Source organism: Ambystoma mexicanum, chromosome 5q (genome assembly GCF_040938575.1).
Source record: "Ambystoma mexicanum isolate Mex_15411 chromosome 5q, UKY_AmexF1_1, whole genome shotgun sequence".
Taxonomy (NCBI): Eukaryota; Metazoa; Chordata; class Amphibia; order Caudata; family Ambystomatidae; genus Ambystoma; species Ambystoma mexicanum.
The window spans coordinates 619,280,924-619,425,102 of record NC_090933.1 but is presented as its reverse complement, the minus strand read 5'-3'; positions in this window follow the sequence as shown (position 1 = coordinate 619,425,102).

The following is a 144,179-nucleotide window of genomic DNA, read 5'->3' as shown; positions in this document are numbered from 1 at the left end:
TGGCTGACCAATGGCAAAGTTCTGACTGTATTACAAGACACCCAGAAGGAAACACCGCGAGTGTCCTTTGGGATCTTTACACAAAAAGCCTTGACAATAGAGTCATCCGCCTCTAAACCAATAAATATATTCAGCATCCTCTAAGACTACAAGGAACAGTCGCTTGAAAAAACAGGCCCAACCCAAAAATCAAAAGACCATTCCAATACCCCTGTGTGAGAAGACTAGGGGAAAAAATAGAGAGAACAATCGAGTGAGTGAAAAATTGGCTACAGAGTCAGACGACGAAGACTCATCGATTGATGTCATGAACATGAGTACCTACTCAGTTGAGGATTTGGAATCTGAACTGTCAGCTAACCAGTCAACAAAGATAAAAATAGAGGAATCAGACGCGGAGACAGTCTCCCATGAACCTCCAGCAAAATTACCATTCACTGTAGATCCATCGCTAGTCCACAAGACGTCAGCAAAACAGCGAACACCCTGGGAAGGGAAAGAACGAACCTAACAAGGAGCGGACACACAAATTGCTCAATCACGAAAAAGGGGTGAACACAAAGAGCCACTTCAGCCACAGAGGTAGAGGTGGAGACCTTAACCGGGGGAAGATAACTTGATCCTAAATCGCCGAACCATCGCTGGCATTTTCAAGCAAATTCCTAGCCTCAGGCCCCTTGTATTGAACGACCTCAAGGTGGTGGAGCCAAACGCGACCAGGGATAACGACAGTTCATTCCTCCATGTGGATTCACCAATAATCAAAAAAATATTACTGGAAACATCAAACGATTTGTTTGACCTGGGTTACAATCTGCGTGAAACCAACCCAGATGGCTCGCTAAAGGGGTTTTCAGCCTCAAGGAGTGGTAACACGGATGGATTAAGACCCGAGAGAATGTCAAAACATCACTCAGACAATAAGACCCATCAGGATTGTTTGGGTGACGTGTCGCGGAGACATCTACAGGTCCATCTGGGACATCTCAAGCCCCACCAAACCATGGAAAACCAATCAAAAATACCACCGGATCGATCAAACATAGAAATCAGGAGTAACAACTTGTGGGGCAGTAACAGGGAAGATCAGGCTCCAGAGGACAGAACAGTGAGGTTAAGAACGTCCAAGGGACCTTACCCACGGAACGGCCGTACTCTACCACACCAGCTGGAGGAGAGGGCGAGAAAGAGGGAGGACCCCAGTAGGAGTTGGGGCACTCACCGCTCGTCACCTACAAACTGGTCATGGAAAGCTGCTGAGAAAAAAAACCCCACAGATGTTAGCCACCATACAGGAAGAATAAGGCCGCCTTGGTGGCTTTTCCTTTGAAACACCTCCAAGAGTGGCCAGGAAATGTACTTAAACTAGGCTCTTGGAACACTAGAGGATTCAGCCATCTAACCTCCAGCAAAGATGTTAATTTGGGAAGTTTTGACCTCTTTTGTCTCGAGGAGACCTGGCTTTGTGCACAACCTACGCTTGAGGATATGAAATCTCCTTTTCCGGTGCAAAAAAAGGACTAAAAGGGTGCCCCAGATCGGGACTGATTACTGCAGTACATAGAGGGTGTGGCCTATCAATTAAGAATTGCCCTCAAGCAAGGGAATTCTTATTAGCAACCCTTCTAGATTGGCAACAAGCACTGACTGCCAAAGGAGCAGGCAAAATCGAACTTATCCTCTTGATAAACACTTATTGGAACCCCACAGCAATAACCACTAAATCTTTCCTAGAGAGCATGGAAACAACAATAGAGGATGCATTGGACGGTTTCCAAATAAACCATGTGATAATCACCGGGGATCTAAATGTTCTTTGTCAAAGTCCAGCTCAATTGAAAAAAGTAAGATCACCTTAAAGGACGGAGCAGTGCGGGCCGGCAGTGGGAAATATCTACACAGGGGAAAGACAGGGGAAAGGCTTAAACATTAACCATACATATTTATCAAGAGAGCTTTTGGCCTAGATAACAGCCTTCAAAATCCAGCGAACTTCTCACAGTGATCACAACTTACTGATGACCACATGGAATTCGGTCTCTTTGCCGAAACCAGTAATGACCGCTAAGGTCGAATCCTGTGGAAAGGAAGTTCGACTTAAATTAACGAAGGAAGCAATTTCATCCCTCAAGTCCAGATATTCCAACCTTACCACAAATAAGGAAGGTGAGACCAGTATCACAATGGACTATCAACCTTTATTACAGGTTTACAAGAAATCTTCGACTCTGGGTCAACTGAATTCTCAGCCACACCTCCACGAATTTAACGCGAGCTGGTTGAGCGGCGGTGGCTGGTAAGAAAAACAAAAAGACTAGCTTCCATATATAAGGCCGCAGAATTATACACAGAAGCAACGTTGGAGGAAAAAAGGTACAAAGCATGGCTTAGACATCACTGTGTAACCTTGTATCAGCAAGATTCAGAAACAATGTTGAGAGCCCTGAGTGACAAGTCATCAACAGGCTTTTGGTCACTTGTCAAAAAATCAACAACCTCCCCAATAAACGAGCTGCAGAACAACGTGGAGGAGAAAAAGTGGATTGACCATTTTACTAATCTATACAGAAAGCCCTTGAACAAACTTCCCCCCACACCCTCATTGGCATCCTTGGGGGGCCTCTGGGATACATCGACGATCCAGAAGTCATCTTGAACAAAATAAAAATGTTAAACAACTCAAGAGCAAGAGGGACCAGATGGAATCTCTAACCTGGATTTAAAACAGCACCCAGAGGCATGGGCTGCATTCATAAGCAAGGTGGAAGATCCCCATCTCCTTGAAAAAGCTCATATTGTCCTGATCTTTAAGAAAGGGGCTAGAGACGACCCCAGGCAGTACAGGCCAATTGCCCTCTTAGACACCATAGGCAAGATTTGTGGATCATTGGCCTTGGATAAGTTCCAAGAGTGGACCCGTAAGCAAAACGGCATATCCGATGCAAGCAGGCTTCGTAAAAGGACTGGGGACTTCAGCAAATATATTGGCCCTGAGCACCCTAAAAGCAAGATGCAAAAAAAACAAACCACCGATTTTTTTTAGCATTCGTTGACCTGGTCCAGGCATTCGACCAGGTCAGCGGGGAAGCTCTGTGGGTCAAACTGAAGACAAATAGCTGTCCAGATTCAATCTTGGACCCTATCCAAGCCCTATACACCAACACATCCATCCAAGTTAGGTTGAATAACGCAGCTCTTCTATCAACCAAAGTAAAGACGGAAAGAGGAGTGAAGCAGGGGTGCCCTTTGGCACCAGCATTATATAACACCTACACCAGCGACTACAAAGATCACGAAAGCAAAGTCAGAATGTTTCCTCCTTCACTGGGTGATGACAAAATAGCTAGAATTATATACGCTGATGACATTATACCTATAGACATGACCATGATCGGCCTACAGAGACAACTGGCAAATCTACAAAAGTATCTGAGTTACAACAATCTTGAACTCAATAAGGATAAAACTAAAATAATGTCCTTTGATAAACAAACTAGGAAAAAAGAAAAAACGAAAATAAGGCTCAATGGGATCTCGTTGGAAAAAATGGAAACCTTTCGATACTTGGGAGTAATCATTAGTAATAACATAAATGAAACCCCCATGCAGGAGTGCCTCTACAGGAAAACAAAAACACTGGTAGCTCAGGCAAAAATCATCAACAAGAAATATGGTTGTTTCTCCCTGGTCGCTATCATCAATTTTTATAAGGCAAAGGTGGTACCAAGCTTGACATATGGGGTAGAAGCCGTGCCATCACTGCTGGAAAACCTGTGGCTAAATTGGAAGGGCTCTATGGGCATTGAGCATTGCAGCTCCAAAATTCAACTCCTGTGGCGGCTGTCCGCAAGGAACTGAGCCTCATTTTATTAAAATCCACAGTGGCTAGAAATAAGCTGATGCTGTACAGGAAACTCCTCTTACCTAATCCGCCAAAGATCCTGAAGGAGTTACGGAATGAACTAAATAAAGGTATATGTAAAACATTATCAAATTGGGGATAAACAAACCGTGCCCTCCGGAGGGAAACTGTAAACTCTGAAGAGGAATTGATAAGTAATCCCACCAAGGTCTGTAAGAATCTACTTCAATTCGACTGGATTAAAACCCTGGAAGAAACAGCAAAGCTAAAATTATCATTGTTTCTGCCTTACCTCCCGATAAAGATCAATGAAGTAAGGACCTACTTGGCGAGCTTTCCCGACCGCTCATTCAACAGAGTTTCTTCAGGATTCGAATGAACCTGCTATTAACTAATGAAATCCTGTCAGTAAGAGGCCAATCGACTACATAATTCTGCAGATTTTGCAAGAAGAAAGAAGTAGTGGAGAACATCAAACATCTCCTTGAATGCTTGGGTACAAACTCAGCACGCACGACGCACTTGGGTCCTCTATTCCGAGATTTACGTTCCGTTGATCTAGCGGAATGGTGGGCACGGCTAATGAGTGGGGAAAAGGTAAGGTGGGTGGTGGCAACCGTCTGTATAGGCTGCAGGAGATGGCATGAGTTGGAAGGGCAGCCACTAAGAAAGATCACAGGAAAACGCTAAACCTGCCTATTTGACTCAGATACCTTTGGCAGACTTGAAGGGAAACTTGGAGGAGAAATCGACATCGAAATTGAATTGTCAAACAGATTGTTATATGTCAACATGAAAAAAACTGCTCCACACAGTGAAAAGAAATGCTAAAAGTGGATTAATTGGAATTGACAAAGGCTGAATTTGGGAAGGAAAAAAACAGAAATGAAAAGAGGACAATGTTTGTGACAAAAAGGAAAAAACTTTTGTAACAAAATAACTTTTGCAAAAATTGAATTTCAATTAAATCAAATAGAAAATATATATGTAGACTCTAACATTAACAGATTTCTCATACCTTCATAAGTGTTAACTCTGTAACCCTTAACCCAACCATCTATGTTTTTCAAACATTCACACATCCAGGTAGCCCAAGGGGTACCATCATGCTTTTTGAGGTTTCTAAACCTCTTAAAATACTGGGAAGGAGTTTTCCCAAACGTAGCTATCAAAGCTAGTTTCACATTTACATACTACACCCTGTCCATTTCCTCCACCTCCATTACAGCATCAGTTGCAACCTGGGGTAGCCTAGACAAAAGCCAAGGAATCAGCTGATTCCCTGTAATGTCCTGAATCCCATAGTTATATTCAAAAGCAGCCAACCAATCCAAAATATCAAGCTTAACCTCATACATACTTAGTGCATCTTTGGGCAAGTGAGGCCTCTTGGGACTGGAAGACCTAGAAGACTCTGGGAGAGAACCATTTTCAAGAGACAATTTCTTCATTTCAAGAGCATGTTGCAATTTCATTTCCCTTAGTTTAAGTTCTTGATGTTTACTTTCAGTTTGTGCTTGGAGCCTTTTGAACTCTAACTCAAGTCTGAACTTCTCAAGAGAGACAAACTCTGGACTCAGTACTGGTCCTGGTAGGGTCCCTGGGCTAAAGGCTGAGGCCTAAGAGCAGGTAGAGGTGCAGTAAGCCCTACATCTTGAGACTCATCTGCCTCATCTAACTCATCAATAACATTTGAGTTGGACTCTGAAACATTTTCATCCTCATCATCATTTTCCACATTTGCTGGAGGAGTAGGTGTAGCAGACCTACTTCTCAGACTTTGAAATTCCAACCATCTTTCTATCAATTCATTATTTTTGCCTTTAACAGTGAGATTCCTAGTTTTACACATTTCCTTTAGTTGATCAACTGTTAAAATGACTAGGCCCTCCTGTCTGTATTGATCCATATCAGACATGATAAAACAATTGCTTTTCTAGTGGTGCTTAGCCTTTGTGAAGGTTATTTGAACAACAGTAAGAGCAGCACTCTCAATATAACAACTATCCTTTATCCTCATCACTTGCTACCGGTGTTAGGCAGAATTACATGCAGTACCCTTTGGGAACCCTACACACAATTAAGACTACAGGTGTAAGCAAAATCTCACCTTTGGTATAAGCCTGTACTACACAGTATTGTGGTAGCAGGGCTGAGCAGCCAGGCTTATCTCAAGAGGGATGTGAGCAGTACAAGGTGTTACACAAAGGACTTGCAATCACAGTGGTTCAAACAAACACTTACTCAAGGTTCCTTGGTAAAAAAATATTAATTTATTTACACAGTCATTTAGAAAACATTCCAATAGCAATAAGCAGCTCAATATCACACTATAATACACGCCAGTACCAAACCAATACGTTTCTGAACAAGTTATGCTCCCCAGAAGTGGGAGAAAAATGGCACTTCAGTAACTTTAAATGGGAGTAAAAGACACAAGTTATATGAACTAAACACAAATGCTTCCTTTAGGCAGGGCAAATAGTTTCAGTTCACTACAAGAGGCAGCTTAATTCAATAGGCCTGGGCCAAAGTCAATGGATCAGTGTCTTGGATAGGATAGCACAGTTCTGGTAGTAAACAGTAACATCTTTGCCAATTTTCTTAGAAGTAGTTTGCACGAAAAAGAGTTATATGTCGGATTAGGAGCGAACAAGACTCTATAGTTGGGAAAGTTTCACAAACTTTCACCGCGGCTGAGAGGATTTCTCAACTGCGTTTGCACAGTACCTTGGTAATGAAGAAAAGCTTTAGTTGAGGCAATTGTACCTGGCAGTTCCTGCAGATCTCGCTGTTCCTGGGCCTCAGTCGTGGGAACAAGAGGGAGGACGTCTAGAGGTTCCTGCACTGCACAGGGACGGATCCACAAGCTTGGCAAAACGTTGTTTTAAGTTGTGAGTGCCTTAAAGTCCACAAACTGGTATCCTCTCACTGGCTATCCGGTTTTCAACAGCACTCTGAAGAAAATTGGACTAGTATGGAGATAGTTTCCAGGTGGCTTGAGAGTTGGCTGTTCCTACCAGCTCAAGGAAAGAAGTCGTCCTTGAAGGGGCTTCTCTGTCGAGGGAGTTTCAGGCTATTCGGACCTGCAGCAGGGCTATACCGGGCAAACCAATGGTCCAGGAGTTGCAGCAGTCGTCTTCCTTCAGCTCGTCTTCGGTTCTTTCGTTCCAGTGGTTGACTCTTCCTTCCACGTCCCAGAGACCTGCCATTTAAACAGTTTTCTCCCATTTATTCCAGCTTAGCTGCCACTCAGCCAGCAGGGTGGCTGTCCTTGCCGGACAGTCAGCCAGCCAACCATGCCAAAGTGCATTAGGGTCTCCTAGGAGTCTAAGCACAGGGAGTTTCGGGCAGTAATGAAAGCCCGCCAAAGGCAAATGAACAGAGGGACCAAACCTGGTTCGGCGCGCAGAGACAAACACTAGAAGGACCTTTCCAAAAATAAATAGCAAAAAAAGTTGATCGGAACCTGTTTTTACAGAGAGGGTTCAGACGCCATCTTGAAAAACATGGCTTTGGTGGATTTTAGCTACCGGAGCGTTTAAACGGGTCACGGTCGGGAAAATCATGGTAATACCACTGCCACCAGCCATTCTGAGAGGAAAGGTTAGCATTTGAGTGCTACATGAGTTTTCTAGGCATAGGGAATACTAGGTATTCCCTCCTGCACTCTGCTGCAAGGCAGTGTGTGCTGGGTCTAGCAATTTAAAAAGATTAGCAAAGTCAATTTAACTTTACATTCACTAGGAGACAGTAGTCAGTCCCGGAGAAGGTACTTAAACCTTAGGAAGTCTGAAAGACATTCCTGTGCCACTGCACTGAGGGTGCTGTGTGACACACAAGAAAATATGATGCCTATGGAGTTGTCTAAAACTCCATATCCAAAGAACACAAAAGTAAAACACAAATCAAAATACATGAAAGAGTGGGAAAAAGGCTCACACTCTTTCCAGGTAAAAATGTAAGTTCTAAAAATACAGCAAAGTTGCTAGGGGTTCTCAAAAGTTAAGGGAAATTAGCACATTTATGAGAATTCTCCATATCAGCTCCTTAGATCTATGGGTGCTTCTTCAAGAATGTTAGCTTGGCCACTAGATTTTATTTCCACAACCCTACGTTGCTCATAGTAGAGGTTTCATTCAGTGACAAGAAATCTAAATACATCATCTAACTTAAGTGTGTTGAGCTTTACTGCCTCGAGTAATGAATCCAAAGGCAACTGATATCAAATCAGTGGACCCCCCAGCAGCTACTTGTGCAAAAGATCTAGCTATATAATTCTCGAATTGGTCGGGACCCAAAGTTTGCGTAGATTGTGTTGTTAGAAAGTGTGAGGAGCGGTTTGTGCTTTACCTATTAGTGTATCAAGAGTCACAAGTTTTTCCACTTGGAAATTCACATTGGGAATCATATAACCTTCCAATTTACTTGTTTTAGCAGCCAAATCACCTATAATGTATTTCATGTCCTCCAATTCTGCATGAGGGCTTTCGTGACCTTTATCAAGAAGATTTAAGATCTGTGAAAATACTGGATTGTCGTTGCAGTCAGGGTGAGTGGTGCGACCACGAAATGAATGGGCAGACTCCTCAAGATTGGTAGTTTCTTCATTCAGTAAAGGAGATGCAGAATTATCCAGTGCAACTTTTGAAAGAGACATGGGAAGCGGGGAGGTGGGGGAACTTTTAGCGGGGGGATGAGAAGATGGAAAGTTAAACGTTACCTGGGGTAATGTGTGCTGAGCAACAGTGGGCCTCATTACACGGAAGGCGATAAGGGTTTCACGGTCACCGGTAATGCTACCGGTGACCGTTACACCTTAGCGCCTTACTGCAAGGTCCCTTTGCGGGACCCGACCTTAATGGCTGGTGTATACCATCCGTTAAAGTAGGGACCCGCAAAGGGACTTTGGTGCTAATTATGGTACCGCAATTTGCGGTACCGTAATTAGCGCCTTCCCCATTCCCATTATGCCCTATGGGGCAAAAATGGGAATGGGGAAGGGCCATGGCAGCATGGGGAATTACCGCTCCGCCAACCTCAGAATGAGGTGGTAATTCCCCATTCTGCCATGGCGGAATCGGTAAATTACCGGCATGAACCATGGTGCTAATAGCACCATGGTTTAGCACCTACCGTGTAATGAGGCCCAGTGTCTCCCTGAGTGTTACGCAGAAAGATGTTGTTGATCATCGGGGGGGGGCACAGCTGTAAAAGAAGAGCGCCCTAATGATTTGTGACAATGCTTAGTCCATTCAGTCTGGACAGTAGGTGATAGAATGGAATCATCAGAAATGCAGTGACCATACTGTCCATTCATACGAGATGGCAGTTTTTCGTTTGTTATAGAGTCCCTGGAAATTGTACCACCAGGATTCGCCTGCGGCGTGTTGAACCCAGATTGCCCAATCAGAAAGGGATCTTTGTTAGCTGATTTTGCAAGTTGTGCATCAGCGTACGGGATCGAGCCATGACTTGGTTCAACAGCCATTGATTGAAGGCTCTAGGGTACAGTGTCCAAGTCCATAATTCTGTCATTGTGGATGGAAGGGGCAGATATATGAAGATAAATTACATTGCTGCCCTCTCCCTCATAAGAAGCATGAAACTGTATAGGAGCAGTCATTGAACTACAACAATTCATACGCCTTTCATGTATGCATTTTCCACTTCGTAAGTTCCCAATCATCGTGACCACACAAAGACAAGCGGTTCAACGAAGAATTAGTATGCAAGATAAATACCAATTATGAAAAAGAAAAAAAAAACTGCTATGTGTAGCATGATATTACAAAAGAATGGCAGCAGTCCAAGATAGAAAAGCAAAACAAAGCTATAAATAGTCGTGCAACAAAGATCACACTGAGCAGGAAGTAGCCAATAGCATACAACAGAACACTTTAGGTAAGGTACAGGAGGTGCCTAAAAGAAAGAAATTGTTTAACAAAGTTAACAACGTAAACCTTGGCCCGACCAGCCCGCCACACCGCCAAACAGTCCAACAGTCCAGTCACTTGCGATTCACTTCCGGATGCGCGCGCGAGATGCGCATGCATCGGGAATAAGAAGTGTTGCTGGGAGATGGTGGGCGGGCAACTAGGCGGGGTTTTAGTGATGTCAATCCATGAGTTTCCACCAACAAACAGCTTCCTCTTACAGACCAGCCAGGGACACAGTGTCGGAGCGATGCAGGTAGCAACCCAATCCAACAGTCCAGTCACTATTAGTTTCCACTAGTGAAAGTGTTTAAATCCACCAACAGGAATAAAAGTGCTTCAAAACATACCCTTCAAAACTATAACACTAATCAACAGTTAGAATACGCCAACTGGTATCTAACTGCACCCATAATACTTCAATATTAATTTCCAATAGTGAAAGAGTTCAAATCCACCAACAAAAATAAAAGTGCTTCAAAAGATACCATAGAAAACTGTATAACTATCAACAGTTACAATATGCCAACTGGTATCTAACTGGTATCTAACTGCAGTCATACCATCAGCACTTTCGAAAAGCAGAACATGTACACCATTAGAATTCTTCCTACTGCAACACTGCTTGTAACAACAAATACATCTTAAACATTCCTTTCGGTACTACAGACTTCAAACAAACATAGTGTGACTCGTAACGTCAAATAAATGTACTAGGGTTTTTTTTATCCTACATGGATTTTTTTTCCCACAGACCCAATGATTATGCAACCAAACACAGCAACTGTGCAAAACGCACAGTAATATTGTTTGAAGCATAGTTCTTGGAATGTACTAATTATGAGGGTCTAAAAAGTACATGAATATGTAAGATTGTATACAATGCAACAATGTGAACTATACTACCTAACATATTATGCTATGTTTTATTCACAGAGAAAGAAGCAAATATTTCTCCTGCATTACCATGTACAACAAAGTCAACCTGTACCCCCAATGCTACATCAATGAAAAGTACAATTTCCACTTCCATGGTATTGTGTCACTATCTTCCAAAAACTATACACTACCTATACAGTATGTATAATTACTATACACATATTATTATAATGGTTGTTTCCAATGGCCAAATTCCATTTCTGTAGAGATATTACAATGGTTGTGGCCAGTGGCCAGATGATTCTTGGGTGCATGGCTGTATTATGCTGTGGTGGTTGTGGCCAGGGCCTAGATTTTTGGGTACATGGCCTACGGCCATGCACACAAGAATCTAATACGGCCATGCACCCAAGAATCTGGCCACTGGCCACAACCAACACACCACAACTTGCCCTTAACTTCCCAATTCAAATACCACCTGCAGACATCAAACTAGACTGCCAACCCTATTTTTCACCAATGGCAATATCGCCATATCTTCTAGATTCAGCTCCCCTACTCTGACAAGCCCTTGTGAAGTCACCAAATAACCCCAAGCGTGTTTCTCCAGCTGCCCACCAAACACTTACTACTACAATGGTTGTGGCCAGATTCTTGGTTGCATGGCCGTATTATACTGTGGTAGTTGTGCCAGTGCCTAGATTTTCGGGGGCATGGCCTATTTCTAACCTATTCAAACATCCTCATATCATCTACATTCCACTCCCCTACCCTAATAAAGCCTGCCTGCAGTCACCAGATAAGCTGCCCACCTAAGACACTGTCCGCAGACTACCACGGTGACCGCAGACTGCCGTGCCCTGCATGCTCTTCTTCCACCCAAACGAATAGCCCCATATAATCTTTATTTCACTCCCCTACCCCTCCCAGCACCTCTTCCCAAAACCAAATGACCCAAAGCATGTTTCCCAGCCCTGTTCCCCAACGCGCTGTCCGCCGACAGCCACGGCTGCCGCGGATAGAACATGGCGGGCGTTTCGGAAAAATATTACGCACATCACGCTTTTCACCAACCAATCAGCGGGCACGTTGGGTGTCTGCAGACATCACGCAGCCCTCCGGATGGATCTATGTGATCACTGCGACCGTCATAATTACGACAGACGAAAAAATGCTGACTTTTTTTTTAAAAAAATGTTATCGCCTTTACACCACATATATATGCGGGCGGAGCCACCCCGCAGCCCACTCATCTTAATATTATATCATCTACCCCCACACATATATGTGGTGTAAGGGGTGTCTAAAAAAAAAGTCGGCATTTTCGGCCGTTGTAATTGTGAGGGTGACATTTTGGCCCATTACCCTCCGGACCAATCAGAGTACTGTCCGCGAAGCGAACAGGGAAATGAGTCAGCGGAGCAGACCCTGATATCACAAATTTTTTTTACCTACATTTTGCCTGTTCTAAAGAAAACTACTGGACGGATTTACACCAAATTTACAAAAGTACTAATGCTCCTGCCGTAAATCTGGTGAAAATCCATCCAGCGGTTTGGGCTGTAGGCATGAGCACATTTTTATTTCCATTGCAAAGTTTGGTAAGGATTCGTCCAGGTGGAGCGAAGTTATAAGCTTCCCAAAAAGTGTTCTTCCTATGAGTTGAGCAACTTAACCATAACTACAGGCCAGCTACCGCAGGCCCTATAATTTGTATATGATATTCTATGGGTCCGGGTATTGTGATGTAGTATGGTTTAGAGTTTACAGTTAGTTTAGAGTTCACAGGTTACAGTTAGTTTTGAGTGTTTACAGTTTTTTGAAATTATAAATTAGCTTTTAGAGTTTAAAGATCGAATTTAGTGTTAAATAAAAGATACATTTCATAATTAAGATTCTCTTATTTACCACTGCCTTCAGCGGCTGTTGCAGGTCTGGGTTTCACAGTTTCCTGTACCTGCATACCCAGGCCCGTAAGACGGTCTGGCTCACGAAGCAACACATCACCCCACTAATGATGGGTCTGTATGGGGGTGCATTTGATGCCGGTTCTCACCTCCATCTGGAGACCACCTTACCCCTCAGAGCCTGCCTGACTGAGAGGGAATAGGCCCTTTTACCCAACTTCAGCACTCATGGCAATTAGCTTGCGACACAATTTAAAAGGAAGGCCACCTCCAACTCACTGAATTGTGTTCCCCTAGAAGTGGTCATCTCCCAAACCACAAACACCAGTGACAGTTACCAAGAGAAAGCAGTACACAGGCTGATCCCAAGGTAACATGAGTTGTGTGTGTATATGGACTTCATGAGCACCATGCGTGAATATACGTCCACAACTCTAGCTATGCATCTTTTGTTTTCCGAAAAATTCATATACTTTCACTAGTAATAAAGTTTGAAAATGTGGGCAAGTCTTTTTTTATGTTCTGTTCAACGTACGTTAGCAAGTAATAACTGGGCAAATGGGGTGATGCTTCTCAATGCTTCAGCACAACTGTATTTTTATGAACTACTTCATGTGTGTGATGATTTTTAAATGAAAAGAGAACTAAAAAGAAATGTCATCTCCTAAATGGATATTATTGTCAAAAAACCTCGACGTTAGGCTTGGAGGGTAAAAAGGCAAACTTACAGTAGCAGCGAAGTCGAGAGGTTTGTAAAATCACACTAGTGGACATTTTTTTGCACATCCCTACTTTAAACTCCTCCAAACTGCCAAGAGAAATAAGATGCATTACATATGTAGAAATTCTCTATCCCCAATTCTCTATCTCACCACAATGTCGGTTTATTTGGATTGCCCTCCAGTGCAGAGGTAACTCCATGACGTCACATAGTGCAACACGGCGCACAAACTATCTCCTTTATAGGGAATTCAGCAGCCTCGCCGCCATGCTCTCCGCCTGAAGTAGAAATTGAGTCCTAGGTACATGCTTGAAAAAGAAAAACAACTACGCTATCGCAGAAATCTTACTCTAGGGTTTAAATTGCATTTTCCTGCCATTAACAGCCCCGAGGCCTGAACACATGTAAACAGAAAGCGAAGTAAAAAGTATGGCGGAGGAGAAAGGCTAAAAGAAGGCGGTAAGCCTACAGAAAATCGCGACAAAGAGCGGAAAATCAAGGTCCAGTGTTATGCCTGCTGTCAAGTTACTATGTCTGTTTATAAACCCCTTTAAACATGTTTTAGTAATCCTAATCGGCTTCCATTCATTGAAGTCACAAACCCCGCAGGAATATAAAACCGTTCCCTTGATACCAAATGAGACATTTTGACATAAATGGCAACTTCTGTCTCTCCCTATGAGGTATATTTATTTTGTATAAAACGACTTATGTGCAAACCCAAGCACTGTGCTTCAATAAGCAAATGTCAGGTTTGTACAAATTTGCAGCACCTGATAGCTACTTATTGCTTTAAATACACCATGGGATTTTACATTAACCGTGAATGAAAACATTGCTTAAACCTACACTTAACTCTAATTATCCCTGTGTCGGCACAGAACACAGCTATAATATACCTGGCTCTTTCCGTAGCTATTAGCGACTCGCTTCGAATGTAATGGGCATTACAATAAATAATTAACAAGGCAATGCATGTCAGTTTACACCACAATTGTACATTTTGCAGTTAGGTGTATGCAAGGAAAAGGTTTTAATTTTAGGTTAGCGTACAAGGAAGCTAAAGTATTATTTATATTTGAAGCCCACAAGGGAGATTATTATACTTTATTATATAAAGCAGATTGTTCCTATCGAACACAACTCCTCCTTGCCCCCCCCCCTCGTTTAATGTTTGCTACATTGGTACATTTCATTGTATTATTCAATGTTTCCTCTCTCCTGCAGCCATTGACTAGCCTTAGGCCCGCTTTGACTCCCCTCACTCAATGACGCTAGGGCAGCACATGTTTCTCTGGGATTGTCTGTATCTTGATGCAAATAGGGCTGGATGCTTCTCAGTTGGTGTCTATATGGTATTCCACTTAGCGTCATTTTAAATGGGGTGGAGCGGGAAATGCTCACGTAAAAGTGAGGCGTAAAGCTTTGTTTGCCTCCCATTTCCACTCTGCCCCTTTGTGTTGTAGTGACATGGTGGAGGAGGGGGCATGGAGTGCAGATACGATCTCTGCCGTGTTTACTTCTTCCGCCTTGTCAGTGTGAGACAGGCATAACAAAAATGGATTTGTATAGAACTATAGTATTCAAAAAATGGACCTTGGTAATGAGACTGGCACCTGATCAGACAGCCAGGCAGCCTGGATAAGAAACCAATATTTGCCTTTAAGAAGAATTACAACTTCAGGCAAAGGCTTGTAGACACATATGTTAACGAGTCGTAAGACAATCATGAATCAGTGGGGGTTACCCCCGGTCACGGGTCTTTAAAAATGCTGAGTGCCCTTAAACTGAGACCAGATATGTCTTTGAACATGGTAACATCAAATGGCAATTCCAGGGCCATCCGAACAGTCTCAGTAAGAATGTGGTTTACATCATCTTATGTCCTTGTGCCCTTATATATGTGGGCAAAACCACGAGGCAGGTTTGAATGAGAATTTCGGAAGACGGATCGTGTGTTAAAAACAGGGTAAAGGACAAACCCCTAGTTGAGAATTTTATGAGAGTGGGACACACAGAAAGAGACATCAAATGGTTTGTTTTACAATCCATTAGGACTCCATCACAGGGAGATGTGAGCACTATGCTGCACAGGCTTGAGTAACGTTGGATGTATTCCTTAGACCCTGTAAAACATGGCATGAATATTGCCATCACGTGGAACAAATTGCTGTCATTTCAGTATGTCTGAACACATCTATGTTCCAGTTCGGGGACGGTTGGGTGAGCCTATGAGATTTGACTGCGTGCAACCATGTCACCATGGAACTATTTGTTCCATTGTAGTCCATTGTGGATACACGGGTACCTTGTGTGGTGTCACGTGACCCTGCTCATGCGGGCACGTGACACCAGATGAATAAAGGAATCACCGGAACTGACGTAGGCACGTCAGTCCGGGTTTAGGCACTCCATCAGCGAATCGTGTATTGATTGCGCTGCGACCGCTTCCCCCGCCGGCCCTCGAACCAGCCCGCCCCCGCGCATCGGCGGAGGCCGGAACATTACGCGAGAGGCCAGGCCTCCGCGAACATCACACTGGCGACAAAGTGATCCACGGACCCGACGCGGACCCGCACCCCTGCGCCCCCTCATCACACGGAGCCACGCACCGACGCCCGCTCCAACTACGGAAAACCAGCAGCTGAGCATAACGCTGCCCACAAGGTGGTTGAAGCCCCACCTTCTTGATCAAATCAGGGGCTCCCACACACAGCGGCAACAAGACCATCCAACGCTCCTGGCAACATCCAGCGATTTTAAGCAGGTACCGCGCAGAAGCACACAAGCTGACCGCGACAACCCACATGACGTTGTGGTGCCATACTCTACACCGCCGCCCTAGGCCCACGCTCCAACGCTAGAGAGAACGCACTAAAACACTAGCATGTCGAGCCCAAGCACCAGCCCTTGGAGGACCAGCATGAGTCCATCATCCAGGAGGAGCCTCTCCTATGAACATCCCGACCCGACACAGACGTCATTTATGCCGCCGTTTGACCCATTCACCACAGGCGCCGCCATCAGATGGGAAATCTGGCTCCAACAATTCGAGATGCACCTCGAGGCCAGAGACATCACCGTGCCAAAGAAAATGCGCACTTTTCTTCTACTTAACATTGGAGCAGCAGCCCTGCGCCTCTTCAATGCAACACCCAACCGCGGTAACGCAGACAATTATGACGCAGCGAGATCTGCACTCACAAATATGTTCAAGCCAGACTACGAACGCTTCCACTTTTGCATGGCGAGGCAGCGGGAGAAAGAGACAGTAGACAAATTTCACGCTCGCCTTCGCAAAATGGCTGTAGGCTGTGAGTTCCCGGACGAAGAATTCGCCATCCGTCTCCAAATCATCAACGGGATATCCTCCGAAAAACTGAGAAGAGCTATACTATCAGAACGTAACATACGCCTCTCACGCATCCTTGAAATTGCGCGTCTCTGTGAGCAAACGGAAGACCAGGTAGCAGTCATGGAAGCTGCGATCCAGAAACTACCACTAGACAGCCCTGGACCTGCGGAAGACGTAGCAACCATTTCCAGACGCCAGAACACTCGCACGAGGCAAGACTGGAAGCCTCACCCACCACAAGGGTGGGACAAAAGCTGCAAATAGTGCGGAGGCCCGTGGCACAAAGGCGACTCCTGCCCCGCATGGGGGTCCATGTGCAGGAAATGCAATCGCCTCAACCATTTTGCCGCGGTCTGTTTGAACCCGCCAGACAAAGATCCTGCCCCACGCCAGACACAAGAACGCCGGAAAAAGTTTGCGCCCAGAGAATCCTCACACCACCAAGCACGCAAAGGCAAAGCCAGAGCCGTCGACGAATCCCAAAGGTCCCCAGACTCGAGCGACAGCGATGACAGCGACAGCAGCACGTCCCCCGAAAGAGGTGATAAAAGTAGACGGAAAAAAGGAAGCAGACGGATACACCGCGTACACCTCATATCCGCAGTTGAACCACATTGGTCACGGCAGAGGAAAAGACCGTCATGCACCGTTCTCTCCAATGGAGAGCCACTGAAGGTGGTCATCGACACTGGCGCAACAGTGAATGTCATGCCAGTGGCAGCATTCAACAGACTTCGCCCGAAGCCCGACCTTCAACAAAAAAAAGTCAGGCTATATGCCTATGGTTGCAAGAAACCCCTCCCCGTACGAGGGTCGTTCAAATCAAACTTTGCCCACGAAGACACCAACTGCTGTGCGCGCATATACGTGGTAGACGCCGGCTGCGAGACGCTACTGAGCTGCAGGACAGCAGAGAAGCTGAAGCTAATACACTTCGCGTTCAGGCTCCAACAAGATGAACTCAGCAACCTACTGAAACGACACAGAAAACTATTCCAGGGCATTGGATGCCTCAAGGGGAGAACCATCAAACTCCACATAGACCCCACCATTGAACCGAAAGCAGTTCGACACAGATGGATCCCATTCCACCTAAGAGGCGCAGTAGAAAAAGAACTAGCCAAGCTTGAGGAAGAGGGGATCATTGAGAAAACGTCTGGACCAACCCCGTGGGTCTCACCCATGGTCGTAGCACAAAAACCCAAACAGCCGAACGCAGTAAGAATATGCATAGATATGAGGCTTCCCAACGTTGCGATCGGGAGAGAACGCCATGTAACCCCCACGATCGACAAACTCATCGTAGACCTCACCGGAGCAACCGTCTTTAGTAAACTTGACCTCAGATCAGGCTATCACCAGCTACGCCTATCCAAAGAATCGAGGTACATCACCACTTTCTCATCTCACCTCGGCCTGATGAGATACAAACGGCTCAATTTTGGAATATCCTCTGCTGCAGAAGTGTTCCAACATGAAATCCGCAAAGTCATCACGGGTTTGGAAGGGACCACCAACATCAGCGATAACATCCTTGTATACGCTCCGAGTAAAGATGAGCACCATCAACGCCTAGCGGCGGTCCTGAAAAGGCTCGAAGATGCAGGCCTGACACTCAACGCAGAGAAGTGCAAATTCAACAAGAGTGAACTGTGTTTTTTTGGCTACATATTCAGCGCGGAAGGGGTATCCCCCGACCCGTCAAAAGTCCGAGACATTAAGGATTCCAAAGCACCACAATCAGCCACCGAAGTGAGGAGCTTCATGGGGATGGCCACCTACTGCACACGTTTTATCCCCGACCTCGCAAGCGTCGCAAGTCCGCTCAGGGAGCTAACAAAGAAAGACCAGAAGTGGGAGTGGACCGCAGCTCACCAACAAGCGTTTCAACAAATCAAAGACACTCTATCAACCTCCACCACCATGGCATTCTTCGACATAGGAAAACAGACCGAACTTCTCGTGGACGCCAGCCCTTGTGGCCTAGGAGCAGTACTGACCCAAACAGACAATGAAGGCAAAGTGTTCCCCATTGCATTTGCCAGCCGAGCCCTCACAAAGCCCGAACAAAACTATGGGCACATAGAAAAGGAAGCTCTAGCCATCCTGTGGGGATGCCGACACTTCAAAGTGTACCTGCTAGGTAAGCAAGCGAAGGTATTCACAGATCACAAACCATTGATCCCGATCTTCCGAGGCTCTGCCCCCCACCCACCTGCACGCATTGAAAAATGGATGCTGCAGCTACAACCGTACAACATCGAGGTGGAGTATCGCCCAGGATCGGACAACCCAGCGGACTACCTGTCCCGTCACCCAAGGCCAGCTACCGACAGTGAACAACACCACGCGAAAGAGACCGAGGAGCATGTCTGTCAAGTAGTTGCCTGCGCAAGACCGAGAGCCCTGACTCTGCAAGAAGTTGTGCGTGAAACAGAGGAAGACACCGTCCTACAACACACAGCGGCAGCCATCCAGTCCGGCAATTGGAAAAACTATCTCATGTCAATTGCCCAACGCACAACACCGGCGCAGACCAAACTCAGAGCGCTGTTTGGGATCAGACATGAACTCTCAATAGCCCCAGAAGGAGTGCTGCTGAAAGGACATCGTATCATATTGCCAGAGTCCCTGGAGGAAAGAGCTCTCAGATTAGCCCACAGCAGACACCAAGGAATCATAAAGTCAACAGCATACCTCAAGTCTAGGATGTGGATGCCAAACATGCAGCAAAGAGTTGTAGAACTAGTTGAATCCTGCGCGGCCTGCCAAGCATCCAGGAGGCCCGACCACCCTGAACCAATCAGCAGTATCCCAAGGAGCTGCACACGCTGGGACGCAGTCAGCATGGACCACTGCACCATTGCAGGAGAAGGATACCTGCTCGTGGTGATCGACGAGTTTAGCAGATACCCGGAAGTCGAGCACGTAACCTCGACCAACGCCGAAACCACCATCCTCGCGCTGGAGAAGATATTCGCCACCCACGGAATTCCGAGGAAAGTAAAAAGCGACAACGGACCCTCCTTCACCAGTCAAGAACTACGCGACTACTTTAAAGAAGTGAACGTCAAACACCAGCGAATCACCCCGAGATGGCCCCAAGCAAATGGAGACGCGGAGAGATTCATGGGGTCTCTTAACAAAGTCATCAGAATTGGCAAAGAACAAAGGCACCCGTGGCTGAAGGCCGTCTACCTGTTTCTGAGGACACACAGACAGACCCCACACTTCGCCACCGGGATCAGCCCCGCCGCCCTCATGTTCGGGGTACCCATACAGGCGGAACTCCCTGTACACCCCCTCTGGACAGCCCCAGAACCAGACATCCCAGCGATAGATGCCAGGCAGCTAAGGAGGAACGAACAGGAGAGTATTGCCAGCCGAGCGTGCCACCGAGAACTGACCCCAGGAGACACTGTCATTGTTAAGAACCGCGCACCGCCCAAGAAAATGTCCCTAAACTTTGAAGTATGACCATGGACAGTCAGCGCGACCAACCACAGCATGGTCACCGCCACCCGAGGAGGAGAAACCGTGACACGCAATGTGTCACACTTCAGGAAGGTGCCTCCGGAAATGTGGGAAGAACCATCAACACCCCCAAGAGAGGACGAAGGAGAAACGCCGCAGACTCCTCGAGGGTCGGCACTAACAGATAGTCTAGCCACACCAGGAGATGTAGACAGGCCGCACTCGCCCAATGAGAGAACCGAAGCGGAGATCACAAAAAGAGACATGCCCAGAGAAAGAAACACCCGCTACCGTCTGAGAGAAAAACCCAAGCCGTCGTGCCGTCTCCAGGGGTACATAGTAGACGGAATCTACAGGCGAATGCCCACGCCAAGATGAACCCCAAGAAGGACTCGAATGAAAGCAGAGGCATTACGTTGTGCGTTACTTCGTAAGTCGGAACAGTTTACAAGGTCCTGTGTTATTGGCCATGTTGTTAATTGTAATGCATAAATATCTCCAAGTTGGGGAGGAATGTGGTGTCACGTGACCCTGCGCATGCGGGCACGTGACACAGGATGAATAAAGGAATCACCGGAACTGACGTAGGCACGTCAGTCCGGGTTTAGGCACTCCATCAGCGAGTCGTGTGTTGATTGCGCTGCGACCGCTTCCCCCGCCGGCCCTCGAACCAGCCCGCCCCCGCGCATCGGCGGAGGCCGGAACACTACGCGAGAGGCCAGGCCTCCGCGAACATCACACCTTGGATTTAGCAGTTCCACAATTCTATCACGCTATTCATCACATCTAAATTAGATGTGGATGGCCACGTTTACAACTTATAACGAGCTGCGACTTGATCGGCACGTTTGAATACATATCTTTTGCCCCATGCTCGTATGGTTATGAGTAGCGGGTCTGCCATGTTGGAGAGTTCGGGATTAGTCCCGTTTCTATCTCCATGGCTGTGTGCACCGGAGTGGTGCATAAAGAGGGCATCTTTCAAAGCGCCCGAGTTAACTGTGCGACTCCAGAGAAGAATGCTTAGTCATCCATCTGAGGTAAGAATTCCATGAAGCTGGTGGCCTAGAGCTTATGTTGTAGGCTTGTTGCATCCTTGGGGAGCCACACGTTTGAGTAATGTACGTGCTGCCAGCTACTATGATCCTCAGTATTGTGTGCTGCGACCCACGGGTTGGACATGGTGTTGTGCCGCTGGTATGACATGAGCATTTGAGTATTGAGGCATTTGATCAAATAGATTACAATTGTTATGTAATAGCTGCAGGCGTGTGACCCTGTTATTGATCATGCACTCTTGAATATGTTTCTGTGAAGATTGGAAATGACAATTAATTTGGCGATTTCGAGCAGACTGGGGCTGTTCTTAGATATGCTCACACACGCATCCTTCGTTGGACGTAGTGGTGTGTGCCGAATAACTACACTAACAGTGAGTGTTTTGAATTTTCTACTTTATATAATGTCGATTGTGCTGGCTTCGCACCACTAAGGTATACACACTGGACTCACAAGAGGACGTGACAGATGGGCATCAGTAATACATGTACTGTGTGATTGCTTTACAGAGTCGTGTGCTGTCATCTTTCGGTTGTTGATACGAACTTTGGAGAGGACATTGGGACCAAGTGTTTATTGGTCTCTGGCATCTGCATTGATTTACAGTATATAACATTATAAGTAAGTTTTGCTATTCTGTCAATGGATTGAGGGTATCTTTGATAAGAGGTTAGTAGGTTCACTCTGTAGCTATGTCATCTACAGGCTTTGTGATAGTTTCCCCGTGGAGCACTGAGGATTAATTTCCAAGTTTGTGCCTCCCCCTCTAACAAGTATCGGAGGTGAGTGCAAGCTTTTGTAATCATCTATGATTTACAAGCATAATTTATATTTGTCTATTAAGAAATTAAAGAGGTTGGATTATAATTTGTGTTTCTGGTCCATGTAGAGAGAATATTGGAAGACAACTTCCACCAGAGTATGTTGCGAATGTGAGGGAAGAATGACACCTCATTGTCTGTCCTGAAGAAGGTCGGAACCACGTTTGGCTGCAATTTCAAGCCTTTTTTAAGCCGACCGAACATATGTTGACGTTGTCAATAATTTATGCTATTGTACAGATATACATACCAACAGGATATATGGGTGTATTATAAATAACACATTTTGTGTAGGAATAGAAGAAGGGCACCAGTCATAGGTGGACCTTTTTGTGTTATTTTGTGAATTTTGGCATTGGATGTGTATGAGAGTGTATGGGTATGAAAGGTGGTAATTATTAGATGTCAAGAGTATGTTTTGTCGATGTACAATTTGTATGGTTTTTTAATATTGTGATACTTTGTGAAACAAATTGACGTTTTTGTATTGAATATAAGTGTGAATTTTGTCTTTCCTGCTTCATTACCAAGGTCCATCTTTTTAATACTACTGTATGATTTACCTGAAGGACCTTCTGGTGTACAGGTACCCTTATAACCTATTTGTATAGAACCAGCCTCGGTTTTGCACCTGCTTAAAACCAGATGGATTCCACAGGAATCCTTTAATAAATGCTGCCTGAAAAGCGTATATGGGAATATGCTGTCTTACTCTTGAGTATTTGTTGTAAAGTAAGGTTCAGGAGGCAGCCGGTTCATTCATTCAAGTTCTTCTATTCATGATAATGCATGTAGTTAGCACAGTTAAGGGGCAGAGCCCCAGAGGGGACCCACTTGTACCCACCACCCAGCTAGCTCTCACCAACTGCCTGAGCTGGAACACTGTTCACAACCAAACATTCCAGGCACTCATCAACATTCTCACAGGACATCATTCACTCATGCATCCAAGTGGTCAGGACATGACACACCTCCCTTCTTTCATAAAACAAAAGCACATATCTGGGAGCGCTGTTGCCCAGCTTATCAAGATGGCTGCTGCCTGAAAGGCTCCGGCAACGGCACACAAATAATTGCTTCATATCCTGCCTTACATCATCCGGTTACCCCCAGGGACCAGAGGAACAGCGTGATGATATGTTTCAGCACATTCTGGTGAAATTTCAACTCATACTGTAACGCTGAAGCGTGACAACGATCGTAATGCTGATGTGTTCCCAGCCACAGGCCAGATGAGTGGAGGAGGGGCAACCCGCCTGATGCAATGAGACTGGCGCGCAGTGCGGTCGCGGGCATAAGGAAGCTGCCCTGGTGTACTGAGACAGTGCACGACCAAGCAAATGGCGAAGGAGAGAACCCTGCTGAGGAAGGAGACGAGGCAACCCGGAGGGTCCGCCACGGACCGCAACCATCTCGCGGTGGGCACCTACCAGCCTACCGCACGGCCCATGTCAACGGCACGGGGTGCAGGCTCACGGCGCCGGTCTGCAGTCTAAAGGTGAGCTGCACCCACTCGTGCCCCCATAGCATAGGGGCACCAGCGCAGACCCATTTACACCCCCCACACTACAGCAACCTGGCAAAAGACTTGGGGGAGCCAGACAACAATGGGGCCTCATGCCCTCCAGGGGGTCAATACCAACCAAGCCCAAGAGCACAGTGCCCTGCAGAGGGATGAACATCCCCCTTCCGCGCAGACTGAAACAACACTGAAAAGCCATCAGCACTGCCGTGACAAGCCTGGGAGCAAGTCTAACTCTGTCCAGTAATATATACATCGTCCCCCTCTTTGGCCTTACATCTCACTGCATCAGTGCCAGTTACCGGTGGCCCTCACCTGGATAGAGTGATCACAACACCCTACATTAACCTGCGGGCCACGCCGGATAGCAGATCCAGGCCACGCTGTGGACATGACGCCGAGCTGAGGGGTAAGTGGTGCATCCCCCGCCCCCTAGGCAACTTCATTCAAGGTGAAACCAATGCGCCTCTGGGACTGGGGCGCCTCGCGGTGGGGATAACCCTAGCGATGAAGCCCCAAAAAGGCAGGACGGCGTCCCGCCAATATAGGAGGCCCTACACTAGAATGGTCAATCCCAAAAAACAAGCGAAGATAGATGGACAAATTTGCATGCGCTAAACAAACACAAGCCACCATCCCTCCCCCAGCAAACTTAGGCAGCAGCGCAAGTGGATGTAACTGCTTTGAACCAAACATTGCTGGCATTGAAAAGCAGCACTGATACCTTAGGGTTAAGATAGATGCTCTCACATGTAAAGTGGATATTTCCGCGATACAAATAGACAAACTATGTGGGCGCATGACGGAAGCGGAACAGAGAATCGGGGAGAACAAAGATAAAGTCACCTCCCTGCAACGTGAGGTTGCTACCCTACAACAGTCAGTGAACAGGGTGACAGCTAAGAACGAGGACTTGGAGGGACGCTCAAGAAGAAATAACATCTGCATTGTGGGAATTCCGGAATCTGTGCACATAGACAACATTGAGAAATTTGTGGAACAATTCCTGGACGACATCCTTGACAACCCTCCACTGTCAAACATGTATATGGTGGAACTGGTGCACAAATCGCTGGCGGCGAAACCACCTCCAGGGGTTCCGGAGCATCCAGTAATTATCAGAATCTTTTGCTAAAGGGACAGAGATGTCATACTCCGAGCTGCAAGCGAAAAGAAGAATTAAAATGGGTTAGCTCCATGATAAGACTCTTCCCAGATTTCAGCCCAGTGGTTCAGGACCAACGGAAAACCTTCCCAGCCGCCGAGAACATGCTGCGAGAAAAGGACATAAGATACTCAATGATGTTCCCACGTACAGCACAACGGCTCAACACACCGGAAGCAGCAGAGCAGTTCGCCAAGAATCTGCCGGATCCGGGCGGATCACCACAGCATCCACCATGATTTCACCATTATATCCTTTTTTCAGTTCATTGCAATGAAACCAATGATAGGACCAGTCAGTTGAGGTCCCCTGGACACTAGCCGATAGGTATGGTATCCCAGACATTGGCTGTTGCCATATGGAGCTAACTGGTAGCCCACCGTGCCCGATCTCTGCAAACACTGCAGATTTGTTTAGTTATGTTCAAGGGGAGAAGGTTTGCGAGGGGGTTGGGTAGGCAGCCAGTAGGTTGCTGTTTCTGCCGTGGGTGAGTACATGGGGGCTGGAAAGGACATGGTTTTGGCTGTTTTGCCCAATGTCAATAGTTATTACGGTTATTAGCAGTAGAACAATGACTCGCATGAATCACAAAAGGCTAGCAGGCTCTGACACACTGCATGATCACACCTCCCAAGTCACAACATCGACCACTATCACACCTCCCAAGTCACAACATCGACCACTAGAGCACCACAAGTAACATGGCTGCACCCGTAGTAGGGGGAAAGCCGGGGAGGGACTTTCACAATAATGTCTTGGGATGTGAGGGGGCTCACCAACCAGAAGTTCCGCCTGATTGCGAACTACAGCAGAAACCACAGGGTAAATATATTATGTCTACAAGAGACACACCTGGCCCGAGGCACCCCTCTCCCCAAACTGGTGGGATGGGGCATTCATAGATATGACTCATCCTACACCTCACACTCCAGAAGGGTGGCTATCTACATCCACGGCACCCTGCAATTTAGACTACACAAGCAGATTAAAGACGAGGAGAGACGGTACATAATTCTAGCGGGGGAGCTACCTGGTACAAAACTCTTACTTATAAATATATATGCTCCTAATACGAACACCCCAGATTTTGTTTATCAATGTGCCAAACATATCCATAGGTTCCTGGGCTACGAGATTGTTTGGGTGGGCTATTTTAACCTAGCTCTCACACTCAAACTGGACAGATCAGTAACGTCACAGCAGACCCTCCCACAAGCAGCCAAGGCATGGTCCTCTATCTCTTCATATCATGACCTTCACGACGTATGGTGAGGCGAACACCCTGATATTGGGGAGTACATTTTCTTCTCTGGGGTGCACTACAGCTCATCCAGGATTGATTACATTATGGCCTCTACCTCCATTGTCAGGAAGGTAGCAGAGGCTATTATCCTCCCCCAGGCCCTCTCCGACCACTCATCTGTTTTGGTCCACATCTCAGACCTCACAGCCCTCCTGGTCAGCTCCGGTGGCGGTTCAGAGCCTTGGCCCTGGGGGAAGCAGCATTCCATGCTGAAATAAGCCAAGATATACAGGCCTATTTTCAGGCTAATGAAGGGTCGATACCTGGCGAAGACACGATTGTCCTGATTATCCAACTCAACTTCTTGTTTCCCCCCTTGTCCCTGCTCCTCCTTATCCTCCTCATCTGAACCACTGTCATCAATCTCTTCAGCCGGCAGGTGGCGTCGCGTAAGGTAGTCCTTCTCTTTTTTTGATGAGAATTGCCTGCCGCGGGAGGAAGCCACAGTGATTGCTGGTGGTACAGCAGTCCTGTGACTCCTTTCCCGAGAGGGGCTGAGAGGAAGAAGGGAAAAAGCCAGAAGGCACAAAAAACCCTTTGCCGTTGTTATGAGTCCGGTGCAGGCAATGGTGGTTCCAAGGATAGCTGGAAAAATTCAGGAAAACAATCTGATGGATGCAAGAGCTGCTGGTTTGTCCGAAAGGTAAGCAAGGTAGCAGCGTAACAAGGTGGGGAGCCAGCACTGGACGTGAACCAATTGGAAGTACAGGGAAGTTCGAGCCGAGCTGGGGGGCTCACCTGGGACCGGAGAGAGAGATCCGGTAAGGAAAAGAAGAGAGGGGGAAAATGAAAGTACCGGAAGAGAGAGAAGAGCCGGAGCGCTGAAGCGGACGGGCCGGAGAGAGAATGAAAACACACACCGGAGGTTGGGGCAACAGAAACCAAAAATACAGAGGAGAAGCCAAGAAAGTAAGTGGCAGAAAGAGCTTCAGGGGAAGCGAAAAACTAGCGTTTGACCCAAAAGAGGAAGGTAACACTCCAGTGGGTTGCAACGCAATGACCGCTGGGAGGAAGGGTGTTAAATACCTCCCAACGGACACAATGCAAACACTAGACCGTCACGTAGGATACAGGGGGAATGAACGTGACGGAACTAGAAACGCGGCCGGCGGCGTAGCTGACAGTACGGCAACGGCCGGCGGCGTAGCTGACAGTACGGCAGCAGTCGCCAGCGGCCCCGGAACATGACAACGGTATGGGAGGCTTTCAAAGTCTATGTTAGGGGGTGCTGCATTTCAAAAGAGGGGGGTACTGAAAACTCTACCTAGGTCCATGAGGATACTGGAGGACACTATTCGGGAACTGGAGAACAAACAGGGGGCCTTTGACACCCCTGATCTCGGCTGGGATCGGAAGGGACACATAGAAGAGCTCTTTCAGCTGGGATCCAGGGAGGAAAGGTTCCTGGGCGACCCAATACTGGCGGCGAGCTATGGCGAGGGAGGCCGCCCAAGTAGAAAAGTGGCGTGGCCCATTAGAAGGGAACACCAAACCACCCCCATATCGGAGGTCAAAGACCAGAATAGGGTTCTTATAAAGGACCTACAGGAGATTAATAACACATTTCAGGGAGTATTTCACCAGGTTATATGCATCACGGCCCAACTCCGGTCATGATGAACTGACACAATACCTAGACGAAATAGCATTGGGTTGGCTGAATCATGACCAGGGGGGCTATCTAAATCCTCCGATAACTGAAAAGGAGATCCACAAAGCAATAAAATCACTTCCCAGTGGCAAAGCCCCTGGTCTGGATGGAATAGCAGCAGAGTTCTACAAGACCTATGTAGACTTGATAATTCCCCACCTCCTGTGTATGTACGAGGGAACAATGTCGAGAAGTACTCTTCCGGAATCTACTAGATCAGCGTTAGTGACTATGCTACCAAAGCCTGGTAAAAACCTCAACAATTGTCATCGTACAGGCGACTATCTTTGATCAATACCGACAATACAATTCTAGCCAAGATATTAACAGATCGCTTACTCCCACACATATTGGCACTGGTCCTCCCAGATCAGGCTGGATTCAACCCCAGTCGGTCCACCCAGAGTAACTTAAGAGGGCTATTCACCTTAATGCATAACGTGAATCTGGAAGTACCGATGGTGATAGCGGCCCTAGATGCCGAGAATGCCTTTGACTCAGTCGAGTGTCCCTTTGTCTTTGAGGTACTTCGGCGATCCAGGTTTGGCCTTACATACATCCGCTGTGTTAGATTACTGTGCACGATCCATAGAACAGCAATATACACAAATGGCATGATCTCGGAGTATATCCACTCCACACAGGGCAACCGTCAGGGATGCCCCTTTTCCCCAATCCTATTTGCCCTCGCACTGGAACCCTTAGCGTGTCATATTCAGGAACTGCATAGACACCGAGGGATTCGTGTAAACTCACTCCTTACTACAATATCCTTATATGCTGACGATATCCTTATCTATGTAAATACTCCAGGCAGAGCTTAAAGTGATTAGATAGATTAACTGGAATAAATCTGAAGTCCTCCCCCTAACCCCTGGTGTGTAGCATATGTACGTGGGCAATGACTTCCGTTGGTGCACCCAAGGGTTACGCTATTTAGGTATCATGGTATCCACAAAAGTAGATGCTCTATATAAAGATAACTACATAAAAGTGCTAGAGGCCCTAGAACAGAAGGTAGAATCATGGATATTACTCCCTATCTCCCAAGCCACCCGTATTGCCTTAGCGAAAATGGTTATATTACCCAAATTACTATACATCTTTATTAACGTACCAATATGCCCCCCCCTTGCACTAGGAAACTGATGAGAAGACTGGTGTGAGATGGTAGACAACCTTGGATAGCGTACGACACTCTCGCAAGCACATACGAGCATGGAGGCTTGGAATACCCCGATATACACCTATTCTACCTGGCAGCTCAACTACAATATATAGCGGGATGGAATCCCCCAGGCCTTGACTCCCTACACTCCCTATTGGCGAAAGCAGTCGGTAACCCGGATGATCTAAAGGGTATGATCTGGGGCAATAGGGGTACAGTCCCGAGGAGTGAGATCCAGCCTATAGCTGTGACATGCAAAGCGTTGGAGCGGGTAAATCAACTACTGGAGACCTCCCCCTACTACCACCCTGACTTACCGATATGCATTATTGTTGGTATCCCGCTTACACATGAAAGATCCTTCAGGGAACACTTCCAAACACTAGGGGTACATACTCTGGGACACCTGGTACAGGACAGTCGGTTTGTGCAGTGGGAACAGCTTTGATCCAGGGGTGACCACAATGCTGTGACTCTGCTCCAATATTATAGACTCAGAGGGATACTAAAGACCAAATGGCCCAACTCCTCACGGGCCCCAGCCCCTGACCCAGCTCAACAATATGTGATCAAGCCTCTATATATCAGAAAACTGGTCTCACCCATTTACAAAATGATTAGAAGTGGGAGAGGGGTGAAGAGACAAACATATAAGAACACATGGGAGGCCTCACTGGGTAGCCCATTGAGTGATGGTCAATGGATACTCATCTGTATGCAAGCTTGTCATCTCTCTCTAAACTTCCGACACAGACTGATTCATTACAAATGTATACATCAAGTATACTACTCCCCCTTAAATTACGCAGGTTCTTCCCCGAGAGTTCCCCCGCCTTCAAAAGATGCAGAGTAGAACTAGCAGACTTGTATCATGTAGCATGGGCTTGCCCTCACATTAGGACTTTCTAAGAGAACATTGAAGGGGCGATGTCTGTAATGCTTTCGCCGATACGGGTCTATTCACCAGAACTCTGGCTCTTGGCCTTAATTGAGGGAGGATTCCGCACCGAAAAGAAACTGTTGGGAATGGCCTCAGGGATCATCAGGTACCTGGTGGCAAGAATGTGGGGTAAGAGCAACTCCCCCAAGTTTAAGAGTTGGTTGAGGAATATGAGTCTGTGTGAATTTAGGGAAACCAGCTACTCCGCAACACTCCAAATCACCAGTTGCCCATTTGATTATTGGCCTCCATTTCGGCAATATCAATCGGACGCCGCCCAGGCAGCACAGTCCCCTGAAGCTGTTACATGATGCTATACAAAGACCGGTCATGAGGAGGCCTGAACACGACGGGATTGATGTGACCAGGCATTAAAACAAGATATTCAAGAACTCACCTGACACGATGCCAACAATGTTGATGGAAGAATGCAAATCCTAGGGGGGTTGGGAGGGTGTTACAGAGGGAATAAGATGGGGAACTGTTGGTTATTTGTTACTTGAAAATCAATAAAGAACGTTTAAAAAAAAGCACATATCTGAAACACGTACACACAGACTCTCAGCACCGAAAGCCAACTATGGCCAGCATGCATTGAATCACATTACAACGTCCTCAAACAATCCAAATAAACCAGACATATCCTGTGCAGAGCTGCCACCTCGGGCCTTGATTCTGCCACAACCAAGCACAGTCCTGGCACATCCAATGGGCTACAAACATAGCAAAATACAACCAACACAACAGAAACAAAATTCCTTCTACCTGGGTCTGCCCCCACCCCCAGGACTCAAGACTGCCACTCTCAAACACGAAACCACTATCAAGAGTGTACACACCCTGACAACAGGCCCTACCACACAAGAGGCAGAAATAAATGGCAGAGAGTCCTGCCTTGCACAATGGATGAACTCAAACAAAGTCAGATAAAGCCACAACCTCTCCATAACCACTTTCACTTTTCACTTTCACACACAGTGAGGGGAACACCACCCCACACAAATCCACAACACTCATCACTGCACACACCATCGCATTGGTAATAATAAAAAGATTCAGAATGGGGAAGAAGACTAATACGCACCAATGTGTACAGGTGAGATGGCAAAACACCACACGATAAACCACTCACCAGAACTCCGAACTACAACTCATCCTGAACCACTAGCCAGACATCTCAGGATCCGACATTGGACAGTCTAAGAAAGAACGACTAAGCCGCACTCTTGTTCCTGTATGAGCACACCGTATAACCATGCCACCTCAGCCCGAAACATTCAGGGTGTCCTATCCACAGAAGAAGGACCTACTACAACCGACCAAAAGGGACTGGTAGCCAACCATTAGCATTTTCCACAATATCCAGTCATTAAAACACCACTATCAAAGCTGAGGAAGAGACAGATAAGGAAGAGAATACAAGGAAGAGCATGTCTCGGGAGGATAGCTCAGCGGCAACGTGCTCGACTTGGAAGCAAGACAACACGGAGCAACACAGGTTCGATCCCCGGGTCCGCGCTTAGAAACCTCTGGGTATTAAGCATCTTATAAATAACCTATCATATCATATCAAAAGAGAAAAGGAAAAATAACTTCTCCCTTTAGGGCTTCAACCAAATAGCACAACACATCAACCCCAGACCAATGATCCCGCTAACCAGATACACAGAGATGGACAAAACTAACAATGGTGGACCAAGAGCCTAAGCCCTGTACTCATTACAGGTCACCTCAATTAACATCCTAAATGATGATCCTAAACGCAGGCCAGAATTACCTACGTACCTGCAAATATCCCTGAACATTTCCTAACGAAAATGACGATGTTAACACAACAAAATAATGCAACTACAAGTGTGGGAGGCGTCCCAACACTAAACACCACTCAATACATATGACCCTAAACAAACATTATTGACTAGTCAAATGACGATTACATGGTAAATACCTTGACCCTCATGCCAGCAAATTATTCCCTCAAAACACCTAACTAAAATACTCAACACTCTGCATACAAGCAGAAACCAGGCAAGCATACAATAGGTATACTGTAGCCATGCATGTTGACTTAGTTATGTGATAGACATGTCATGAATATTGTTTAGTTGCACACAATAACATGTATCTAATAAATTAGATGAAGTCCTAAAAGTCCTTGGAGTTTCAATCTACATAAACCTGAAAATCCTCAAAATGCTGGACTAAGACACCTTCAGTTGCCACCAAACACTCTTTCATACCACACTCCAAACAAACTTGTGACACAGTAAGTACAAGACCATGGCAGTAATACATTAATTGGTTTAGATTTCCCCAAGAGTCTCTGCCGCAAGGGGTGACTCTAAAGCCTGCAAATGCTGAAAACATGACATTAGTAGTCTGCAAAATTGTGGTATTGGGGATTCTGGCAGGAGTCACAGGAAGGCAGAGATGACGCTGGAGGCAAGTAAGTATAAAAAGAAAGTGTCTTTATTATGTTTCAGGGCAAGTTAGGAAAAGGGAGGCAGGAGCTGGGTAATATACATCCTCTTTAGTCAGATCTCCCATCTTGAATCCTTAACTGTTGTTAAACAGGAAATCATATTGTGCCACCTTCTAATATATATTGGCCTAAACCTTGTCACTCTGCGAAGAAAACCGTGTTGCAAAGTTCCGATTTTAGATCGACTTTGCCGCCATTTTAGGATCATCCACCATTTTGATTTCTGTTCAAATGTAATTCTGTTTTCTAAAATGGTGGACTGTGTTTCCAACTTGTAAGCAAGCCTTCCCGACCATTGAGCCTAGTTAATGTTTAGGCTGTCCGAGGACCCAATGTTTGGACTAGGGAATGAGACCTTGTCCCAAGCATGACTTGTGGTCTAAGGATTGTCTGCATTAAGAAGCCTCATTCACGAACATACATCGAGGACAATACTATGCAAATGTCGAGCGTGGACACTGGCAGAACTGTATTGTAAAGGGATATGTGCTAAGGCTTACTGCTAAACCCAGGAATACACTTTGCCATTGTAACTTGTCCGAAATACAAACCGAAGTAATCCATGTGCATATTATTTTATGAGCCATAAGTGAACTCGGCACAAACTCTAGACCGCAGATTATTAACTTGTAGAGGGGCTGGACATTATTACTGAATTGTATAAAAATGCGAATGTCTAGATGTCCAGTACCTCTCACTCCACACTCTGATGGGCTGGTACTCATTGTGATGTATTGAGAGGCAGATAGCTATCTGTATTTCTGTTTCTTTGTAACTGTACACTAGATTAAAGATCTGTGAATCTTTATGGTCCGTGTTTGCTGTATTTCCTTTTGTGGTACTCATCCTCGATATTGCCTTGCTTTTACAGATGGCGCCCGAATAGGGACCCTCAAGATTGATGCCATCTTGTTGAAGGTTGATGCGGCTATCGGACCGGGAACGGACGGTGAGAAAGGGGGCCCCTTCTTGGATGAGACGTGATACCTCAACAATACTGCACGATCCGATCCCTGGATGGTGAGCATGTGGTCCGAGACGCCATCTTGACGAGGGTCCATATATCGAGGCGAGCAGTTTTGCCGAAATCACCAACCACGAGGGTTCGTTGTTGTCCTTAGGTATCCGATCGGAGCTCCTTTAGTTCTTTGATCAGGTGAGTTGTGACCCGTTTCTTAAGTATCCTGATAATTTGTTTTGGCGCATTGTTCTCGCGAGTACAATTATTGACCAGGTAACACCAGGAATCTGATATGCCTCAGAAATTGTCTGCCTGCTTCAGGGCATTATTCCTCAAGGACAGACAATCTTTGGAATTTGGCCACCCGGCGTCACAGGAGGGGTCGGCGGCATGTACTATGTACTGTAAGCATGGCATTGGTAGTATAGTTTTTAATGATATTTGGCACACACAAACTAGACATGCTTCCGAACTTCAGTGGCCAACCAATGGTAGCTTTGAGATTCCTCGTATAGAATATTTAGAGTCTATATTGTTGAAGAAAAAAGCGAGACCTGCAGCATTTGATGTATTACAAAATTGGATGAAAGAAGCTATGCAGCAACTTAAAAGTAAAGAGAAACATGTGCGCCGTCATATGTCCAACGCTGAGAAAGCGTTGTTGTATGATCAAAATAAAAAATCAGAGTCAGTCAGAAATATGGATAGGGCTTTTCAACTTGGCATTCAGAAAATATATCCGTCTAAAGATTTTCATGTGTCTGATGAATTAATTGACAAACTTCTAAATGAACGAAGGCCTGGTGCCACTGCGCCACCTCCATATGTACCTTTTCCTGTTGCTTTACCTCCTCCTGCTGTCGTTCCTCCTCCCGTAGTAATTTCTGCTCCTCCTATCATTCCTCCTATTGTTCCTCTTCCTCCGGTTATTGTTCCTCCTCCTATCGTTGCTCCTCCACCTGCACCTCCATCTTTGCCTACTGTTATGGGTCTGGTAGATTTGTCTTCTGTACCAGTGATAGCACCTTTGTTACCGATTGTACAAAATGTGTCTACTCTTCCTCTTTCCAGTGATTCTGTCCCGCTTGTAGTTGATAAGGGAGCGGAATCAAAGATTGTAACTCGCAATACTGTGTCTAAAGAGAGAAAGCACGATTTGACAGCATGGGCTAGACAATGCATGGAGAAGGGGTGAACAATCTGACGTTTTTGCCACATTCTCTAATCTAGAAAGTTTTCCTGAGAAAAATGTTTTACCGAAGGACTGGGAATTCATTTATCTGTAATGTGGAGCAGACTGGATGATGTAGATATCCCACAAGGGTTGAGGGATTTCAATGTTTTAGCATACTCAAGAGATACTGCAGAGAAATTATAGGAGCACGTCAAGAGGGTTTTTGAGTATAGAAGGGAGTTAGAAAGGTACGGAATGAAGAAACTGATGGTGATAGTTTGAGCGCTATTTTTGTACAGAAACGGTTCCTTCCTCTTTGTAAGTCAATAAGTGAGGAAACACGAATTTGCACAAGAGATGTGATTAGGTGGATTTCAGACATGTCGATATCTCCCGTAGAAGTATATGACATGAATAGTCAGCATACGTCAGAAATGCAGAGGAAAGTGATACAGGTTATGGTAGAATATCTGTAGGATGAATGTATAAAAAGAAAGATTTGTTGTCACGCAGAATTATTGAATATTTATAAGAGAGATTTTTCGTCTGATACTCCTTCAGCTGCTTTAGCGCTCGATTTAGCTCTGTTGCTCAGTAAGCATTCAGAGTTTCCTATCTCTCAGTTGCCTATGAAAGAGGTTCCTCCGACATTTGTCCCAAAGGTTGAGGTTCCAGCTAATGCCGCAGCAGGTACTGCTGCTTACGACATTCCTGCACATTATGTATCACAGTTTGTTCACTTCCTGTCTCCAGACAGGAAGTTACAGGAAATTAGACAATCCATCCCAGATATTAGGAAGAATCCCACACGGTTCTATAAAGAAATAGAATCTATCTTGCAGTCGTCAGTATTTACTTTGAGTGATATAGATGTGTTATTTCTCGTGCTCCTACCCATTGATTTGTGGAAACAGATTAGGACTGTAGATGATGTACCAGGGTTAGGGGACACATGGGATAATATGGTTAGACAAGATAGAGATAGGCCAGCTGGCGAGAGACCGCCACAGGTAATACTGACTTTGCCTGATAGAATAGTCACGAAACTAAAAGCCATAATTCCTGAGAGAAGGATTATTTGAGACAAACTTACTGCTTGTGTCCAAGGGAAGTCTGAGGGTGCTACCAAATTCTTTAATCGGTTTGAACAAGTGTTTTCAGATTTCAGTGGACAAGATTTAAGCACAGAGTCCGGAAAACGACTATTTGTAGACAAATTTGTGTGTGGATTGTTGCCTGACATCCAGCCACAAATTATGACATCTGAGAGCGCTTGGCAGGCTAAGTCTCAGTCTGAAGTATTGCATATGGCTCAATACTATGAAAACCGAGTCAATAATGAAAAAGAGAGAATCGAAAAGAGAAAGGGAGACCTGAAGACTAAAGTTCTATTGCAACAAATTGTTAGAGGCCCTAGAGGGGGTAATTCACAATTTAGCGGACAGTATGCTCCACAGGGTAATGTGCTGTTGGGTCCTGTACACGCGAACCAATGTGCTTATTGCAGACAAGAAGGTCATTGGCGAGCGCAATGCCCGATCCTCCAGCAAAGGTCGCATAACACATTTGGTACTATGGGTATATGATCCAGAGGCCGCCCTGGGGCAGGGGGTCCTGGTAGAAGTCCGTTTTCTCAGAATTCGCAACCTTTTTCACAGGACAATCAGTTACTGAGTGTGGATAATAGAAACATTTTTGATCATCCTTCTACTGCATATCTCTCTGAAGACCTTCCTTTTGATGATATATTGTTTCACTAGGATTGCCCGAACCAGGGGTTGGAACTGACATCTATTCCTGTTAATCAGAAAGGTCCCTACATTGAAATAATAGTGGGAAATAGGAAACATCTATTCTTGATAGACACAGGAGCACAGAAGTGTTCCATTGACCATTCACGGGTTCCAAACATTCCACTGTCAGGGCAAACCAATGTTTCTGTAGGGTTTTCTGGTACACCAGTGGTTAGTCCGATTTCTTCGCCGGTACCGATTACACTAGGTCCATTCACGGACCACTGTCCATTTCTTTTGACAACGAACTGTGGAGAGAATTTGTTGGGGTTGAATCTGTTGAAAGAATTAAATGCAGTAATTAATTGTTCTTCGGATGGAGTGCGTTTAACGATTTCACCACAGCAACTTTCTGTCTCTCAGTTCCTGACTAAACCTTTGCTGCCGGAATTTAGTGATGTTCCGGAGTGTTTATGGGCAATTGATGACAATGATGTCGGTGTTCTACAAATTGAGCCCATTAAAATCATTTTGAAACATGGAGTAAAGTTGCCACGTATTCCTCAGTATAAGATTTCGGTTGATGGTGAGCAAGCTTGAAGTGTATAGTCTCAGATTTTGTACACTGTGGGGTAATTGAAGAAATTGCAGGTAGTTTGTGCAATAGTCTGATTTTGCCTGTGTATAAGAAAGGGGATAATTCCTTTTTGTTTTATCCTTGATTTACGTGCTATCAATAAGATTGTTGCTCCACAATTTCCTACTGTGCCTGATGTAACGACGATATTAACTATGATCCCAGCTTCTGCTACTTATTTTAGTGTTGTAGATCTTAAGAATGCTTTCTTTAGCATTCCTATACACAAGGATAGCAGATACCTGTTCACGTTCACCTTAGGGGGATGCTCGTTTACATTTACCCGTGCGCTACAAGGATACACGGAAAGTCCGAGCATTTATAGTAGTGCTTTGAAAGAGCAGCTTCACACACTCGAGTTGCCTACCACTTGTACATTACTTCAGTATGTAGACGATCTTCTTTTAGCTGCTGACTCAGAAAGTGCCTGTAACCGTGCACCGTGTTGTTGCTTATTCACCTAGCAAAACATGTACATAAAGCTTCAGTCAAAAACTTTCAATATTGTCGACAGGAGGTCGCCTATTTAGGCTATCTCCTGTGAAAGGAGGGAAGAAGGTTGACGCCTGAACGGATTAAAATCATTTCTAGCATGTCTGTCCCAAATACACAGAAGGAAGTCAGAGCCTTGATAGGAATGGTTTCTTACTCTAGGCAGTGGATCCCAAACTTTTCCTTAGTGATTAAACCAATGTTGGCTTTGACAAAGAAGGGCATTTCTTTGCCATTGCCGTGGAACTTGGAACACCAGAAATTGTTCGATCTGCTCAAGACTGCACAGTGCTCAGCACCGGTTTTGGGCACACCATATTATGAAAAGGCCTTCGAGTTGTATGTGCATGAACGTGATGGATGTGCTTTGGCTCTATTAACGCAGAAACACAGAGGGAAGAATAGGCCGTGCGGCTACTTTTCTTCCACCCTTGATCCTGTTGCATGTGCCTTGCCAAGATGTTTGAGAGCTGTCGCTGCTGCTGCTGTGTCTGTAAAACAGAGCGAGGGTATAGTTCTAGGCCATTCTTTAATCCTGTTGGTACATCACTCTGTAGATGTTCTATTAAATAGAACACAAATGCAACACCTCACCACGATTAACGAGATATGAATTGATCTTGTTTGCACCGCATATAAAAATAAAGAGGTGTTGTGTATTGAATCTGGTTGAACTATTACCTTTCCCTCAAGATACTGCTTGCAGTGACGAGATGTCACATGACTGCCTTTACACCACAGAGCAAGAGACTAAAGGCAGGATACACCTGAAAGATACTCCTTTGAATGACCCACAAGGGGAGCTGTTTTGTGATGGCGCCTGTTTCAAACATCCGGATGGTACATCCACGGCTGCTTATGCCATCACCACATTAAGCACGATTGTGGAAACCAAAAGAGTCACGCATAACTCCACGCAGGCCGCAGAAATTATTCCATTGACTCGAGCTTGTGAAATTTCCAAAGGGCTTAAAGTATGCTTTTGGGGTAGTTCACAACTTCGGTAGACTTTGGGCAGAACGAGGGTTCTTGACTTCACATGGAACAAAGATCCAATATGGCTCATTGATAGTATGGTTACTTTCAGCACTTGCACTCCCCACTCAGTTAGCGATCGTGAAATGCGCAGCGCATCAGAAAATCATAAATGATGTAGGAAAAGGGAACGCTTTCGCTGACCAGATAGCCAAACAAACTGCCACTGATTTCTTTTCAGAAATGTACAATGCAAGGGAAGCCACAAATGTTTGTACTATAGATGAAGGTATTGAATCTGTAAAGAATATTCAAGCCGATGCCACATCAGAGGAAACTAAACAATGGGCTGAGGGTTTGGCAAAATTGGATGATGACGGGTGTTGGGTGGATAAGTTAGAGGGAAAATGGTGATGCGTACATTACAATGATGGTCGCAATGGCTCATGGGCCCACTCACATCTGTGCGAGGAAGGTTTCCAAAATGTTACAAAATGTCTGGGTGAATGATAAAATCTTGAAAACAGCTGAACATTTTGTCCAGAGTTGTATGATCTATCTACAGCATAATATGGGAAAAGGCACATCGACACCGAGGGGCAGTTTTGGTCCACCTCCTGTCCCCTTCGAAGTTATACACTGTGATTTCATTGAAATGGAGCATTATAATTACTTTACATTTGTCCTAGTTGTTATTTGCGCCTTTAGTAAATGGGTAGAAGCCTTTCCTGTTAAAGATGCTACAGCAATGACAAAGGCAAAAACCATGCTTAAGGAATAATTTCCTAGGTTTGGTTTGCCAAGGCTCATCTGGTCGGACAATGGTCCACATTTTATCGCTACTGTAATTCTGTAGATATGCACGGGATTACAGATCGATAAACTGTTCCATTCGGCTAGACATGCTCAGAGTGCTGGATTGGTAGAGAGACATAATGGAATTTTGAAAAACAAACTCTCTAAGACGTGTGCCGGCACCAAATTGAAATGGCCGGACACCTTACCGATAGTGTTACTATCTATGCGCACCACCCCACAGACTAAGACTGGGCTCTCCCCATACAAGGTGGTTATGGGTAGGCCAGCTAACATTTGGAATGTCCCAAAGCCCCGGGCCCTGAGGGATATTGAACATGTACTTCTTTCTGATTACTGTGACCGGTTAACTAAAAAATCTGTATTTGATTTACCAACAGGTGCGAGAAGCCCTTTCAGTAAAATACGAGGGGCCAGGTCACAGCATCCAACCTGGGCAGTGGGTGCTTGTGAAAGCATTTGAACTAGTATCCTGTCTTGCGCCCCGCTGGAGAGGCCCGCACCAAGCCCTACTGGCCACACAGACCACTGTACGAGTGACTGGACGAAAGCACTGGATCCACGCGTCGCATGTCAAGAGGATTCCCTTCCCTTTGCCACATGATACAGAAGATACGGAAAAACCTACCTGCTCTGCTCCCAACGATCACTCAGCATTGATCAGTACTGAGAGTGTTTCGGAGACACTCCCTGAGCCCGTGGGGCCTGGGGAAACAGCAGCTTCATCTCCACGCTCTGCTACAGATCCTTTTTCACCATTGGTAGGTTCCGTTGCAAATCCACCACTTCCATCAGGAAGCAACAACACATTGTTCGCAGATCACACTGTACCAGGAGTCACAAGGTACAATCTGCGTCCACAGAGCTAGACTTACTGCACGGTTCGCCTGTGCCAACGGGAAAACCATTGTAGGGCTTTGTAAGAGGATTCAATTCAGCACTACAGCCAAGTCAACGCCTAGTCTAGAATACTGAATGAAAACCCTTATTGATATATCTTTATGTCCAGTTCATGCGTTCTGGATGACTACCCCTATATAACACCCCTCTCTTGGAATCCTCCTGACCCCACTGAGCCAAGAAGTAGTTCTGTTTTGCAAGTTAAAAGGTTTAATTGATAGTTTAAACAATAGGTATATATATATCACACTTTAGAATAAATTAATAATTGAATAGCACACTTAATCTGATATGATAAAGATTAACAAGGAGAATCTGGCACTAGCACACTTCTTTATAATCAGTAAGGAGTTGACATGAAATGGATAAGATAGCAACAATACTTTTATGGTTTCAAATGGATGCAATGTGGAATGAAATGCAGTACAGAAAATAACTTGATAGGATTTCAGCAAAAGACAATGTAATCACTTTCTTGGACAATTCACCCCCCCTTTTATGCAATGCAAGGAAATGGAAGGAAGGCACACAATTCTCAGAAATGCAATTCAAATGTAATTCAGTTCACCCAGCAACTTAGACTACAGAAGTTGAAAACACAGGCAAACTGCTTTTATATGTGCTGGCAATAAAGGGAAAAATATGCTAAAATGATTTTAATCCCCTCTAGAGGTTTAGGGTGAGTGGTATCTAGTTAATATTAGTCCAGGCTCACTCTAGCAGTGATGCAGGGATAGTTTTTATGAGGCAAACGATTTTTTTCAGAGGAAAGCAAAAGCAGCTATCTTTTTGCAAGTGGAGAAATTTTCAAATCGCGGCAAAATTCGCGAATGCGTCTGGTGCGATTACAGAGGAATTACAAGGGCTAGCAATATCGTTTTTAGGAAAGCCTAGGATCTCAGCTTCCAGATGAAAGTTACTGCAAGTCTCTAGCACAAACGGTCACGGAGATATGAGCGATTAAATAAAGGTCGTTTTTCAGATTTGAAATTTTAAAGTTCAAAAAGACAAGTGCAGCTTGCAACTAGAAAATGACAGGTGACAGCTTTGCAAATGACAGGTGACAGTTAGGAGACAGTTCTACTTAGATTAAACTAGATTGAATTATATTATTTTAACTAGGAGATTGGTTCTGCACAGTTTTCTAGGTACTCACACGATATTCTTGAGTGAAATGGGCCTCGCCCTGGATCTGGTCAGGTTTTAGACGGGACTCTGGTCTCTGCACTTCACAGTGATCTGGGTCTGCTCTCTCTCTGGATTCTGAAGATTGAGGGATTTAAAGTCTGGATCTTTCTGCACAGCTTTCTCTGGAGATTGATGGAGGTAAAGTATGGATTTTCCCGGCAGAGCTTCCAGCTGCAAATGGATTTGAAGGTCCCTATCTGTCCTGTCTCTCTGCTTTTATGTGTTTTTAAAATGGGTGTATGTGAGCAGCATCACTAGCCAGCCCCTCTCCACTTATCATTGGCCAAGCTTTCATTTCTCCCCTGATTGGGGGAGCTAAATTGTGTCAGAGTGTTGTCATTTTACAGCCTGCAGAAAGTACACTCCTCCTGTCAACTTGCACACAAATCTAGATTTGAACCAAATACATATTTCATAGCTACACAGTGGTTTGAAATTACATGCACCCATCACATATCACAGGAGGTATACCCTGTTCAAACTCTGCTCTTCCTGGGGGCTTGCATTCAGAAATAGCGATATTTTGCACTTTTTAACTGGTTTGCAATCCCGGACATTACCCCAAATTTACACACATGTGCGCAAGGAGTATGGACATTAGTTGATGAAGTGTCCGATTTTTCACATGCACACATTTTGAGTAATATCCTCTTTTCCGCTAAAACCCCCCTGAACATGCCACCGGTTCTAAAAACCTCTTAAAATGTGGGCAGAAAAATCACAAGAATTATGGTGTCATTTAAATAATTTTCACAAGTCCGCTCTATGAGTTATTCATCTTTTTAGAGTTATGTTCTGGCCCCAAAGGGGTGTGGTTTTCCTCCAGCACAAGGTTGAATTTCTGGTTTTTCCAGTTCTGCCAAGCCAGCTTGCTCTCACAGGCAGTGCCCCTCCCCTGTGCTTCCAGGAGAAATCTCCATTTACGACTCCCGCCATAAAACATTTGCCTGAGTCAAGTCAGGGCTTTGTTCAATTTCCTGCAGAGCCCAGGTAATTCAATCAGGGAAGTGTCATATCCCTTTTGGTGTGAGCAGCAAAAGGGCAGCTAGGCCTGGGAACACAGCTGTGACTCAAGTTTCACTCCTGATGGGGGTAGTTGCCAGGCAGAATTCAGTTCCTTAAGCCAGGGTTCAGATAAAATGTCACTTCTGTTCCCCAGTTTTCTGCATTCAAATAAACTAAACATTTTTACATATGCAGCTAGAATGCTGATTCTAAGTTCAAAACTATGACATTTAAACAATTGCAACCTATGTGACACTCAAAGTAGGTCACTCATTTCTCTTAAACCTTGATATTTTTAATGTCTTTCAGTCCAAATTTACTTAAACTGCTGAAATCCCCAGCTCAGCCAGTCTTGTTATAAACCTTCAAGTCACTTCAGAATATCACTTTACCTTGGATCCACCTCTTAAAATGTCTTTCATTGGCATGTTTTGGGTTCATTTATTCAGTTTTCTACAAAATCTGTTGGTTTTAAAACGCCGGCTTTTGGATAGTGGTGAGTACTGGTACTGCACCCCTTTTTGGGATTTAAGAAAATGAATTCCCAACAGTTCTGGGTTTGCTTTTGGCAATCAGCATTGCCATTCCCAATGGTTTCAGACTACTGTGTGGGTAGTCCAATGGTGGTTTTTAGGCAGCGTCCTTCTGTGCCCATAACATCAGCAAAAATGAGTGGCAGCCTATTCTTCATGCATTTCCCTGTGCATTTTCTGGGAAGCTCTGGCCATCATGATGTTTTCATGCCAGTAATGCACAGCTTTGGTGGTAGGGCGTGGATGCATGGATAAAAACATCCCACAAGCCCCCCTACTTGCGGTGGCCATCTGATCCTTCACTGGTGGGACCCGCAAGATCTGGGATGTTTCCTCATCTTCTTCCAATAGATGGCACAGTTCAGCATCTTTTCCTCCATCCGGTCGGATCGATCGGTTCTCCTCGCCGGTCCTGATGGGAATATTGGGCGGTACCCCGGGCCCATTGGATCTTCGTTCCCGGTCTCCGGATCGTCCTCCTTGTCCCGTCTCCAGGTTTTCTTTCTCCTAGGACGACAAAGGAAGAGCGGCAATACCTATTCATAGACATTTTTCCACCACTGTTGAGATAGTGGGGCAGCATATGCATTTCATCATAATGAAACATTACATTCTTATTTTGAAAAAAAACAGTATAACTAAGAGACAGTTTCATGCAAATCACAATATTTTAGAGACTAGATGTGGTATGTTTTATGGTTGGAACTGAATTAGTCTGAGACAGTACCCGCTAGGATTCCAGAGGATTCCTCCAGTTGTTGCAGAGCGTGCCTGGGATGGCAACATTTCAACTGGTTTATGTGGACCCACTTGTCTTCCCCCGCTGCCAAAGGACCTTTGGGGATGTGTATTTTGTAGGCCACAGGGGAGATCTTGTCGATGATCTCAAAGGGTCCCTTCCACGTAGGCAAAAATTTCCGCTGTTTTGCCTGGTTTCTTTGGAAGTTGTATAGATAGACCCGGTCCCCCACCTGATATTCCTTCCTGGAAGTCTTCAGGTCATAGTGGGTCTTCATGCTATCAGCCGATCTTTCTAGATTCCGCTGAGCGTAAGCAAAAGCATGTTGGAGGTGTTTCCTTAAATTCTCCACATACTCATGAGTTGTGGAGGCATTTATTAGTGTCTGCTCTTGGGTCCTGTAGAGCAAATGCTGAGGAAGCACCATCTTGCGCCCAGTCATCAATTCAAATGGTGACATTTTGGTTGCAGATGAAGGGGTAGATCTGATGGCCATTAGGACCAGAGGTAATCGGATATCCCAACTTGGCCCAGAATCTGCCACAAACTTTTTTAAGATGCTCACAATTGTCCGGTTGTAGCGTTCTACTGCTCCAGAAGAAGCTGGCCTGTAAGCAATATGCAACTTCCTTTTGACCCCCAGTATCTCCCACATCTTTGTCATTACTTCACTGGTGAAGTGGCTACCCCTGTCTGACTCAATCCTTTGAGGTAGACCGAATCGGGAAAAGATGTGGTTAATCATCAGGGCAGCTGCAGTTTCTGCCTTGCAATTTGGGGCTGGGAGACATTCCACCCACTTGGTAAACAAGCATGTCACAGTCAACATGTACTTATTCCCCCTAGCAGAGCGAATCACGGGGCCTACAAAGTCGATTTGTAAATCTGACCATGGCAGTGTCATCCCCCGCTTTTGGAGAGGCGCACGGTGTGTGAGGGATGATGGCTGAAATTGTGCACACACAAGACACCCCTTCAAATATTGGTTGAGGTCCTGCCCCATGTGTGGCCAGTATGCAACCTCTCTTAAGATTTCCAATGTTGTGTGAAACCCCCTATGACCGGCGGTGGCCGCATCATGGGCGTGACTTAACATCAGGCTTCGGAATGAGGTAGGAACCACCCACTGATCGTGGCCAGCTTTGGATTTCCTTACCAGCAAACCGTCTTGGATCCGGAACATTTTTGGACATTTCATCAACACTCTTAGGTCCTCTTTCCCAATGTAATCGGTATCCGTCAGGGGAAAGTTCTCAGGGTCCTCAAGGTGCTGGTAAAATTTACCAATAATTGGATCCCCCTTCTGAGCGGTAATCAAATCAGCATCAGGGGTCTCCTTACTCCATTGGGCAATTGAAAGGTCATTGTGAGCATTTGTCTGGGACCTAGTGATAGCAGTGACCTGGATTTCCCCCAACAGGGACTCAATCTCAATTAGATCCCCTTGGAAGGCCCCGGTTTTGGCCAGCTGATCAGCTAAGTCGTTTCCAGTTTTGTCTGGTCCCTCTACTTTGGAATGACCCTTGATCTTTTTCCAATAGATGGTCATCTCATTCGAGGTGACCAGATCATCAATGTTTTGGATCAACTTCCCATGTTTCAAGGGTTTGTTGTTAGCACATAACATGCCTCTGGTTTTCCAATTAACCAGGTGCTCCACGAACCCGTTCCGTACATAATCCGAATCTGTGATTATGACCAGTTCGTGGAGTTGATGATGGACAGCAGTGAGGATGGCCTGATGCACAGCCATCAATTCTGCCACCTGACTACTTCGGGGACCAATTTTGTATCCAGCGGAGGGTTCTGGGGACTCATTCACCCATGCATTCCCTACGCCGGCCACCAGTTCTTTCTCCCCGTTGTTGTCAACATGGTAAGAGCATCCATCCACATAGGCAGTGGGCATTCCCTCACACTTGTCCTCTTCAAAGACTTTGTGTGGGGAATTAAGGTATGCCTCCATGTTGTCCTTGATTTTTAGACTTTCGTCCTCGAGACAGTTTTCTCTGGCACAATCATGCAAGTCAGCCAGACCTTGCGCGAGGGGACTCTTCTTGTTTTGGCCATATCGGACCTCCACAGGAAAGCCTTGCATTGACAGAATCCAGGAAGTAATTCGGGAATTACTCACATTTCCGGCCCGGATTCTGTCACTTTGGAGATATTGCAGAGGCTGGTGTGGAGTCTCCACTATGATGTGTTCCCCCTGGATAAACGGGCGGTAATTCTTCAATGCCCACACCGTTGCCAGGAGTGCCTTCTCACAATCGTTGAATTTTTCCTCCACAGAGGATAAAGTTTTGCTCGCATAGGAGATTACTTTATTGACCTTGTCCTGCTTTTGGTATAATACTGCCGTCAAGCACGTATTAGAGAACCCTGTCTCCAGGAAGAACTCCTTGTTTCTGACAGGGTAAGCTAGGCAAGGCGCTTGTGAGAGGCTTCTTTTGAGTTGTCTTACTGCCTCGGATTGTTCTGGACCCCATTCCCACTTGACCCCCCCCTTCAGGAGATGAATCAGGGGTCTGGTAATCTCTGCGTAGCCCTCAATGAACTTTCTGCTGTAATTAGTCTGTCCAAGGAGGCTCCTTAGTTCCCGCAGAGTTGTGGGGTCTTTCAATTTTTGAAGTGCTTCCACTTTCTTTTCCTGGGGACAGAGACCCTGAGGAGTAATCTCATGCCCCAAGAAATTAACACGGGTTCTACACCACTGTGCTTTCTGAAAGGAAAGTTTTGCTCCGGCGGCCCTCAACTGTGTCAGAACATAACGGATCTCCGCTATGTGTTCCTCCACAGATGAACTTTTGATGAGGACATCATCTACATAAGCCAAGTTACCCCTCGCACCCAGGTCGGGCATGGCCTTATGTAGGAAAATGTTGAACTCATTACCGGAGTTGAGGTATCCGAAGGGAGTCCGGGTCCATGTGTACTGCTGGCCCCCAAAGGTAAAAGCCAGTTTGTATTGGTCCTCCCTGCTGACAGGCACAGTCCAGTATCCATTGGTCAGGTCTATTGCAGTGAATACCTGTGACCCCTGGATCTGGGCCAGCCCTTGGTCAATGTAGGGCAGAGGCCATCGGGAAGTATGGACCCGTTTGTTGAGCTCCCTGAGGTCAGCACAGAGTCTCCACTGGCCGTTTGGCTTCAATATTCCCAGCACCGGATTATTGAAGGTGCTGTGGACTGGACGGATTATTCCCCTGGACTCAAGGTTCTTAATTATTTCAGTAAGGGACTCCATTGATGCGAGAGGCAAGCGATATTGCTTCACAAACACAGGAGTCATGCCAGGGTCCGTGGGGATTGTTGTTGTGTGGATGTCGGTGCGACCACAGTCATATGAGTCTACCGCAAAGAGATCTTGGAAATCCAAGAAAACTTGTTTCAACTTTTGCTTTTGTTCCAGAGTCACACAGGCATCAGCTAGGTTGACTCTCTCTTCCACCATCTTCCTGAAGCCTGGAAAGACTTCTGTTTTGGCTATCTCCGCGGCCTCCTCCAGCTGGGTGGAGAAGTCCCTGGTCAGAGTGCTGATTTGGACTGGAGGCTTCAGGTGGGAAAGGCAGCCCTCATGGACCTGGAAAATCACCTCATCCCTCCTGAAGTCACAAGTCACATCTTCCTTACCATAGGGGCAGGAAGTGAACACCAGGAAGTTCCCCCCATGCCGGGTAAAAATCCTGTCTGGTGTTGTATTGTCCTCACTGTCACTGTCAAAACAGTCCTTGGGGATTGGTCCTAACAGTTCATTTACTAAGTCGATGGAAAAATGTCGGTCATCAACCGCCATTCCAATAATGGTGCCTGCGGCTAGAGTAATACTCTTTAAGTCGCTGTTATCCACCTCTATTGGAATGGTGTCATGTTCTATGTTGACTAATGGAGTTGGGTTTACCCCCAACCCTTGATGTTAGAGAGAAGCATTTAGATGTATATAAGCATCAGGGTTTTTCAAATGTTGTCCTCTTTTAACTTTCACTTCCAGGGAGAATTGTCGGGTCCTTTCTGGGATGGTGACTTCCTCTTTAATCTGAATTTCAACTGCATAAGGTAGCAATTGAGCTGACCTAAATGCTTTTTCTGGATCATCAAAGCCCATGGGATTATCCGCTAATCGGGACCAAGCTTTGAAGTTTATTAGGTCCAAACTAATGGCAAAGTGATTGAGAATGTCACTGCCTAAGTAAAAGGCGGCAGTAACGTCTCGCACGACCCAACAATTATGGACTATGCTCTTGTTGCCAATGGAGATTTTGAGCATACACCTGCTTGGCAGGAGATGTTTGGAATTAGGTGCTTCCAGGTCCATTTCCCATTTGTCTATCAGTTTGAAGGTGGGAATGGCTGGATCTTTTGGGAGTTGGCGGAACATGGCTTCGCTGATGAAGCTCTTACCGTTGTTCACACACACTCGAGCGAGAACAGAGTCCTTCCCATCATTTAACTGAACAGGGATGAACAACTGCTCTCCAATTTGCTGAATATCAGCCAGGCTTTGAGCTGATTTCACATCTTTCTGGACTATAGGAGTGGGAGTTTCTGATTGTGGATTAGTATAGAATTTCAGGGTGTTTCCTTCCAGCGTGGAGTACCACTTTAGACTGGAAGGGAGATTGATTTTCAGAAATAGAGAGGACCCCCCATCACCAGTCTGTTGTCCTACTGCTAATACTGTCACGTCTGGAACTTGGTTGTTCTGGAAGTGAAACTCTACTTGGTCAGATTTTTGTTCAACCATATGGCAGGTGCCGTTTAAACTAACATGGTTGACACTCTGTTTTAATTTTATTGGTGGGCTAGTCTGGGTCCAGAGGACCTTGTTTACGCAATCTATTAGGGGTGACAACCTTCTCAGGAGGTCATTCCCTAGTAAACAAGGGGTGCCCTCTGGGGTCACTATTATGACCGGGTGTTTCAACTTATGTCGCCCAATTTTTATGTCCAAATCTACCGTCCCCTCAACGGGAATTTCCTTCCCGTCGAAGTTCTGGAGTTGTCCAGGAAGAGAGGTGAGAGGAATTTGGTAATTCTCTCCCCTTCCTGCATTCAGTTCATCAAAGGCCCTTCTGGACAGAAGGGTAGCTTGAGATCCCGTGTCCACCAGTGCCAAAATTGTACCCTGCCCCTGTACTTGTACCGGGGCATAATATCTTCCCTCCTTCTCCTCAAGGGGGCACAGATAATGCACATTTTTGGACAACTGGTGGGCTAACTTTCTGGTTTTGGACATCGCTAGCGAAGAGATTTGGGCAGAATTCTGTGGAGAGCCTTGGGAATCTGAAAGAAAAATTTGGCAACTGGAGATCAGAGCCATTGTGGGTTCCCCTGGCTCCGGTTCCAGGCCGCCCCCCCCTTTTTGGAGGCAGTCACCAGGATGGGTTTGAACCAGGGGATTTTCTTGCTGTTGGTTCTGGGATGAGATGGTGGGCGGCGGTAGCTCAGTCTCCACATATCCCCAGTCTGGATTTGCATCCCTAGGCACCCATTTTTCTTTGGGAGGAGTTCCCCCCTCTCTGAAGGAGAAGATCCTTTTCCCAGGATCCTCTGAGGATCCCTCTCCCTCAAATTGGAAGATCTGTACCTCCTCCTCAAACTGAGTCTGTTTGGGTCTTTTGTTTCTCCTACCCCCCCTCTGCTCCTTAGGAGGCAGACTTTCAGGGGCAAGAGATTTTGTTTCCGGTTCCTGGGTTTCCAGGGGCTGTTTACAAGTGAGGAAGGAAGCTTCCTCCAAGGCTTTACACCCCCCTTCCCCTTGTGCCTCCTCCCTGGGAACCGGTGAGTTATCGGGGTGCTGCCCCCGTCATTGTTCTGGGGCACCAGGTCCAGAGTTGGGTGCGTTCTGCGCCGGCATGCCGATCTGAGGGTTCTGCTGAGCCCTCAGTATGTGACCCAGATCCCGCGCCATGTTTTGAACCTGGCGCTCTAACTGGGAAACCCGCTCAGGCTGATACGGGGCCCTGTTTTCTCCCCTGGGCTGATCCCGGGAAGGGTAGCTGTCCCTCCTCTGGTAATACCCCGGGTTGGGAAGATTTGGGTACCCCTCCACCCTTGGCCTCCCCTCTCCCGGATTAGGTTGCCTGGGCTCAGGGAATTGGGGAAAGAAGGATGGATGATTTTGGGGTTGGAAATTGGGTGGATACCTGGGGAAAAAGTTCTGCCCAGGATTTGGAGAATTTCTGCCCTCCTGTGGGAAGTTGGGAGGGAAGTTCCCTGGGTTAGGTGCTTGGCTGGATCGCCCCCCTTGGGCTGGAGGAGTCCACACATAACCCAGGATGGGTCGATTTCCCTTGTAACGGGGACTTACATAATCAGGAGAGCGAGGGACCCCATTTGTGGGGCTGCCTCCCTGGCTCCCTGTCTGTGACTGGCCCGAGGACCTTCTGGGCCTAGCATTATTAGGTGCAGGTAGGTTTTTAGGCCCCCCCCATCTCCAACTCTAAAACGGGGGTGACCTTTACCTCTGCCACCTTGGCAGCAGCAGGGGTGCTGTTGGCTTTGGGGTTTTTCTGAGCATTATTTTTGCTATCTACCGGTTTCTGCACCTCATAGATCCGGGTAGCCTGTTCTAGGACCCAGTCTAAAGATCTTTTCTCGTGAAAATCCCTCACGAGCTGGGTCATTATGTATTTGGGCAAGGCATGAAAAAATGTATTTATGAATTCTCTACTGTCTGTGCGCACCCTTCTGGTGGTCTGCGCAAAAGCACGTTTCAGTTCTTGCACAAATTCTTGTGGGGCCTGATCCTCCCCACATTGCAAATTGTAGGCTGCCTTGCGAGCCTCTTGAGGATTTCTATGAATGGAAAAATGTTTCAAGATGGCCGCCTTATAGGTGGACCATCTTAAATGATTTTGGTCCTCCAGCCCCGCAAAGAAACTGGAGTATTCCGGGGAGAAGGTCCACTTTACATATTGAATACAGCTTTGGCTGTCCTTCAAATGGAAAGTCTCCATCATTTGCTCAAACAACTCTAAGTGCTCCCAAACAGAATACTTAGCGTTCTTATGGTAAGGCGTGATGACGCTCCTGATCGCCTTAATCTGCTTTAAGGGGTCCTTAAGCAAGGCCCTTTTTGCCTTATTGGCCTTTTTGGTTCGGGTAACCCTTGTCCATTCATCCTCTGACTCAGAGGCACTGCTCCCAGAGGTTCCTGTCTGCTCTTCCAGGTTTTCCCGGATTCTGCGAGCCTGGGAATGGCTGGCAGAATGTGGGGACCTGGTCTCCTGTGTCCTGCGCAGTTCAGAGGAGTCTTCAGATTCCTCCTTGCTGCCAGGATTTGATGGGTACCCCCTCCACTGACCTAACTGGGCAGAGGTTTTCAGGATGCCCTTAATGGGCCTACTCCCCTGGGGTTCCCCACTGAACTGTACTGTACTTGGGTGCCCATACCCGGATGCCCACCCCTCCATTCCTGAGTGGTACTGGCCTATGAGCCCCATACTTTTAGCTGGATAGTAATCTGCCATCCCTGTGGCCCTGTGCTCATGTGCGCCAGGGGACATGGGGGTGGTAGAGTCCAGGGACTGGGAGAGATGAAGGCCCCTGGTGTTAGGGCTCCTGAGGTTATGGTCAGGAGTCTCTCTTTCCCAGCGGACCTCATCTCTATCCGCCCCTGCTCCCTTTTGCAATGCAAGAGCCTGCATTTGTGCTTTCAGTTCCTCAGTCAAGGCCTTACTAGACTCTATCAGTCTCTCCTGCATCGCTACCTGTTGTTGGAGCCTATCATTGTGTTGACAGAGGGCCTCATTTTCCCTCTGTGCTTCCTGGTTGGTCCTGGAGAACTGGGCCAGTCTTTGCTGCAGGAGGTTTACCTCCTGAGTCCCATCCCTACCGGCCTGCTCCTTTCTTGCCAGAGCATCTTCCACCCTTCTGGTGTGCTCTACCAAGTTCTGGTTTTCTTTTTGAAGGTCACCCAGCCCCTGGAGGGCCAGGTGATTTTCTTCAATTTCCTTTTTTAAGTGGCAGACTTCCTGGCCTAAAGTGTCTCTTTCCTGACTGAGAGCCTGCATATGTGCTGCCAGGTCGTCCCTCTGCCTTTGAAGGGCACCAGCTTTCCGGCGCTCTTCATCAAACTCTGCCTGGGTATCCAGGTCTTTCAGAATCAGTTTATTGCTTTCTGCCTTTTCCCTATCTAGGTGGCCTTGCAGGGTGACTACCTGCTCAGCACATACCCTGTTGAAGTCCAGTTGTTGCTCCAGCTTTTTCTGGCTTTGCAGTAGGGAGTCCAAACCTTCTTGGTGTGCCTTCTGCAAGGCCCGAAATCTGGTATCCTGTTCTGACTTTTCCTTTTGCAGCACATCCATATCCTCCTTTATTTTAGTGATGTACTGTCTGGTCTCATTTTCTGACTCCTGGCTTCTGTGCAGCCTTTGCTCAGAAGAGTCCAGATCAGATTGGGCCTTCTCTAACGCCATCTGTTGCACATTTATTCTGTATGGCTCCCATATATAAATATAAATATGCCGCTATCCTAACAATCTTGTCGTGTTCATCTTTGGCCTTAGGAGCCATATATAGTTCACTCAGGGCCACATGTAATGGACCCTGATCTCTCCATAGGTCTGACCCTGTTTCAGTGGCCTGTCGCGTGATGGCCTGCAACCAGGCCTCCTGGCCCTGCTCAGCCCATTCACCTCTCACAAATAGTTTATGTAAGAAGTGCTCTCTGGCTATTTTCATATCTACCAAGGTCGTCATTCTAGAGATTGGTCTCTGTCCTGACTTACAGAAGTTAGTATTTTATTTTTGCAGAACAGAACTTTTCTTGGAGTGTCCCTTTTGAGGAGTGCTTTACAGCGTAACACAGCGTGGTGATCCGACCGGATATGTGTATCTGGTCAGCTGGCACGCTGTATTAATCTGCACAAATGGTAGATCTAACCCAAACGTCCGGCACGAGCCCCCAATTTGTAAGAGGATTCAATTCAGCACTACAGCCAAGTCAACGCCTAGTCTAGAATACTGAATGAAAACCCTTATTGATATATCTTTATGTCCAGTTCATGCGTTCTGGATGACTACCCCTATATAACACCCCTCTCTTGGAATCCTCCTGACCCCAGTGAGCCAAGAAGTAGTTCTGTTTTGCAAGTTAAAAGGTTTAATTGATAGTTTAAACAATAGGTATATATATCACACTTTAGAATAAATTAATAATTGAATAGCACACTTAATCTGATATGATAAAGATTAACAAGGAGAATCTGGCACTAGCACACTTCTTTATAATCACTAAGGAGTTGACATGAAATGGATAAGATAGCAACAATACTTTTATGGTTTCAAATGGATGCAATGTGGAATGAAATGCAGTACAGAAAATAACTTGATAGTATTTCAGCAAAAGACAATGTAATCACTTTCTTGGACAATTCACCCCCCCTTTTATGCAATGCAAGGAAATGGATGGAAGGCACACAATTCTCAGAAATGCAATTCAAATGTAATTCAGTTCACCCAGCAACTTAGACTACAGAAGTTGAAAACACAGGCAAACTGCTTTTATATGTGCTGGCAATAAAGGGAAAAATATGCTAAAATGCTTTTAATCCCCTCTAGAGGTTTAGGGTGAGTGGTATCTAGTTAATATTAGTCCAGGCTCACTCTAGCAGTGATGCAGGGATAGTTTTTATGAGGCAAACGATTTTTTTCAGAGGAAAGCAAAAGCAGCTATCTTTTTGCAAGTGGAGAAATTTTCAAATCGCGGCAAAATTCGTGAATGCGTCTGGTGCGATTACAGAGGGACTACAAGGGCTAGCAATATCGTTTTGGGGTCCTAGAAAAGCCTAGGATCTCAGCTTCCAGATGAAAGTTACTGCAAGTCTCTAGCACAAACGGTCACGGAGATATGAGCGATTAAATAAAGGTCGTTTTTCAGATTTGAAATTTTAAAGTTCAAAAAGACAAGTGCAGCTTGCAATTAGAAAATGACAGGTGACAGCTTTGCAAATGACAGGTGACAGTTAGGAGACAGTTCTACTTAGATTAAACTAGATTGAATTATATTATTTTAACTAGGAGATTGGTTCTGCACAGTTTTCTAGGTACTCACACGATATTCTTGAGTGAAATGGGCCTCGCCCTGGATCTGGTCAGGTTTTAGACGGGACTCTGGTCTCTGCACTTCACAGTGATCTGGGTCTGCTCTCTCTCTGGATTCTGAAGATTGAGGGATTTAAAGTCTGGATCTTTCTGCACAGCTTTCTCTGGAGATTGATGGAGGTAAAGTATGGATTTTCCCGGCAGAGCTTCCAGCTGCAAATGGATTTGAAGGTCCCTATCTGTCCTGTCTCTCTGCTTTTATGTGTTTTTAAAATGGGTGTATGTGAGCAGCATCACTAGCCAGCCCCTCTCCACTTATCATTGGCCAAGCTTTCATTTCTCCCCTGATTGGGGGAGCTAAGTTGTGTCAGAGTGATGTCATTTTACAGCCTGCAGAAAGTACACTCCTCCTGTCAACTTGCACACAAATCTAGATTTGAACCAAATACATATTTCATAGCTACACAGTGGTTTGAAATTACATGCACCCATCACATATCACAGGAGGTATACCCTGTTCAAACTCTGCTCTTCCTGGGGGCTTGCATTCAGAAATAGCGATATTTTGCACTTTTTAACTGGTTTGCAATCCCGGACATTACCCCAAATTTACACACATGTGCGCAAGGAGTATGGACATTAGTTGATGAAGTGTCAGATTTTTCACATGCACACATTTTGAGTAATATCCTCTTTTCCGCTAAAACCCCCCTGAACATGCCACCGGTTCTAAAAACCTCTTAAAATGTGGGCAGAAAAATCACAAGAATTATGGTGTCATTTAAATAATTTTCACAAGTCCGCTCTATGAGTTATTCATCTTTTTAGAGTTATGTTCTGGCCCCAAAGGGGTGTGGTTTTCCTCCAGCACAAGGTTGAATTTCTGGTTTTTCCAGTTCTGCCAAGCCAGCTTGCTCTCACAGGCAGTGCCCCTCCCCTGTGCTTCCAGGAGAAATCTCCATTTACGACTCCCGCCATAAAACATTTGCCTGAGTCAAGACAGGGCTTTGTTCAATTTCCTGCAGAGCCCAGGTAATTCAATCAGGGAAGTGTCATATCCCTTTTGGTGTGAGCAGCAAAAGGGCAGCTAGGCCTGGGAACACAGCTGTGACTCAAGTTTCACTCCTGATGGGGGTAGTTGCCAGGCAGAATTCAGTTCCTTAAGCCAGGGTTCAGATAAAATGTCACTTCTGTTCCCCAGTTTTCTGCATTCAAATAAACTAAACATTTTTACATATGCAGCTAGAATGCTGATTCTAAGTTCAAAACTATGACATTTAAACAATTGCAACCTATGTGACACCCAAAGTAGGTCACTCATTTCTCTTAAACCTTGAGATTTTTAATGTCTTTCAGTCCAAATTTACTTAAACTGCTGAAATCCCCAGCTCAGCCAGTCTTGTTATAAACCTTCAAGTCACTTCAGAATATCACTTTACATTGGATCCACCTCTTAAAATGTCTTTCATTGGCATGTTTTGGGTTCATTTATTCAGTTTTCTACAAAATCTGGTGGTTTTAAAACGCCGGCTTTTGGATAGTGGTGAGTACTGGTACTGCACCCCTTTTTGTGATTTAAGAAAATGAATTCCCAACAGTTCTGGGTTTGCTTTTGGCAATCAGAATTGCCATTCCCAATGGTTTCAGACTACTGTGTGGGTAGTCCAATGGTGGTTTTTAGGCAGCGTCCTTCTGTGCCCATAACATCAGCAAAAATGAGTGGCAGCCTATTCTTCATGCATTTCCCTGTGCATTTTCTGGGAAGCTCTGGCCATCATGATGTTTTCATGCCAGTAATGCACAGCTTTGGTGGTAGGGCGTGGATGCATGGATAAAAACATCCCACAGCTTGTCTTTTGGCCCTGTCTTTTGCATACAGAGAAAAGCTGTTGGCTAGGGATAGGGAAGGACTAAGAAAACGCACGATCAGGAGATCGCCAGCAAATGAACTCCGGCGTTTTTTGATTTGAAGAAACAATGCCTGTTATCGCTCTCACTCGTACGGAACAAAAAAGTGACTGCGTGGCCACTCGAAACAATGGCCAATCAAATACATGGGAGCTCATTACAGGTTGGGGGGTCCGGAATTAACAGTGGCGGTAAACCCGCCACCACTGTTAATTTCGGACCGCCCGATCCCGAGTCCTGCAGGCGGGAGGTGATCTTCCCGCCAGGTCAGACCTGGCGTGTTGAATACCTCCCGCCTGCAGGCGGACGTGGAAACACCAGCACCATCACGAGATGGTGCCGGTGTTTCCACTTCCCCATTCCCATTGAGTCCTATAGGACTTGGGGATCAAAATATCAAATTATCTTAGGACTATATATATATATAGGACTCAATGGGGATTTACCGAATTCTGCCTCCAGAATTCCCGGGACACCAGGGCTGTAATGCCCTGGTAATTCCGGGAGTCACAGAGGTGGAATGGTAATACGAGTCCGGCGGTAACCAGGCAGTTTTACCGCCAGAATCGTAATGAGACCCATGGTCTCTTAAAACGTATTGTTTACTTGTAATTATGTTAACCGGCTTCACAATAGTAATTGCTTTGGGATTTTGGGATTTATAAGAAGTACGTCCTCTTGAAACTCTTTTGCCTATTGAAAAATGTACCCACTTATCTACACCTTTCGTGCATCTGCACACTCTATCTGCTAGAGACTCTCAACACAGACAGAGTTACCACAATAACACACTGCTGCTTATCATGAATGAAACACATGCCATATTTAACAGGTCTAATTGCTGGGTCTGCTCTCATTTATAACGCAACATGGAGACAAGGGGTTGGGCTGGTATATTCATCCTTTGCCTCTGACTACTGCATGTTATGCTTCTTTTAGGGCACTATTATTTGGCCGATGGAATGATAGCATCTCAGGGAACTTTGATGGAACGAATATGAACGAATTTGAGAAACGAGTTCTAACGCCCCTGGGATGCTCACTTTTTGCAAATAGAAGCAAGTTTAATGTTGCTTCTATTAGGCCTTCTGATAAACTGTCTCGACCTTTTCAATCTCTGATCTCTTTCAAGATGCCATGTCACCTTCCTACACTGTTAACCACAGCCCCGATTCACTTTCTTTCTGCATACAGAGGAATTGTCCTGATTATCCAACTCAACTTCTTGTTTCCCCCCTGGTCCCTCCTCCTGCTTATCCTCCTCATCTGAACCACTGTCGTCAATGTCTTCAGCCTGCAGGTGGCGTCGCGTAAGGTAGTCCTTCTCTTTTTTTGATGTGAATTGCCTGCCGCGGACAGAAGCCACAGTGATTGCTGGCAGTACAGCAGTCCTGTGACTCCTTTCCCGAGAGGGGCTGAGAGGAAGAAGGGGAAAAAGCCAGAAGGCACAAAAAAAACCTTCGCCGTTGTTATGAGTCCAGTGCAGGCAATGGTGGTTCCAAGGATAGCCGGAAAAATTCAGGAAAACAATCCGATGGATGCGAGAGCTGCAGGTTTTGTCCGAAAGGTAAGCAAGGTAGCAGCGTAACAAGGTGGGGAGCCAGCAGTGTACGAGAACCAATTGGAAGTACAGGGAAGTTCGAGCCGAGCCGGGGGGCTTACCTGGGATCGGAGAGAGAGATCTGGTAAGGAAAAGAAGAGAGGGGGAAAATGAAAGTACCGGAAGAGAGAGAAGAGCCGGGCCGCCGAAGCGGACGGGCCGGAGAGAGAATGAAAACACACCCCAGAGGTTGGGGTGACAGAAACCAAAATATGGAGGAGAAGCCAAGAAAGTAAGCGGCAGAAAGAGCTTCAGGGGATGCAAAAAACTAGCGTCCGACCCAAAAGAGGAAGGTAACACGCCAGTGGGACTGCAACGCAATGACCGCTGGGAGGAAGGGTGTTAAATACCTCCCAACGGACACAATGCAAACACTAGCCGTCACGTAGGATACAGGCGGAATGAACGTGACGGAACTAGAAACGCGGTCGGCGGCGTAGCTGACAGCGGCCACGGAACATGACAGGAATGGTACTCAGTCAATGGGCGATTTCAAGGGTTTCACCAATGTTGCAAACTTGACCAGTGAGGACAGACCTTTGTATGTAGGTGAACCTGTCCATTTCGTTTGCGGTAATGAAGCTTTCCCATGGCTACCTAGGGATTGGCAGGGAACCTGTTATTTAGGGATCCTGTTACCAGGGGTATTTATAGCTAGTACTACAGAAATCTCTAAAGCTCGTCCAAGGCAGGATGAGAATGGAGATACTTCATCGCAAGTTTTGGGTGACGTAGCAAAATCCTTCGTACCTTTCTGGGGGCAAATACTAAACTCTGAGGATATTAGAAGACTAGCGAGAGTACTGGAGAGAACCATCAACCGGACCACTGACATACTCTATAATATGACTCTAGAACAGAAAGCAATAAGGTTAGTGGCACTACAGAATCGGATGGCGTTAGACGTCATCCTGGCGGAGCATGGTGGAGTATGCAAATTAGTGGGGTCCGCTTGTTGCGTTTTCGTACTGGATTCCTCCCCAACCATCTTTAAGGCTACACAAAATCTGCACGTCCTTAGTTCAGACGTGCACGTTCCCGAGGGAAATTGAGATCTTAGTGATTGGTTCTGGGACTTCTTACGATCTTGGGGATGGAAGCTACTTTCAATCTTACTAATTATTCTGGGTGTTCTGTTGTTTTGCTGTTGCTGTATACAATGTCTTCCTGCCATATGTTTAGTGTTAGGAGGATGTTGTGCACAGACGATGGGAACACTAGGACAAAAGGTACGCGCACCGGAAAGAATGACCAATGAATTTGTGTTGAAAGAAATTTCTGTCACAGACCCTATGGCGATTGATATCTCTGATGATTGTGATTCAGGGTGTATGGACATTGAGACATGGAGTTACTTGTAAAGTGACTAAAAGTAATTTAGCGCTTGGCTTAGGCCAAAAGGAGGGTTTGTTAAACGGGAAATCATATTGTGCCTCCGTCTAATATATATTGGCCTAAGCCTAGTCGCTCTGCGAAGAAAACCACGTTGCAAAGTTCCGATTTTAGATCGACTTCACCGCCATTTTAGGATCATACGCCATTTTGATTTCTGTTCATATGTAATTCTGTGTTCTAAAATGGTGGACTGTGTTTCCAACTTGTAACCGAGCCTTCCCGACCATTGAGCCTAGTTAATGGTCAGACTGTACGAGGGCCGAATGTTTGGACTAGGTAATGAGACTTTGTCCCAAGCATGACTTGTGGTCTAAGGATTGTCTGCATTAACAAGCCTCATCCACGAACAAACATCAAGGACAATACTATGCAAATGTCGAGCGTCGACACTGGCAGAACTGCATTGTAAAGGGATATGTGCTAAGGCTTACTGCTAAACCCAGGAATACACTTTGCCATTGTAACTTGTTCGAAATACAAACCGAAGTAATCCATGTGCATATTGTTGTATGAGCCATAAGTGAACTCGGCACGAACTCTAGACCGCAGATTATTAACTTGTAGAGGGGCTGGACATTATTACTGAATTATATAAAAATGCGAATATCTAGATGTCCAGTACCTCTCACTCCTCACTCTGACGGGCTAGTACTCATTGTGATGTATTGAGAGCCAGATAGCTATCTGTATTTCTGTTTCTTTGTAACTGTACAGTAGATTAAAGATCTGTGAATCTTTATAGCCTGTGTTTGGTGTATTTCCTTTTGTGGTACTCAGCCTCGATATTTCCTTGCTTTTACACTGTCACTCCTGGAACCTTGATGGCCTGTGAGGTTCCAGGCTACCTCATCTCAATCTACTGCCTGCCTTGGTGCACACAATACAAGCACATACTATACATCCTCTCTCCTTACAAAACACACAAACAACAAGATTCACAAACCAGGCTCTCTGAACTACCAAAATCCAAGATACACTACAAACCAACCAGACAAACCAACCACATTCACAACCCTCATAACGTATTCCACATTCACATATCTAACATTCTGCATCTGTCCTAAAACACCAAACCACCACTTACCCGGGGCTGCCACTCCCGGGTCTTACAGCTGCCACGTTCAAGCACAAACCATCATGCGCACACTCAACAATCAACTCAGCGTGTACACCTTCCACTCTGTCTGCCACACACAGTCTCAGGCCTGCCACGCCTGCAGCACAATCACAACCACTCAGGGAACACAACTAACAATCAATATACCATCAATATACCATCAGCACATACATGACCACATGCAACACCACCATTTTCACCAGAAAAACCTGTCATATGCCCTATCCACACAAACTCCTACTGCCCCCAAAAGAACATTTAAAAATAAGAAAGAAAGAAAAGATACAAACAAGACAAAGGGCCTCATTACGACCCAGGCGTTAAGGGTTAACGCTGTCGTTAACCCTTAACGCCTGATTCTGATTTTAACGGCTGCTTTTAGCAGCCGTTAAAATCCATGGCGCTAACCTGCCATGATGCTAATTACACCACCGTAATTTACGGTGGCGTAATTAGCGCCTTCCCCACTCCCATTATGCCCTATGGGGCAAAAATGGGAATGGGGAAGGGAAAATGGGAAATGGGGATTTACCGCCCCACTCACCTTGGAATGGGGCGGTAAATCCGCCATCCACCATGGTGTAAACGTAGTTTACACCATGGTGGTAATGTTGGCGCAATTTGCGCCTGGGTCGTAATGACCCCCAAAGAGCACATGCAAACAACGTGACTGAATAGGAACAGCACGTGGAAGAAAACACCATGACAGAAAGTTGATCAGACTGCTGCCCAAGTGTGAAGGTCTTAAAAAAATCTTTGAATGCATTCAACTTCAAACAACAGGTGGGCACTCATAATGGCCAAAATGTTCCGGTTATATGTATATCACTTACATTCATATGCATTCATAATACGCTCTATGGATAACGCCCTTACATACCATATCCCATTTGGGCCTCTCATTTATTTGGCTTTTCAAATCATCAAACACTATATGCACCAATTGGATAAACTATTCACTTAATAACATGAACTTCATCCGGGCTCATACATCACTTCATGACACCTCGCATTTCATTCCTTGAACATGCAGTGTCACTACTCAATAAATATCACAAAACGCCCATTTCAAAGTATTACTGAATATGACAACAACATTTCATTACATTTCATACTATATCAATTCATGTAACATTGTACTAGCAACTCATTTCATAATAATATAACTTCATATCAGTGAACATATTTCCTATGACAGTTCATTTTAAGTCCATAAGTGCTCATTACCATTACCCTGAAAATCCTGAATCTTGTATCCCAGCCTTGTCGCCACTTATAGTATTGGGGATTCTGGCAGGATTCACAGGAAGGCAGAGATGACGGTGGAGGCAACTAATTATAAAAAGAAAGTGTCTTTATTACGTTTTAGGGCAAGTTTGCAAAAGGGAGGCAGGAGCTAGATAATATACATCCTCTCTAGTCAGATCTCCCATCCTGAACCCTTAACTGTCAGTCCTGGAACCTTGATGTCCCGTGAGGTTCCAGGCTACCTCATCACATTCTACTGCCTGCATTGGTGCACACAATACAAGCACATACTACAAACACTAAGCTTAAACATAAGGCATCACTGCAAATGTACACATTACTCAAACATATGGTGTAAATCATAAAGCATAGGCTACGCCTCCCTTGCCAAACGTCAATCAATGGCCTAAAGGTATGGTGTGTGCTCAGGTTAAAAATATACAATGCACATCAGTCAGAGATATATTAAAAAACAATTTTAATGGACTCTAATTCATAATAAAAAAAGGATTAGATCATAAAAACACTACACGCACAGGTATGTGACCGGCTCAATGTATATGAGCTCACATCCTCAACTCACAAACCTCGTGGTATCTTGACTGTATTTCAAAAAGACCAATTTCCATAGTCGAAGTTGATTTCCCCTTGATTAATTGATACCAGGCACTCTATTTACTGCCATACAACTATTCTGTAGATCTTCCTAGTGCTCTAACATTATACAGGAAAGGTACCAAGTGGTGTAAAACAAACGACCGAATCGATCATGAGTCAGACGATAGGATGACACATTGGGCCTCATTACGACCTTGGCGGAGGACCATGGCGCTATTAGCACCATGGTCCATGGCGCTAAGTTGCCAACTCCGCCATGGTGGATTGCGGACTTACCGCCCCATTCCGACCTTGGCGGGGCGGTAAGTCCCCAATCCCCATTTACCCTTCCCCATTCCCATTTTTGCCCCATAGGGCATAATGGGAGTGGGGAAGGCGTTAATTACGCCACCGTAAATTACGGTGGCGTAATTAACATCAAGGTCCCTTAGCGCCATGGATTTTAACGCCTGCTAAAAGCAGGTGTTAAATCCGCCATGGCGCTAAGGGATCTCGTACTCAGGCGGTAAGGGTCGGCGCTGTTTACGCTGCCGTAAACCCCTTACCGCCTGGGTCGTAATGAGGCCCATTGTGTTTCTGGCCCCTCCTGGGGGGACTGCCTATTCTAGACAATCCCAACAGCTCGCCAAAGGGACCCTGATCAGGACACAGAACCAGATTGTTTATTCGTTTTGATTCTCAAAGTTCTTTCGCATGTGCAGAACTGTAAAAAGACAAAAAACCATCCATCCTGTTAAAAACATCACTGACATAAAAGCTATACTCATCGTGTAAGCCAAGCACTCATTACTAGACCACTGACCTTTCTATTTCTTTGTTTGTTTATACATTTTAAGGCTATGTTTTCTTTTACGAAGAGCAGGTCGAAATGATGTCCCCTTCAAGTACTCATTCATTTCTTGCCAAACTTCAGAGGCGATCGACGTTTGGCAAGGGAGGGGTATACTGTTCTCTTGTTTTTTTAGAGCATAATTTTTCTTCCCCATGTGGGATAAGCCCCCTGTTAACAAAAAAGTGGGAAGTTTGCATGATTTCTTTTCAAAGTAAGTAAATCATAAAGCATCCAGCATATAGCAGCATCAAACAATGTAAAAATGCAAAAAGACATTAGCAAATAGATCTGCTATAACTCCCTTTCACGCTGGTAATCATCAACTAACTATGCAGGCACCAACTCAGATTCAAGCTAAACTGCATTGCGTCCATTTCTTTGCTGACACTAAATGCTATCTCTGATGTTAAATGCTAAAAAGTCCTCTCACTGCAGCAAATGTCTCCATAAATCAGGTATCAACACAATATTTCAATACGATTCAATACGAATACCTGCCTTCGTGCTTAACTTTCTGCTTTGGAGACATGGCAGAAATGTTTCCTTTCCATCAAGTCAGCTGACGTTGCGTGAGCTTGTCACGCACTAGAATAATGAAGTGTCCCATCTTCTGACCCTTCCAATGCATTAACATGGGACAAAGCCGGCAGAGGCAGTATTCCAAGCCTCGCTGAATCCCCTGATAGGGGTTGTGATGTCACCACTCTTCGTGGGATCATGGAGTCAGAAGGAGTTCCTGAAAGTCAACGGCTTTAATGGCACCCATGAAGTAGCACCCAGGGGAGCTCATCTATGTTCCTCACATCCACGCTAAACCACTGAGCCCATAGCCCCTGGAGACCACCGTTCTTACTCCTGCAAACCGCATCAAAGGCACGAGTTGCTCTCTCCAAAAGGAGCACCAAGCATAGGTCCCTGTCCTGGCTGGTGGACAGGCCTCTTTCCTGCCTGTAATCATCCCGCTGGATGCTTGACACCGCAACCTTTTCTTCTGCAAGGGGCCTCTGTCCGACCGCTTGGTGGGTGCCTTTCACCACCGTCTTTGCCCTCAGTGGCTACTGACAGCTACAACTAGGGCCTTGCAACAGTCCATAGAATAAGACCTGGGCGGACTGCTTGAAGTCGCTCGGTGCTCCTTAGCACCCCTTCCATACCCTCTGTGATTTACAGGCTGCTTCTAGCACAGCTTTTGTCAGCAGCCTTCTCTGCTGAAGGTATGCCATCGTACGCTCTGGTTGGCCTATAGCTGCAGATATGGCCCTTTCCAACTGCCTTTCTTATCAGCCTGGGACTTTCTTATCAGCCTGGGAGGCCTAGAGCTGTAGACAGGGTCTTTTTCAATGCCCTGGTTGATGGGTTTTCATCTCTCGGGAGGTGGGCCTGCAAACTTCCCCCTGCACCCACAGCAGTAAGTAAAATATTCGTTGTACCTCTTTACAGCTCCAGCACGCCTTCGGTCCGGATCTGAAATGAGCTCACAGTCATTGATGTAAAGTAAGGTCCCGGAGGGAGCAGTCATGTTCATTCAAGTTCCTTTATTTATGATGCTATACGTAGGAAGTTCAGTTATGGGGCAGAGAAGCCCAGAGGCTACCCACTTGTACCCACCACCCAGCTAGCTCTCACCAACTGCCTGAGCTGAAACACTGTTCCCAACCAAACATTCCAGGCACTCATCAACATTCTGACAGGGACATCATTCACTCATGCATCCAAGGGATCAGGACATGGAAGTGTTCCACTCCTCTTTGGGAACATTTAGAATTGCATACACAGGACACACAGAATGTTAGTGTTAACGTTGATAGTCCCATGTGTTCAATTAGCATTCAGTAGACAATACAGTTAATCTCTTTGTGGTTTGCCCGTCTTGTTCTGCCGCCCTTGGAAGTGGTCAGCACTTCAGCTTCGCATATTTTCTCCACGCTGGTACTCCACTGCTCCCTCCTCCTCTGGCAGTGATTCAAGTTTACTTCCCATCGGCTAACGCACACTAAAACTGGATGCTTATTGATGTGTGATCCTCAGTTAATCATGCTCTAGATATTTATGACTATATTGTTAGCTTTAATCTTAATTTCTTAGCCATTACAGACACCTGGCATCATGATGATTTTGGCTCTCCTGTCTCTCATCAATAAGTGTGTCATTGAAGGAACTCCAATTCACTGAAATTAAATTTTGTAACGGCAGGGATCCTGGTTGTTGGTGAAACAATTGATCCCTGGTTCCCAGATTTCTGCATCCAAAATTGGTTAAACCATTGATAAACCTTGGTTTTCTCTTAAGCAATGGCCTTTCTTTACCTGCTCAAATGGATGTAGTCTCCAAATCAATTTCCTTTCTTCCTAGAATGCTGCATTACATCTTTATCTTTTGTTGCATCCTGAGAGCAAATAACAATGTTCCGTGCAGTTGTGATATCAGTTGTTGACTATAGAAACAGTATGTATTTCACCCTCCCTACACTTTTAATTAGCAAACTGCAGTGAGTTGAGAATAGGGAACACACATAGTTTCCAGGACATTTTCTTGGAAATATTTTACCCCTGCCATTATAACTCTTTACTGTTGTCTGTTGAAAAACATTTCTTTCAAGGCTCTGTGTTTGGTTTAGCATTCACTTTATGGCTTCACTCCTGCCTTTCTTAGTTTAGATTTTAATGTTATTAGCTTTTGGTCTTTCTCTTTTTCAGGCATCAATGTCCACTTGTTCAGACAAAACGAAAAGAAGTTAGCTAGACAGAAAATGCCATCACTCTTGTTGCAGCATCGCTTTTGAACTCCAAATATCTGCGGCATTACCATTCAGTAGTGGATTTTGAAGTTAATTCCATTGGAGGAATTACCTTTACCGCAAGGTGGATTTGTCCATGGCCATTGCCACATAATATGGCCGTAATTCCGCCAACCACATAGGCGGTAACGGTAATTCCGTATGTCAGAATTACTGCCGTAATTACTGCCAAACTCGTAATGAGCCACGTATACAAGAACCAACAACAAAAATCAAGTGTAACTTTAATGGCTACATTTGCAGATTCAGTAAGAGAACAAGGTGAAACACAATGTAAATGCCATACCGTCATAAAAACAAAAGACATCAGTCTCCCATCACTCATACCACAAACAAAAATGTCAAACAAATGAAGGCATATGGGCCTCAATATGAGCATGGCGGTCCAGAAAAAATGATCAAAAATTAAAGCGAGAACAAATCGTGCAGAACTACATTTCCAACCTCCTAGAAGGGGACAGTCCTGTGTTAATGAACACCACAGGTAATCAAAAACCAGCCAACAGGGCCAACTGTGAGGCGATGCAGACGTGAGGCATCATACATCCTGTGAATATAGCCTGATTTGTGAGCGCTAGCTGCATCAAAAGAGACCTGCAGAAAGCTGACCTTCTGTGGCACAACCCTGTGAAATTAGAGCGCTGTGGGCACCTGCTGTGTTGCACCCCGGAGGTCCGAAAATCAGGGACGCGAGCTGTGCCGCTGAAGCAAGATGGCCGCTGACAGACTTTCACGCCCACGACTGTGGCTGTGAGATCGTGCTGGTGGGGCGTCAGAGACGCAGCTTCGGCGGAGCTGTGAGATGTGCCTGGGAGGGGGACCGCCCCTGATGCTCTGTGTTTGGCCCTGGACTGGAGCGGCCCGAGGTTGCCGTGGGTGGCCTGGTGCAGCCGTGGGGCTGTGAGGAAGTTCGCCCACACGATGCAAGGAAGAGGGGCAGCACCGGCCGCGGCGAATAAAGGATGGTGTGGCCCTTTGCAGGCAGCATCACTGGCAAGACGATCGTGCCTGTGGCTGCGGCCCGGCCGCACAGTCACCCACACCAGTGACAACCATTAATCCTTCGGGACCAGCGGCAGAAGTGGCCCGAGAGCCCTGGTGACCTCACAGTGGCATCCGGGGAGCAGCGGCCGGAGCGGAGCGTTGGGGGCGAGAGGAGCAGTGCCCATTCCCACTCTGGGGGGCTGACCCCGGGACAGACCGGGCAGATTGTGTGCTTCGCGGCCGGGTTCCGGGGCTCTCCCGGCGCTGGGGGTGGGCCGCTCCTGCAGGCGCTACCTGGAGATGGCGGAGAGAGGGACCGTGGCGCAGCGGGCGGGCAGAGGATTCAGAGAGGATCGCCTGCAATGTCCAGGCCCAGCCCAGGGAACTGGAGGGTGGACCAACACCTGCAAGCAGGACACAGAGGGCCTCCCTGAGGCTGGCTGTTGAAGGGCCCCGCTGAGCAGAACGAACGGTGCTCGGAGGTGAGGTGGGACACAGCAGTCCGTCTGCTACGAGGTACGAAGAAGCGCAATCTTGTCCCCTGGTCTCCGGGCGAGATGGAGAGCGGAGGTCTGGGTGGAAGAACCGAGGCTGACCTGGAGCTGTCATAGAGGGGCTTGGGGTGGCCCTATTTACATCAAAGGCAACCGCCCCTTGCATACCGTCTGTGACACTGCTGTACAGAGTGGTGTGCGGGGACAAAGGGGGCGCTAAGCAGACCAGCTGCAATACCTACTTGTACCTCACCCGCATAATGACGGGCGCAGAGGGCCTAGAACTGTTACACTGAACCTCCCCTCGGGACGCCCTGGTCAATAACGGTACCGAGTGGGCCCCCACGAGCAGTACCTGGAGGACAACCACCTAAGGAACACTGACACCCTGTGAGGTGGACAGGCTTGTGATAAAGGAAACATCTGCCAGCATAGTGGCGGCTCGACCCGAAACCCGCAAACATTCAAGGACCGACCACAAGTGGTAGGCTGCAATACGGGCCCCCCCGTGGTGCTGGGATGACCCCGATGTTTTGACATTGTACTGGGGAGGGGAGATCGACCTGGGTGGTGCTCTGCAAGATCACAAGGCAGGAACTCTGTCATAGGATCACATCCGCTGGGCCGGGTGGCAACCATGGGCAAAGAAAAAACGAAGAAACCTACTACGCAGAATAGGATCGAACAATACACTGTTCCTTCATCACAATCTGCCAATCCTCAGCCACAGCTTTCTGGGGACGCAGAGTCTGGGCATGAGGACGTCATGGCTGCCATAGCGGACTCTCGCTCATCTATGGAGCAGAAGATAGATCGGATAAGTCTGGATTTATCCCTCCTCAGACATGACTTACAGAAACTGTCCGCGTGCACTGGTGAAGCAGAGCAGTGCATCTCAAATACGGAGGATGGGCTACATAATGTGCAACAACAACTCCAAGGGGTCTCGGCCAAAATTAAGATTCTGGAGGCAAGGGTTGAGGAAGGTGAGGGAAGGTCCAGGCGTAATAATGTTCGCATACTCGGCATTCCCGAGAAAGAGGAGGGGCCATGCATGGAACTTTTCCTGGAACAATTACTTACGGAACTGTTCGGCTTGCACTCCTTCTCCAAATTTTTCTCTATAGAAAGAGCACACCGAATGCCCACAGGTAGGCCGCTGCCCGGCGCTCCTCAGCGAACTGTGATAGCGAAGTTCTTGAATTACCGGGACCGGGATGCACTCTTACAAATGGCACGTACCAAGGACACGACTACCTTCAACGGGTCCAGGCTGGCCTTTTTCCCCGATTACACAAGGGAAGTACAGAAAGCAAGGCAATCCTTTGGAAAGCTCAAAAGACAATTGCAAGCATTAGGAGTCAAGTACGTCCTGCTCTTTCCTGCACAGTTGAAAATGTACCATAGGGGCACAACGGTCCACTTTGACGACCCCAGTGAAGCATGGCACTGGGCGGAGCAGCACATTGAAGGGGACTGGTCGAAACCCCAAAATAACAGGAATAGACACCCTGGACGACCACCGGAGCGGCGTCGAGAGCCGGACCAGCAGCCACTACCGGAGATGCGGGGGGGGGGCAGGGCCCCGCCCTGATCCCTGACGATTCAACCTCCTGCCTGCATGCAACCACCTTAGGGACAACACCACATTAGGCCTCCACAGCCTACAAAGGGCGTTCACATACCCACATTGCGGTAAGCGGAGGATTGTTACCCTCGCACTTGGGGCATTGAAACCCCCCCAACTTTTCTAGTAGAACTACAATAGGGACTGTTAAGCTGGCACCCTACCTTTGTTAATTGTCAGCAATGTTTGGGCGACAGGTACTTCAAGTTGGGGTGGAGTATGGGGAGGGGAGGGAGGGGTTAGTTGGGAGGAGTTCTTTGTTACCCCAGGGCCAGTTTGCTCCTGTAGGCCTTGGGGGATGGCATGGTTCCTGGTCGGTTGGGACCACAACACGCTCGGACGGCATCTCAGTCACCAATCCTTGTTGGTTTCACACTACACCGGCACATACCAGGATTGTATCCCCGTAAATCACTTGCCTGCCCCTCTAACAATCTTGCTAGGTGGCACCTGACCAATCTCGATTGCCACTGACTGTACATCCCAGGTCCCTTAGGGTCCTCACCTGGAATGTGAACGGGATGGGATCTGCGATCAAACAACGTTTAATTAAGCAACTTCTCAGTAGACACTCGCCCGACGTGGCCCTGCTTACCGAGACACACCTAGCAGGCTCACACTGTAATTTTTTCCAGCGGACCAACTTTAGGGCTGCCTTTCATGCGGGATATACCATGGGATCCAGGGGCACCCTTATTCTTATACATAAGCGCATCCCATTTTGCCTTGCAGGAAATGGAGCGGGACCCTGGGGGCCGTTATGTGCTAGTCTTGGGGACACTCTGGGGGGAGAGCTTTGGGTTTATTTCAGTCTATTCCCCACAGGGGCTGAGGCAGGTACTCCTGGATGAGCTGACCACCCTGATGGGCAAGTACCAGCCTGATAAGTGGTTTCTGGGTGGCGACTTTAATGATGTGATGTGTAACACTATGGACCGCTCCCACCTCAGACACTATAATCGGAATACCCCTACAAGGCTGTCCAACTTTGTATCTGCCTTGGGTCTCTGTGATGTTTGGCGGGAACTGCATCTGGGCACCAAAGGTTATTCATTCCACTCTGGAGCCCATGGCTCCCTCTCTAGGCTTGACTATTTATTTGTTTTGCACACAGATCTTTTCAGAATACACTTGGCAGAATTACTTCCCTGGGGAATCTCAGACCACTCGCCTCTGGTGGTGGAGACGCGGCTGCAAGGTAAAACCCCCCCATAGGACGTGGCGGCTAAACAACTATTATTTGGGCTGTCCGGAACTGGTAGATCGCCTCACGGAAGTCTCAACTGAATACTTCGAGATTAACGACACTGGCGAAAACGACCCAACAGTGATATGGGAGGCCTATAAGACCGTGCTGCGAGGGGAAATAATCTCCTGGACGGCGAATAGGAGGAGGGAGAGGCTTCGGAAGATAAGTGAGGCAGAGGCGGAGGTAACCCAAAGGGAGAACAAACACACCCTTGACCCAACCCCTCAGACCCAAACTTCCCTTAAACGTGCTACTGAATATCTCCGGAACCTTATGTTGGACAACGCCAAGCATGCCCACTGGGAATCCAGAGCAAGGATATATGAGCCTGGGACAAAAGCCGGGAAAATGCTGGCCTGGCTAGAAAAGAGAGATGAGGGACAGCGCTGTGTCCGGGAGATCCTCACCCCACTGGGAGAGAGATGCCGGTCAGACGCTGAGATAGCAGAGGCTTTTGCCCAATTCTATGCCGCATTATATCAGGCCCCAACCTTGCCGTTTGACCCAACCCTCCTCGACGACATAATAATCCCTACCCTGTCAGAGCAGCAGAAGGCGGTACTCGACTCCGATCTCTCGGAAGCTGCAATAACATAAGCCCTTGCACAATTGCAACCGGTGAAAACTCCAGGACCTAACGGGTTCCCGGTTGAAACCTGGCAGAAATTAGGAGGTAATAACATAGCACCCCCCCTGCATCGGATGCTGTTGAGCGCCCGCGAACAGGGTTCCCTCCTGCAGGACCTATGCAGGGCTACTATTGTAGTTATCCCTAAACCGGACAAGCCCCCGGAGAAATGTGCTTCTTACAGGACGATCTTGTTAATTAACGACAAGGCCAAAGTCTTGGCTAAGCTCTTAGCCAATCGGCTCCAACCAATGGTGGACACTGATACACCCAGACGAATGTGGCTTCATGCCACACAAAACAACCCGAATGAATCTGCGCCGGCTCCACCTCACGCCAGAACGGGCTCCTATTCTCGACAGTCCACTGGCCCTCTTGGCAATTGATTTAAAAAAGGCATTCGACTCAATCGATGGGACAGCCTTTGGGAAATCATGACACGTATGGGGTTTGGAGAAGGTTTTCTCGGCTGGGTAAAACTGCTGTACACAAACATCCAGGCTGAGGTCAGGGTTAATGGGTGGACTTCCTGATCCTTCCCTCTAGGTAGGGGTACACGACAGGGGTGTCCCCTCTCCCCCCCTCCTCTTCGCCCTCGCGATTGAACCATTATCCCTGTGGCTTCGTCAGAGCGGGTGCCTGGAAGGGATTTAGAATGCCGGAGAGACACAAAGACCAAACTTCGCTGTATGCCGACGACCTTCTGCTATATCTGGCCGAACCGACTCGGAACTGCCCTATGGCAACCCAGATGCTAGTTAGGGGAGTTTAGCGGATTGAGAATTAACTGGAAGAAATCAGTACTCTTCCCGGTGAAAGGGGGAGAGCAGGCCAGCCCACCGGACTGCCCGTACCGGATGGAGAGGCAGGGCTTTAAGTACTTGGGGATCTGGATAACAAGTGATCTCACTAAATATGCAATGCACAACCTGCAACCGATTATAGACCGGTTTGTTAATGATGTCCATCATTGGAAACTTCTACCCCTGACTCTCATGGGCAGAGCTGCACTCTTTAAAATGATGGCACTTCCAAGATTCCTCTATGTTCTGCAGAATGCCCCACTCACGATCCCCACCTCTGACTTCAACCGTATAGAAACCCTTCTCAGGGAACTCATCTGGGGGGAGGCCAGTCACATATAGCTCTGAGTACTTTGCAGAGGTCCATTTGGGAGGGTGGGATAGGGGTCCCCCGCCTCCAAACCTATTACTGGGCTTCACAACTCGTGGTGGTCAATGACCTGCCTCACGGAGACCGGGCACTGCCTCACATTAAGGCCGAGGTGGATGCCATGCATGGCACAGATCCACTACATCTACTATACCAGTCCCCACAGCGACCCCTTCTGCCTACAAATAAGACCCACACCACCACCATTTGGAAACAAGCACACGTGTTTGTGGGGTGGGGGAATAAGATTACCGTGGCTCAACCCCTATGGCAAAATAGCAACTTAAAGGAAACTGAGAAATTTGAACCGTGGCCACGCTGGGTGAGAGTGGGAATTTTGAAGGTAGAAGATGTCCTGAGGGACGGGAAATTAATCTCGTTCGAAGATATGCAGGACAAATTCCAACTGCCAAATAATGAACAATACCACTTCATACAATTGACCCATGCCCTGAGAACCCACATACCTTCGGAAGATACGATCCCTGACTATACACCGATAGAACGCAATATACTGCCAGCGTACATCCCCACCAAATGCATGTCCACCCTCTACAATGCCATCACTTCTTTTGCTACCCAGAGCTATTGAGACTAAAGACCAAATGGGAAAGAGATGTAGGGGAAATAGACCCAGAAGACTGGATCCAGGTTCTAGTGCACCCGCGGGAGGTGGCCATTTCTTCTAAGCTGAGGCTAGTGCAACTTAAAATCCTGCACAGAGTCTACTACCCTAGGACTACTCTATATGGCTGGAAGAGGGCAACAAACTCAAACTGTCTCCGTTGTGGAGAGGAAGAAGGAACCTTCTTCCATATCCTGTGGTCATGCCCACGGATCCGCGCCTTCTGGACCGCTTGCTGTACAGAACTGTCCAAGGCACTCGCTCACTCCATTGAACTGGACCCGCGGGTCCTAGTCCTGGGCGTGCCTGACGAGTCCGACTCCAATAAATGGAAAAATTGCTTTTAAATACAGTGGCAGCCCTAATGAAGCATAACATCGCACAAAAAAGGGAGTGCCGGAACCCCCGATACTGGAACAGTGGGTACTGGATATGGACTCATGTGCCATGACGGATCTATGGGGCGAGAGGCTATCCAACCAAAGCATCTAAAATATGGGGGAAATGGGAAGAGAATCGGCCTTGAGGGTCAGGACAATGCACTCACTGAATGGACGGATGGAGAGAGGGCCTGGGGAGAAGATCTTGGTGGTCGGTGATACTAATATTGTGTTGATTTTAGACTGGGGATGCTGCCCTGGAGCGCTTTTGCTTTTGTGTTTGGTTTTATTGGTTTCTTTTTTTGCGATTGTCTTCACCATCTTATGAAAAACAATAAAATGTTTTAAAAAAAAAAAAAAACAGCCAACAGCAGAAATGGTTTTACAGGCTCATCTTTCTGTAGATTTCACGACAGGCTCCTGCCACCTAACTGAAATAAGGGTGCAATCACAAGATGAAGGCCTAAATAGAGATACTCCATTGACAACCTTACAAACATCTTTAGAAATGGAAAATGTTTCGAATAAACTAAACAATTGACAGCACTTCCTAATGTGCTTCTGGAGCAAATAGGTCTCTGTGTAAACCCCTCTCCTAATACATCTCACTTGCTTAAAATAGCCCTCTTCAACACTCGTTCACTGAGCAAATATGCCAGCAACATTCATGACTATATTGAAGAAGAAAAACGTAACGTGATGTGCATCACAGAAACATGGCTAATGGATCAAACATTTGACATTTTGAATCGTCAAAAGAATGCGCAGGATGTGAAATCGTCCGTTTAAAATATACCCCCAATGATAAGATAACAGCTGTACTAACTTTATACCAGTCTACCGGCCCCCGGAAACTATGCCAGACTTTAACCAAAATCTATCCCCTCTTTGGGCCCCATTTAACAAACCTAATTGTTCCACCATTGTGCTAGGACATTTTATTCGCTGGTTAAAAAACCCTAAAGACAAGGATGCCTTAAATCTTGAATTGCTCCTTAATGCTCAGGGTTTCACCATTCATAACACCGAACCTACTCATTCAGGAGGCAACATCTTAGATTGGGCAGCTTCAAGAAATATCCTTCTAAAGATTACAAACCCTAAGACCTATGTATGGTCCGACCACTTCATTGTGGAATGTTGCATCACTTATCCTGACAAACCACGGAAAGCGCACAATCTTCCTAAAAGGATAATTAGCAGGAATCTGCACAAGATAAGAACTGAAGAGCTAGAGCAATGCCTAAATCTATTACGAACAACACATCTGATCATGCTAATACTGATTTATTAGTTGAAGTCTATAACTCCCAGTTAGAAAGTCTCCTTGATAATGTAGCTTTAAAGCCAAAGACAGGGCGAGACAAAACCTGCGACCAGCCTGTTAGGCAGAATCATATGCAGAACCCTTTGGGAACACCACACGAAATTAAGACTACAAGTGACAGTACAAATTCACCTTTAGTACAAGCCTGTACTACACAGTAAAGTGGTAGCGATGGCTGAGCAGCCAGACTTATCGCTGAGCAGCCAGACTTATCTCAAGAGTAAAGTGAGCAGTATCAATAGTTACACAAAGGACAGCAATTACTATGGTTCAAACAAACACTGACTCAAGGTTTCTGAGTAAAAGAATATACATTTATTTACACATCAGTTGTAAAACAATTCACTAAAGTAAAGTAGTAGAAAAATCACACTCTTAATATACTACACACCACCCAATAGATTCTGGACAAGTTAAGCTCAAAATGAAGTGTGAGCAAAATGGCACTCCAGCAATTTAAAAGGTAGGGAAAGACAAAGTTAGACAAAAATTAAGCAGCACCAACAAGTAAGTAAGCAGGGCAATCTAGAAAAGGCTATTATGGTGAGGAAATCAAATCAAGAGGCCTAGGCCAAAGTCAATGGACCAGAGTCTTCGCAGAGGATCACACAGTTCAGAGTAGTTTGCAGTTAAGTCTTTTCCAGGAGTTTGAAACGAAGTTGGTCGGAAGAAAAGTTACTTAAAAGAGTAGGGAAGGAATGAACAACCGGGTTAGAACAGTACCTTAAATGAAGAAGAAGGTTGTAGCTGAGGCAGAACTTCCTGGCAGGTCCTGCAGGCTCACGGTTCCTGAAGCAACTGTTGGACTGACACAAAGTAGGAAGACTGGAGGGTCCTGCACTGCCCAGAGAAGAAACCAGCAGCAGAGCGAAGCAGCAAATAAAAGGTGCGCTCCTTAAAACCCAAGCAGGGTCGGATCCTCCTGGCTATCCGGTTCACTGTAGCTATGCACAGAAAATTCGACCAGAGGATGGAGGCATGGATTGCAGTTTGGCGAACTGGTCGGTCCCACCAAATCAAGGGGAGAAGATTCCTTGCAGATCTTCCCTGTCGTCGAAGTTTGGAGATTTGGACCCGCAGCAGGGCTTCACCGGGAGGTTCAGTCGTGGTAGAGGTCCTCTTCTGTCAGCTTCTCTTCGGTTCTCTCGATCCAGTGTCAAATCTGCCTTCTCAGTCCCAGAGACCTGCTTTTTGTGCTGTTTTCCCCCATTCACACAGCCTGGCTGTCAATCACACAGCAAGGTGGCTGTGCAGAAACCTGCCAAAGGACGGCGAACAAATGACCCAAACCTGGTTTTTGCGCGCACAGTAAAATACGAGAAAGACCTTTACAAAAAGAAATGGCGAATAAACCAAGCCGGAACCAAATTAAAGTAAATGGGGTCTAGCGGATTTAAGTTAAGTTTAAATCCAGCAAAGCTGCTGAGGGACTCAGTAGGTAAGGGAAATTAGCCATTCTGGAGAATTCTCCCTAACACTTGCCCCCAACCCCCAGACTAAGGGACAGGAGGATTTAATCCACTCCTGGATGAATCTCTTCACTCTAGTCGGTTCTAAACATCAGCATTTTGGTGGTGACATCCTGACCTGTGCTCAATGGCGAAATCAAACCCTTGCAGGCAGATTGACCATCTTAGGAGTTTTGGGTTCTCCCCTTTCATTTGCATTAACAATCTCAAGGATTGGTGGTCTGTCTGAATCACAAAAGTAGGTCGATACAAGTATGGTCTAAACTTCTTCAGAGACCCCACAATTGCAAAACACTCACGCTCTATGGTTGCCCACCTTTTTTCTGGTTCCTTCATTTTCCTACTGATGAAGCAAATGGGGTGCTCCCTACCTTTCTCATCCAGTTGACTAAGGACTGCACCTATACCTGTATTGGATGCATATGTCTGCACAATGAAGGGTTGGTGGTAATCAGGAGCTCTTAGGACTGGAGCTTGACAAACGGCTTTCTTCAGGTTTTTAAAGGCTTGAGTGCACTCCTCATTCCATCTAACGATTTTAGGGAATTTTGGAGAGGAGATTACATTCAAAGGAGATGCTATGGACCCATAATTCTCAATTAAATTCCTGTAGTATCGAGTGAGAACTAGAAAGGCTCTCACTTTGGTTTGAGTAGTAGGGGTGGCCCAGTTTAGCTTGTACTTTGCTCGGCAATGGCCTTATTTCACCTCCTCCGACCTCATGACCAAGGTAGACCACTTTGCTCTGACCAATTTGACATTTGCTTGCCTTTATGGTCAGATGGGCCTGCTCAAGAGCCTGCAAAACATATCCTAAGTGATCAACATGTTATTTCCAAGTAGGGCTGAACACTGCAATGTCATCCAAGTATACCATGCAGAAGTCCTCCATCCCATTCAGAACTTGATTGACCATCCTTTGGAATGTAGCAGGTGCATTCTTTAATCCAAAAGGCATGACCTTAAACTGGTAGAGGCCTGCTGGGGTTGAGAATGCAGTTTTCTCCTTGGCATGGTCTGTCAGGGCTATTTGCCAATAGCCTGATGACAGATCAAATGTACTGAGGTACTTGGCTGCACCAAGTTTATCCACCAGTTCATCTGTCCTTGGCAAAGGATGGGCATCAGTCTTAGTGACTGCATTTAGAGCTCTATAGTCCACACAGAATCTCAACTCCTTGGATCCTGCCTTTGGTACTAGAACAACTAGACTAGACCATGAGAGGGCTCTGTAACCCCAAGATCAAGCAGCTTGTTGGCCTCTCCTTTGATGTGGGATCTCACAAGTTCTGACATTCTGTAACCTCTGCTTTTCACAGGTAAACAGTCACCAGTGAAATATCATGCTGGCCCCATGGGGTCAAGCCTGGTGAAAGTGAAAACTGGGAGGCAAACTGATTTAACAGATCCTTGCACTCCTCCTGTTGTTCAGATGTCAGATTAGAAGAGAGATTGACTCCTTCTAAATTCTCATCCAAAGGTTGGCCTCTGAGGAGGTCAGGTAGAGGCTCACTCTCCTCCTCCTTTGGAGCTGAAGCTAGAAGCAAAGCTCCCTCTTCTGGTCTCGAGACATATGCCTTCAAACGATTGGTGTGAAAGACTCTGGGAGCCTCCTTAGTTCTGCCTAAATCCACCAAATAGTTCCCCTCTCCAAGTTTGCCCACAACCTTGAAGGGTCCTATCCATTTGTCCTGCAAGGCCCTCTGTCTTGTTGGCACCATATCTAAATCAAACTGGTCTTGAGTAAACTCAACCATGCTGGCCTTCTGTTCATGCCAATGTTTGACCAGAGCCTGACCTGCTTTTAAGTTATCACTAGCTTCTGCCATCATGTGTGACATTCTCCTCCAGAGACCTATCACATAGTATGTCACTCTGACTGGATTGGGGGAAGTAGCACTCTCCAACCCCTCCTTAATCAGGGCCAATGGACCGCTGACTGGATGGCCATAGAGAAGTTCAAAGGGACTGTAACCAACTCCCTCCTGAGGGACTTCTCTATAAGCAAAGAGAAGGCATGGCAGTAGAAGGTCCCACTTTCTTTTAAGGAGTTCCTCTAAAGCACCTATCATGCTCTTCATAGTATGATTAAACCTCTCTAACAGTCCATTTGTCTGTGGATGGTAGGCTGTAGAGAACTTGTAAGTGACTCCACAGTTTTTCCACATGGCTTGCATGTAGTGGGACATAAAATTGGATCCCCAGTCAGATATCACTTCCTTAGGAAGCCCTACTCTGGTAAAAAATACCATGTAGAGCCTTAGCCACAGCCTGAGCCATAACTTTCCTCATAGGTATAGCTTCAAGGTACCTAGTAGCATGATCTACTACAACCAGGTTAGACCTGTTCCCTGAAGATGTGGGAGAGTCAAGGGGACCAACAATGTTGATGGCCACCCTCTCAAAAGGAACCCCCACCACTGGGTGGGGCACCAGGGGTACCACATTCTTGGCTCCACTCTTGCCAGAGGTTTGACAACTGTGACAGCTCCTACAGAATTTGCCAACTTCTGAACCCATCTTAGGCCAGTAGAAGTATAGCGAGAGCCTTTCTCCTTGGTCTTTTTGAAACTCAAGTGACCAGCCAAAGGTATCTCATGGGCCAATTGTAGGAACTGGAGTCTGTTTTCTAGGGGCACTACAAGTCTTTTGCAGTCCCCGAGGATATACTCAGTCGGTTCACTGTAGAAGAGGCCATCTTCCCATTGCAACCAATGCTTCCCAGGCTCTTGCCCATCAAGCTGAGAAGCTGCCTGTAGGTGAAGACCTTCCAGAGTAGGACACTCTCTTTGTCCTCTGCTGAAGTCTGCCCTGTTGGGTCCACCTTCTGCCAGTAAATACTGCAGCTCAGGATGGTCAACAGGGTCTAGATCTTCACCTAAAACAATGTCTTCTTCCAGATCTGACTCTTCAGAAACTGGATCAACCACGCAGGGCTGTAACTCACATTCTGCCTCAGCAGCTGGAGGAGTCACAGGTGTGACTTTGGACAATCTTGGGGATGTCCTTGTTGGTCGCACAGAGGTGTTATCTGTCTTTTTCTTGGAGGTCTTGGGTTTCCCCTTTGTCTCTTTCTTTCCAGAAATAGCAGTGAGCAAATCCTGTGGACTGGGAGTGATAGTTTCCTCTACCAACGCCTCTGGAGAGCCTCTCAAGGTCCTCTCCCTTGCAGGCCTACTGGGCTCCTGTCTCCTTTTACTGAGCGGCCTGGAGGTGCTTGACACAACTCCAAGAGTTTTCAGGTCATTACCCAACAAGACTCTCCCAGGCACTTCACTCTGCACACTAACAGGTATTTTGACAGTCATATCATTACACTGGATGAGAGCTGGTAACTGGGAAAGCATTTACACAGGGCCTCCAGCTAACTTGGTTAGGAGTTTGGGTGCCTTAGCAACATCATCCACCTTGAAATGTTTAATCAACCACAGTTATGCTGGCTCCAGTGTCTCTGATGGCAAGGGGTCTCCTGGCATTCACAAGAACACTATCTTTATAATACTCTTTAGTATTATCTGGGATGCAATTATAGACATCTAAATTCTGTTGTTCCCACAAGCCCAGGGACACTAACACAGCCATGGTTTAATTCCACCCTCAATGGTTCGAAACAGAAAAAGAGACAGGCAGAACGAATTTGGGAAATAAACCCAATAAATGACAATAAGGCAGTATGGAAATGATTGCAACAAAATGTGCAGTGTTGACAAGTGTTCCACGTGTTCTGCTTGACTTCAGTCTGTTTACAGTGGCCCTGCATTGCTTTTCAAAGGAGGAGGAGCACTCTGAACCTTGCATAAAAACTCTACCTCCAGCGAATGTGGAACAAATGTGGAGTGTTGCCGGGTGTTCCATGTGTTCTGCTTGACTTCAGTCTGTTTACAGTGGTCCTGCATTGTTTTCCAAAGGAGGAGGAGTACGCTGCACCTTGCATAAAAACTCTAGCTCCAGCGAATGCAGAGCGAATGTGGCGTGTTGGCGAGTGTTCGTGAAGTGCGAGCAGGAAATAGCGAGCTGCGTTGCTTCACAGCTTTCCGCACTTAACTACGTGGAGAAGAAACCCTACGAGATTCTGTGCCAGGGAAAAGGGAAAAAAACCTGCATCTGGCTCAATGGAAGGCGGCTTGCTTAGAAGATTGTACTGATCCTGCCTCTTCTGCCTTCCCTGCTCTCATGCTGAAGCGTGAAGGAAGGCTGCCACCCATGCAGGCAAACCCCTGGCATCTCGCTGTCTGAGACCAGAAGAGCCTTTAGCTCTAAGGGCATGGTTACTTTTAGCCTCTTCAGAAATTGCAAAGGACTGTTAACAACCCGGCATCTTTTCTTAAAAAAAAAAAAAGAAAACTATAACCGTTAGGCTAGAGCTGCAGGCTTGAGCCACCAGCCTCTTGCCTCTTCCCAGCTCCACTGATGGCTGCTTCACAATTTGAACCTAAGTTAGATCTGAGGGCGTGCAATTGGGTTTCCCAACTCCCCCCGCAACCCAGACATTGAGCTTGAAGACGGTAAAGCCTGGGTGTTTTGGTGTAATTGATATTGCATTAATCTGTTACAGTCGGAATTTAAAGTACTATCCTGCCAAAAACCTGCCCCTGTGCAGTTACTTGTCCAGACCTGTCAAGGCCTAGTTTGGGCTCTTTGAATCACCTCAGGTGTGTAATAGATACCACGGAGTCCACCAACCAGGCAGGTGCCAGGACACGCCTTCAGGTTAAATTGGGTTCAGTGCAACCGGAGCAGGCAGTAAAGAACTCTAATTTAATCTGCTCTCTACACCGGTACGAGTACAATCTCCTGCGAGAATTTCAAAAGCCCTCTGGACTCTGATATTTTTGGGGTGCCAACGGTTACTTTGGCAAGCAAGAATGGCTTATTACGCCATTACCCTGAAGATATGTCTCACAGAGTGAACTAAGCGCAATAGAGTGTGAAACTTCACTCAAACCTGACAGCCATGTGTTAAATCCTGACAACTCCAACTTAAAACAGGTGTCACGACTTCTAAAAACTCTGACCTAGCGGCGAAATTGGCAGCTGACGTCTCACTCCTGTCAGATAAAACAAATACTCAAAGAGACCAAAGCATCTTGCTTATAAAGGAGAGGCTAGACACCCTAACGGAGGATCCAGCCCCCTCCAAAATGGTAACCTCTAAAGAACAGCAAGATCAGTGTAAAGTTTGGACTGGGACAATACCAACCAGGGATCTGGGAGGCCAAAATTGGAATCAGCAACAACAGTGGAAGATTGCTCCTCAAACACATTGACAAACACCAGTGGTGTGCCCGAAAGACGACAAAACCCTGTGGAAACCCTACTGATAGGGGACAGTTTAGAGGAAGATAATTGCTTTCTGAACATTCTAGGTAATAGAAGTGGCTCATCCTCCTCAGATTCTAGCATACTGCACATTTACAGTGAACAAAAAAATGATTTGTGCCAAGGGGGCTGAATTTCAAAGGAGGAGATGGCAAATATTCAAAACACAGTAATGTCGTCATTGACCATCTCTCTATTCGCTTTCTGTAAGTTGTATGAATCCATAAATGCAGCTATCCAAGTGAACCTTATGCACACATGGCAACAGAAATTGGCAAATTTGGAAACCTTTACAAGGAAATTAGAATAAAGACTTGATACTGAGGCAGATACTGCGGACCAATGGCAGAGAAGGCTTTTTGACCTGCCCAGGAGTGAGATAGCGGATAAAGCTCTGCTAATGGAAGCCATTATTGAAGACGGGAAATGGGAGAGGGATCACTGGAAGGCTAAAGAACGAGATGCAGCAGATGCAAATGCTGCCTCCAAGGCCAATCAAAGGGAGGAGTCTAAAACAGCCTTAAGTGTATCAAAGGAGCAAGGAAAGACTATGATTGATCTGACCGAAATACTTAACCTTGAGCCCTCCAGGAGAAACACGTTCTTGATATTTAAACCATCAGTGTCTATGAAAGAAGGAGCTTGTAGACAGAAAAGAAAAAGTGACGTGTTACAAGAAAAAAAGTCTAAAAATCTTAAGCTAGCCCTAAAAAAAAGGATGAATGGATCAAGAGCCTTCTTTCAGAACATACAAGCCCCACCCCCCGGACGGACTTACCTGATATCGCTAAAAGACAGCGTAAGGAATTGAGCCTGCCTAAACCCGCTCCTTCTGAAGAGCGTTCTGCAAAGCCTGGGCTTAATCAAAGCCTGATCTCTAGCTTTAGCGACATCACTCTCCAGTCAGATACATGCCTCAGCGATCTCCTGAAAATCATGGAGAATGAAGAAGATGATAAATAGAACAACCCGAGTGAGTCTGACTGCAGGGAAATCGAGAAGCAGGAAGCATTAATATCACAAAATTACAGTAAGAAAAAAACAGCTAGCAGCTCTATGCAATCCGCTTTGGCCCTGGTCTTTCAAACCATGGAGGCCAAAAGAAAAACTGTGGATCTTAAAAGGGGATTAGCTCCAGCCGGAAAGAAAACCAAGAGGGAAGAGAGGCCAACTTTGACAGATGCTGAAAGCCTAAGGTAAACGCTATGAAAGAGAGACAAGCAATTGGTAATGCTGGTCGTACCAGGGAGAATTTCTCTCCTAAAGAGTATTTAAACTCCTATTAAAAAGTCAAAAGAGATCCCAAAATTACTCTTAACAAGAATCCTAGTGGATCAAAAAATCCTGCTCCTTAATAAGAGCAATGCTTCTTCAGTGTATCCCAGCATTGAGATTTATTTATTTTTTATTTTTATTATTTGTATGAATCAAAACAAAAGATTGATTTTTTACAAAGAGCTTGTCACTGTCATGTCTGTTAAATGTCTTATTGTTGATTTTGTTTACATGAGAAGCAAAGTTGCTAGGGTTTTCAGCCTTCTACGGCCTCTTCAAACTGGTATTAGTGAGTGGAAGATATTATTAATCATGATCTCTATTTACTCGCAGCTGCTACCTCTAGGTTTCGCGAAGTTGAGAGGGCAAACGTCGCGTCCTGACTTTCTGCTGTCATTTCTGGAGAGGTCAAAGTGTCCAGTTTTGCCATGATTTGGTGAACTATTTGCGTGGTAGCCGTTAGCCAGGTCGGTCTATCTCCACTAGTCATTCTTGACCACCAACAAAGTTCACTGTCTAAAGAAGGGTCCAATGAGAAGTGTCGCATGTAGGCGGTCCTAATTGGTTTGGTTTCTGGGCAACCCAGTAGGAGATGTTGAACTGTCTCTTTTTCGTTTGTATTGCGACATAATCTGCAGTGTGATAGAGTTGACATACCCCTAATGGCTCTAATTTCATTTGTAGGCAACAAATTCAATCTCACTCTTAGAATACAGTTTCTTGCTTTTCTGTTGGGAAATTGTTTGATGTATCCCTGTAATTCATTCAGTTTCTTTGTATTTGGTGGCAAGTGTTGAGTTAGCTTGTTTTCAGAAGCTTTTGCCAACATCTTAATCCAGTCTAGCTCTTTAGTTTTTTTCAGAATTTTTCCCGGATTTGTAATCAAGTCATTCTCGTCACATTCAATTTCTTTTAGCAGTCTTGAGATGTAGGTCTTCCAGGATTGTAGAATTTTGTTAGACTCCGCTGCTAGTTCGATTTTGATCAGTCTGTATAGCAGTGGACTTTCAGGAAGTAAGGTTTTTCTGTAAAGCCTTAGTGAATTACAGTTCAACGTCCCTTGCAGGGACAGAAGACTCAGTCCCCTTCGAATTGATGCTACCGGCGTAGACGTAGGAAGGCCGAGAACAGTTCGCCAGTAATAGGCTTCAAGTTTTGGCCAAATTTCACGCGGGAGCAATATCATTGCTTCAGTACCGTAGGTTAGAGCAGGAACCACCTTCATTTTGTAAAAATCAATTGCCGGGATCGTAGTAAAGTGACCCAGCTTATGATCGATAGCTTTTCCTTGTGAGGCAAGTTTCCTGGTTTTTGTTCTCAGATGATCTTGCATAGCTGTTTCTTTTTTGGTGTTATCCAGCACAATACCCAGGTACTTGAAGTTTTGAACTTTTTCGATCTCCTCTGATTGAAAATAACACTTTAGTTTTTCAGTTTTCTTTGTTGATTTTCCCAAGGTAAGTATTTTTGTTTTGGTTTTATTTACTTCCAGGTTATTTGCTGTAGTATACTCGTACAGGTTGTCCAGTTGACGCTGTAGACCTATGGGTGTTTGATCGATCAGTATAAGGTCATCGGCGTAGAAAATTCTGCTAATGGTGTGTTGACCCACCCGGGGTGGGAAGGCTCTCACAGAGGCTTCTGAAATTTGAAAATCACCGAGGTAGGCCAAAAAGAGGGAGGAAGCCAAGGGGCATCCCTGTTTGACACCTCTTTGGGTTGATATTGGTTTTGATAGCAGGCCTTGGTAGTTCAGTTTAACACGGACTGTCGTGTTCATATATAGTGCTTTAATGGGGTTCAGTATGGACTCAGGGCAAGACCAGGTTTTCAGTTTCCTCCAAAGCGCAGACCTGTCGACTCTGTCAAATGCTTGGGAAAAGTCTATGAAGGCCAGCTGTAACCTAGGCCCTCCTTCGAGCATTTTGATTTTCGGTATACTTATCAGAAGAATATTGGCTGTAGTTCCCAAGTTCTTTTTAAATCCAGATTGAAATGGATCATTACATGCGGCGTTCAAGGCCCATTGTTGGAATCTTTTCAGTAGCAAAGCGCCGAATAGCTTTCCTATTGGATCAAGGAGCGCTATGGGGCGATAGTTCACTGGATCGTTGATGTCTCCCTTCTTGTATATGGGTACAATTGTGGCTGTGGTCCAAGAAGCAGGAATTGATTTTGATTCCGCACATCTTGAGAAGACTTGACAGATAAAAGAGGACCAAGCTTCTGGGTTGGATTTCAGGTCTATATTTGTAATACCTTCGGGGCCAGGAGCCCTTGAATTTTTCAGGTTGACGATTAGGTCGAAAATTTCTTCTTAATCGCTGATTTTTACCCAGGGTAGTTCTTGACTCTCTAGTGTAGCGGGTTTCTGGCCCCAAGGTAGACCAAAAGTTTTCTTTATGTATTTGTCCCAAGTTGCTTCTCCAATAGCGTTTTCAATGCTTGCACTACTGGTAGATGATTTGGAGTTTATTAATGTCCAGAAATCTTTCAAATTTTTTGTGCAGATGGTTCTCAAAATAGCTTCGGAGTCTTGTTGATATAGAGTTCTGTGATGAGATTTTAGCCAGGAGCGGTAAGTGGACTTCACTTTCCTTTTCTCCCTCTTTGCTTGGTTAACTTCAAGTTTTCCGGCAATTCTAATTGCTTTGCGGTATTCTCTTCGTTTTTCCACTAGCCGTATGTCATACAAATGCTTTGATTCTAGGGGGAGAGATCTCGTAGTACCAGGCTTCCTATATGTTGTTAGCAAGGGACCGTAATCGGTCTCAAACTCCAGGTTACTTGTTTTGGCCTTACTGTACTTATTGGATAGTTCTATAATATCTTTCGCTGTAAGGCGTAATCTGTTTCCCTGAGGATTAAGTTCCACCTGGTAGTTCAACGATTCAACTGCTTTGTTGGAGCTTTGCCACGTTGTAATTAGAGGGTTGTGATCACTTGCCGTTGTTTGTTTCACCTTGAAGTCTAAGATCAAGTTCAAGAAAGGGCGTGATACGAATATGTGGTCAATTGATGACTCGGAAACCCCATTTGACCAGGTCGGTGGACTGGAAAGACCGTGTCTAAATTCTTGAACTGTCTAGACTTCATAAGGTCGAGCCACTGACTTCCTCTTAAGACGGCTGGGGTTATGGCTTTTTTTGGTTTTTGTTGGGGACATGCTGCATTTAGATCACCGCAAATTAGTATATGCGTCACTTGGTGGACTGTCAGAATCTCGTCCATTTCTCTAAGGAAAGTAGTCACTTCTGTTTTTGCTGGATTCAAGTATATATTTAAAATAGCTAAAGATGTGTTTTGGTCTTTCTTGTCGTGATTGCTTTGTTGGGACCACTTTAGAAGAACTACTAGAAGGTGTTGGTTTGCTCTTAAGACTGTTTCCAGTTGTAAGCCGTGCCCCATGCGGATGGCTGTCAAAAGGCCAGAAGATGGCCGGCCTTTCATGCTTTTTAAAGCTGGCGCCAAGACAAGTTCGTAGCCATCTAAAGTCGGTAGTTTTGTTAGCCACGTTTCTTGTAGACATAATATATCATAATCCCCTAGATGGACTTCGCCTGGGTTGGTCAAATGGTAGAAACCCCTCGTGTTCCAAGAACATAGACGGATTTCATGTCTACCCACGTCTGTTGTCTGGTGGTCTATATGGCTGTTTTCCGAGTACTTGAGTTGCTATTGAATTTTCTTTGATGTTAGTGCTTTTGGAAGCCAAGCCCATAGGCTCGTTGCTGTAGACTTGGTTAAAGTTCCAGTTTTGTCCAACGTTGAAGGTTGTTCCGGTTGGCTGAAGGTCTTGCGTAAGTTTTCTCTAGATGGAGTGTTTGTAGAGGACATTCGAATATTCAGGTTCGTTTTTGGTCCTGTTGCATCGTACTTCGAGATAGATTTGACTCGCCCCTTTGGACTGGGTAAAGCGTGGGTTTTAGTGTCGCTGTTCTCACTCTGCTCTATTCTGGCCGTCGACCGTTCCCCATTTCTTTGGCATGTTTGGGTAATTGAATTAGTTTTTGAATAGTCGCCTTGGGATTTTCTGTTTCCCCTCGGGGTGAAGGGTTTAGTGCGCAAGTGATCTCTGCTGTTTGTTGTTTCTGTGAGGTAGTATCCCATCTTTAGTAGATTTTTTGCTTCTCTTCTTAGCAGGTCTTTGATTGTTGTTTAAGAAATGTGCAGATATGTTTGCGCCTTACCTTTCCTGTGGCTTGGATCAACTATCCTTAGGTCATTCGTATTAATTATCCTCAGCTTGGGCACATGATTGAATAGTATTAGTACTGAGCTTCTATTCAAAATCACGTCGTCATGGTTTCCTGGAATTTGTTCCAGTTTGAGGACCCACAGTCGTTCCTGAGGGGCTTTGGAGATCTTTTTGTATTTTTCTGTTTTGGATCTGTAATGCAGAACCTCGATTTTTTGTTTTCGGTTACTTTGTTCAGGTCTTTCTTCGCTAGACTTTTTTCCTAGTGATTGCACCTCTTTCGAGGCTTCATGGCTCCGAGCGTGATATCTTTGTGAGTCAAACCTTGAACTAGTGTCCCTCACCTTGTAGGAGCGCGTTGTTAGTTTTTGTTGGGTTGTTGGCTGAAGTTCTGTTGCTTTCGGTTCCAGCTTCTTTAAATTTTGAATTGTTTTGTTACGACGTTCTTCTAATGTGAGGAAGGGTACAAGTTGGTTTAGGCGCACTTCTTCTAAGGTGGCATCTAAGCTGGAATGATGGCCCACTAGGATTTCTGTTTTTCCTTGTGATTTAGCTGTTTCCTCGATGGTGTCTGATGGATAGCCTTCCTCTAAGTGCAGGCTAATATTCATCAACGATTCCTGGATCATGAAGTGTTCAGTCGTTTTGGGAGAATAAGTGGCTGTGTTCTGGGGGGTGGGAGTGCTCTCGGTTGCAGAGGGAATAGTCTCCACTCTAGCACATTCTGGGTCGAGTCTGTTCGGTTTAGTTCTGGGTTTAATTGAGGGTTCCTGTTGTTTCTTGGGGTTGGAAGGTTGGACATCGCTCCTTTTGCTTTGGTCCTTATCCGTTTTCTTTTTGGTAAAGATCTTGTAGGCTTGTTCAGTGCTTTGGCTCTGGAAGGGGTATCCAGTGTCTGGGGTGAAGGTGTCGTCTACTACCAGCACAACTTCCTTTTTCTCATCTTGGCCTCTAGGTTTTGTTATAGAATTCGTTTGGCTTGTGTCGGTTTGGGTTTGACAGTTCTTGATGGTAATTTTCACTGTCAAATCTATGAACGTGGAGGTTTGTTCTCCCACCTCTCTCGTGGTTTTATTATGCAGTGAATCGGCAAGTGTTGGATTTTCCTTTCTCGCTTTCTGTTGTGATGGAGTAAAATAAAGGTTTTGATCTTTTGCTTGTTTCAGACGCTCTTCGTGGGCCATCACATAGCCCTCCAGGAAAATTAGTTTAGTGTACATCATCGCTTGAATTGAAGTGTGGTCTTTGAGAGTTTCATTTAAGGATTCATAAAGTTTGGTGAATGGGGTGAGGCCTATTGAAATTGCAGACATGATGGAAAGAATGTCTGTTTTTTCGCTGATGGAGTTTTTGAAGGCGATTTGGCTTGGTTGCTAGGACTTCTTTGAGGGGGAAAAACAGTAGAGGCCGTCTTGTAAGATTTATGATAATGTCTTGTGGACGGATGGTCGAGAGAGTGTCTTCTGTGAGAAGGCCTGGCTGGTACTGTAGAAATTGATTTTGGGCTTTCCGTCTCACGACCATTGCTTCTAAAATGTTCTTTGTCCACTGTATATTTGGCGTTAGAGGTTGGGCCAAATCCGCCGTCGGAATAGAATCATGCTTTTCCTGGTCTGGAGGAGGTCCAGAGTCTGACCAAGAGATTTGGGGATCGGGCTGAAGATCTTCCGATCTGGGAATTGTTAAAACTTGCTCTTTTGTGGTCACCGGTGTTGAGTTCTTGACTGGTTCATTTGTATTGATTGGTAGGCCAACGTCGTGCTCCTTGTCATTGCTTTTGTTGGAAATTTCCCCGGTTGGTGCTTTTGGTTGTACGGGGTGGTTTGTTTGGAGCTCTCTCCCCTTCTCCGTCTGGGGCTGAGATTTCTGTTTTAACGGTGGTGGCGTAGCCTCTGAGGTGTCGGAAAGTTGCTTCTCCTTTTGGTGTAAAATAGCAGTAGCTAAAGTCGCCAATGTTTGTGGGTGGTGAGTCAGTTGCACAGTCTTCCTGTATTTTGACGGTGGGGAGTTTTCTTCTAGTGCTTCCAAAATGTCAGTGTCCGTAAGCTCTAGAGTGCGATGAGAGTATTGAGAATATTGAGAAGTTTTTGGATTGAAAAATCTGGTGAGCAGGTTTTGTGAGGCAGTGTTTTGCATTGCCTTACCTGACCTTTTCGAGTAGGCTGTTAGGCCGTTGTTATTAGTTATCTTTGTGACTAATCCCTTATTTAAAAGCAGCTTCTTTTTTTGTTGTCTTTTTTACCGCCTTTAAGGCGTTTCTTTTCTGTTGTTTTATGAGCTGCCGGTGAGTGTCTAAGGCGTTTACTTTGTTTTGACCTGGCCGGCGTTGAAGTAGTGCACAACTTATCTGGATTTTCCTGGTCATTGCAAGCGAGTTCCTCATCCTGGTGGAGAGATTCGGGGGGAGTCCTCAGTGCCAAGGCAGATGACGGTGGGTCGTGCCCCCGCAGGGCGGGGTCTTCTTTTTCAGCGGCCGCGTCGCTGTGTATGAAGGCTACAACTGTGACGCGGTTGCAGGGTTCGACCACTCCGGACTCGGCAATTACTGGGCCTTCTTCGTGCGGCTGACTTCGGTTTTTGCCGGTCCTCGAGGCTGCATCGGAGGCTGTGGCCTTGGACAACAGCAACGTACATCCTCGTGGGCCTGGATCCTCTCCCCTGGTCGGCACGGACCTAATATCTCCTCCGGGACCAATAGGTGAGGGCGCCAGAGGGACAGTGAGCACAGGGTCCACGAGGTACCCGGTGAGTCGGGCCTCAAGATGTAAGTCCTCTATGATTGATGTTGCAGCAACTCCTGGCTCTGGTTCCGGCATCGTTTCTCGTTGTTTTTCTTCCGTCGAGAGCGCCGAGGGGGCCGTAAGAACGGCTGCTTTCCTCCGTTGCTGTTTATAGTTGAGCAGTGTCGTTGCCGGCTTATCAGTTTTTCCTGTTTTTCCATATGAGCTACAAGCTGTGGAAAAACAGTAGACTTGATTTTGTTTAGTGTTTGTCAGTTCTTCTAAAATAGAGGGAGGACGCGAACTGCGCATCCAGCGTTTTGCTTCCAAGTCAGTAAATGGTGAGGTTGGGGAGGTGGCAGTCCTCGCAGCCTCGCCTGCCATGACTGCAGGACTGCCACTCGCCGCCACTCCACGTCCGCTCCACGGACTGTAGAGGTAGTTATAGAGTAGTTGAGAATTGGCTCCACCTCCTATGAAGACAGGGAAAGCAGACTCTTCAGGCAAGAGATACTGCAGGACTGCCACTCGCCGCCACTGAGATTTATATCCACAGAAGATATAAGAGTGGTGGAATTTGTATTGGAGGAACAAGAAGATCGCGTAATTCTTCACTTAGAATCACATCTTCTTAAGGAAGCCCTGCTGGAACAGAGTGAAAGACTGCTCTCCCTCGGGTATGATCTGAGTGACCACAATCTGGTGCCTCCACACAGTAATCAAGCCAGAAACAGCCTTTCTATGGGAACCAAGCAAAGAAACAGGCACCTCAATTGGTTGCATCTAAACCTAACACGGAATGGTGAAGTTAAACCACCAAGACCTACAATAAACATGCAGAATAAAGACATGAGTCTCCTTGGAAGCTTCACGATCAGAAATGAGGGATGTAGAAACTTTGGGAAGCCTAGCCCCTCCTCGTCGGGTAATGAGGCTTCAGGCCAGAGTGACTGGAACTGGCTGGTGGGAGCTCTGGCAAAACCCTTAGAAGAATAGACAGTTGAGGAGGAGCTTGGAGAATTTCTAAGAGTGGGATCTTGGAACACCCATGGATATGAGTTCTTGTTTACAGAAGAGGCGAAGGTTCAGGGAACTACGCAAGAGACCTGGTTACGGGACAAGCTGGCTTGTGAGGGATATATGAGATCTATTTGAACCCGGCTCTCAAAGGGAAGCTGGGCAGACCCTTCTCCGGTCTGCTCACCTTAATTAAAGTTGAATGAGGCTTTAAGATATGTCAACATCTTACACCAAATCCTTATGTACACATTTTGGAAATGGAAAGGTTCCATTTAAATGGAAACTCTAAATTCCTGCTGATAAATGTGTATCGGGTGTGAAAGGTCCAATGACTGAGAACTGGATGAGGTTGATTATGAAGAAGGTGGATCAGTCTCTAATGGGTGGAGGAGGTTAACATGCAGGAATTGTTTGTTAAATGGGCAAACTGTGGGTGATTATCCAGGTGCACCCACTTGGAGTAATGGCACTCAGGTAACCTGTATAGATTACTGCTTCGTGTCACCAACCCTGGGAGAAAAGGTCTCCAGGTTTGAGGTAGTGCACTTACCACAGAGCGATCATGATTTGCTATCTATCACCTTAGAGATACCTGCAGGCTGATACAAGCCCAAAATCATGCCTCCTGTCAAGCTAAACAGAGGGCTCAATCGAGTAAAAATACCAGCAAGGAAAATTCCCATCCTTGCTTCCTGGTTAGAGCAAGGCATTGCTAGGAACGAAAAGTTAGTGGAATATGCGTGGCTCTTGAGAGGCTTCACACAAAGGATTGGAAGTGGCAGCCTACCCCATTTTTCCCCCAAACATACCTATAACATCGAGCTAGTTAAAACCCGGTGAACATATAGAGCAGAGGTGAGGAAATTAAAACTGATGAACTCAGCATCCTGGGTAGCACTAATTAAGAAACGGAGACAGGCCTAAAAACTGTGTGAAAGCTCATAGGGCCATACTCATCGAAAAGGATGCTCAGAGGATGCTGCTTGCAGTCTGTGGGAAAAACTCCTGCAATATATGGGCGCTCATCAACAATGGGGGCAATTGTAGGAAAGATGGTGGGTGCGGTTATGGAGGAAGGGTGGGTTAGCCACTTTTCTAAAATCTTTGAGGGGCAGACTACAATACTCCCGTCCCAAGTGCCTCTAGATCCAGGAGGCTGGTGTTTTGAGTTCGATGTAGCAGAGACCAGATTAATTATCATGAGGCTGAGCACATCTAGAACGGCTGGGCCTGATGGTGTCTCCAATTTTATGATGAAGAGCAATCCTGAGGCATGGGTGAAATTTGCGGTACCCTTTTTCACACAGGTAATGCTAAATAGACAAGTTCCAGGCTTATAGCAGGAGTCCTGGGTTGTACCAGTGTTCAAGAAGGGCAATAGGGCGGATCCAAAGAACTATTGCCCTATCGCCCTCTTCGATTTATTTGGTTAGCTTTTTGCCTCAATGGTCCTTCGAGATCTCACCTTATCGGCAACTGAAAAGGGGATCCTTGACCCCAGGCAAACAGTGTTTATAAAGGGGGTGGGGACATCCTTAAACCTCTTTGTCCTGAACCTGTTAAAAACAAGGTTGATTGATAATAACTCTACAACATATATGGCCTTTTTGTACTTACATCAGGCCTTTGATGGAGTAGATAGGAACTGTTTGTGGGCTAAATTGAAGGCCTGGAAGTGCCCGGTAGACATTCTAGAGGCATTTCAGGCTTTATATACAGATACATCCATACAGATCAGATTGGGAGCAGGGGGATTGATGTCTAGGAAGATTATGACATTCTGTGGCCTTAAACAAGGCTGTGCGCTTGCTCCCATTTTATTTAGCCTATATTTGTCTGACGTGGGGATTTCACAGGAAACCATTCATGCCTTTCCGTTAACGCTGAATGGATGTGACCTCCCATTTCTGCTTTACACACATGACATAGTCTTTCTTGATCAAATGGCCATTGGCCTCCAACGCAGAATTTCAGCATTCAATATCTATTTAAATAAAAATGGTATGAGAATGAATGTTAAAAAAATCTCAAGTCCTCCTTATGCAAAATGCTAGGAGGAAACAAAGGAAGTCTTTTTCATGGATGGTTTAGGAAAACGGCTTGGAAGTAGTTGAAACCATCATTTATTTGGGAGTCAAAATACATAAGAACATACATGAAAATGCTCAATTGGTTTGGCTGAGAACAAAGTTAAAAAACTTGACAAATCAAGGAATTGCCATTCATAGATGCTATGGGGCCTTTTCTATGATACCAATTCTCACCTTGTGTATGCAAAAGGTGATATAGGTCCTTACATATGGAGCGGAAACATTGCCCAACCTAAATAAAAAAGTATGGCCCCTGATGGAGGGCCATTATTGGCACAGTGTACTAAGACTCCCAAAGTCTTTATCAATAGCTAAGATTCGGCATGAACTACGATTACCCTCAATGGCCTCCATAGTCCTATGGAAGGAGATTTCTTTATAGCGGAAATGTATTGTGTTGGAGGCCCCACCCCCATTTACCATCTTGAGAACTGTAAGTAGGCTAGATGAAAGATCTTTGAACCAGTGGTTCGATAGAATGAAGGAGACACTAAATAGCAACAGGTTGGCTATTGATCTGCTATGGGAAAAACCCCTTAAGGTAAAGAGGATTTTGGAAAGGGCGGACTGGATCAACACCTGTGAAGCCAGACCTATCGCCGCCTTCACATTCAGATGGTGGGTTATAAAAAAAGGGCCTCAATGATCTGCCCCTTTATCTCTGCAAATTCCCCTCAGCATTTTACAGGGATCTCCTCGTGCGATGCCGCCTGAACATTATGCCCACCGGAGATATACAATTTAGATGGCACCAGAGAGACGTTGATAATAACTTGTGCCGTTTCAGTACGAAGGAGGATCAGGTGGAATCGCATTTTCATATTGTAATGGAATGTGAGGCATTATCCATGAAAAGGTCACAATACATGGGCAGTTATTCGGAGGGAACGGGATGTCATCTCTAGAAGAAGGTTGGGATTGGCTGCTAATGGGACAAAAATTAGGCAGAGCGTTGGCAGCGCTTAAATTCATTGACTCAATAATTGGCTTAAAATCTGAAGAGGCCCAAAGATCAGGCAGCTAACGGAAATCTATGGACTTAAGATTTACCTCCAAGATGAGGGTGTGGGGTAGAATGTGACTGGTGTTGGACTTTTTTAGAAGGAAATCTGACCCTATTATTTTTCTTATGCTTTTTTTTTTTACCTTGAGTGTAACAGAAATAATTTGGATTGTTGCTTTCTTGCTTTTTAAACTGTTAAAGGTTTCTTTTGCTATTACAATGTTTTTAGTTTGAAACCAGAACAAGTTAAAAAAAATACATTTAAACAAATCACAAAAATCCAATTCATGAAGCTAAAAAGGAATTTTATAACAACCAGATTGAATCAGCAGGAAATCAATCAAATAAGTTATGACATTTACAAAATTCTTGAAAAACCTGCTTTACAGCTATTTGTTCCATCCATAGATGATTGCAATAAGGCTCAACAAGTTTTCCTAGACAAAATAAATAAGTCTCGGGAGGATAGCTCAGCGCAACGTGCTAGCCTTGGAAGCAAGATGATACAGAGCAACACAGGTTCAATCCCCGGGTCCGCGCTTAAAAACCTCTGGGTATTAAGCGCGTTATAAATAACCTATCATATCATGGCAGGTGGAACAATTGTTAGTAATCTGGAAAGCAAGACCCTGCTAGGTACATTAACACCTACAGTGAGTGAGATTCCTGGCTTCTCTTTCAGACATGTAGTTAAGGTTGAGATGAAAGGCCTTCTTAAGAACATGCGCCCTACTTCTTGTTCGGGTAATATTATTCCATCTAAACTCATTTTGAATAACCTGGACATATTTACTTCCTTCTTAGTCCATTTTGTAAATGCATCCTTTACTTCTGGCTGTCGACCTGAGTCCATTAAGCACGTGGTTGTGACACCTTTGATGAAAAAGCCAAGCCTTATTCCAGGGGATTTAACCAACTTGTGCCTCATTACCAATACAGCATTCCTCCTAAAGATCGTAGACAAGGCATAAACCGTTCAACTTCAGCAACATCTAGAAACTGCAGGTATCTTTCACCTGAAACAATCAGGTTTCAGAGTACATAATAGGCCCTAAAGCGTCCTCCTGGAACTCCAGACTCATATGATAGAGGTTATGGAAAATAGTGTGCCTGGGCTGCTGATTCTCTTGGACCTTTTGGCCGCTTTCAATTTGCTGGACCACCGGTGCTTACTGGACATTCTTGCGACCACAGGTAACTGCTCTCAGGAAGCCATAAGTTGGGTTCTCTCTTTTCTGAGCAATAGGTCCTCTAGGGTAGATTGGGGAGACGACAGATCGGCAGCTGAGTTAATACACTGTGGAGTCCCACAAGGTGCTTGCCTGTCCTCAACCTTGTTTAATGTGTACATTAGACCCCTGTGTGACCTACTAACATCAATGAGAATTCATTTCACCAGCTATGCGGATGACAGCTCCTGGTGGAGCTGAGTGGCAGTTACCACTGAGTCTTCCAGACTCGAGTATATTTACGACACCATAACAACTTGGATGTCTAATAGTTGGATGCTTTTAAATAGTAATAAAACTAATGTTTTTTGGCTCATGAATATTGAAGGCAATCACATAGGAATCATAAACAAGGTCAAGATTCTAGGTGTCTATCTGGGGATAACTATTAGTTCAGAGGCACAGATAGAAGGATGCATTGCTCACTCGCATTACCATCTAAGAGTATTAAGAAACATCAAATCCTTTATGTTATTAAAAAAACGAGAGACTTTAGTCAGGGCCATTATAATGCCATTATATTACCATGCATTGATTATTGAAAAACCTTGCTGATTGGAGCAAATAAAGTTGGCCTAGATAGAGTTTAGGTATTACAAAACGAAGCTGTCCACATCTTCTCTGAGCTTCCTAAATCAAAGCATGTCTCGGGTGCAAGAAGGAAGTTTCATTGGTTTGCAATACCAGCTAGAGCAAGATTTAAGGCTCTCTCTGGCTTATAAATGCCTGTATGAGGATGAGCCTATTTACCTCAAAAAGCGTTTGAAACTATACGTCCCCTCCAGGCCACTCCGCTCCAGTTTAAGTCTTTTGAATATTCCCAAACACAAAAATCACAAGGTTATGGACATTTTCTCTCTGTTCTCGGGCACAAGCATGGAATGTTCTTCCAATCAAGTTACGACTGGAAGAACATCATCTTTTTAGGAAAATGATTAAAAACATTCCTGTTTGAATAGTCTTCCTTACCTACTCTGACTCTCCCGGAAATGCCCTGCATTGACATTGGGTCAGTTATTTTATGAGTTTTTTTGTGTTATTTTTTCTCTTGAGGTCTCTGTTTTTGTGTGTGTTGATGCCTGAGGGCTTCGGCACTATTTAAATATATAAATAAATACAAAATATGTGACAGATGTCACAATTGTCTTCACAAAACGCTTGGACTCTGAATATGGTGTCTTCATTGAACATAACTCAAATGGCTTGGTATTTTTATTGTCTGTTTCACCAGTAGTAGCCCCCCCCCCCTCTCAAACTTTCTTGGGCTCCCTCCACCCTACCCCAGACTTTCCTACAATCCCAAGTTGATTTCAGACCCGAAATAGGCAATGCCTATTACCTATACAGTCTAGCTGTTTTGAAGGTAAGCCTTCATAAACCGCTGTTGGCACCACCCTCTTTTCTTGCTTTTCTGTCTTTGGCCCCTTTGTGGTCCAGTGTTTGTTCAGTGCTGCTGTCTTCATCTGCTGCTGTGAGTGCAGCTGGGTTTGCGCAGTGCATGGCTCATTGAGGGTGCATCTTGGCTTATCTCAGACCACTGTTTTTGCTTCATTTCGCTATGCTCTCCGATCATTGATCGGCATGCTGCTACTTGCAGGTCCTTAATGAGACACAACAAGCTCAGGCCATCATCAAAGCAGTAAGGCACTGGCTGATGGGGCTTGGCACCAGGGGCATCAATCATGGCATATAAAGAGGGTGCAGAAACGAGGGCCCACCCAGCTCCCGCGGCCCACCTCTGGGGCAGGACTGCCTCTGGTAAAAACCCTGTTTGGCCTCCTTCCCCAAGTCGCGAGGGGTCCCTGTTCCCCCTCCCCTTGATGGGGTGAAGTCCCTGACCTCATCACAAAACTGAATGCACATTAATTATGAAATATAAACAAATTTGCAGCATCAGTATTAAAGGCACATTATCTAGTTATAACTTACATGTATTGATTGTTACAGGCATCTACTATGTGTACATTCAATTATCTACATATAACAGGAGATGAGAGGGTCCCAGTAACAGTTTAAATGATTCACCTTATATTTTCTGCTATGTTATATTTGCTGGGGAGTGTTCCAGAGCCCAGAAAATATGGTATATATTGTGTGAGCTCAAGTTAAAGTAGACCATAAAACATATAATTTAAGCAGAACCCTGTGAACGGCTGATATTTATCTCACTTGGTGATGAGAAACAATTTCAACTAACCTGCAAATCCTTTGTCTGATCGCAAATCAAATCATGTATTCATTCCTCTCAACAAAAAATACAAAACCTGTTTGAAATTGCCTAACGGGCCTGGGACTTTCGATGCTTGCAGTCTCAATGACTGAGCTAATTGAGGCCCAGCCTGGCCTGTTAGGCCCTTCCATCTGTGGCGTGCTGTTTTCCTAGCACCAAAACAGATGCCTCCATCTTACCTACCCTTGTTGGTACCAGTGCCAACAAATGGTCACACAAGGCCCCTGATTGATTTTGGGAATCCCATTACCACTGCTGCTGGTGCTGCAGTCCTCTCTGGACTCAACGGAGAGGACTCCTTCTTGCCTGTTTTATTATACACAAGAGACCTCCATGAGGTCATGAGGTGATATAATCTTTGGGGGCAGGCTAACCCAGCCAGTAACAACCCGCTGCCCCTGTCATGGGCCAGAGTGAAGTGAGAGACCCTTAAAACGGGGGTCGGCCCATTACCGGTGGCAGTCGGCCCTGAGGGTTGTATCACCATTGGCACCCAGGTATTTCCTACGCTGGTGCTAAGGATGTGTATAACTTTTAAATAAAAAGATATCTCACCTTGAGGTGTGACACAGCCCTGCATTGTGGCAGTCTGTTTTCAGTATCGATGACCGTGACGTTATCAACAAGGAAACAGACTTTGAAAATGGGGTGTGGTGCTGTACTCGAGGTAAGATTTCTTTTTTAAAAGTTAAAAACACCAGTAGCACCCGCTTGTAAACTACAGAGGTGTTAGGGGGTGAGTGCAGAAGGGAAGGAGGGGCAGGGAATGGAAAAGGGGCTTTGGCTGCTAGCAACGTGGGCCTATACCAGAGGATACAGTCTGCGTGCCAAGCTGCCTAATTGGCCAGCGCCCCCTTCCAGGGTTCTAATGTTCTTTATAAAGTCCTGGAACATACATTATTCACTAAATATAGTTTCTAGAAAGGACATTTATGTGACCTACAGATTGTACAACAGAGTGTGCTAATAATGAAGGCCTTTCATTTCAAAATATTTAATTTATAAAATCATCAGTGATCAGTGATATCATCGATGATCAGTGATATCATTGATTATGCAATTTGGGATGTTTTCTTTGATGTCCTGGGTGTTAGTTTGAGCAGTGAATGGCAGGGGCACAAATTATGGTCACTTAGCTTAACATAACTGGTGGATTTTGTTGGTTCATTGATTTTGTGCCACAACTATAATACCCATTTAACAAGGTTTTGTATCTGAATTAAAAGGGTTTTTATTAAAACTACTTAACCATAATGTCCATTTAACTACGTTTTTTCCATTGAATTTCAAAGGTTTTTCTTGGAGCAACTCAACTATAATGCCCTTCAAAAACGTTTTTGTCACTGAATTGCAAAGTTGTTTGTTAGAGCTACGTCCCCATATACTTTAACAACCGTGTACAATCACAGTTTTTGTATTTGGCAATATTATGTATTGCATCTACGAACAGCCGGCACATTCCCAGACATCATTCATGGCAGGTAACATCAACATTACCCAAATGGACAGTGGACAGAACCCAAATGGACAGAGGGGTTACTTGTTTATACAAGATAATGTTTCACTACAACCAATCTAATACAAATTATACATTTGTAAACATATCATACAGTCATATTCTAAATGTATCAATAAAAAAGTTCTAACATAATTTTTAAGATTGTACCATATACTGAAGTAAACTGTAAACCATTTAACAATATAATAAAAGGCAAGATGTATGTTTGTCCCTGTATGTTTGTCCGATGCAATAGCTTCACATGTTCTCACCGCTAGAGCAAGCTGTTGCCTTACAATACATAGAGACAATGCCAATTCGCATAGTTTCGTCTGTTGTCACCACTAGACTGAGCTGTTGTCTTCGGATATGTAGTGATCCTACTGTGTCAATGAAAACCTGCCCTTTGGCCCGTGTACACAGGCTCTTAAACTAGTTTAAAAATAATTAACTTCAGTGCCTCACAGGTATTGAAACATAACATTCCTTTGCTGCAGGAAACTAAAATTTCAGTAAGTGATGCACTCTCATAAACCAACACAACTTATCCACATTATTTATAATCATGCATGTACGTTTCTTAAATGCAAAAAGATTCCTTGAACACATAATAAAAAGGACATGTAATTGTCTGTTTTTAAAACACTCTTTGAAAAACACTATCAGGGTAATTCATAGAATTTCGCAGAAAAGTGTCGCAAGCGGCTGGCGCAGAGTGTCCGCGTGCGATTGTCTGCGCCAGGCACGTGCGCTAAAACCGATTTCCGCGCACAGCGTATTCATGGTTTTTAGGCTCCCAAACCAGCCGTGGCGCAGAGTATCGCAGCGACCCTGCAGCAGCGCCAGTAACGCCCCCAAGAACGCCCTCGCGCAAGGAAAAGCCATCAAAATCGCAAAATCATCGCAAAGGGCTGCGCTAACCCTGGACCAGTTTACAGGGCTGCCAAACAAGGAACGCAAAGCGGGTAACGTGCATATCAGGGGTACGCGTGAAGTTGTACACGCGATTCGGCTGGGTACGTGTATTACAGGGGTGCGTGGGAATTCTCACATGCGGTTTGGCCAGGTACGTGTATTACAGGGGTGCGCAGGAATTATCACACACGATTTGGCTTGGTACGTGTATTACAGGGGTGCGTGGGAAGTTACACACGCGATTAGGCTGGGTGGGTCCTCACAGGTGTTCCCTGTACACCCTCCACGGCCCCTGCAGGCAGCCCACAAAACAGGGGACTACCCTGCACACCTGCTCATGTCCCCCTGCATCCCCCCCAGCAGTGCAGGGGCAGCCTCCACCAGGCCCCCACTCATGTCTCCCACCACCCCCACCCTCCAGCCACCAGGGGCACCCTCCACCAGGCCCCCACCCATGTATCCCACCACCCCCACCCCCCAGCCACCAGGGGCACCCTCCACCAGGCCCCCATCCATGTCTCCCACCACCCCCACCCCCCAGCAGTGCAGGGGCAGCCTCCACCAGGCCCTCACTCATGTCCCCTATCACCCCCACCCCCCCGCCACCAGGGGCAGCCTCCACCAGGCCCCCACTCATGTCTCCCACCACCCCCCCCCAGCCACCAGGGGCAGCCTCCACCAGGCCCCCACTCATGTCTCCCACCACCCCCCAGCAGTGCAGGGGCAGCCTCCACCAGGCCGCCACTCATGTCTCCCACCACCCCCACCCCCCAGCAGTGCAGGGACAGCCTCCACCAGGCCCCCACTCATGTCCCCTATCACCCCCACCCCCCCGCCACCAGGGGCAGCCTCCACCAGGCCCCCACCCATGTCTCCCACCACCCCCACCCCCCAGCCACCAGGGGCACCCTCCACCAGGCCCCCACCCATGTCTCCCACCACCCCCACCCCCCAGCCACCAGGGGCACCCTCCACCAGGCCCCACCCATGTCTCCCACCACCCCCACCCCCCCCAGCAGTGCAGGGGCACCCTCCACCAGGCCCCCACTCATGTCTACCACCGCCCCCACCCCCCAGCCACCAGGGGCAGCCTCCACCAGGACCCACTCATGTCTCCCACCACCCCCACCCCCCAGCCACCAGGGGCACCCTCCACCAGGCCCCCACTCATGTCTCCCACCACCCCCACCCCCCAGCAGTGCAGGGGCACCCTCCACCAGGCCCCAACCCATGTCTCCCACCACCCCCACCCCCCAGCAGTGCAGGGGCACCCTCCACCAGGCTCCCACCATGTCTCCCACCACCCCCACCCCCAGCCACCAGGGGCACCCTCCACCAGGCCCCCACCCATGTCTCCCACCACCCCACCCCCCAGCAGTGCAGGGGCACCCTCCACCAGGCCCCCACTCATGTCTCCCACCACCCCCACCACCCAGCCACCAGGGGCAGCCTCCACCAGGCCCCCACTCATGTCTCCCACCACCCCCACCCCCCAGCAGTGCAGGGGCAGCCTCCACCAGGCCCCCACTCATGTCTACCCCCACCACCACCCCCCAGCCACCAGGGGCACCCTCCACCAGGCCCCCACCCATGTATCCCACCACCCCCACCCCCCAGCCACCAGGGGCACCCTCCACCAGGCCCCCACCCATGTCTCCCACCACCCCCACCCCCCAGCAGTGCAGGGGCAGCCTCCACCAGGCCCCCACTCATGTCCCCTATCACCCCTACCCCCCCGTCACCAGGGGCAGCCTCCACCAGGCCCCCACTCATGTCTCCCACCACCCCCACCCCCCAGCCACCAGGGGCAGCCTCCACCAGGCCCCCACTCATGTCTCCCACCACCCCCACCCCCAGCAGTGCAGGGGCAGCCTCCACCAGGCCCCCACTCATGTCTCCCACCACCCCCACCCCCCAGCAGTGCAGGGGCACCCTCCACCAGGCCGCCACTCATGTCTCCCACCACCCCCACCCCCCAGCAGTGCAGGTGCAGCATCCACCAGGCCCCGACTCATGTCCCCTATCACCCCCACCCCCCTGCCACCAGGGGCAGCCTCCACCAGGCCCCCACCCATGTTTCCCACCACCCCCACCCCCCAGTCACCAGGGGCACCCTCCACCAGGCCCCCACCCATGTCTCCCACCACCCCCACCCCCCAGCCACCAGGGGCACCCTCCACCAGGCCCCACCCATGTCTCCCACCACCCCCACCCCCCCAGCAGTGCAGGGGCACCCTCCACCAGGCCCCCACTCATGTCTACCACCACCCCCACCCCCCAGCCACCAGGGCAGCCTCCACCAGGCCCCCACTCATGTCTCCCACCACCCCCACCCCTGAGCCACCAGGGGCACCCTCCACCAGGCCCCCACTCATGTCTCCCACCACCCCCACCCCCCAGCAGTGCAGGGGCACCCTCCACCAGGCCCCCACCCATGTCGACCACCACCCCCCCAGCAGTGCAGGGGCACCCTCCACCAGGCTCCCACCATGTCTCCCACCACCCCCACCCCCAGCCACCAGGGGCACCCTCCACCAGGCCCCCACCCATGTCTCCCACCACCCCACCCCCCAGCAGTGCAGGGGCACCCTCCACCAGGCCCCCACTCATGTCTCCCACCACCCCCACCACCCAGCCACCAGGGGCAGCCTCCACCAGGCCCCCACTCATGTCTCCCACCACCCCCACCCCCCAGCAGTGCAGGGGCAGCCTCCACCAGGCCCCCACTCATGTCTACCACCACCCCCACCCCCCAGCCACCAGGGGCACCCTCCACCAGGCCCCCACCCATGTATCCCACCACCCCCACCCCCCAGCCACCAGGGGCACCCTCCACCAGGCCCCCACCCATGTCTCCCACCACCCCCACCCCCCAGTAGTGCAGGGGCAGCCTCCACCAGGCCCGCACTCATGTCCCCTATCACCCCCACCCCCCGCCACCAGGGGCAGCCTCCACCAGGCCCCCACTCATGTCTCCCACCACCCCCACCCCCCAGCAGTGCAGGGGCACCCTCCACCAGGCCCCCACTCATGTCTCCCACCACCCCCACCCCCCAGCCACCAGGGGCACCCTCCACCAGGCCCCCACTCATGTCTCCCACCACCCCCACCCCCCAGCAGTGCAGGGGCACCCTCCACCAGGCCCCCACCCATGTCTCCCACCACCCCCACCCCCCAGCAGTGCAGGGGCACCCTCCACCAGGCTCCCACCATGTCTCCCACCACCCCCACCACCCAGCCACCAGGGGCAGCCTCCACCAGGCCCCCACTCATGTCTCCCACCACCCCCACCCGCCAGCAGTGCAGGGGCAGCCTCCACCAGGCCCCCACTCATTTCTACCACCACCCCCACCCCCCAGCCACCAGGGGCACCCTCCAACAGGCCCCCACCCATGTATCCCACCACCCCCACCCCCGAGCCACCAGGGGCACCCTCCACCAGGCCCCCACCCATGTCTCCCACCACCCCCACCCCCCAGCAGTGCAGGGGCAGCCTCCACCAGGCCCCCACTCATGTCCCCTATCACCCCCACCCCCCCGTCACCAGGGGCAGCCTCCACCAGGCCCCCACTCATGTCTCCCACCACCCCCAACCCCCAGCCACCAGGGGCAGCCTCCACCAGGCCCCCACTCATGTCTCCCACCACCCCCACCCCCAGCAGTGCAGGGGCAGCCTCCACCAGGCCCCCACTCATGTCTCCCACCACCCCCAACCCCCAGCAGTGCAGGGGCACCCTCCACCAGGCCGCCACTCATGTCTCCCACCACCCCCACCCCCCAGCAGTGCAGGTGCAGCCTCCACCAGGCCCCAACTCATGTCCCCTATCACCCCCACCCCCCTGCCACCAGGGGCAGCCTCCACCAGGCCCCCACCCATGTTTCCCACCACCCCCACCCCCCAGTCACCAGGGGCACCCTCCACCAGGCCCCCACCCATGTCTCCCACCACCCCCACCCCCCAGCCACCAGGGGCCCCCTCCACCAGGCCCCACCCATGTCTCCCACCACCCCCACCCCCCCAGCAGTGCAGGGGCACCCTCCACCAGGCCCCCACTCATGTCTACCACCACCCCACCCCCCAGCCACCAGGGCAGCCTCCACCAGGCCCCCACTCATGTCTCCCACCACCCCCACCCCTGAGCCACCAGGGGCACCCTCCACCAGGCCCCCACTCATGTCTCCCACCACCCCCACCCCCCAGCAGTGCAGGGGCACCCTCCACCAGGCCCCCACCCATGTCGACCACCACCCCCACCCCCCCAGCAGTGCAGGGGCACCCTCCACCAGGCTCCCACCATGTCTCCCACCACCCCCACCCCCAGCCACCAGGGGCACCCTCCACCAGGCCCCCACCCATGTCTCCCACCACCCCACCCCCCAGCAGTGCAGGGGCACCCTCCACCAGGCCCCCACTCATGTCTCCCACCACCCCCACCACCCAGCCACCAGGGGCAGCCTCCACCAGGGCCCCACTCATGTCTCCCACCACCCCCACCCCCCAGCAGTGCAGGGGCAGCCTCCACCAGGCCCCCACTCATGTCTACCACCACCCCCACCCCCCAGCCACCAGGGGCACCCTCCACCAGGCCCCCACCCATGTATCCCACCACCCCCACCCCCCAGCCACCAGGGGCACCCTCCACCAGGCCCCCACCCATGTCTCCCACCACCCCCACCCCCCAGTAGTGCAGGGGCAGCCTCCACCAGGCCCCCACTCATGTCCCCTATCACCCCCACCCCCCGCCACCAGGGGCAGCCTCCACCAGGCCCCCACTCATGTCTCCCACCACCCCCACCCCCCAGCAGTGCAGGGGCACCCTCCACCAGGCCCCCACTCATGTCTCCCACCACCCCCACCCCCCAGCAGTGCAGGGGCAGCCTCCACCAGGCCCCCACTCATGTCTCCCACCACCCCCACCCCCCAGCAGTGCAGGGGCAGCCTCCACCAGGCCCCCACCCATGTCTCCCACCACCCCCACCCCCCAGCCACCAGGGGCACCCTCCACCAGGCCCCCACCCATGTCTCCCACCACCCCCACCCCCCAGCAGTGCAGGTGCACCCTCCACCAGGCCCCCACTCATGTCTACCACCACCCCCACCCCCCAGCCACCAGTGGCAGCCTCCACCAGGCCCCCACTCATGTCTCCCACCACCCCCACCCCCCAGCAGTGCAGGGGCACCCTCCACCAGGCCCCCACCCATGTCTCCCACCACCCCCATCCCCCAGTAGTGCAGGGGCAGCCTCCACCAGGCCCCCACTCATGTCCCCTATCACCCCCACCCCCCGCCACCAGGGGCAGCCTCCACCAGGCCCCCACTCATGTCTCCCACCACCCCCACCCCCCAGCAGTGCAGGGGCACCCTCCACCAGGCCCCCACTCATGTCTCCCACCACCCCCACCCCCCAGCAGTGCAGGGGCAGCCTCCACCAGGCCCCCACTCATGTCTCCCACCACCCCCACCCCCCAGCAGTGCAGGGGCAGCCTCCACCAGGCCCCCACCCATGTCTCCCACCACCCCCACCCCCCAGCCACCAGGGGCACCCTCCACCAGGCCCCCACCCATGTATCCCACCACCCCCACCCCCCAGCCACCAGGGGCACCCTCCACCAGGCCCCCACCCATGTCTCCCACCACCCCACCCCCCAGCAGTGCAGGGGCACCCTCCACCAGGCCCCCACTCATGTCTCCCACCACCCCCACCACCCAGCCACCAGGGGCAGCCTCCACCAGGGCCCCACTCATGTCTCCCACCACCCCCACCCCCCAGCAGTGCAGGGGCAGCCTCCACCAGGCCCCCACTCATGTCTACCACCACCCCCACCCCCCAGCCACCAGGGGCACCCTCCACCAGGCCCCCACCCATGTATCCCACCACCCCCACCCCCCAGCCACCAGGGGCACCCTCCACCAGGCCCCCACCCATGTCTCCCACCACCCCCACCCCCCAGTAGTGCAGGGGCAGCCTCCACCAGGCCCCCACTCATGTCCCCTATCACCCCCACCCCCCGCCACCAGGGGCAGCCTCCACCAGGCCCCCACTCATGTCTCCCACCACCCCCACCCCCCAGCAGTGCAGGGGCACCCTCCACCAGGCCCCCACTCATGTCTCCCACCACCCCCACCCCCCAGCAGTGCAGGGGCAGCCTCCACCAGGCCCCCACTCATGTCTCCCACCACCCCCACCCCCCAGCAGTGCAGGGGCAGCCTCCACCAGGCCCCCACCCATGTCTCCCACCACCCCCACCCCCCAGCCACCAGGGGCACCCTCCACCAGGCCCCCACCCATGTCTCCCACCACCCCCACCCCCCAGCAGTGCAGGGGCACCCTCCACCAGGCCCCCACTCATGTCTACCACCACCCCCACCCCCCAGCCACCAGTGGCAGCCTCCACCAGGCCCCCACCCATGTCCCCCTGCCCACAGGCCCTGACAATCCTCAAGCATGTGCCTCATGGCCAGCCACCACAGCCCAAAGACACAACCAAGTATTACATGTGCCCATGATACTACTCCAATGGAGACAATGTAAATCAACACATGTGTCTCACACACACACAATGGTTGCAAGGGAACCTGAAAACCCATATCATGACCTGCATGAAAACAATGAGATGAAACCACACATTGAAGAATGAAAAATCAAAATAATGTATTAAAAACAACAGCAATGGCTATCAAAATCAACCAAAATACACAAGTAAAATAATTAAAAAAATTAAGCAGGCTGTCTCTTTTCAAAATGAAATCAACAAATGACAATACGAAAAAATATCTTCCAAAGTTCAAGTCCATGAAAAGTAAATGAAGGTAAAAAAGAAATAGAAAACCATTGCTCCATGGCAAAAAATATTCATAGTTAAAAAAATATCCTAATCCAAAGTCCAACTATGTACAAAGTATTCAGGGTCCATCATCCCAAGAGAAGAAATGAAACCTACCAAAAAACCTATCTAAAATGGAACTATATACAAAAGGTGGAGCAGTGTCCGTCGACTCCAAAGAAAAATAAACTGCAAAGGAAACCTATCACTAAATAACTATATACAATGGCGGAGGGCCAGTCCAGCGGCTCACTTAGTGGTGTTCCGGGCCAGGGCATCATCGAACTCCTCGTCTATGTCCCGGAGGCGGTCCTGTTCCATGGCCCCGAGGGTCCGCAGGGACGCCGACATGTTCACCTCCAACTCCCTGCGGATTGCCTCGAGGCACTCAGCCCGCCTCAGGGCCCTCCGCATGGAGTTCTCCGCCCTGACCATCGTGAGCCGCGCCTCTTCTGCCTGCCGCCGCTCTGCATCTATGGCGTGGCCCAACTGCTGCCACACGGAAGACACTTCCCGTCCAGGGTCCTCCTGCCCTCCGGCCGATGCTTGCCCCTCCGATGTTGAAGGCCCCGAGCTATCGTGGCTCCCACCTACAGCCTCCTGCTGCTGCAGCGGCTGCTGTCCATGTGCCCTGTCTGATGGTGCCTGCACATCCTCCTCCAGCTGGGGTGCAGTCGTTGACGTGGCCACCCCTGCTGGACGTCCGACTCCCGACTGTGGCAGGGATCTGTTGTCCACCAGCCTGGCCGCACGGTCGGAGGCAGCTCCACAGGGCACCCAGGTGACACATGGGTGGGAAGATGGCATGGAGGACGACTGGGGCATAGGGGGTTCTGTGGAGAAGGGGGTCGGAACAAGGTCCAGGAAATGGAGGAATCCAGCCCTGGTGAGCTGTCCCAGTGGGTCAACGCGGTCAACGAGCCATGCGAGAAGACGCGCAGACTCATCATGAAAAGACTGCAGGTCAGCTCGCATGGCCCGTTGACGCAACGCCACCCCACCCTGGACAGGCACAACCTGGTGCAGGATAGCCACATCCGCAGGGAGTGGAAAGCCAGGTGTCGTAAGCCAATCCTCTCCCTGAGAACGGGTCTGGAGGTAGGCATCCCCGCTGGTGCAAGATGATGCAGTGACAGGAGCAGGGACAGGATTGCACACAGGCACCTCCGCGGTGGCCTGTGGTGCCTCCTGTCCCTGATCCTGCACTGCACCACTAGCACCAGTGGAATCCCCACCTCCAGACCCCGCCACTGTCGCTTGCACGGCCTCCTCCTCCACCAAACCCCCCACCAACCTGGATGACTCCGTGCCATCTTCCCCCGTTGGGCCCTGTGGGGTCCCAGCTGCCCCTTCTGCTGCCGAGGAGTCCAACTCCAACTTCCGCCTCTTGGACCTCCCCTCGGCAGCTGCGGCCTGGGACGCGGCACCGGACTCCTCACTCCCCGACGAGATCACAATCTGGGAGGGGATCCGGGCCTTGCGTCTCCGGCTGCTGGTGCGACCCTGCCGTTGTGCTCCACAGCACCTTCTCCGCCCTCTTCATCAGTTGACGCTGCAGACAGGGAGAAAGAAAACACAGGCATCAGGGCACTGTAAAATGGACTCATACACACATGACAGTTATACATGAGTGGCATTGGTAAACCTCAGACATGGCATCACAATCCCCAACACACATGTCATTTCAACTTGCACACATGAGCCATACCACACCCATAATGCAACAGCCAGCACCATCCATTCACATTCAACAGCATGAGCAGCCAAAGGTCATCCACACATCACATGCAACATAGGGAGTACACTACACATGCACACACAACACCAAACTTGCATGCATGTGTACACCTCCGCCAACTGTCGCAGTATTTTGATCGACATCCATGTCACACCTGACAATCATTCCTCCACATCCTGTGCCATGCAAGTCCACACACACAAGCACCATCCATGTGTCACACATGAGACCCCTCGCATGTGTCACCCTCACGGCCCTGTACACCCCCCCTACTTGGCCACATAAAAATACATGTTCAACCTGCACACTCCTGGCACACCACCACACGCACAGCTTACAATCAGTATGCATGTACACTTACCGCTCGACTCCAGACGGGTCTGCTTCTCAAGGACCTGGATGTGGAGCGCTGGGGATATGCGTTCCAGGACCCTCATCTGATCTTCCGACAAGTGGCCCCGGCGCCCCTTAGCATCCGCTGCCTTCAGGAGGCGCCGGGCCTTGTTGAGGGTCCTGGACCTGAAGTCCTCCCAGTGCTTCCTGACACATTCGTAATCGCGGACTGCCACCTCCTCCGCGTTGGTGGCAGTCACGATGTCCATCCAGATCCGAGTCCGTCCTTCCTTGTCGGCGTGCAACCTTCCGAAGAGGGCATCATACTGCCCCAGGACATGCTCCACCAGGACACCAACTTCGGTGGCAGTGAAGCTGGTGCCCCTCTGCCTCCTTGGCCGGGGGTTGCCACTGGTGCCAGATGTTGCAGTGCCCGACATGGCAACCCCAGAGGCAGGAGTGGGTGGGCAACTGGGTCCTGGGGCTGGGCTGTGGGGCGATGGAAAATCAGTCGGGAGTCTTCGGTTCCAGCAGGGGTGGTCACAGCAACAGCACCCCTGGCTGATGTGCAGGCAGCAAATGGCAGGGCACGTGGACAGCAGGCAGTCAGGCAGCTGCAGATGGCAGGTGGGAGCGTGCTCAGGGCTCTGGGGGGCAGTAATTTGGCCTTCTGGGCAGGAGCGTGGTCTTCCGTGTGTGAACGCGTGGCCAGCTTGATACGGAGTGATTTGTCACGTGAAAATCCAACACGTCTGCGTGTAATTCGAGGAAAGGCCCTTAGCGCGTAAATGCGTCGCCAGCATATGCGCGTCTATGAAGTCACGTGCACGTTGAATTGGGCACACGTTGGAAAATGTTGCGAGTGAAAAAAATGAAAGACACGTCCGAGTGTCAAAGCGTGTAATTGGTGGGAATGGGCCTAGCGCGTACACGCGGCAGTGACAAAGCGTGTAATTGGTGAAAATGGACCTACACGCAGAAGTGACAAAGCGTGTAATTGGTGGAAATGGCCCTACACGCAGAAGTGACAAAGCGTGTAATTGGTGGAAATGGCCCTAGCGCGTACACGCCGCGTAAGTGACGCTGGACGTGTGGGCCTGCATAAAAGGTACGTGTAGAACACCATTTCCTTATACGTGCTTTTCGTGGAGAGCGAGTGGGTGAATTCTGTACTTCTTGTCATTTCACGCGCGATTTACTTCACGGCGTTTCAAGTTCGTACTCCCTGTTACCTCTGACAGCTTTTTCTCTTTTTTCTCTTTTACTGGTTTACCTGGGCCTGTTCCCTCAAACAGTGTTCCCTTCTACTGTTGTCCTGTCTCCTCAGACAGCGTACAAATCTTCTTTTGGCGGGGGTGTTGCCAACCAAACGCGCTCCTTTTTCACGCTCTTTTACCTGGCAGACGGTGAGTCACGCACGTATCTAACATCTGTGCTTGCCCCATGTGTAGCCTACCCCTTCAGAGGTCATTCTAGGCTGCGTGTGACACGCATACGTTCATTCTTGTGTTACTGGGTGCCACAGCGTAGTGCAGGTTTTTCTTTCTGCACACGTGGTCTAGGAGGGGTTGCGTGCACGTCATCTCCATTTTTGGGCCTCCTGTGCGTAGCGTGACCCGTCATCTTTCCCCAGGGGTTACATTCAGCCTTGCTAGAGCACTAGGGTACAATTACCATCTGGTACCCAACCCCTGTGACCCCCAATTGCCCAGGACAATAGTTTACAGCCACTCCCATACGCACATTAACATCAGTGCCATGGCTGGGAGGCGAGGATTCCGTAAGGGTGACAAAGGTGGAAGAGCCACAAGTGGTGGCCGTGGTGGATCCGGTAGGGGACGTGGTCGTTACTTGCATGGTGAGCCTGTCCCCCCATGTGTGGAGGACCAGTCAAGGGCACCCATAATCCCCCCCCTCCCGTTGAGGCTGATGTGGCTGACACCATCCATGCTCAGCCCTTGTTGGACCAGCCCATTGTGGCACCAGACCTGGCTGACTCCATGGCTGACTTCCAGGTCAGCAGGCCTATGACACGTGCGCTGGTGCACGTTGATGTCATCATGCCACGTGGATCTGGGGCAGCAAGGTCATCTGCTGCCCCAAGTAGGCAGGGCGGAGAGGCTGCAGGGGCAGCTGCGGCTCCATCCACCCCAGCTCTCACACACCCAGCCAGGACAGTGTCGGTCCTAGTCCATCCTGCTGACATTCCCCCTGACACCATTACACTTCAGCCAATGCCTGCACCAACTCCCATGCTGAGTGTGCAATCCCACACTCCTGATACAGAGTCCACCAGGGCTCCTGCCCCTAGTGTCCAGAGCGGCACAGGACACTCAGGATCACCACCACCTTCCAAGCGGAAGAGGAAGAGTGCTCGTCCGGCACAGGCTGATGCCCCAGACACGGCTACACAGTCCGGCCCGTCGAGGAAGCCCAGCTTCACGGATGACGAACTGAATGCACTTGTCGAGTATGTGTCCGGACATGATAACGAGATGGTCATTGTTGCAGGATCCAAGACCACACCTGCACAACGCCAGGCACACTGGCAGACCGTTGCGGACATCGTAAGTGCCCTTGGAATCGTGAGGCACACAGCCAATGATTGCTATCAGCGCTGGAATGACCTAAAGCGCAGGGCAAAGAATAAGCTGGCCTCAAGTCATGCCGCAACTCTAGTGACTGGAGGTGGGTCTCCAGTAGTGGACATGGAACTCACTCCACATGAGTCAGTCGCTGGGACCTACGTCACGGAGGAACAGATCCAAGGCGTGGGAGATATGCCTGATTACGAGGCATTGTCCGGTGAGTGCACATGCACGTGTGTGTCATCCATGTGCATGGTGTGTGTGTGAGGGCTTCTGTTTGTGTGCCAAGTGAGAGTGTGTGCGCCTGAGTCATATGGGTCAGCCATGTGCTTCATGCAATACATCCTGCGCAGCTGCATTTGGCCATAGCAGTATCCCTTCTGCCAACAGTAGACATCTAGCCCAACAGCACGCCAGTTGCCCTTGAAGTGTCACCTTGCCACAACATTGTTGCTTATTTTTCTCTGTTCATTCAGGCAGATTGTTTGCATTCCACCACTTTTACTAGGCATTTCTCAGTCCTCTAGTCACATGTCTGACATGGCTATGGTAAGGTGGAGTGACTTTGTTACCTGGATATCATTTGTTCACACATGTCCCTGTGCAATTGGACCATTTTGGACTGGCAGCTCCCGGTGAAAAATCTGACCTGTTTGAATTAGAAAAGCTATTACATGCGGGAACTGGACTGAATGAATAGGTGCTGCCCTCCCCTCCATCTTCACTCAATAGCAATGGTACATGCCATCTGTGTGATGGCATGTGTGTTTCACCTGGCAATCACAGGCCAATGTGTGATGCCACTGCCAGGCAGCATGCAGAAAATGTGTTCATCTTCCATCTTGGTGTCATCAGTGTGTGCCATTTGCCTGCCCTTCATATGCAGTGAGGGTGCATGCATGGGAGGGTTTTAGTCATGTGTGACATGTGTCAATTAAGTACTGGTTCTCTTGCTTCTCAGCCCTCATTGTGTGCCATGGTGCTAATGCCTGTTTCCATTTATTTGTTTTTATGTCTTTGCAGGGGAAGACGCACCTGATACTGCTGGGGTTGTGGAGATGGTGCAGACCCAGGAGGGGTCCGAGGGCCGACCAACCACCAGTGAGGGACGTGGTGTGGTGGTGGGTGAGAACCCACAAGTGCTGTAGGTCGTGCTCTCAAGGGGTGTCTCTGGCTGCACCTCCCCCAAGCTGTACTCAGGTATTGATTTGGATGATGAGACCTACGTGCCGTCGCAGGTGAGTGTTCCAGGGAGGGATTCTGTTCTGTCCCACCCACCTGCACCAGGGGCAGAACCCTCAATGGGGATGTCAGTGTTGGCAGCTACGCCTTTGGTGGTTACGGATGCAGGGTCACACTCCGCGACATCTGATCCTGTTCCTGGGCCAGCAGATCAGAGGGGGAATGCAGTCCTGCAGCCTCAGGCAGTGCCGGCACAGCAAGGCGCAGTTCGCCTTGCCCCAGACAGGTGTGGTGCCCGCCGACGTGGTGGCTGTACGCCACCTGGCAATACCGCATGGGAGCAATCCATTTACGGTATGGCAACCCAACAGGCAGCATCATCCGAGATGATGGCTCAGGCCATGGATAGGGTGGCCACTTCCATTGTCCCCCCTGAAAGGCTGATGGAGCGACTACAGCAGGCAACCGACTCCATCTGCCAGTCACACAGGGAGGACATGTTGGCGTCCAATAGGGACAGGCGGGCGGCACTGGCAACTCTGCAGGATGCCATCTCCATAGAGTCCCAGGGCCACAGGGAAGCCCTGAGGCAGGAGCTCCTTCACTTCAGGACGACTCTTGTTGAGCTTGAGGCTTCAACACACCAAAGGACAGAACAGCAGCTGGAGCGTCTCACCCGTACGCTCTCAGCTGAGATGCAGGCAACGAGGGCGGAGGTCCGGGCATCCCGTGATTTGTTGCATGGGGACCTCCGCACACTCATCCTCCAGAACGAGACCTACCACACCCGCATGCTTGCAGCCATGGAGGAGCAGACTAGGGCCTTGCGTGGGCTGCCTCCCATAGTGCAACCACCTCCGGATGCAGCTGCACAGGGTGATAATAGCGACAGCAGTGATACTCCCACAATAGGGTAGCCGTGTGGGCCATGAGCCCATGGAGGTGTTTTTTTCCCCAGGATCCACACAGGTGGGTTTTGGTGTGCACCCTGTCCTCGGACCTCCTGGGTGGCCTCCCCAACCCCCCCGGGCCCATCAATGGCCATTTTTTATTTTTTTTTATTTTTATTTTTCCCAAATTATTTGGGACAATTTGTTGCCTTCCGTGGTTCCTGTGGGCATACGCTGCTTTGTGGCTGGGCACATGCAGGCTTGTCATGTATTTGGTTCAGATGCTTGGGTTTGAGTCACACACACCCCTCCTGCTTCCCGTTTCCATGGGCTTGCAAAGGGTGTGCCCAAGTGACATTGACGTACATGGTGACATTGGACTCCCACTACATGTGTGGGTAGTCTAGTCAATACTGTGTATACATTCCTAGTGCATATTGCTGTTGTGTTGTACACTGCATGTTGCATTGATGTGTAACTCATCATCTGTGTCTACCTCCCAATTTGCAGGTCCCTTCCTCATGTCTACACAAGGCCCTCTAGTTTGGAGATGGGGTCCATGTTGGCAGCAGTGCACCTACAACTCTACATGGCGCCAACACTGTACAGTTGGAAGTGGTGGGAGTGCAGGCATTTCCAGGTGGTGAGACTACTAATTTATTACATTTGTGATGTCATGTTAATGGTAGTACCTGCTCAAGTTTGTTGTTGGTCCTGCATTACTGTGAGCATTTCAGGTGTTGCAAGTTTCAATTAGGGACACTGTACATTGTGACACTTGTGTCATGTTGTGGGGATTACTTTGTTTACCTGCAAATAGCATGACATGGCACGGTGTGTCGTGTGGCGGTGCTGGGGATGGGTTGGCTGACATGGCACTGTCCTCTTGTTGCATTTTGCAAGTGGGTATTCATTTTAGCTGCTTGAATGTGTTTCTTCACAAAACTGCCTTGGTGGTGTCTGTGTGGGTAGGGATGCACACATTGTAACACTTCCAGGTGAACAATCTCAGGCTGATATGGTTTTCACGGTTGATTCTCCAGACATTCAGGATCAGTGTCAGGTTGAGTCATCATTGATTGTCAGATGGAATGTGCCAGGGCAGTGTGCACTCCACAGGGGTGTGATTTCTATGTGAAGTAATTAGCCACTAGCTGTGTACGGGCTGCCTCCCCCTGTGCCCTTTCCCCTCCCATGTGCAGCGGCTGTGCATGTGGTTGGGGATGTGGGGCCTCCACCATGTCCACGGCCAGGCCCCGGCGTGTTGCAACGTTGTGCAGGACACATGCTGCCACTATGATCCTGCACACTACTGGGGGAGCGTATAACAGCTGCCCGCCAGAACGGTCAAGGGAGCGAAAGCGTGACTTTAGCACTCCGAATGTGCGCTCCACTATGCCCCGGGTTGTAATGTGGGCTGTGTTATATCTTACCTAGGGTGGTGGGGTTCCGAATTGGCGTCATCATGTGGGGGCTGAGAGGGTAGGCACTGTCCCCTGTGGAGGTGGTGATTGGTATCATTGGTGGGGTTGTGACCTTGCTCAGTATCTGACATGCATGCATGTGCAGTGGCATTCATACTCACCAAGCAGCCATGTATCGCCATGCCTCCCAGCTTCTAGGTCCCGGCTTAGGGTGGACATTCGGTAAATGAAGCTGTCTTGGGTGGAGCCGGGATAGTTGGCATATACTGAGGTGATGATTCCCTTGGCATTACATACTACCTGCACGTTGATGGAATGCCAGTGCTTGCGGTTCCTATAGATGTGCTCTGATGCCCTGGGGGGACGTAGAGCCACATGGGTGCAGTCGATGGCACCTAGCACTTTGGGGAATCGTGCCACACCGTAAAAATCCAGGGCGGCAGCATGCCTTTCTGCAGGTGTTCTGGCCAGGTATATGTGCCTGCGGACTGATGGGCGTGCAGTGATGATGTTCAAGACCTGGTGTAGGCAGCGTGACTGGGTGGCCTGTGATACCCCACCCACTATGGCACTTGTCCGCTGAAATGATCCAGTGGCTAAGAAGTGGAGTACATTGAGGACCTTCTCCAGCGGGCTGAGTGCTTGGGAGCACAGGGTGGGTAATGTGAGGTCATCCTCCCACTCACTCACCAGGTCCAGTATTATGTGTGGTGGAAACCTGTACCTCCCATACACCTGGTCATCAGGCATCCCGAAAAGGCTGGTTCTGGGTGTGAATATTCTGGCCCTGACTATCCTCCTCCTCCTCCTTTGGTAGCCCACGGCCACTGCTGCTAGGAACGGTATGTTCATCCTGGGTCTGAGCTTGTTATTTTGTTAGCGTGCAAATGTATGCGTTGCGCGTGTTGTATGCGAGCGTGTGACCCGCACACCCCTGAAATCCAGTACCCAGTCCAATAGCGTGTGGAAATTCCCGCGCACCCCGGGATACAGGTGCGCTGACGTACTTGCGTGTGTAAGTGCCCGCGCACCTCTGAAATACACGTACATAGGCAAATCGCGTGTACGCGCACTTTTGTCCAATTACACGCGATGACACTCTGACGTGATGTCCAATTACACGTGATGACACTCTGACGTGCAGTCTTTCCACGTGTGCTCTGTCATCACGTGCTGTGTGGGAAACACCCGTGCGGGTCACGTCACAGACGCGCTTACGCGCTGAGGGCCTTTGGTCCAGTAGAATCGCGTATGCGGGCTGACGCGCTTACGCGATAAGGGCCTTTCCTCGAATTGCACGCTAACGTGCAGGATTTTCACATGCCAAATCACTCCGTATCAAGCTGGCCACGCGAAAACACACGAAAGACCACGCTCCTGCCCAGAAGGCCAAATTACTGCCCTCCAGTGCTCCGAGCAGCCTCCCACGTGCCATCTGCTGCTGCCTGCCTGCCTGCCTGCCTGCTGCCACCGTGCCCTGCCATTTGGTGCCTGCACATCAGCCTTCTGCAGGGGTCCAGTTGCTGTGTCCACCCCTGCTGGAACTGAAGACTCCCGACTGGGATTACATCGCTCCACAGCCCAGCCCCAGGACCAAGTTGCCCACCCACACCTGCCTCTGGGGTTGCCATGTTGGGCACTTCCACATCTGGCACCAGTGGCAACCCCAGGCCAGAAGGGCAGAGGGGCACCAGCTTCACTGCCACCGAAGTTGGTGTCCTGGTGGAGCATGTCCTGGGGCAGTATGATGCCCTCTTTGGATCGTCCCGCGCCAGCAAGGAAGGACGGGAGAGGATCTGGGCCGACTGTGTGGTTGCCATCAACGCGGAGGGGGTGGCAACCCGTGACGTCCAGAAGATCAAGAAGCGCTGGGAGGACTTGAGGTCCAGGACCCTCGTGAAGGCCCGGCGCCTCGTGGAGGGGGGCCGGGGCTGCATGAGTTCCATCCAGATGAGGGTCCTGGAACGCGTACGCCCAGCGCTCCACGTCCAGATCCTTGAGAGGGAGACCCGTCTGGAGTTGAGCGGTAAGTGTCCAAGCATAGCTGTGTGAGACAGGGCATGTTGTGGTGTGCTGGTTCTCTGATACTTGCCTGTATGTGTGACATAGGCCATGTATGCATGTATGTGTGCAGGGACATCATGGTAATGCATGTGCGACCGGTGATGTGTGAACCACATGGTTGTTGCATGTGTTTAAATGCCACATGGGGAGCCCTATGCAGATTTTAAACATGAGAGCATGCCAGTCTCTGTTCCTGGACATGGGTGGGGGTGAGGGATGGGTGCTGATGCCAGGTACATATATGGTAGCCATGTCTGTGTGCCTGACCTGCGTGTCTGTGACTTGTGCATGCCATGGATGCATGACACATGTGTGTGACAATGCACAGATTCACTGATGCAGCCTAGTTACCCTTGTATCCGCTGTGTTTGGGGTGTATGGGGCCAGATGGATGTGACTGAGGTGAAGTGTGTGCATGTGATAGGCATGACCCATGATGCATGTGAGTTCCATATCATTGTATGTTTCAAGAGTCCATTGGACATGTATGGAAATGGCCATGGCATGCACCATGCCTGTTACTGTGTGTGTTTTGCCTGGACTGATCCATGTGTTGTGGAGGGACATGATGGAAGTGTACTTTGACAGTGGTACTCATCTGCTACTGCTTCCTGTCTAGGGGAACATTGTACAGTACCCTGATGCTTGTGTTCTTTGTCTCCCTCTACGCAGCGGCTAGTGAAGAAGAGGGCGGAGACGGCGCTGTGGAGCAAGGCGGCGTGGATGCCCCACGGCTGCAGCGGAAGGGGTGGTTGAGCCCCCACAGGGGCCTGCTACGGTGGAAGACGGTGAGGAGCCATCCAGGTTGGTGGTTTCCACAGAGGAGGAGGAGGCCGCCACAGGGGCACACATGGGGCCTGGTGGAGGCATCCCTGCTGGTGCAAGTGGTGCAGTCCAGGGCCAGGGGGAGGAGGCAGCACAGGTCACCGTGGAGGGGCCTGTGCATGTCGCTGTCCCTGACCCTGTGAGTGCACCACCATGCACCAGCAGGGATGCCCCGTCCCAGGCCCGTCCGCAGGTAGAGGGGATGTCCATGTCACCTGACTCCCCTCCACCTGCGGACGAGGGGACCCGTGTCCGTATGGAGAAGGTCCTGATTGGGGTTGCGATGCGCGCAGGTGCAATTCGTGATGACGTGCATGCTTCCCGGGAGGAGCACGCACATCATCACGAAGAGCACCGTGCCGACGTGGCCCAATTGGGATCTTCCATGTTCGGGGGTTTCCTGCATGTGTCGGCCAATCTGGCGGCCCTCTCCTCCTCTGTGGAGGCTATACGCCGGTCGTTCTCCTTGCCGTCTTCCAGCCCAGATGCCACCAGGGCCCCCTGTGGACCTGCCCTGACCTATGCAGCCAGCTCGGTGGGGATCACATCCCTGCCACAGTCGGGAGTCGGAGGCCAAGCAGGGGTGGACACCACAGCAACTGTACCCCAGCAGATGGAGGATGTGCCGGCATCATCAGGCAGGGCACGTGCACGACGGCGTCGGTGGATTCCATCAGCCTGGATGCTGTCGTGCTGGCAGAGGCAGTTGCATCGGAGGCAGCAGCAGAGTCAACGTGGAAGGCATCATGGCTCGGGGCCATCAACATCGGAGGGGCAGGCATCGGCCGGAGGGCAGGAGGACCCAGGACGGAAGTGTCTTCCGTGTGGCTGCGGTTGTGCCAGCAGATAGGTGCGGAGCGGCGGCGGGCGGAAGAGGAGCGGCTCACGATGGTCAGGGCGGAGAACTTCATGCGGAGGGCCCTGAGGCGGGCCGAGTGCCTCGAGGCAATCCGCAGGGGGTTGGAGGAGCAGATGGCGTCGTCCCTGCGGACCCTCGGGGCCATGGAACAGGACCGCTTCCGGGACATAGACAAGGAGTTTGATGATGCCCTGGCCTGGAACACTACGGAGTGAGCCGCTGGACTTGCCCGCCGCCTTTGTATATAGTTCTTTAGTTTTAGGTTTCATTTCTTTATTCTTATGATTTGGAGTCGACGGACACAGCTCCACTTTTTGTATATAGTTGCATTTTTGTTAGTGTTTTTTGTAGGTTTCCTTTGTTCAGTTGGGCTCATGGACCCTTGGATATTTTGTACATAGTTCTTCATTGGATTGTTTTATTTTTTAATTTTTTATTTCTTCTCCATGGAGCAATGGTGTTTGGATTTATTTTTTTTCTGTCGGATTGATTTCATTTTTAATGTGACTTTGAAGTACATTTTTTTTGGATTTGGTGTTTTTAATTTTTTTGGACGGACATGCACCTTTTCTTTTTTTCGTTGGCATTGTAGTTTGTTTCATTTCATTTGCATTCATATTTTTTTAATACAATTTTGTTTTCATACTTCACTGTGTGGTATCATCTCATTGGTTTCATGCATGTCATGTTGGGTGTTTTCCAATTCATTTGCAACCATTGTCTGTGACAGACATGGGTTCATTTGCTTTATGTACGTTGGGGGTGTAACATGTAATTTCCATTTCCATGTGGGTGAATGGGTTACTTGGTAGGGCCTTTTGGCTGTGGAGGCTGACCATTACGCACATGGTTGGTGATTGTGAGGACCTGGGTGCAGGGAGACATGAGTGGGGGCCTGGTGGAGGCTGCCCCTGGTGGCTGGGGGGTGGGGGTGGTGGGAGACATGAGTGGGGGCCTGTTGGAGGGTGCCCCTGGATGCTGGGGGGTGGGGGGTGGGAGACATGAGTGGGGGCCTGGTGGAGGGTGCCCCTGCACTGCTGGGGGGTGGGGGTGATAGGGGACATGAGTGGGGGCCTGGTGGAGGCTGCCCCTGCACTGCTGGGGGGTGGGGGTGGTGGGAGATATGAGTGGGGGCCTGGTGGAGGGTGCCCCTGCACAGCTGGGGGGTGGGGGTGATAGGGGACATGGGTGGGGGCCTGGTGGAGGGTGCCCCTGGTGGCTGGGGGGTGGGGGTGGTGGGAGACATGAGTGGGGGCCTGGTGGAGGCTGCCCCTGGTGGCTGGGGGGTGGGGGTGGTGGGAGACATGAGTGGGGGCTGGTGGAGGGTGCCCCTGGATGCTGGGGGGTGGGGGTGGAGGGAGACATGGGTGGGGGCCTGGTGGAGGCTGCCCCTGCACTGCTGGGGGGTGGGGGTGATAGGGGACATGGGTGCGGGCCTGGTGGAGGGTGCCCCTGGTGGCTGGGGGGTGGGGGTGGTGGGAGATATGAGTGGGGGCCTGGTGGAGGCTGCCCCTGGAGGCTGGGGGGTAGGGGTGGTGGGAGACATGGGTAGGGGGCCTGGTGGAGGGTGCCCCTGGATGCTGGGGAGTGGGGGTGGTGGGAGACATGGGTGGGGGCCTGGTGGAGGCTTCCCCTGCACTGCTGGGGGGTGGGGGTGGTGGGAGACATGAGTGGGGGCCTGGTGGAGGCTGCCCCTGGTGGCTGGGGGGTGGGGGTGGTGGGAGACATGAGTGGGGGCCTGGTGGAGGGTGCCCGTGGATGCTGGGGCGTGGGGGGGGTGGGAGACATGAGTGGGGGCCTGGTGGAGGGTGCCCCTGCACTGCTGGGGGGTGGGGGTGATAGGGGAGATGGGTGGGGGCCTGGTGGAGGGTGCCCCTGCACTGCTGGGGGGTGGGGGTGATGGGAGACATGAGTGGCGGGCCTGGTGGAGGCTGCCCCTGGTGGCTGGGGGGTGGGGGTGGTGGGAGACATGGGTGGGGGCCTGGTGGAGGGTGCCCCTGGATGCTGGGGGTTGGGGGTGGTGGGAGACATGGGTGGGGGCCTGGTGGAGGCTGCCCCTGCACTGCTGGGGGGTGGGGGTGGTGGGAGACATGAGTGGGGGCCTGGTGTAGGCTGCCCCTGGTGGCTGGGGGGGTGGGGGGGGTGGGAGACATGGGTGGGGGCCTGGTGGAGGGGGCCCTGCACTGCTGGGGGGTGGGGGTGATAGGGGACATGAATGAGGGCCTGGTGGAGGCTGCCCCTGCACTGCTGGGGGGTGGGGGTGGTGGGAGACATGAGTGGGGGCTTGGTGGAGGGTGCCCCTGCACTGCTGGGGGGTAGGGGTGATAGGGGACATGGGTGGGGGCCTGGTGGAGGGTGCCCCTGGTGGCTGGGGGGTGGGGGTGGTGGGAGACATGAGTGGGGGCCTGGTGGAGGCTGCCCCTGGTGGCTGGGGGGTGGGGGTGGTGGGAGACATGAGTGGGGGCCTGGTGGATGGTGCCCCTGGTTGCTGGGGGGTGGGGGTGGTGGGAGACATGGGTGGGGGCCTGGTGGAGGCTGCCCCTGCACTGCTGGGGGGTGGGGGTGGTGGGAGACATGAGTGGGGGCCTGGTGGAGGCTGCCCCTGGTGGCTGGGGGTGGGGGTGGTGGGAGACATGAGTGGGGGCCTGGTGGAGGGTGCCCCTGCACTGCTGGGGGGTGGGGGTGATAGGGGACATGAGTGGGGGCCTGGTGGAGGGTGCCCCTGCACTGCTGGGGGGTGGGGTGATAGGGGACATGAGTGGGGGCCTAGTGGAGGCTGCCCCTGCACTGCTGGGGGGTGGGGGTGGTGGGAGACATGAGTGGGGGCCTGGTGGAGGGTGCCCCTGCACTGCTGGGGGGTGGGGGTGATAGGGGACATGGGTGGGGGCCTGGTGTTGGGTGCCCCTGGTGGCTCGGGGGTGGGGGTGGTGGAAGACATGAGTGGGGGCCTGGTGGAGGCTGCCCCTGGTGGCTGGGGGGTGGGGGTGGTGGGAGACATGAGTGGGGGCCTGGTGGAGGGTGCCCCTGGATGCAGGGGGGTGGGGGTGGTGGGAGACATGGGTGGGGGCCTGGTGGAGGGTGCCCCTGCACTGCTGGGGGGTAGAGGTGGTGGGAGACATGAGTGGGGGGCTGGTGGAGGCTGCCCCTGGTGGCTGGGGGGTGGGGGTGGTGGGAGACATGAGTGGGGGCCTGGTGGAGGGTGCCCCTGCACTGCTGGGGGGTGGGGGTGATAGGGGACATGGGTGGGGGCCTGGTGGAGGGTGCCCCTGCACTGCTGGTGGGTGGGGGTGATAGGGGACATGAGTGGGGGCCTAGTGGAGGCTGCCCCTGCACTGCTGGGTGGTGGGAGTGGTGGGAGACATGAGTGGGGGCCTGGTGGAGGGTGCCCCTGCACTGCTGGGGGGTGGGCGTGATAGGGGACATGGGTGGGGGCCTGGTGGAGGGTGCCCCTGGTGGCTGGGGGTGGGGGTGGTGGGAGACATGAGTGGGGGCCTGGTTGAGGCTGCCCCTGGTGGCTGGGGGGTGGGGGTGGTGGGAGACATGAGTGGGGGCCTGGTGGAGGCTGCCCCTGGTGGCTGGGGGTGGGGGTGGTGGGAGACATGAGTGGGGGCCTGGTGGAGGGTGCCCCTGGATGCAGGGGGATGGGGGTGGTGGGAGACATGGGTGGGGGCCTGGTGGAGGGTGCCCCTGCACTGCTGGGGAGTGGGGGTGATAGGGGACATGGGTGGGGGCCTGGTGGAGGGTGCCCCTGGTGGCTGGGGGCTGGGGGTGGTGGGAGGCATGAGTGGGGGCCTGGTGGAGGCTGCCCCTGGTGGCGGGGGGGTGGGGGTGGTAGGAGACATGAGTGGGGGCCTGGTGGAGGGTGCCCCTGGATGCTGGGGGGTGGGGGGGTTGGGAGACATGAGTGGGGGCCTGGTGGAGGGTGCCCCTGCACTGCTGGGGGGTGGGGGTGATAGGGGACATGAGTGGGGGCCTGGTGGAGGCTGCCCCTGCACTGCTGGGGGGTGGGGGTGGAGGGAGACGTGAGTGGGGGCCTGGTGGAGCGTGCCCCTGCACTGCTGGGGGGTGGGGGTGATAGGGGACATAGGTGTGGGCCTGGTGGAGGGTGCCCCTGGTGGCTGGGGGATGGGGGTGGTGGGAGACATGAGTGGGGGCCTGGTGGAGGCTGCCCCTGGTGGCTGGGGGGTGGGGGTGGTGGGAGACATGAGTGGGGGCCTGGTGGAGGGTGCCCCTGGATGCTGGGGGGTGGGGGTGGGGGGAGACATGGGTGGGGGCCTGGTGGAGGGTGCCCCTACACTGCTGGGGGCTGGGGGTGATAGGGGACATGGGTGGGGGCCTGGTGGAGGGTGCTCCTGGTGGCTTGGGGGTGGGGGTGGTGGGAGATATGAGTGGGGGCCTGGTGGAGGCTGCCCCTGGAGGCTGGGGGGTGGGGGTGGTGGGAGACATGGGTGGGGGCCTGGTGGAGGGTGCCCCTGGATGCTGGGGGGTGGGGGTGGTGGGAGACATGGGTGAGGGCCTGGTGGAGGCTGCCCCTGCACTGCTGGGGGGTGGGGGTGGTGGGAGACATGAGTGGGGGCCTGGTGGAGGCTGCCCCTGGTGGCTGGGGGGTGGGGTGGTGGGAGACATGAGTGGGGGCCTGGTGGAGGGTGCCCCTGGATGCTGGGGGGTGGGGGCGGTGGGAGACATGGGTGGGGGCCTGGTGGAGGGTGCCCCTGGTGGCTGGGGGCTGGGGGTGGTGGGAGGCATGAGTGGGGGCCTGGTGGAGGCTGCCCCTGGTGGCGGGGGGGTGGGGGTGGTAGGAGACATGAGTGGGGGCCTGGTGGAGGGTGCCCCTGGATGCTGGGGGGTGGGGGGGTTGGGAGACATGAGTGGGGGCCTGGTGGAGGGTGCCCCTGCACTGCTGGGGGGTGGGGGTGATAGGGGACATGAGTGGGGGCCTGGTGGAGGCTGCCCCTGCACTGCTGGGGGGTGGGGGTGGAGGGAGACGTGAGTGGGGGCCTGGTGGAGCGTGCCCCTGCACTGCTGGGGGGTGGGGGTGATAGGGGACATAGGTGTGGGCCTGGTGGAGGTTGCCCCTGGTGGCTGGGGGGTGGGGGTGGTGGGAGACATGAGTGGGGGCCTGGTGGAGGCTGCCCCTGGTGGCTGGGGGGTGGGGGTGGTGGGAGACATGAGTGGGGGCCTGGTGGAGGGTGCCCCTGGATGCTGGGGGGTGGGGGTGGGGGGAGACATGGGTGGGGGCCTGGTGGAGGGTGCCCCTACACTGCTGGGGGCTGGGGGTGATAGGGGACATGGGTGGGGGCCTGGTGGAGGGTGCTCCTGGTGGCTGGGGGGTGGGGGTGGTGGGAGATATGAGTGGGGGCCTGGTGGAGGCTGCCCCTGGAGGCTGGGGGGTGGGGGTGGTGGGAGACATGGGTGGGGGCCTGGTGGAGGGTGCCCCTGGATGCTGGGGGGTGGGGGTGGTGGGAGACATGGGTGAGGGCCTGGTGGAGGCTGCCCCTGCACTGCTGGGGGGTGGGGGTGGTGGGAGACATGAGTGGGGGCCTGGTGGAGGCTGCCCCTGGTGGCTGGGGGGTGGGGTGGTGGGAGACATGAGTGGGGGCCTGGTGGAGGGTGCCCCTGGATGCTGGGGGGTGGGGGCGGTGGGAGACATTGGTGGGGGCCTTGTGGAGGGTGCCCCTGCACTGCTGGGGGGTGGGGTGATAGGGGACATGGGTGGGGGCCTGGTGGAGGGTGCCCCTGCACTGCTGGGGGGTGGGGGTGATAGGGGACATGAGTGGGGGCCTGGTGGAGGCTGCCCCTGCACTGCTGGGGGGTGGGGGTGGTGGGAGACATGAGTGGGGGCCTGGTGGAGGGTGCCCCTGCACTGCTGGGGGGTGGGGGTGATAGGGGACATGGGTGGGGGCCTGGTGGAGGGTGCCCCTGGTGGCTGGGGGGTGAGGGTGGTGGGAGACATGAGTGGGGGCCTGGTGGAGGCTGCCCCTGGTGGCTGGGGGGTGGGGGTGGTGGGAGACATGAGTGGGGGCCTGGTGGAGGGTGCCCCTGGATGCTGGGGGGTGGGGTGGTGGGAGACATGGGTGGGGGCCTGGTGGAGGGTGCCCCTGCACTGCTGGGGGGTGGCGGTGATAGGGAACATGAGTGGGGGCCTGGTGGAGGGTGCCCCTGGTGGCTGGGGGGTGGGGTGGTGGGAGACATGAGTGGGGGCCTGGTGGAGGCTGCCCCTGGTGGCTGGGGGGTGGGGGTGGTGGGAGACATGAGTGGGGGCCTGGTGGAGGGTGCCCCTGGATGCTGGGGGGTGGGGGAGGGGGGAGACATGGGTGGGGGCCTGGTGGAGGGTGCCCCTGCACTGCTGGGGGGTGGGGGTGATAGGGGACATGGGTGGGGGCCTGGTGGAGGGTGCTCCTGGTGGCTGGGGGGTGGGGGTGGTGGGAGATATGAGTGGGGGCCTGGTGGAGGCTGCCCCTGGAGGCTGGGGGGTGGGGGTGGTGGGAGACATGGGTGGGGGCCTGGTGGAGGGTGCCCCTGGATGCTGGGGGGTGGGGGTGGTGGGAGACATGGGTGAGGGCCTGGTGGAGGCTGCCCCTGCACTGCTGGGGGGTGGGGGTGGTGGGAGACATGAGTGGGGGCCTGTTGGAGGCTGCCCCTGGTGGCTGGGGGGTGGGGTGGTGGGAGACATGAGTGGGGGCCTGGTGGAGGGTGCCCCTGCACTGCTGGGGGGTGGGGGTGATTGGGGACATGAGTGGGGGCCTGGTGGAGGCTGCCCCTGCACTGCTGGGGGGTGGGGGTGGTGGGAGACATGAGTGGGGGCCTGGTGTAGGGTGCCCCTGCACTGCTGGGGGGTGGGGGTGATAGGGGACATGGGTGGGGGCCTGGTGGAGGGTGCCCCTGGTGGCTGGGGGGTGGGGGTGGTGGGAGACATGAGTGGGGGCCTGGTGGAGGCTGCCCCTGGTGGCTGGGGGGGTGGGGGTGGTGGGAGACATGAGTGGGGGCCTGGTGGAGGGTGCCCCTGGATGCTGGGGGGTGGGGTGGTGGGAGACATGGGTGGGGGCCTGGTGGAGGGTGCCCCTGCACTGCTGGGGGGTGGCGGTGATAGGGAACATGAGTGGGGGCCTGGTGGAGGGTGCCCCTGGTGGCTGGGGGGTGGGGGTGGTGGGAGACATGAGTGGGGGCCTGGTGGAGGCTGCCCCTGGTGGCTGGGGGGTGGGGGTGGTGGGGGCCTGGTGGAGGGTGCCCCTGGATGCTGGGGGGTGGGGGTGATAGGGGACATGGGTGGGGGCCTGGTGGAGGCTGCCCCTGCACTGCTGGGGGGTGGGGGTGGTGGGAGACATGAGTGGGGGCCTGGTGGAGGGTGCCCCTGGATGCTGGGGGGTGGGGGTGCTGGGTGACATGAGCAGGTGTGCAGGGTAGTCCCCTGTGGTGTGTGCTGCCTGCAGGGGCCGTGGAGGGTGTACAGGGAATACCTGGGAGCACACAGCCAAATCGCGTGTAGAATTTCCCGCGTACCCCTGTCATACACGTGCCCAGCCAAATCGCGTGTGGAACTTCCCGCGCACCCCTGAAATCCACGTACCCTGACAAATCGCGTGTGGAACTTCCCGCGCACCCCTGAAATACACGTACCCGGCCAAATCGCGTGTGGAACATCCCGCGCACCCCCGAAATACACGTACACGGCCAAATCGCGTGTGGAACTTCCCGCGCACACCTGAAATCCACGTACCCTGACAAATCGCAACTTCCCGCGCACCCCTGAAATCCACGTGCCCGGACAAATCGCTTGTGGAACTTCCCGCGCACCCCTGAAATCCACGTACACGGCCAAATCGCGTGTGGAACTTCCCGCGCACCCCTGCAATCCACATACCCTGACAAATCGCGTGTGGAACTTCCCGCGCACCCCTGAAATCCACGTACCCTGACAAATCGCGTGTGGAACTTCCCGCACACCCCTGAAATACACGTACCCGGCCAAATCGCGTGTGGAACTTCCTGCGCACCCCTGAAATACACGTACACGGCCAAATCGCGTGTGGAACTTCCCACGCACCCCTGAAATCTACGTACCCTTCAAATCGTGTGTGGATCTTCCCGCGCACCCCTGAAATACACGTACCCGGCCAAATCGCGTGTGGAACTTCCCGCGCACCCCTGAAATCCACGTACATGGCCAAATCAGTGTGGAACTTCCCGCGCACCCCTGCAATCCACGTACCCTGACAAATCGCGTGTGGAACTTCCCGCGCACCCCTGAAATCCACGTACCCTGACAAATCGCATGTGGAACTTCCCGCGCACCCCTGAAATACACGTACCCGGCCAAATCGCGTGTGGAACTTCCCGCGCACCCCTGAAATCCACGTACCCTGCCAAATCGCGTGTGGAACTTCCCGCGCACCCCTGAAATCCATGTACACGGCCAAATCGCGTGTGGAACTTCCCGTGCACCCCTGCAATCCACGTACCCTGACAAATCACGTGTGGAACTTCCCACGCACCCCTGAAATCCACGTACCCTGACAAATCGCGTGTGGAACTTCCCGCGCACCCCTGAAATCCACGTACCCGGCCAAATCGCGTGTGGAACTTCCCGCGCACCCCTGAAATACACGTACACAGCCAAATCGCGTGTGGAACTTCCCGCGCACCCCTGAAATCCACGTACCCTGACAAATCGCGTGTGGAACTTCCCGCGCACCCCTGAAATCCACGTACCCGGCCAAATCGCGTGTGGAACTTCCCGCGCACCCCTGAAATCCACGTACCCTGACAAATCGCGTGTGGAACTTCCCGCGCACCCCTGAAATCCACGTACCCTGACAAATCGCATGTGGAACTTCCCGCGCACCCCTGAAATACACGTACCCAGCCAAATCGCATGTGGAACTTCCCGCGCACCCCTGAAATACACGTACACGGCCAAATCGCGTGTGGAACTTCCCGCGCACCCCTGAAATCCACGTACCCTGACAAATCGCGTGTGGAATTTCCCGCGCACCCCTGAAATCCACGTACCCGGGCAAATTGCGTGTGGAACTTCCCACGCACCCCTGAAATCCACGTACACGGCCAAATCGCGTGTGGAACTTCCCGCGCACCCCTGCAATCCACGTACCCTGACAAATCGCGTGTGGAACTTCCCGCGCACCCCTGAAATACACGTACACAGCCAAATCGCGTGTGGAACTTCCCGCGCACCCCTGAAATCCACGTACCCGGACAAATCGCGTGTGAGACTTCCCGCGCACCCCGGTATACACGCACACGTATTTTTTGTCAGCGGGTGTCCGTGTTTGTGGGTACCCCTTTGCACGTCATTTGTCCTGGAGGGCCACAGCATAGGACATTCATCATGGCTGTATATAGGTGCTATTTGTTGGCGCACCTTTTGGCGCACATTTCTTACAGGCGCAGAGATGCTACCGCCTGCTTTCTTGTGGCGGTCGTGTTTGTGCCTGTGCGCTGGTTTGAGCATGCGCTTTTTTGCCCTATTCAATTCCATGAATACGTGTTGTAGGCGAGCGTGTGGGCATTCCGCGCACTTGTACCCTGTACTTCCCCCGTGACGCCCACATTTTGGCAAGTTGTTCCCCATTCCGAGTGTTACGACCCGTGTTCCGCCTACTTTTGTTGCGTGCGCCGCGCTATGTGCGATTTTCGCTGTGGCCTGTGCGATTTTCGCTGTGACCTGGCGCACGCAGTTAGATGGCCTGTGTGCCAACGTGCGCTGCGCACTTTTTTATCGCACATCCGATGGTTTTCTCGCGCATGGCCTTCCATGAATCGACGTGCGCTGCTTTTCATGCGATTTTCGCACTTGCACTGCGATTTTCGCTATTCCACTGCGATTCGCACGTTTTTGGCCACTTGCGCCGCGCTAATTATTCCATGAATCGGCCTGTATATGACATTATTTGAAATAATGTACTATATATTTATTTACAAATTGCATATTCAAAATTACAGCATCAAAAAACACATTTTTAATAAGCTGTAAAGTGCAATATTCAACAAATGTGTCATTAGTGAGTAAAATACACAATAGAAGGTAAATATTGCATCCTGAGGTGGCTGTTAATATTGATATCAATTAGTACCCTTTGGAAATGTTTTGGCCTATTCTTGGCATGTGAGCATAATAACTCATTAGCCATTTCGATTTTCCAACAGAAAATGTTTGAGTAACATGCGTGAAATCGAAATGTGAAATGAACTGTGGTGGATGTAATCCCTCTGCATTTTAACAATTGGTGGCGCGCCAATGCAGGCATTGAGGACTAGGTATTTGTTAGTGGTGTTCCAAATTGATGGCACGCAGTGGGCTTCTTTGACATTCATAAGGACTAGAATGTGTGTTTTTTTTGGGCACTATATAAGCGCTCCGTAATTTCTTTCCTATGGGATTTTGTTTTGTTTTGAAGAACTGTCAAGCTTGGCGTTCTATGACTGGTGTCTTATTGGTAAAGACATGATATTGATATCCATAAAATCAGGAGATATCATGCGTAGAATGCAGGTACTCCCTTCACAATAAGTTTGCAAAAACAGTTTTAGCATTTGTTCTTCATTTGTTTCTTCATACATTTGTATTGGTTACCTTCAATTCATTAGGTGCCTCTTTCTTTTATCTTTCTTTCCTTTTCTATTTAGATCATGGAAACCTTTTAAAGGTTTTTTAGAAATCGTTTTGCTACACTCCATACAAGTGTCGTTCATCATGTTGCTCCCAACATTTAACCCCTGATGAATGTCCAATACATTTAGGTTGTGCTAAAGGGACAGAAACATGTAGAGCCAGTGAAGACACAAATGAGGGCAGTTGGACATATGCATATTCCTTTTGTGTGTTATTATATGTGGTGTCAATTCCTTTTAGATGTAATAATTAATGTTGTGTTGTTGCAACGTGTATGTTAGAGTTATGTTTTTGTGTAGATACTTGGCGTTGTTTATCTAAGTAACTATAAAGATTTGTAACTGTTTGAATATTTAATACAAATACATTTATATCTTTTTTCATAAATCATCTACATGGTCTAGTCAATTTTTTCACGACTGTAGGTATTAATGGTATAGAGAGGTTACCTATTCTTCATCATCATTAGTTTCATTTCCTCCCCTTTTGTTGTATATAAGTATTATGTTGCACCCAGGCAGTAAGAGAGACAGGCGTTCTTCCCAAAAGCACATGCCAGTTACTCAATGGGGTTCATTTTGTTGAAAATGGTAATTTTATGCAGTGAACCACCAACAATTTAATGTGCATGTTAAAATCCCCTGCATACATTTTCAAAAACTCTTTAACTGTAGTGAAAAAGCAAAGACTAAATCAAGGCAAAATCACTCTTTACTTTCACTCTCCAAATTGAGAGAAATAAAGCTCTGCCTGCTGTGAGAAAACAGAAGGTGTCTCACCCGCTAGTCCCTGGGAATCTGTCATCCAGTTGGCCAGGACACAGCCGTCGCTTTGGGATCCTATTCATGGGGGTGGACCAGTACGGGAGGATCACCTGTATGAGGGGTCTTTGGGGAGTGGAAGTGGTGCACTGGACGGTGAGGCGCATTATCCCCTTCCCAGTAACACCTTTTCCCCCTCTTGCCAGATAGGATACATATGAACTGAACCCCCACCCCTTTCCCAACACAAAAATGTTCTCACAGACAGTTCATCGTGAGCAACAACAGACCAACACCAAAGCCGTATACCTGACATGTCCCAATACCATGGTCAGGCAATTACTGATCTTTACGCACACCTGACTTCCATCACACTTCCCCACACAGATAAAAGGCGGAGCATGAGAGCACACTCTGAGCAAGGAAAAGCACACGAGGAAACAGCAGTTTCAAGATGGCAGTTTAATACAAGGAGAAAGATGGCGACACCACAGAGGGTTGCAAGGAGGGAAGTACCCTTGACCTTTAAAGACTGTTACTTTCACGAACCTTGGAAAGTAAGAAACATAAGACCAGGAACAAAAGCGGAAAAAACCTACACTGTGCACCGAAGGTATCCGGTGCTCTTCCGCTGCGATAACCAAGGCGGCGAGGAGTGATTGCCACTGTGGTACTGTCCTTGGCTCCTACAACAAATCAGCACCTGTAAAGACAGCATAGACGGTTAGTCGGGGAGAGTGATACCAAATCAGCTTTTGTTTGAACCAATGTTTCAAGCAGCAACATTCTATGAAGAAATCAAAAGAGGACAGTGTGTGAAACGTATCTGATGAGTAACGTGAATATAATTTGAAAACCAAAGGAGTGAATTAACTTTGGGAGGTCAAGTGAGATACAGTTTACAGAGTTGTCCGGCACCATGTGGATGCTCATTCAAAGGTCTCTGTTAGGTATCCATCTGAATGACAACTGTATTGTAAAATGGAAGTTTGTATTGAAGTGGTCCTGCAACGGGTCAGGCCTATCTATTTTTTAAATACATTTTTTTACTAGACCATGCCTTTAATCTGCTACTTGCATCCCCCTCACTCAAGTACTTACTCAATTTTAGAGATCCAAGCGCACAAGTCAAGTGCCCAGTTTTGAGAAAGACCTAGAATAGGTTGAAATACGTGTCAACCCAAAGGCACATATAAGAAAAAAAGCACTATGTGTATAATGATACATTTATTTGCTAATTTTACTTAACTTTAGGCAAATTACAATATTTTATTCTGAAAGAACTAGCACCAGAATCCAGGTACCTACTTCAACCTATACAATGGGCCTCATTATGACCCTGGCGATAGCAGTGCTGGTAAATACTGGCACAGCTGCCGCCGGATTCATGGATTTACCGGTGCCCGGGAATGGGCAATTACCAGGGCATTACAGCCCCGGCAGACCCGGTAATTGTCCATTCATGGGCGCTGGTAAATATTAGTCCCCATTCTCATGAGTCCCATTGGACTCAATGGGAATGGGGAGGCCGGATGTACCGGCACTTTTCGTGAATGGTTCCGGTGCATCCGACATGGTCTGCTCACGGGTGCCGTTCCACCCGCCAGGACAGACTGGCCGGAAAGGCATCCGCGAGCAGCACTAGTAGTTTGCCACTCCGGTAACAAGGGTACCAGCAAGCTTACGGGTACCATTGTTACTGGACAGGCAAACTTCTAATGAGGCCCAACGTCTGTAGTCTGTTATATTCAAAGTTGTCAAACTTGATGAGGACAAATTGGATATTATTTTCATTTAGATATGTTTGAAAGCCAACCACTGTTCCCATTTCTCCATTAACTAAAACTTGATCTATGTCCGGGTTGAGTCTTAGTATTACTCAGCAGTTGAGTCAGAGAATTATAACTTTTTCCAATCCATTTGTGTTGGATACAGATTTTTTGAAGGCTATTTAACGGTTCTGTGTTTTGTTGACACATTGAGAGTGTCATGCCATGGACTCAACGGACTCATGGACATAGTTCTCTATGTAGCTGATGTGGACATTGGGTTGCCTTTAGTTTTTGAGCATTGCATCATCAAATTGGGCACAGTTTGCAAGGGTTGAAATTAAACACACACATACTTCATGGTCTGATGTATTTTGTCTATACAGTTCATGTAAATGCCTACTTTTTAAAGATGTTTTGGCTTGTTCAGTAAGTACACCAATTCTTATGCTTTTCGGAATTTGAGCATATGTTTATGCTGACTGACAAATATGTTCTACAAGTTCTCTGTAGCAAAATTGACACCATAGATTAGCATTCCCTATGCTACCAAGTGTGGTACATCATTCTTTGTAATCTAATGTTTTGAATGTGGGTTAGCCTTTGGCTGGTGTTAACTGTAGGGGAACAACAAAAACATCTATATGTTTTCCTCCAAAAACATTTCATATCCAGTCTTAAGGATTTCTTGCATTCTTAGGTGAAGTAAGGCTAGCATTAAGTTAGAAACCATGCTTGGAGGGGGCGCCAGGGAGCCCAGCCAAGATGGCCGCAATCCTGTGAGCTCCTACGCACCCTATTCTGATCCGGTCAAAATCCTGTGTTCCCAGGCCAGCTCAAGCCTCAATCTTTGCTGACTAGCTACATAACACACTCACCCACAAGGTGTAAACCTTTGGTCCCCTGTTGTATCTGAGGAGCGGAGATACACAGAGCGCCACCTAGGGTGGCCCTTCCCAGTGGTTTCAATGTGGAAGCAGAAGGGAGGAGGCAATGAGTGGAGGGGGCCAGCCAGCTGATCCCTGCTGCGAACCCAGGAAGAGACTGAGGTGCAGCAGCAGTGAACCCGTAGTGAAGGAGCAGGCTGTAGCACTGCCCAGGGAGGAGCAATATACTGCCCAACAGGAGGAAAGCACTGACTCTGTTATCTGGGTCGTCGACCCTGGGGAAATCGCTCGACTCATCTCTGAAGAAAGCAGAGCCTCCCACGCAGTAAGAGGAGCTCCTGGTCCCTCGCAGAGAATCATTGATCCTGTCAGTGGAGGAACACTGGGCCGTTAACGCTGACAGGGAGAGTTTTGGGAGGGAAGAACCAGAGTACTAACACCAGGTTCGTGGTTCTGCAGCAACTGGAGGGATGCACTCCTGGCCGAGACATACACCCGGGTAGTGCAAGAAAGGAACCAACCGCAATGTGCCGGACGATCACACTGGCTAAAAAAAAAGTGCGTGCAGTGTCCCGTGGACAGCCCGTGGTGAACTTAACATATGACAGGTCCATGTGGGTGTACTCTCCCCAACTACTTCAGCATTGGCCGCAAGCTCAGATGGAAGAGTGGCACTAGCGGCAGCACTCTAGAGGGGAGACTGGCAGCGGAAGATCTGATAACTCCACCCCCCTCCGCTATAACAAGGGGCAGCCCAATTGGGACTACTAACACACATGTCCAGCCACCGTATAGTGGTGGTTCCCCCTGCCCCCTGGATAGCCACTCTGGGGAAGAGTCACCCCCCTCAGCATGACAGTGCAGTAAATGTTGGTCGGTGGGTTTATACACTCAGCAAAGATCTTGGTAGGAATAGTGACGCCACCAGAGGTGAATACCTGGAACAGCAGACAGTGGTAGATGAACACTTGCCAGCCACATCTCAGGGGTGTGCAACCACAGTGCGGTCGACAGGAAGATTAGAGAGGTGAAAGGGGCCAACACAAATGAAGACCTAGGGCACGGTGTCTGGCGCCTAGCTTTGGAATCGATTGACAGTCCGGAGAATCCCAGGAAGGGACGGCGAGATTTACCTAGGTAACTGGCGAGATGTTGAAAGCAGGAAAAGGGGGGAACAACAATCAAAGTTGCAATTTGAAAGGCTCTCGCATAACAAAAACCATAGGACAATGGAAGAATATCCAGAAAGGAACGGTCAGCCCTCAACCCAGGACACCTCAGGAGCATTCGGCGACATCAAAGAAATGTTCAACCAACTACAAAACAGTATATAATCATTAGACAGAAACATGGACACCCTAACCTGCAAGGTGGACCACATGCAGGTCTGACTTGACAAGCATGGAGAGGCTGGATGAAGTGGGGGAATGGGTATCCACCGTAGAAGATGAATCCTCAACCACATCCAGGGAACTGACCCAAGTGAAAGAATTGGTTGATAAACAGGAGGATCTTGAATCCAGATCAAGGAGGAATAATCAAATAATAGTGGGAGTTCCTGAAGAAGTGGAGCAGAGATTCATGGAACCCCTGGTTGAGGAGATGTTACGTGAAGCATTGTGAACTGAGGATTTTTCAGCTGGGCTCATAGTGGAACGAGCACACCGAGTACCAAGCGGGAGGAAGCCGATACCAAGGGCCCCTCCACATCCAATTATAGCCAGAATGCTGAGCTATCGAGACAGGGATCTCGCCCTCTGCAAATCCAGAAAAAAACGAACTGTAATATACAAGGAAAAAGCCAAATGGCTGTAAAAACCCTTGTTGAATGGATATGGTAGATGGAGTATCCTAAGATCCAGTCAGTAGTATTGACCACATGAAGCTGTAGCAGCCGTGGATAGGAAGTGGTGAAGGTCAATGTTATAGTCGTAGCAGCCGTGGATAGAAAGCTGTAAAGGCCAATGTAACAGCGAAATACTAAATCCAGAAAGGAAGTGGAGCAGGAAGGCAAGGAGGAAACGAGGGAGGGTGACTGCCAAGAGTGGGAGCACACAAATAGCAACCAGGAAAAGAGGCCGTAGCCAGGATTGCAAGGGAAAGGCTCCGACCGAGATTTCGCGGGAACCCGCAGACGGAGTCAGCAGGTACTCCGAAGAGCGAGGAGGGAGCTGGCAAAAGGAAGCAGGACAATAAGAGGCAGCAGGCAGAGGAGCTAGCAGGACTGGAAAGGCAAGGAAAAAACGGGGAAAACTAGCATCTTCACCAAAGAGCAGGAAGCAAGTGGTTGCAATGTGTGGCAGTGAAGACAGCAGGGGCCGATAAGGAGGAGGGAAGGAGCAAGAAAAGACTAGACGGCTCAGGAGAGCAAGAGCAAAACACATGCTGGCCCATCAATGGAGGAACTTCCATCTCCTCCAAAGTCCAGAGGGTCGCCGACCGGTGACAAAAAGACACCCAAAGGGAAGAAAGGTTTGCAGACGTAGAGAGAGTCCAGGAATTCTGTTGGTTCTATGGTCAGTTATTCTCCCCCCACATTCAGGTTTCGCAACAAGAAGTAAACAGCTACCTAGATCAGGTAGCCTTATATAGGTGCACTCAAGAAGAAAGAGAGTGGTTGAGTTGCCCGGTGTCCCTGGAGATGGTGCATGGAGCTATTAGGTCCCTTCCTTCTGGGAAATCCCTCAGGCCGATGGATTCTCAGCAGAGTTCTACAAGCAATATGCTGGGAAACTTGCTCTGTACTTACTACAAATGTTCCACCAGAGCCTGCAGGATGGCCGATTACTGGGGTCTCTAAGACAAGCGGTGGTGGTGGTGCTGTTTAAACATGATAAAGCCCCAAATGACTGTTCCTCCTATAGGCCCATATCCCTCATTAAGCTGGATAATAAAATCCTGGCTAAAATACTAGCATCTAGGTTAGCACCCCTGATGCAAAATATGGTAAAGGCAGACCAAGCTGGGTTTATTCCAGGGTGATCTACATCACACGGTATACAGAGGATGTTTGGGTTGATAGCTGTGGTACAACAGGAGGAACCAATAATAGCGGCTTTACTAGATGCTAATAAAGCGTAGGAGTCCATGGAGGGGCCCTTCCCATTCACAGTACTACATAGGATGGGGATGGGGGAACTGTTCATCTCAGTGGTGTCATTGCTGTACTCACTACCAACGGCTAAGATAAAGATGAATTGTCAGTTCACGCTGAACATAAAACTGGAGAGAGGTACACGACAGGGCTGCCCTTTGTCACCACTGTTATTTGCGCTGGCGATAGAGCCGCTGGCAGAAAGAATAAGGGAGAGGCACCTGCATAGAGGAGTACAGTTATACAAACACAGATTGGGGATCTCTCTCTATGCAGACTACATGGTACTGTTTGTCACTGATCCCAAACACATCCTAGATCCAGTAATGTGAGATGTCATCCAGTTCGGGGACTTCTCGGAACTCAGGGTGAATGCTGCCAGATCTGTCCAATTTCCGCTGACGGGAAATGTGGACCAGTATGCAGATGTGTGAGGGTTTCAATTGCATATGGACCAGACCCGATACTTAGGGATCAATATTGCTCGAGACCAAGCTATCCTGTACAAGAATAACTGTTACAAGGTGCTAGAGCAGGCCAAATTCGCATGGATAGATAGGGGAATCTGCCTCTTAGAATCTCCCTGATTAAAATGGTGCTATTACCCCGGTCCCTATACATCTTCCTCAATGTCCCACTGGCACTACCTGGTGAATATTTCTGGGGTCTAAGATCGGCAAAGATAAGGCTTGTTTGAACAGGGAAACAGGCCAGAATATCCTGGGACAAACTGACAGCACCAATACAAGGGGGGCCTAGCACTACCTGAGTTTGAAACATATTATAATGTGGCTCAAACAGGCTTTCTTCTTTATTGTTTCGTGAAGCGAGGAGACAGAACACATGTGGAGGTAGAACGAGCAATAGCAGCAACATTTCTATTACGGTTGAATATTCTTACAGCACCTGACAGAATATCACACACAGGTAATGTGGTGGATTTGATCTTCAGGGCATGGTCACGCATCGAACATAAATCTAGGGGTGAAGTCCTGTATTCCCCAGAGCTGCCAGTCACTTACACACCTGGGATACCCCTTACTAGCGAACAAAGCTATGTCACTCTTATGAAGCGATTACAGATAACTTGTTACGGGGAGCTTTTCCCGAGCGGGCAATTCATAACATTAGAGTTAACAACACCAGGGGTACTCAACACCTTAGATGTGTTTTTGTATGATCGGCTGAGAAACTCTATGCAGCAATTATTTCCGACCTTCCCCAGACAACCGGAGGCGGCCGCTATACTCGATAAAGTCATCCGGGTTGGTTATGATAATAGAGTCGTCTCAGCCATGTACGTGAATACCCGGGTAGGGCCGACTGCCTCCGCCAGGGAGAAATGGGAACTATCACTGGGGTGTTAGATCTCGGGTGAGACATGCAGGTACTACTGTGAAGGGACGAGGAAGGTGGCTCTTAACGGCAAATTTAAGCTAATCCACTTTAAATACCAGCACCAATTCTACTATACACCTGATCAGCTCCAAAGGATTTTTCCAGAGGCCCCTGGGGGCTGTGAGATGTCAAAGCACTACAGCAGACTTTTTGCACGCCGCATGGGAATGCCCTCCAATCTCTGCCTTCTGGGAAGAAGTTTTTGAAATATTGGATGATATAATGGGTGATAGATTGTAACTGAATCCGTTGGTGGCGTTGTTGGGGTACACAAAAATCATACCCAGAGGGATAAAGAAACTAATGGGGCTGCTTCTGCTGTTATCTAAGAGATGGGTGGCGAGGGTGGGGGGCGGAACACAGTCCCCAAAGGTGGGTCAATGGAGGGCTGATATTTTATATTGTAACGATGTAGAAACTGAGTACAGTGGTCTAACGAATGATCGAGCTGTTACGAGAGACATATGGGGTTCGTATATAAACCACCTGATGACACAATTTCAGGAAGCAAACGGATGTCCATTACAGACACCAGGAAATTAAGGAATCTAAAACGACGAATGGGAAGAATACCCCCAAAAAATGCAAAGGGTTAACACTCAGGATGAGGGCTATGGACACAAGACCTGTCAATGGAACAATTAGCAGTGCTAAGGAACTGTGCACATGTAGCTCAAGAAACTATGTGCAGACTGTGACACTATGATGTATTAATTGTACTGGTTTTACCTGTGGGGTTTGGGGTGTTGTTAATGTTGGCATGGGTTGCCGGTTGAGTTTGCAAAAAAAGTTAGAATCCATGCTTACTTTTTCTATTAGAATAACTTTTATTCATCCGAAAATTCTACCTCTTCAAATGGAGCTTCTACAGACGATTTGAGATATTCTCATTTGTTTTGATGCTCAACTGAGAGGAGTACTAGTAGGTGTAATGTTGCACCTCCTGTGTTGTAAGTAGCTAGATATGTTGAGGCTGTTACGAAAGCTGAAATGTCTGCTCTTTCTTGAAACCGTACAGAAATAGTTTTAGCTAGAAAGTGCAAAGGTTTGTAATTATTGCAATTCCATGTTTTGTTTTTGTGATGTAATCCGTGTTCAATTTCTTCAGTAACTTTCATGGAAATGCTGAGTTGTTCATCACTTAGTTGTGATATGAGCGCTGATGAGTCTTGTTCAGATTGCTTGCAATGAGCCACAGTGGTTTATACTTCTGTCATTGTTATTTCTGCTTCATTTTGAATAAGTGGTTCTCCAAATGGTTATTGGGTACCTGGAAGAGATGGCTGACTCCCTTCGAGAGTCTCTTTACCAATTTCTCTTTCTATCTCTTCTTGATGATGTTCATCTTCCAACGTTTCTGTTTTTGGCATTTGTTATGCTGCTTTCAATTGCTTCGAAAGCAGCTTCAATAGCTATAGTAGAGCCATGTAATAAAATGGTTTGTGGTTTGCAGATTTAAAGGATAGTTTTACATAGTTAATTAGACTGGGTTTTGGAAGTATGACTATATTTTCTTCACAATCTATTACTGAACTAGTGGAAATGCCTGTGTACACGGGCTAGTGTGCGTAAAGAAAGACATTTTCAGAGCGTAAATATATTATGTGGTGTATTTTAGCATGATATATATTAATAGAATTGTAAGGGATCTTGCTCCTTTTACATGGAGGAGAAGTACCCTCAAACAAAAACATCACAGAATCTGTTGAAAAGTGCAACATAGTACATACAGCCAATTGTTGTATCTGCTCCTCATTGTCTTGGGTTCCACTTACAGGTTTTGAACTCAAATATATAATGTTGAAGGATGTCACAGTAATACGATTTGCGTGCAGCATGATTCGAAGTAGACATGAAATCATAAAATAAAGTAAATTGAAGTCAAATAAAGCTTGAAACATACATGAAGAATATTATTGATATAATAATACATACCAAGAAATATTACAATGAGTAAGTATATAATACATAAGAATTTCTGTTTATATGTTTTTTAAATGTATATATATTCTTAATGTATTCAACTTGAAGTATGCTGTTAAAGTGGTTTTCCTTTCTTGGGCCTTTTCTGCAGATAATTGTATGTTATCATTGTTGAAATACACATTTTGTTCGCCTAGAAGACTAACTTGAAGTCTTACTGCTGTATACGTAAGGTAACAGCTCCCTCTAGCGGTGATAACATGTGAAGTAGGCAGAATGGCTTTGGACAAACATATATCGGGCCTTTTATTATATGATATCTGTCAGGTGCTTAATTTGGTATGACATTATTGTAAAAGTAGTATTGTGCTAGTTCATACAAGCACATGTCTTCTAAAGAAGGACTGTGAGCATGTTGTACCTCGCTCTCCAACCGGGACTATGCCCATTGATATGGCCCGCCAGCCCAGCCGGTACCCTTTGACAGCTTCAATTTGAGAAGGCGGCGGTTCCCAGGAGGGATGGAAGACAGAGGCTGGACACAGTATCTAAAGAAATACGAGAGAAAGAAAGGTGCCAGAAAGGGAATCAACCACCCCACTATTTCTCCAAGACCATAAAGTACCTGAAATTGGCCCGATGTAAGTCTTAAAGTCAGGAAGAAGAGGAGTACAGACACTGTGCCTGACTTACTCATGATAAAACTAAAACAAAAGTATGAATAGCCTTCCAAAGACACGAGGAAGGGACTAATGGAACACAATCCAAGGGAAAGACATCAGAAGAAAATCCAAACAATCCAGATGATATCCAAAGAAACAGTCCATGGCACACAGGCTCTGCTATTGAGTCAACAGGGTTCCAAGGAATAGACAGGCGGTCCATGGGCAAACAGGGTATGGCAAAAAGTAGACAGGGTTTCAAGAAATAAGCAGGCGGTCAGTGGGCAAGCATGGTCTGGCAAACAAGTAATAGAGTTTCAAAGGCACACAGAGAGAAGCGCTGCAACTCAGTACTCACTGGAAAGTTGTTGAGCGCCACAATCATTTCTGCTTCTTTCACTGTTCCACGACAGAGCACGTTTCGGCACCTCACGTGGCATAGCATTGCGTATGCCGGCTGCACGCAGGAGTACTCTTGTGCGCTTGGGAATTGTAGTACCAAAAGCACACTTCCAAGGAAGGTGCCAACGTGACCATAGCAGTGCACCGGTCCTAAGAGTGCCATGGCCTGTATGATTCCTATCAAGGACTTCTGTTTGGATAGTACATGTCAATGAGATTTTTTCTTAATGGCTTAGCTGTTAGGTTTTTCTGTGGCAGGTATTCAATTTCTTTGTATGATTTTAGTAATCTTTTTCACAATTAATCTGGACCAATCTGGATTTAAAAAGAGAATATATTTATGTTTTTCATACAAGGCTGTGCTGTTAAACAATCTGCAGCTTCGTATGATCTGCAGCCTCTGTGTGAAAGCATTTTGATACCGAGTTGTACCATTTTAGAGAAAGGGTATTTTTAGAGTAAATGTTTTCTTAGAGGTCTTTTAGCTTGGCATTGGTGAGACATGGCTCAGAGATTCTTGTGGCCCGGCACTGGTTCATGCCCTCACTGACGGCTATAACATTTTGCATCTTGATCGTAGCTCAGTCATTATAGGTGGTGGGGTTGCAGTTATCTTCAAATCTAATCTTCTATTTTCGACAACTGCATTATTCCATAATCTTAAAATGGAGGCCCTTTTTGTTCGATGGAAAGTGTCAGCCAGACATCACTGTACGGAGGCACACCCACCCTGCCAATCCTCGCTACCACCTGGCACCTCCAAAGGTGCCAGCAGCCCCCCTGCTCTGCATGGCCCATGTAGGGTGTTGCAGGGGTTGCAACAAGAAACAGCAATTGTGCACGCATTCTAGTGGCAGTGAACCCAGTGCCCCCTCCCTGGAATGAGCTGCGTGCTGAGCTACCGTTAAACGAAAACTGGGGGGCACACGAGTAACACAGCCTAGCAGATGCCCTGAATGAGGAGCACCATCTGCAGCTGTAGGCCCAGCCTCTTTCCATACATGCAGACAGACATGAAATAATGAACACACCGGATAGACCTTTACCAGGGTAGTGGATTAACGTGTTGTGCGATATAAATTTAATATATAGTGGGGATTTAGCACTAGAGTTTTATAAAAAGAAAGCAGTCCCTTTGCGCTTCGAAGAGTCAGGAATTGCCCTGTGATATATATTTTTGGCGACATCTGCTTCCTCGGCCCACCCTGCACCTCTTGAGGCTGAGCACAGGTCTATGGGGAAAATGGCAGCCGCCATACTGTGAGACCGTGCTGCAAATCTGCCTCTGGCCTACCCCTAGTGGGCGACCATGCATCAGTCTTAGACAAACTCCTAGGGGGGTGTGGATCACTATGCCCCTCCCTTCTCTTGTATCTCAGGGCCTTTGTGCAATGTGTTACTCCTAGATTACTATGCTATGGACACACAAGCATAAACTATTACCATAACCATAAGAATAGACACAAAACGAAATAACATGCACACTAAAGACTAAGAAATGACACAAGAAATACTCAAATGAAAACACACAAGTCAGTTACCAATTATAATACAATGGAATACATTTATTCATGCATCGCAAGGCATGATGCAAACAATACTATAGTGCAAACCTCGAATTTGCACCTTTTATGCTTTTGGTGCAAATCTACCATGCAATAACTATAAGCCTCACAAGCTTCTAATGCAATCTATCTAATTGCCACACCATTCCTCTCCATTCTACACCATACTTCACTTTCTCTATCTAAGAAAATCCTTGTCTGATTTCCCCTTCTCCAAACCCAAAGCTCTGTGTGAGTGTCTGTCCTAATCAATCAGTTTAGGCCATAAACCATACTTCCCATGTGCAAGCTTCCCTTGGTCTCATCTGGAATGTGTCCCATCTCTCCCCTTTCCAGCTCCCTTTGCCAAGTCTGGTCACTCGAACTGCCTCAAGCCTCTGCCAAGCTCATCGATCTCTCCCAAGCTGGTCTGCCAAGGCTGCATCAATCCCACACCAAACTCCTCTCTCAATGGCACCTTCCTTTCATTCCTTCTCGATCTCATGCCAACCAGACATCTCGCTCTACTTCAATTTCAGGCTTCCAGATATAGTGTCAATTCACGTCACACTTTTTCCATGGTTACATGTCTCTCTCTAAGCTAAAATGCCTCTCTGTCTCTGTCAGCGTTTCTAAATCCGAGCCAGTGCCTAAATGTCTGTGTTGCATGTACTTTACTTTGCAATCACTGCGTGCTCTGGTCAATCACTGCGTGTCTTTGTCAATGTGACATTTCGGCCTATCTATGTCATGGCCTTCTGTCTGCCTTCAGTACACCATCTTACCATCTCTCATATTTCTCCATTCATTCCCTCTATCCTTCTTGTGCATGTCTCTGCTGCAAAGCTCTCCCTCCATGGCGCTGCCCCACCTTTCCTTGTCTGCGAAGCACAGCCAGCCATGCTGATAAGGCACAGTGCCTTCTCCACTCGGACAAGGTTCATGTTATCTGTGTCTTCCAAGCAAATGTTTACGAATACTTGTACACTAACTCATAACAACTTCGCACTCTGCGGCGCTTCTGTGTGTCTCCATTCAGTGGAATGGCTTCATGCTTTCTGTATTCTCGAATGTAGTGCCTAAAACATTCATTCATACAAAGCACTATACTTAAAGCTCAATGCATATTCTAAATGCACACTCAATGCGTGTCTTTCTACGATGCATACATAATACATCGCAAAATATCTCTACATGTGTCTCTAAATTTTAACATGTCTCTACATGGCACTTCAAATATAACAGGCCTCATTCTATAAGCAAATACAAATGCTACATATATGTGGCAGAATAATGTGGATGGTCTAATGATGCTACTTCATGTACTAATCAGAATGAATGATGGATAACTAAACAGGATACAATGATGGATAACTAATCCCTAAATGGGTAATGATTCCATAACAATGAGTAATGATTCCATAATGATAACAAACCAGGCCTCTCCATACTATCAGGTTTCACAATACGGCTGTTGCTGTGAGGTGGCCGAGGAGTGCCCTTGCTGTGCTGGGCTGAGTTGGCGACAAGACTGGTGGTGTTCCGTGGCACCCTACGGTCCTGCGGAGGCAGCTCGGGGACTTGTCGTGCACCCCTGCTGGACCAACATTACAGAGGGTCATGTCAGATGGCTTGTGGAGGCGGAGGCACACGAGGGGCAGTCCGGCCCGCCTAAACCCTGCTCCATTCACTGGGGATGTGTGACGCAGCCACCCCTGGACTTGGATCCATCTCTCCCGAATGAATCTTTTCAGTACTGAGGAAGCCCACAGACCCGGTGAGCTGCGCAACGGATGACTGATGTTCCCTACGCTCAACGGCACTTCGCATGTAGGTACTCCATGACCTGCTGTGCGATCCCATACATGTATGCAGCTCAACAGGAGGCGGGCTGGGGTTGCGAACTGCTCTTTCCTTCTATCTTTTCTTCCTCTTGCCTATGGTGAAGCCTGATTATTTGCTGGCCGGGTCTCTCCTGTTATACCCCCTTTGCTGAACTGCTGGAGTGCAGGTGGGTACTGTTTTACCCCGGAAATACCCTTCTAACTTCATTGCCTGTTCCTTTCATTTGAAAATCGAAATTAGCTGTGTGTATTGACATCCTGCATTCTAACTTCATTGCCTCTGGCCTTTCATCTGAATATCGAAATTAAATGTGTGTATTGACATCCTGCATCCTAACTTGTGCCTTGCCACTGCTAGCCCACCTGTGAGATTAGGTCATAACCGTGCAGTGCAGTCGCCCCTCTCCTTCAACTTCCCTCCATCATCCTAATGGCACTCACCATATCTCCTATCTTGTCCAATAGGTACTCTATATCCTACCCCCCTCTCTCATGAAGTCTGGAATGAAAAAGCACAAAAAACACATCTTGCCTGCAAACCGTGGTCTTCCCATCGTAGACACCTACGTCAGCGCAACCTCTAGAGAGGTCTTCACTGATATCCTCTTCTCTCTCCCCTCTCCCGCTCTTTGGACTCCTCATCTTATCTCTACTCTCTCCCCTTTCACTTCCTCTCTCATTAATGGCGGGACGAAGTGGGAAGTCCTCTTGGCTGGCTTCTCATCCTCACTCTGCATCGTTAATGTCTCCCTCACTGACACTATCGTGGTGCAGGGTCCTCAAACCAACCTTCTACTCTTTGAACGCATCCCGCCTTCATCAACTTCCTTTCTCCTTCTCCCTCTCCCCTCAACTTTCTCACTGTCCCTCCCACTTTGACTGAAGTACCATGCCCCTGTACCCCTCTTCAGAAAACCTTCAAAGGCAGAGACTGCCTCCACCTGGCAACTCTTAACACCTGCTCTGCCAACAAACACTCAGCTGACATCTGCCTCATTCTTGAAGATACTGACCTCGACCTTTTCGGTTGGTTCATTGCTAGATCTGTCACTGCTTTTGACTCCCTCCTCCCTGTCAGCTTCAAGCAAGATCATTTCCAAGCCTCGACCTCACTGTGCTGGTGGTGGGGTTGCCTTAATCTATCCTCAGTGGGTTCCCTCTTCATCGTACCCACCCAACTCTACACTTCCTTTGAGAGCCTGGTTTGCAAGTTGGTCATCTTTCCTTCCTCCACTCAGACCATTGATACCATCTATAGGCCTCCAGACGCTATCACCCTGTTCCTCTCTGAATGTGCTGATTTCTGCTCCTCCTTTCATCCACCTCCAACCTCCTCCAATTGGGCGACTTCAACATCCAATTTTATGCCTCTTCCTCAGCATCTACTCTTTTCATTGACCTCTGCGCCTCTCTCTCCCTTTCCATCCTCCCATCCACTCCGCTGGACACACCCTGAATGCCATCATCCATTCCGACCTCTCGCTCACTCCCCCTCTGCTCACCCCTCTCTCCTGGTCAGACATGCTCTCCTCTCATGCCACCTGGGTCTGTTTTGCCCTCCTACCGTACCCACGAAAGCCCTGTCAACCTTGTTATCGAACATTCGCCTGATGAAACAAGTGTCAGCCGCTACCTTTGCCTCTACCTTTATCCCGCCTTCCCCCACCTCAGACTCCACCTCAGACTCTGCTCTCAGCAATCTTCACTCAGCAATCAAAAACACTCTTGGCATCCTTGCCACAGTCATGAGGATCCGCCTGAAACCTGCCTCTAAACGTAACACTTGGTATGACTGTAAACTTGCAGCCTTGAAATGTAAGTGCATAGCAGCAGAACGGAAGTGGCAAACCTTGGGTTCACCCTCTGACAAACTAGCCTGCCACTGGCTCCGAAAGCAATACAAACTTGCCATCCATGCAAAAAAAAAGGCCAACATTCAGGCATCCAATAGCACGGCTGAAGTTTTAAAAATATGCAGGGAGCTAGCCAACCCTTCTGAAGTCTCGTCCTCGCCTCTTCCTTCTCAGGACTACAATGCACTCGCCACACACTTTGCCAAAAAAACTCAGGACATCCTGAACACCCTTGTTACTCACCCACCTAACCCATCTCACACCCCCTTGC